Raw genomic sequence first — 106,628 nt, 5'->3', positions numbered from 1 at the left:
AGCGGGAAGGTAAACGGCGTTTCCATGTGCTGCTCTGGTTTGCCAGAAGCGGCTTTGTCATGCTGGCCACATGACCTGGAAGCTATACGCCGGCTCCCTCGGCCAATAATGCGAGATGAGCGCGCAACCCCAGAGTCGGTCACGACTGGACCTAATGGTCAGGGGTCCCTTTACCTTTACCTTTATTTTCATCTGTAAGTCAGGGGGGAAAGCGGGATATAAATATATGATGATGATGATTGGTTGGTTGGACCAATTATGGTTGGACCAATTATGTCCAAACGTAGGAGTCTTTCAAGAGGAAGCCATCAGGATGCAACCACAATCACCGAGGTTTCTTCCAAAGACAAGCCCACACATTCAGTGCAAATTGCCTGCTAAGCCATCTTTCCTAATGCCTTCAGTGTGTTCCTAATATATACGCTCCAAAGGTTGAAACAAGTTTGCATGTCCAGATTGTTCTTAATAGTTTGTATTCTCCCCCCCCCAAAAAAAAATAAGGTATAGGGAGGGAGGGGGAGACTCTGTCCAGATTGTGCAGTGTGCATGTGTGGAAATGCTTAATTTATTATTTATTTGACAGATTTATAGCCAGCTTTACAACATTTGTTTTCGGATGGGTTAACAACTGAGTAAAACTACCAATAAAATTGCAGCAATCCTAGCAGATTACTGTGGTTAACGTCCAATACCGAGATGAAGGCCGGCTAAGCTTGAGTGTTGAACATGCTGCTTTATGGAAGTGAGTCATGGGCAACTTACAACGGCCAGAAGCAAAGCCTCAATGCCTTCCCAGGAAGATTTTGGACATCCCGTTGGCAGGACAGAGTCTCGGACAAAGAAGTTCTCTTCCAGGCCCACATTCCCAGCACGTTCGCACTCCTGTCTCAGCGACGTCTATGCTGGCTTGGTCCTGTCCACAGAATGGAAGATGGCAGGAACTTCAAGGATGTGCTCTATGGAGAGTGGGCTTCTGGCACCAGGCCAGTTGGCAGACCAACCCTGCAAACATGACATAATAATAATGATAATGATAATAATAATATTTATTTATACCCCACCCTCCCCGGCCAGAGCCGGGCTCAGGGCAGCTGCTGTTGTTGTTTAGTCGTTTAGTCGTGTCTGACTCTTCGTGACCCCATGGACCATAGCATGCCAGGCACTCCTGTCTTCCACTGCCTCCCGCAGTTTGGTCAAACTCATGTTGGTAGCTTCGAGAACCCTGTCCAGCCATCTCGTCCTCTGTCGTCCCCTTCTCATAGTGCCCTCCATCTTTCCCAACATCAGGGTCTTTTCCAAGAATTCTTCTCTTCTCATGAGGTGGCCAAAGTATTGGAGCCTCAGCTTCAGGATCTGTCCTTCCAGTGAGCACTCAGGGCTGATTTCCTTCAGAATGGATAGGTTTGATCTTCTTGCAGTCCATGGGACTCTCAAGAGTCTTCTCCAGCACCATAATTCAAAAGCATCAATTCTTCGACGATCAGCCTTCTTTATGGTCCAGCTGTCACTTCCATACATCACTACTGGGAAAACCATAGCTTTAACTATACGGACCTTTGTAGGCAAGGTGATGTCTCTGCTTTTTAAGATGCTGTCTAGGTTTGTCATTGCTTTTCTCCCAAGAAGCAGGCGTCTTTTAATTTCGTGACTGCTGTCACCATCTGCAGTGATCAAGGAGCCCAAGAAAGTAAAATCTCTCACTGCCTCCATTTCTTCCCCTTCTATTTGCCAGGAGGTGTTGGGACCAGTGGCCATGATCTTGGTTTTTTTGATGTTGAGCTTCAGACCATATTTTGAGCTCTCCTCTTTCACCCTCATTAAAAGGTTCTTTAATTCCTCCTCAGGGCAGCTATATATATTACAATAAAACGTAATAGAAAAAAACAACAGTTAATTAAAATAAGACTTAAAATAAGGCTTAAAATGCAGCCTCATTTTAGTATTAGCCCATAAATCAAGACCATAAAGGGAGGAAACATCAGATACTCACCCGAGCCAGCTATCCATGGGCCAGCAAAAAAGCCAAGGGAAAATTGGTATACCAAATCCCATATAAGGGGTCAATGTGAGTCCAAGCCGAAGGCCAGGCGGAACACCTCCGTCTTGCAGACCCTGCGGAAAGATGTCAAATCCCGCAGGGCCCTGGTCTCTTGTGACAGAGCGTTCCACCAAGTCAGGGCCAGTGCTGAAAAGGTTGGCAACGTTAAGCCTGCTGTGTGGGAATCCCTTGCGGACAAGCGCAGTGCCTGGAGACAGACACTCAGGTTGTGCATCCATAGCAGTGACCAGAGGAGAAATGGCCTCTGGGAGGAGCACAGAGAGAAGAAAAGCCACAGTGTGCCTGCAGCAGCACAACTGGGCACCTTCATCTGCCCCGGCTGCAATGAAACATGTCTCTCCTGCATCCGTCTCTATAGGCACAGCAGGTGCTGTAAGTCTCCAACAGTTTGACCTCACCCGCAAAGGGGCACTCCTCCATTGTCTCCTGAGGCAGACGGATGCCAACAACCAATTCAGACAGAGGCTGAAAAACCAGGCTGCAAACTTAGGATGGAAGGAGTACATCAGTGTTGTAGCCGTCCATGCCTCCGAGGGGTGAGTGTTCCACGACTGGGTGCCATTACAGAGAAAGCCTTGCTCCAGTGTGGAGCCAGTGTGGTGTAGTGGTTAAGAGCGGTAGACTCATAATCTGGGGAACCAGGGATATCAAATCCAAACTCCCCCTCCTCCTCCTCCTCCTCCTCCTCCTCCTCCTCCTCCTCCTCCTCCTCCTCCTCCTCCTCCTCCTCCTCCTCCTCCTCCTCCTCCTCTTCTTCTTCTTCTTCTTCTTCTTCTTCTTCTTCTTCTTCTTCTTCTTCTTCTTCTTCTTCTTCTTCCAGGGTCCCAATTGACCGGCCACACCCGTTGGTGGGACTGCAAGCGGGACACACACATGCACCTGTAATAAAAAATTTAAGGTCTTATATATACAGGTGATGATCGCCGAAGAATTGATGCTTTTGAATTATGGTGCTGGAGGAGACTCTTGAGAGTCCCATGGACTGCAAGAAGATCAAACCTATCCATTCTTAAGGAAATCAGCCCTGAGTGCTCCCTGGAAGGACAGATCGTGAAGCTGAGGCTCCAATACTTTGGCCACCTCATGAGAAGAGAAGAATCCTTGGAAAAGACCCTGATGTTGGGAAAGATTGAGGGCACTAGGAGAAGGGGACGACAGAGGACAAGATGGTTGGACAGTGTTCTCGAAGCTACAAACATGAGTTTGACCAAACTGCGGGAGGCAGTGCAAGACAGGAGTGCCTGGCGTGCTCTGGTCCATGGGGTCACGAAGAGTCGGACACGACTAAACGACTAAACAACAACATATACAGGTGAAACTTAGAATGTCGTCGAAAAGTGAATTTATTTCAGTAACACAACTGAAAAGGTGAAACTTATATATGAGATAGATGCATGACATGCAAAACAAGATATGTCAAGCCTTTATTTGTTGTAATTGTAATTATTTGTCATTAGGCAAATAATTAATGAAATGTAATAGCAATGTATTTTTAGTATTATTGTTTTATTACTGTGGAATTTCCAAAAGAAGGCATTTGTAAAAATAAAAATAAAAAGTTCCATTACTGAAATAAATGCACGTTTCGACGATATCCTAATTTTCTGAGTTTCACCTGTGTATAATAAATGCTCATAAATGTTCCAAGCAAACACATGCAACAAGTCCTGAAACCATTTTGACTCTCCCAAACTGACCAAATGTTTCTCTGAAAGGAGGGAGGAAATGAAAAAACCTCCCCATTGTCTCTGTGCTCACAGATCCTGCCTTAAGGGCACATTTAAGGTGTGAATGGGGTGAGCCTGGGACCTGTCTGTGACCTGGATTCTGGAATTGAGTAGTTATAATAACAAAAGAGTGGCCAGGCCCCGGATAATGCAAGCAGGTAACCTGCCAGACAGGAGATAAACAACACACTCAGGATTCTGTTTTAGACCCAGGCCCATCTTCAGGACAAGGCTGAGTGGAGCGTTGCGCCACGGCGCTCGCCCAGCAGGGGCACAGAAGGGGCGCCGAACATTGTCAGCCATGTCCCTCCTGACCGCCTGCCGCCCGCCCGCCCGCCTGCCTGGGCTGGGCTGCAGCGGGAAGAGAAGCGGCCCGCCGGACCCAGCACATCTGTGCCCCCTGCCGTGCAAGCACACTGCTGATGAGGCCAGGCCTGAGGGAGAAGGTGGATCATGGCTCAGTCTCCCCCTGCTCTTCGTGCCCATGGAGGGACAGAGCGAGGGAGACAGGCAGGCAGAGACTGGGGCTGGGTCAGGGCGGGAAGGTCACCGGCCGCCCCACCGACAGGCCTCCGGGGCGGAGCCAGCGGGGCGAACGGGAGGGCGCTGGGTCGGGGCAGGGGACGCCCGGTGCGGGGTCCTTCCATGGCCCCCAGGGGGAGGCGCCGGTGTCGCCACAACGCGCCCTTCAATCTGCGGGGGAAGCTGGTCAGGAGAGAAAGGGAGAAAGGGGGGGGCGCCGGAGGGATCTTTGCACCACGGTGCCAGATATGCTTAAGACGGCCCTGTTTAGACCACCCCCTGTGATGTATGTATGATGTATTGGGGGAGTTGGTCCTGGGCTACACCCCTTCTGTGATGATGTATGTATGATGTTTCTGGGGGGGTGGTCTGGAGTTTGAGGGTGGGCAATTTGAAAATTCTACATAAGGGCAACCACACCTTTGTTCTGGGTCCTCCTCCTCTCTCCTGCCTGTGAGGGAACACCCTGTTGCAACAGTTCAATAAAGATCAGGCTTACTAGCTGCTTTGCTTCTCAATATTCTGTGGTTGGCCTCTGTTATTTTCTCCTACTGATGGAGAACCTACAAAGGACTCTATATGGGCTCTTGGGTACCCCATAAGGGAATAAGGGCAGGTTTTGTTTACCACACACCCACAACGCCAAGATCAGGGCTGGTGGGGACCCTCGGACTCTCACTGGTGCTCTTAAGGCGCTGCTACTTGTCACACACATGCACAGTGGCAAACAAGGCCACATAGCAGGCAGACTGACCGTCCGTGAGAGGGGAGGCAGGAACGGAGGAGGCCAGGCTGTGCAAATCAGTGAGGACAGCAGCCAGGCACAAGCCCCCTAGTAGAGAGACGGCAAATATATCCTGCCAAATTCCGTTGCAGTTGCTTTTTTTCTCAGTCCACAATGGGAATGGCACTGGGGTGGGGGAAGGGGGTGGAGGAAGGAGGAGGGGTCGTCTTTGAAGAAGCAAACTTTTCTCTAGTTGGAACAGCTGCTGCTGCTAAGAATCACAGAGGCAGGGCCCTAGAACGTGGGCGGGAGGGTCAGAGGAGAAGTGGAGAAGCCCAAAAGGAAAGAGGAGGGGAGAGAGCGTTGATCTTGTGCAGAAACAGTTTTGGAAACCAGGATATGCAAACAACACAATGTACCTCTACTCAACAGTCACCCCCATGGGGTGGCAATGCTGTTTCCTCTGCCATCCCCCAAAGACCGCTGGTGTTTATTGTAACTACTTCCATTTCAATCCTGGTCTTCTTCCAAATATAATCTGATGGATGTGCCCTCCTCTCCTTTATTCTCACAACAACCCTGCAAGGTGGACTGAGGAATGTTCTCGGGCGCAAGGATGCTAGAAGCACTCCCTCCCTCCAAGTGCCACGATTTTCCAGGGACAGTCCTGGGACTATGAAAGCCATCCCGGCTTCTGATTTGATCCTGGAATGTCCCTGTTCCCCCAGCAGTGCTGCTGCTGCCGAGCTCAGGGACGAGCCAGCGCTTGTCCCAACTAGCAGCGGCTGCAAGGGAGCATCTCGTTGCCTCTCCAAGGCCTCTCCGTGTCTGCCACTGGCGGCCTCCTCCCTTGGGCAGCTCCTAGCAGGGGAGAAGGAGGAGAGGCTTTGAGCCCAGCCCTGGCTGATGTGACAGCTCTGGGGGGGGGGCAGGCAGAGGGATGGGCCTCTCTGGGTGGGAAGAAAGAGGGAGCAGAGTGCAAGGAGCCTTGATTAAAACAAATATATGTTTTGTGCATCCACGCCTAACATTATAGAATCATAGAGTTGGAAGAGACCACAAGGGCCATCCAGTCCAACCCCCTGCCAAGCAGGAAACACCATCAAAACATTATTGACATATGCTTGTCAAGCCTCTGCTTAAAGACCTCCAAAGAAGGAGACTCCACCACACTCCTTGGTAGCAAATTCCACTGCTGAACAGCTCTTACGGTCCGGAAGTTCTTCCTAATGTTTAGGTGGAATCTTCTTTCTTGTAACATTGCCTCTCTCTGAATTTTATTTATTTGTCTGTGCTTTTCTTTTTGTAAATCCCCCAAAGAATAAAATAAAATTGGGATCAAGGTAAAAAGGTAAAGGACCCCTGGACAGTTAAGTCCAGTCAAAGGGGACTATGGGGTTGCAGCGCTCATTTCGCTTTTCAGGCCAAGGGAGCCGGCGTTTGTTCACAGGCAGCTTTCCAGGTCATGTGGCCAACAGGCCTAAACCGCTTCTGGCACAACAGGACACCGTGACGGAAACCAGAACGCTCAGAAATGTCGTTTACCTTCCCGCCAGAGCGGTACCTATTTATCTACTTGCACTTTGACGTGCTTTCGAACTGCTAGGTTGGCAGGAACTGGGACAGAGAAACGGGAGCTCACCCCGTTGCGAGGATTTGAACCGCCGACCTTCCCATCGGCAAGCCCAAGAGGCTCAGTGGTTTAGACCACAGCGCCACTCATGTCCCTAAAATTGGGATTAAGAGTTTTCTCAGGAAATTGGAGGGCACGTGTGCTGAATCCCATTGGTGTAGGGATGGTGGCATTTGCCCTTTTTCCGATAGGAAATGCTCTGCCGGGGGGGGGGGCAACAAAAATGGTGGAATCAATGGGGGTCAGTTGGGGTGGAGTGAGAAATGTCCCTATTTTCATCTGAGGAATGTTGGAGGGTATGTAGAAGCTTCTGACAGCTCCCTCCTCAAGGAACTTCAGTTATGTAACTTGAATTTGCTGCAAGGTGTGTGATTTAAGCCCACCTGAAAATTGGCAGTCTGTCTGTGTTTGTATCTTTATTTCAAGAGACTGTGCCTTCAGGTCTTTATCCCTAACCTCTTCCTCGAATTGACATATGCTCCGAATTCTTGCTCTTCCTTGTGCCAAGGATGGGATGGCTCACCATCCTAAATGGGTTTCTTTCAACCACTCCCGAAACAGCAATACCTTAGCAGGTGACCCAAATTACTGAAGACTCGAGACTTTGAAACTGGCTCATGCAAAACAGGTAACTAGGCTAAAGCTCTTAACATGCTCACAGAGCTTCTAGATTAGCATTTTTAATGCACGGGTGCCAGGCTGAGCTCAGAAGAGCTTTGATTCAGCTATGCAAGAAAAATAAAATCCATTGAGATCTGTCTCGCATCCCCCATCTCTGTTGCAGGAGCGGATAAGATGGAGGGAACATCTCTTGAAGATGCATGCATTGCTAGATAATAAAGTAACTTTTTGCTTGCCTCGGAGCAATTAGATTTAAATTCAAACATAGAACGTATGCACATGCACACAAACAGAGGAAAACACCCAACAACATGTACCATAATATTTCTTTTGAGCATTCCTAGCAGGCCCAAAGAGACTGAGTCCAGGATACCCGGCGCAGGGGTGTCAAATTCAGATGGGTGGTAAGACTAAGCTCACCATTTAAGAGATCTGTTTACAGTCACAATAGGTGTGGAACCCAATTTTGGAATGTGTGTATTTTTTAAAAAGCAGAGACTCTTCTGTTTCCTTATTTGGTAGGAAGGTAGTTAGTTGTACAGTGAATAATTCTCAAATGCATGTTAATACCCAACAGGCTGTGAACAGGCCCTTTCTGAACCATTAACTCTGCTGCAATAGAATGGATTTTGGATTTGTAGAGTGGCTTTTCTCCCTGAAATTAGCCTTCATACCTAAGGAATGGAAACTAACCAACGTAACTCCAATTATTAAAAAAAAGAGAAAGATCTGGGGTGGTCATCCTGGAAATTACAGGCCAGTTGGGTTAATGTCTGTCCCAGAAAAATTGATGGAAAGTATTGTTAGAGATAAAATAACTAAGTATGCAGAGGAAGAAGTCTTGCTGTAGCAGTCAGCATGGCTTTTGGAAGGGCAAGCCCTGCTTCAAAAACCTATTTGAGTTCTTAGGGTGTCAACAAGCATATAAACCGAAGCAATCCTGCTGACAGAGTGTACTTGAAATTTTGAAAAGCGTTTGACGAGGTAATGTTGGAAGATTCATTCCCCGTGTCTGCTGTCATGGGATTGTTGTTTATCACATGATGGTATATGTTTTCATTCCACAGAGTGGGACGTGACAGAAACAGGATGTTTGTGTTACTGTGTTTCGTGAAGTGGGACTATTGTCCTTTGTTCATTCTCTTTGCTGTCTGATGCCAGAGAGAGAGAGAGGAGCTATGTTGCAGTGCTTCGTGTGTGTTTATATGTAAATAAAATAGATTGGCCAAATGCTGAGTTGCCGAGGTCTGTTACGCAATTGCGCAAACTCTGCGGATCGGTAAGTGTGCTGATGTCAGTTGGCATCAGTCGCTGTGATGTTCGGGCTGAAGAAAGCTTTTGAAGCTCCTGAACGATAGACCAGGAGGGAGGGAACATGCCAGCCGGGCATGTGTCTCTGCCAGGATCGTGTATAAGAGATCCTAACAGGTACCTCACCAAAGACTTCTGAGTAATCTTAGCAGCCGTGGAATAAGAGGAGAGGTCCTCTAGTGGATCAGGAATGGGTTAAGTAGCTGGAAGCAGATAGGAATAAGCGGACTGCTCTCCAAATTGAGAGCTGTAGAAAACTGGAGTCTCCCAAGATTATTGAGACCTGTGCTTTTTAACTTGTTTGCGGGCAGTAATAAATGTTGTGGAAATTCAACTCAATATTGATCCAGAGTAAAACTCCAACGTATAGTTAGCAGAGTAAAAACTTAAACATGTTGCAGGATTCCCCCCAAAAATAGATGAGAGGCAATTGTATTTCATCCAGCAGAACTTTACTGCTACTGAAGGCAAATGAGCATAATGGTCACACCTTCGCTACTGAAGGTAATGGGGCCCTTTATATGTCCAGCTGTCCTTTGTCAACAACAAATTGTCAAATATATGTTATACAGTATGGTAATTTATGGACCTAATAGGTATCTAAAGCCATTTGCACATAACAAAATATGTATTTTATCAAAGTACTGTAATTGTTATATTTTGGAAATGTACATCTAGGTTTTTTCCTTTCAATTTTTTGGGGCCCCCCGAAAGAGAGTGGGGTCCTAGGGTATAGCTTGTTTAGCTTATATGTAAATCCAGCACTGACTATGTGTGTGGGGGGGGCATGTACTCCCATCTCCACTGATTCTAGAATGAAATGGCATGTGTCCACAGCGCATGACTCCTCTACTCTTTCATTATGCAGAAACTGCCTTTGCAAAGCTGCCCTGGACCCAGGGATGCTGTAGCTCTCCTTTGCATAACAGGGGGGTCCATGAGAACACACTACAATTGGATGTTCCCAAATGCCGACAAGCAGTTTTCTGCACGCCCTGGGAGCTCGCTTGGCCAGCGCTGACCACCCTGAGTGTTGGCACGCGTGCGCTGCCTATGGAGAGGGGAGGGATGACTTATGGGAGGCGGGTGGGGAGGTTAGCCTGCCCTGCCCTCTCCATGGATAATTGTTGGGAAACGAACGACCTGTCTCCCTCCTGTAAATGAATCACCCCCCAAGCTGTTAGGATAAATTGTGGTTGGGTCCCCCTTCAACAGCCGCACAGCTGCTGCCGTAAATCAACCCCTGGCCGCTCTAAAGTGGGGGGAGGAAAATGCCGGCATCTAATCAAGATTTATGGGGCAGTAAACTTGGCCTGCTGCTTTCAAATGCATAGTGGGCTTCCCCCCTGCGAGAGGCGTTTGGCAGCTCCTCTCTGTCAACTTGGACTTCCTCAAAATCTAAAGTATGCAAGATGATCTGATCTGCTTCCTTATCCAGCCCTGTCCCGCCCACAGGGTGCTATCATGGGCCCCAACAGCATCCTCGCCATTGGTTTTTTTGCGTGCCACTCTCCCCCGGCTAATCCTGCTCAACGCAGCTCATGGCAACACCAGTAAAATTGAAATTAAATGAAGCCCAGTTCCCAATTTTGGGAATTATAGGGACAGAACTAACTAAACTGTATAGAAATTTATTCATGTCTGCTACTACAGCAGCAACAATGTTACTCGTCCAAAAAAGGAAAGAAGTAGAAGTCCCAGAAAAGGAAGAATGGATGCAGAAACTTATGGAATATGTAGAAATGATGAAACTTACCGGAAGAGTAAGAAATCAAGATAACAAACTTTTAAAAAATAATAATAATAGAAGAATGGAAATGGTTTATTGAATATTTACAGATAAGAACATTGGCAGGATTATTGTAATGACCTGCAGTTTTATAAGAGTATGTATTTAAAGTAGATGAAAAAATGAGCAAATTAAGTTAATTTGGATATGCAGATGATATTAAAAATACATTTAAGGAACCACAGAAAGAGGGAGAAGGAAGTCAAGTTTTGAAATGTTAAAATGATTGTAAAATTAGTAAAATGTATGAACCTGAAAAGCATAAATTTTTTTTAAAGAGCACAGCAAATAATAATAATTAATTGAAGCACCATTTCAAGATAGATCCCTGAAAATTGCAAGGTATCGACAACATTTAAACTAAGCCGTCATACGTTTATTAATAGGCCAGTCCAATATACATGCAGACTATTTGCTAATGATTCATACTGAGAAATATAAAAAACAGAAGCCAAATACACCAGCAGAAATGGCATTATTGATGTTTAGTCATTTCAGACTCTTTGTGACCCCATGGACCATAGCACGCCAGGCACTCCTGTCTTCCACTGCCTCCCGCAGTTTGGTCAGACTCATGTTGGTGGCTTCGAGAACACTGTCCAACCATCTCGTCCTCTGTCGTCCCCTTCTCCTTGTGCCCTCAATCTTTCCCAACATCAGGGTCTTTTCCAGGGAGTCTTCTCTTCTCATGAGGTGGCCAAAGTAACTGGAGTCTCAGCTTCAGGATCTGTCCTTCCAGTGAGCACTCAGGGCTGATTTCCTTCAGAATGGATAGGTTTGATCTTCTTGCAGTCCATGGGACTCTCAAGAATCTCCTCCAGCACCATAATTCAAAAGCATCAATTCTTTGGCGATCAGCCTTCTTTATGGTCCAGCTCTCACTTCCATACATCACTACTGGGAAAACCATAGCTTTAAATATACGGACCTTTGTAGGCAAGGTGATGTCTCTGCTTTTTAAGATGCTGTCTAGGTTTGTCATTGCTTTTCTTTCAAGAAGCATGCGTCTTTTAATTTCGTGACTGCTGTCACCATCTGCAGTGATCATGGAACCCAAGAAAGTAAAATCTCTCACTGCCTCCATTTCTTCCCCTTCTATTTGCCAGGAAGTGATGGGACCAGTGGCCATGATCTTGGCTTTTTTGATGTTGAGCTTCAGACCAAATTTTGCACTCTCCTCTCCCCAACCCTACCAGGAAATGTCAGGAACTGAGGATGCAACCTTCTCGATGTAAGGTACCGCGGAGATGTGGCCTTTTTGGTACATCCCAAACTAAGGCTGTTAAAGGACCCCTGGACGTTTAAGTCCAATCAAAGGTGACTTTGCTCATCTCGCTTTCAGGTCGAGGGAACTGGCGTTTGTCCATAAACAGTTTTCCGGGATGACTAAACGGCTTCTGGCACAACGGGACACCGTGATGGAAACCAGAATGCACAGAAACGCTGTTTACCTTCCTGCCGGAGCCGTACCTATGTATTTATCTACTTGCACTTTGATGTGCTTTCGAACTGCTAGGTTGGCAGGAGCTGGGACAGAGCAATGGGAGCTCACCCTGTCCCTGGGATTCGAACCGCCAGCCTTCTGATCGGCAAGCCCAAGAGGCTCAGTGGTTTAGACCACAGTGCCACCCACGTCCCTTGCTCACTTGCCTGGGAGTAAACCCCCTTGAGCTGAACAGGACTTGATTCTGAGCACAAGTGGTCAGGATTGCACTGTTGACAACCTGCTATCTTTCAGTGGCGCCTGCCACCCACAGGCTCAAGGATCTAGAAGGTTGCGCAGTGCTTGGGAGCTGCGACCGGAGGGCTCACACTTCTTCGCTTGCTGAGCTTGCTCAGCATTTGCGAAGGTTGTCAGAGCAGGTCAAAGATCGAAGCGCTCTCTGAACAGTGTGGGCATGCGGAAGCCTTTAAAACCGGGGAGTCAAATGGGATGCAAACCTTTGTGATGAAGGAATTAGCCGTGCCTCAGTACATTTCAATTAAGGAAGCTCACTTATATTAGATGCCAATTAACTAACCCTCCACCCCTAACAGATACGGCATTAGAAAACTGTCAAGTTGAAGCTCATTCCCACACCCTTTCCTAGTCCTTGGCTTGAAATTTACCTGTTGTTCCATCCTTTTCAAAGTCACACAGACAAGTACCTGCTGTCTGGGCACTTCTGTGATGGCATAGTAGCTAAATTGCAGCCAGGAAGCCAAATCATGTGCAATGCTGAACACTTTTAATGGAATTAAAACAATGTCGAAATAGTTGTTAGAATATCCAAAAGTTTTTATTTGCAGAACATATAGCTAAAGAAGAATGTATGCAAAATATTTACATGCTTATCCAAGCATGGGCTTAGTTTTTCTTAGTTGAAGATGACAGCTTCTTCCTTAAACATTCAAACAAACAGTCCCTTTCTTTTTCCAGTACTTCCACCCAGCCTTTTGCATATTACCCAGCTGGGCCATGCAGTTCCTTCTAAGAGGTTTCAACTTTCTCATTCCAGCAGATTTCTTCCAGCACAACCGGACGGCTTCCTCTGCCCCAGCTGCAACAAAACATGTCTCTCCCCTATCAGTCTCTACAGTCACAGCAGGTGTTGTGACTCTCAAACGGTTTGACTTTACTCCTGAAGGCGCACTCCCCCATTGTCTCCCAAGGCAGATGGATGTGGCTTTCATTTTTTGCATCTTTCAGGGTGTTGTTATCGTCAAACCTTTTTATGTTGCAAAGCACACACCGAGAACAATTGAAAGGCAGTCTATAAATAGCATCTTGGACATAAACAGCCGTCTGTTCCCACGAATGAAGTCCACAAAGTGATAAGTGAGCTGGGGAGGAAATCATGATCCTTTTAATTTGCCAGGAGGTGGCATGAGCTGTATTCTGCTTGGGTCCCCCCCCCTCACCATTCACCAGCATCAGCTTAATTAACAAGGCGAAAACAAAGGGCCTTTGAGGGAATCTTAATTATATTATCAATCTAGCCTCCAAATGACAACTGGTCCATTCAAGGCACTGCTTTTAGTTCATTAGCAATGAGCTGAGATTGATCGGACCAGAAATGTTAGTGAAATATAGTTGAACTTCAGGTCTATTTACCTGCTGCTGCTGCTGCACAGAGAGGCTGTTTGACCCACAATATGGGTTGTGCTGTGAGTTTGGCAGTCATGCTCACTGGATCTAGGCGGCTGAGGAGTGGCCAGGGATTTGGACAAAAGAGCCTTAATGCGCCTTAATGATGTGGGAATGTTTTCCCCGATGGCCTAGAAATCTTTCTTTCTCCCTGCCTTTGGAATGTGACACCCAGCAGGGCTAAGGGGGATAGAGAAAGAACAGTTTGAATCAGGGGGAAAGCAGAGAGAGAGAGTTTGGTGCTTCCTGAAATTTGGATCCTTGGGTTAACAAGATTCGGTGTTCCTGAATGCATGAATTTGAAAGATTTGGCTTTGAATGCATCCTGAATTCCTCCTCCGTCCCTACTGACTGCCGCCACTCTCCTGCACCCATCCCATAATTTGCCCTTTACCGTTGTCGTAATTAACTGCTCAAATTACCTGCCCGTTTGGGCGCAATAGCCTTGCAAATTGGAAAGCCTTGCGTCGGCTGCTTTCAAACGCCCTCCTCCTCTGCTGCAAGAAGACAGGCTTTTAGATATTCCTGGCTGTGTGTGTTGCAGGTGATTACCATAATTTTTAACAGCTACCCAGGGGCGTGGCCAGGATCAAAATTAGGGGGGCAAGGGGCAGGGCCAAGGCACGGGGGAGGGGCCACAGTGGGGCAAGGAAAGCCATGGTAGTTCAGGGGCGAGGGGGCCCTAGGATCAGCCTGAAATCGGGCTGCTCTGACCCCCTCCTCCCCCTCCGCGATCGACAGGTCGAAAGGTGGCTTTCCCTCCACCTGCCCCACAGCCAGCAAGGGAGAAGGGAGACGTTCCTTCTAGCCGGCTGGCTGTGGGGCGGGTGGAGGGAAAGCCCCAGAGCCACGCAAAGCGTTTGGCTGGCTTTCCCTCCACCCGCCCCACAGCCAACCGGCTAGAAGGGACGTCTCCTTTCTCCCTGGCTGGCTGCGGGGCGGGCGGAGGGAAAGCCAGCCAAATGCTTTGCGCGGCTCTGGGGCTTTCCCTCCACCCGCCCCACAGCCAGCCAGGGAGAAGGGAGACGGCACCGGGCGGCGGGGGGCAGTGGGGCAGGCTGGCCAGCAGCCCTGCTTCTAGGGGGGGGCAACTGCCCCCTCCTTCCCTCCTGCCTACGCCCATGCAGCTACCCCCTAGCTTGAAGGATGCAAAGATGCAAAGGTCTATCTCTTGCAACCTGAACCTGCTGTGCGATCTGAAGGCTAAACTTTCTCCTCCTTGTGTTTCTCCAGCTCCCACTCCAACCCACCCATCCATCCCCTGGAACTGCCTTAGGCTACATTAGTTTTATTTCCTTTCTTGCTTTCTTCTTAAATGGGCCATTTCCATTGTTGCCTGTTTCTAATCTCCCCTACATCTGAAGCCTATTAATCCGGGTTTCATTGTCTGGTGTGTTTGTTTTGGGGAAGGGCCTGGAACGCCGCTGGCAGGGAGGCGGGGGGGGGGCAGCTGTGCTGGGGGAGGCTGCTGGAAGTGGCCAGGCGCTAACAGCAAGGAAAGGGCACGGAGAAATATTCGTTAGCAGCAGAAGCAGCAGCAGCAGAGGGGCTTAAGGAGCAAAAGGCACACACAGAGAGATGCTCCGTTTCTTCTGTTTTTGCAAGGTAATTGAAGAAACGGGTCTTGGAGGCAGCTGCAAGCACTTGCAACAGGACAGGATTGGTCTAAAAAATCGCTCCCTTCCAGGACCACCCAAATCCTTTTCCAGTTGCTCCACAGGGCCCTCTGGTGGCAGGAAAGGGATGTTCAACTGAAAAGTGCTTTTAAGAAATATTTTAAATGTTTCCAGTCCTTATCTTACTTAGGGCTATTCCAGATGACCAGTTTATTGTGTTTTGCTTACCCTGAGCTTTGAGGATGTCTTTATTGAGCATATGTTCTAGAATCATAGAGTTGGAAGAGACCACAAGGGCCATCCAGTCCAACCCCCTGCCAAGCAGGAAACACCACCGAAGCATTCTTGACATAGGCCTGTCAAGCCTCTGCTTAAAGACCTCCAAAGAAGGAGACTCCACCACATTCCTTGGTAGCAAATTCCACTGCCGAACAGCTCTTACTGTCAGGAAGTTCTTCCTAATGTTTAGGTGGAATATTCTTTCTTGTAGTTTGAATCTATTGCTCCGTGTCCGCTTCTCTGGAGCAGCAGAAAACAACCTTTCTCCCTCCTCTATATGACATCCTTTTATATATTTGAACATGGCTATCATATCACCCCTTAACCTTCTCTTCTCCAGGCTAAACATACCCAGCTCCCTAAGCCGTTCCTCATAAGGCATCGTTTCCAGGCCTTTAACCATTTTGGTTGCCCTCTTCTGGACACGTTCCAGCTTGTCAGTATCCTTCTTGAACTGTGGTGCCCAGAACTGGACACAGTACTCCAGGTGAGGTCTGACCAGAGCAGAATACAGTGGTACTATTACTTCCCTTGATCTAGATGCTATACTATTGATTTGGGTTTTTTTGGGGGGGGGAGGTGTTGTTCTAATCTACGACAATAAATGTTCATCTTGATTGGCTTGCCTGACGGTTATACGTATTCCCATTAATTGGCAATTTATCCCACACCTTTAAATGCACTTCCCCACCAGTTTCCTAACCACAATAATTCCACTTTTTGCCAATTAATTTTTATTGGTTTTCCAAATTTATTACAAATCATTGCAAGGTTAAAATTAATCCTATACGATTTTTCCAAAAAAACCTGGCTTCCCACTCTCGTTCTTAGATCAGTGCATGATGTCTTTCTGTTGCTGCATATATTACAAATGACTCTCTGATTGACATCCAGGGTTTTTAGAAAAAAACAATACAGTATTCTTGACCATCAGCTGCCTCTTTAAAAGTCCACATTTTTAAAGTGAAAATATGAATAAAAGAACATTTAAAAAGAAAAAAAAGAAAAGAAAGAGGAAAAATAACCAATACAGTACGAGTCTTCAAACAGTATATAAATATATAAGTGATACAATTAATCCAGTAAATGACATTATACTTTTCCTGAATGGATTCCAAATATGTCGTATTTATCCATACACAATCTGTGTCTAAAAGCGATCCGTTCATACGTTGCTTGTTGTTGTTGTTTAGTCGTTTAGTCGTGTCCGACTCTTCATGGTCAAACTCATGTTCGTAGCTTCAAGAACACTGTCCAACCATCTTGTCCTCTGTCGTCCCCTTCTCCTAGTGCCCTCAATCTTTCCCAACATCAGGGTCTTTTCCAAGGATTCTTCTCTTCTCATGAGGTGGCCAAAGTATTGGAGCCTCAGCTTCACGATCTGTCCTTCCAGGGAGCACTCAGGGCTGATTTCCTTCAGAATGGATAGGTTTGATCTTCTTGCAGTCCATGGGACTCTCAAGAGTCTCCTCCAGCACCATAATTCAAAAGCATCAATTCTTCGGCGATCAGCCTTCTTTATGGTCCAGCTCTCACTTCCATACATCACTACTGGGAAAACCATACGTTGCTAGAGTTGTCATATCTTCTGAATGAAGGAAGCCATGGTATTATCTTTCCAATGAATTAATATCAGTTCTTAGCAGAAGTAAGGGCGTGGAGAGTCTATTTACATTGACCCTTTGCCAAACTCCATATAGTTGGCATATAGTTTAATACAGGCTTCCTCAACCTCGTTCCTCCAGTTGATTTGAGACTACTACTCCCATCTTCCCCGACCACTGGTCCTGCTAGCTAGGGATCATGGGAGTTGTAGGCCAAAAACATCTGGAGGGCCGAGGTTGAGGAAGCCTGGTTTAATATAACATTATCATCTGACTTTTTAAATTCCCCCCAACATAGTATTTATGCATCTTAGTGCTTTTCTCCAAAAATTCACCAGTGTTGGGCAACAGGCCCCCCCCCACGGCACTGCCTCTTGCCACAATTATTCGTCTCAGATTCATAGACCCTCTTCCTGGGAAAGGTAGTTTGGGGACAGGGCGCTGCCCAACATTTTTTGAAGCTGAAGACAGACGAGACAAGGAAACAAACCATTCAGCCTTTCTGCCATCTCTTTTTCCTATGTTATGTTTGAAATGACCGTGTGAAATTTGGTTAATTCATTTCTCTTCTGTAATTGAAAAACCTTCAAATAAACCAATTAATTCCTTTCTTTTTGCTGATGGCAAATATTTGACAGCACAGGGGGTTATATATAGTTATATATATGAATATGAAAAACATAATGATGGTGTTACAGTTTATTGAGGATTCATTCCACCTCGCTTGTGGGGAGGTTATAAAATATTGCAACAAGCAATTGCTATCCCACACTTTCCAATGCATTTTCCTATCACTTTCATTATTGCAAAAAGCCTCATTTTGGGAGGGGGCAGTGCAGTGCCAGATTTATGTATAAGCTAAACAAGCTATACAGCTTAGGGCCCCACTCTCTTGGCCCCCCCTCCCAAAGTTAGAGCTTAATAATTATTTCACTATTAATATACTTCTTCTTAATTGTATTTCAGTTCAACAATTACTTTGATAAAATACACATTTTGTTATGTGCAAATGGCTTTAGATACCTATTAGGTCCATAAATTACCATATAGCATATATTCAACACAAAAAAACAGCAGCAATTTGTTGTTGACAAAGGACAGCTGGGCATATAAAGGGCCCCATTACCTTTAGTAGCTTAGGGCCTCACCAAACCTAAATCCGGCCCTGGGGTGATGATGGGCTTGTTCCACAAAGGCACACAACTCAACTTTAAGTGTGCAACCCAAATGTGGGTTTGAATTCCACCTGGCATGTGATTGAACCCTGCCTGACAGTTGTGAGCCTTGAGCTGATTGAACTCTGAATTATCCTGCAAAGAGCTTTTGTTCATTCTCTCTCTCTCTCAAAATAGATTCCTGCTACCCTCTTTTCCCACCTCGAACGCTGTCAGGTGTGTGGCATCAGCCTGTTACTGTTTTAGGCCAACCACCCATCGACAGGACACATCTGTGTGCGAGGAAATCCAGGCTGCGAGCGAAAAACAACTCGAAAGGGCTTGGGAAAATCAAAGGCCCTCTAGATGGCACCAGAGCCGTTTCCACGGGTGGTCTGTTGATGGTTTTCTTTTAAGAGGCTGTCTCAGACTTTCATGTTTCAACAGAGATTTGCTACATGAAATGCTTGCTGAGCTCATTGCTTCCCCGGATTCTGTTGGTGTGCAGTGGTTAGGGCGTTTTAATTGTTTTAATATTTATTTGCTCCTGTGCTTTAATGCCCCATAAGCTGCCCCGAAAGCCTTGCCAGACTCAATAGTGGACAGGTCCTCTGTGCCTTTAATTGCCCTGCTCTCTTTTGAGTCTGGAAACCTTAAAGAGAAACCAGCAGACCCTTTGTTTAATTTCCAAGCAAAGGGTCTGCTGGTTTCTCTTTAAGGTTTCCAGACTCAAAAGAGAGCAGGGCAATTAAAGGCACAGAGGACCTGTCCACTATTGAAGTCTGGCAACCCTAGCTGGGAGCTGCAAGGCTGGGTCTAATATTATAGAAGTAAATGCTGCAAGCATGTCTGGGTTATCACGCAAACCTCCTGTCCTGAAGGGGTGATGGGCTTCTGCAAGAAATAGTGCTCTCTGACAAGGGTGATCTGGCTCCACCCTCACAGAGTGTCCCAGGGCCATCCTGACCTGGTACCAGACATGGGAATCCTTATGAGTAAGTGATCCATTATACTCCTTCACAACCAGCAGCTGTGATTAGTTTGGGAGGTCACAGTATGTAGCCATGAGAGGCAGCATGGCACAGTGGTTAGAGCAGGCTTCCTCAACCTCTGCCCTCCAGATGTTTTGAGGCTACAATTCCCATCATCCCTGACCACTGGTCCTGTTAGCTAGGGATGATGGGATTTGTAGTCCCAAACATCTGGAGGGCTGGAGTTTGCCTATGCCTGGCGTAACCCATCTCACAGGGTTGTTGTGGGGATTAAATGAGGAGGGGTGAACCAGGCACCCTCCCTTGAGCCGCCTGGATAAAATGGTGGGATATAAATGTGGCAATAAGCAAACAAGCACACAAATAAATATTCCACCCTTGTTCCTTAGAGCTTTGGGGGCGGGGTTACATTATCCCATCACCTTTTATCCACACAACAAACCTGTGAGGTAGGCTCAGGCAGAGTGATAGTGCCTGGTCCAAGCTACCATAGCACTCTTAACAGTCATGGACCCTGGACAGTTGCCTGGCTTTGGATCTGCTGGAGAGTGATTCTTACTCTCTTGTAGTTGGATTAGCACAAAGGCGATTGCCCCGAGCACATTACGAGTTGTTTAGATTGACATCTGCCCTCATCCGCCTTTAATCAAATGTTCTCCACAAAAATACTTAGGCTAGAATAAATCACAGAGACTTGGCTTCGCAAACAAGTGGCTACTTCACTCACAGAGTTTCAAGAGTTACAGCAAACAAGGAAACCCCCCCCCCCGAAAGTGCCCCAGAGGAAAAAAAGTTTGAGAACCACAGCTTTATAGCATCAAAACAAATCCGAAGTTAAATAAAAGAGCCCAGGTTATTGTGGGTCTCATTACTCACTGCTGTTACCATTCTGTCGAGCCATTACCTCTGAATAAACTCATGAGGCTTTTTCACACAGAAAGAAACCTGGTCTGCCCTTGAAGGGGGGGGGGTAGCCAGCCTGGTGTCCTCAAGGATGATTTCAGCTACAACTTCCATCAGCCCCAGCCACAATTGCAAAGGATGCTGGGAGTTTTAGTTGAAAACATCTGGAAGATGTGGTGACTTTGGCTGCCCCTGCAATAGAGAATTGCAGCCAATAGTTCACCTCCCCAATGAACATGCGCTGCATGGTGTTTGTTGCATTCACATGTTACGTTTAAGGAAACATTTAAAAAGTAATACATGAATTGGGCCCAAATAATCCAGTGTGAAAAGTTGTGATGTGGTTGGGAAGCAAATCAAGGACAGATTCTGAACATAATTAGTGTCTTCTAATCTCTTGCCAGGGTTACCTTTCCCACTCACTAAACAGTTTTTGACTTAATTGATTTATTGGCTAATCTTCACAAATTTTAATTGGCTGACAGGCCCAATTATCCATTCCTGAGCCTGAGACACAGGAGGATCTGTAATCTAAATGAATAAATCTTTGGATAATTGGCAGCTTGTTCACGACAGCATTTGTCTTTATCTTCCTTGTGAAGAGATATCACAGGACTGCCCCCCCCCCAACGTAATCCTAAACTGAAAACAGTAAGGTTTGGATGAGACCATTCTCTGCTTTCTTTTTGTTCAGCCAAGGATTGTCGGCTGAATTTTAAAACATTGACAAAAACAATGTCTATCCTGAACATTCACTTAACGAAAGTGTAGCAGGCGATTTTCATGAGATTTGGTAACTTCTTATTCTCAGAAGTACCCACTGGATGACAACCAAGGTCCTGTTTTCAGCTCGAAGTGCCATGCTTAGCTTAGGAAGAGTTCCCCAAACTTGGGTCTCCAGCTGTTTTCGGACTACAACTCCCATCATCCCTAGAGAGCAGGACCAGTGGTCAGAGATGATGGGAGCTGTAGTCCAAAAACAGTTGGAGACCCAAGTTTGGGAAACCCTGGAGGAGAAGGCTGTGTGCGGACTGGCATATTTGGCACTCTCCAAATACTTGGAGGTCTGTCAGACAGAAGAAGGCCAAGACTTTCAGTCCTCATAACAGCGTCATTGAGGCAAGACCTCTTAGAAAGAGTTGCTGACTGCTACCCATGAGCTGCGCTTTATTTCCTGGAAATAATTTCACTGTCCTCGGGAGATTTATTATTTCTTGCTGCTGTCGTGCACCTGACTCGAGCCTTTGACAGCTGGGTGCCTTCCTCTGTCCCCCGCCCAGGGCCGGATTTAGGTTTGATGAGGCCCTAAGCTACTGAAGGTAATGGGGCCCTTTATAATGTCTAGCTGTCCTTTGTCAACAACAAATTGACGCTGTTTTTTTTGTGTTGAATATATGCTATGTGGTAATTTATGGACCTAATAGGTATCTAAAGCCATTTGCACGTGTTGCCATGCAACCAGTCCATGCAGAATATAGGCACCCTATATAGAGAAATGAGTAAACCAGGGATATTTTAGGGAGCAGGCTAGCAGGTGGGGCCCATGACTTACATCATAGGAGCCTACACAACACAAAACACTGCTGTTGTATGTCGGTTTGTTTTTTATCTTATATTTTGGAAATGTACATCCAGTTTTTTTCCCTTTAATTTTTTTTTGGGGGGGGGCAAGAGAGTGGAGCCCTAAGTTATAGCTTGTTTAGCTTATTTGTAAATCTGGCACTGGCCAGCTGCAACAAAACATGTCTCTCCTGCTTCTGTCTCTACCGCCCCGTTAGGCAATGCAACCTTCCAACCACTTGACTTCACTCCCAAAGCGCACTCCTCCATTGTCTCCCGAGACGGGCGGATGCCAACAGCCACCACTTTTATGGGGCCTGAATGCAGTTCAACCGTCAGCACACCCACTTTACACAGGACTCGGGAGGCGTGCAGAGTGGCGGCCTTAAACCCTGCTGCCTAAAACCCCAGCTCTGTCCTCATTTGGCATCAGCGTTATGGGGAATACGCCTAAGCGTTTGCGCACACAGATGCTACAAATTTGCATTGACCTTTGCAGGCACTCTCAGCCGTCAATCAAAACCACCACCTGCTCTTATCAGCTCTTTAGATTCTCCCTCTCGCTGCTGACTCACCTGAGATTCCGTTCTGTTATCGGAAACAAGCTGCTTCACTTCCACCGCTTGGTACAATTTTCTGGCTCCTGACCTGACCTGTTCTTAACTCTAATCATCCCCGAAGCTGTGAGCACCTCCTTCCCTTCTGGCAAGCGTGTTTGAAGGGGCTAATTGCTGCAAATAACTCATCCACATGCTAAAGTCCCGGTTTTACGGTTCTCCTTTATTAGCATTTGAGTCTGAGTCCTTGCGATTTGAGATGGTGGAACACAGCGGCTGTTTGCCCTTGTCCTCATTTGATCTCCAAATGTCTAAGTGTGCATCCTTGAAACCTGGCGAGTACCAGCATCGTCAGAACATGAGAAGAGCCTGCTGGATCAGGGCAATGGCCCAGCTAGTGCAGAATCCTCTCCTCACAGGAGCCAATCAGATGCCTGTGGGAAATCCGCAAGCAGGGATTCGAACACAGGAGCCTTCTCCAGTTCCCGGCAACTGGGATTCTGAAGCATTGCTGTCTCCAACTGCAGAGGCAGACCATAGCCATCATGGCTATCAAATTTGTACCTTTTTAAGGACTTCAGCGGGTGCACCAAACCAGGGCTCCTATCATGAAGAGGATCCCCAAAACTGGATTCCCATCATGTTGAATGGTTGCCAACTTGAAAGCAACACCTTGTTGCAGAAGACGTAGTCCAGGGATGAGGAGTCTGTGGTCCTCCAGGAGTTGTTTGATCACAACTCCTGTCATCTCTAACCATTGACCATACTGCTGGGGCTGACAGGAGCTGAAGTCCAATAATATCTGGAGGGCCAGAGGTTCTCCTTCCTAGGCAAACAGGGGCTATGGTTCAGAAGTGTTGTACGTGTGTTTCATGTCTCAGATCACAAACCCAAGGCCTTGTTCGGCAAGACCTCATTCCTAAAACCCTGGAAACAGTGTAGAGTTTGAAGTTTAATACATTTTTATGGCACCCTTCAAAAAGGATTTATTATTGTGATTTATATACAAGAAAAACACAAGAAAATGCAAGAAAAATAGCACAGAGTAAAACAAATGAAAAACAGCAGATAAAATATAGCATGAATTGCAATCCACTTAGGGTTTATAGGTAATTTCTTTTCTAAGCCCTAGAGAAACCAAATGGTCTTTGCCTGATGCAGCCCAAAGAGCCAGGCAAAGCTCAGCCAGAGCCGGCCCACCCATGAGGCAAGGTTAGGTGACAGCCTCGGGCGGCAAGATCCACAGGGGCAGCAGATCCTATTGTAGAGCTTTTACTCTCTGCTTGTTCCAGATTTAGATCTTTACTCACCCTTTTTCCCTGGTGGGGAGGGGGGGAATGTCATTTTGTGGTTTGCCTCAGGTGGCATAATGTCTTGGATCGGCCCTGGGCTCAGGGGAGTCTTGCAGAGACAGGACTCTCACTACTGAGAAGGGTTTTCCACCAACCACCTTGGTAAGGTATTTCTACTTTTGGGGTGGTAGATAAGGTGCCGCCCTAAACAGTACTCCTTTCCCCCAATTCAGGCTTCGGCTGCAGAGTGGACCGTTAATCTTAAATGCAAAGCTTGAAAAAAATCCCATGAGAGTCAAAATTATTCTGAGAAAGCATGGTATATGTTTATTCAGTTCATTAGAGACAGTAGAAGCACAATCCCACCAGCAACTCATGGTCTTCTCTGGTTAAAACAGGCAATCCCCAAACTTGGCCCTCCAGATGTTTTGGGACTACAACTCCCATCATCCCTAGCTAACAGGACCAGTGGTCAGGGATGATGGGCGTTGTAGTCCCAAAACATCTGGAGGGCCGAGTTTGGGGATGCCTGGGTTAAAGTAGGACTAGACAACAACAACCAACAATCGCAACTATCCAAATTCCAACAAATGAACTTTGCTCTTAATTACCTTTTTCTTTTTGGGAACTGAATTGTACACATGGGATATTTTGGGGCGAGTGGGGAGATGGGACTTTATCTTGCATGCTTTATATCAGGGGTCGGCAAGGCTTACCTTGCCTGGGCTGGTTCACTCCAGTGGAGATCCCTCCGTGGGCTGGATTGCGTGCGTGAGCGCGCCCGCCCGCCGGTGATTTCCGGCATCTGCGTCTGCGCAGACGCAATTTCTGATGTCTGCGCAGACGCGATTTTCAGCGCTGCGGAAGCAAGTCCCTGTGCCGCGTTGGGGACTCGCCAAGCAGGCGGCTCTGCTGGGGGGGCGGCTCATGGGCCAGTTAAACAACCCCCGTGGGCCGCTTGTGGCCCACGGGCCTTAGGTTGCCGACCCCTGCTTTATACGCTTGTGCTTTTGTAATGCAGAAATGAAGATTAAAGAAACAAGCAAAACCCCAAGACATCCCACAGCCACACTCTTGAAAATGAAAGAAAGAATGTGGACTAAGAGCGTTGCTGCTCCGCAGGGAGAAGCTGAATTTTATCTATGAAATCTACGAAGCCAACTAATTCAAACAATCCCAGGCTGTGCCGGTGGTGGGTGCATTTTGGAAGAAGGTCAAAAGGCAGCAGAAATGAAATTCATATTTCACAGTCCTTGGTGGGCCATTTCAGTGGCCCTTTGCCCTGTTCCCTTATTCTCCTTTTCCCCTTTCAATGAAGCCGAATCTGTTTTCTGCACAAGGAAGCACAAGATTTCCTTCCCATCTGGGCAAGGGATGGGTCTTTGAGGCTGGAACAAACTGAAATACGGCAGCAGGCGATTTGAAAAGGATTTCAAGCCTGTGGCTACGGAATCACCTGCTTGGTTCAAATCAATGTGTGAAGTTCACCCACCCTCACTGCTTTTTGGCCTTTGTAAGCCCCTCCGCTTAGGGTTGTCAGGTCAAAGCACTGCAGTGATAGAAGCCATAACAGGCAACGTTTGCCTGCTATCCAACCCATGAAGGCACAGAAGCTCCATTAGAACTTAGACTCAGCTCCCTTCCTGCCTATACAGAGTGAGGGCCATGTGACGCAGGAAGCATTGTCCTTGCTCTGAACTGGCTATGCTGGTGCTTGGTGATATCACCACGACCCCAAATTTGACGGACCATTTTGCATTGCGATGCCCCAATGAAGATTTGGCTCTGTGGTCCACAGCTGGTATTCCACAGCCCTCTCCTCCACCATCCTTTGCTGCCAATGCTGTAATGCACAGGCCGTCCTGTCTCTAGGACCGATGTCTGGTTTAGCACTTGCTCCTGCTTCTTACCTTGCCTCCTCCTTTCTTCACCTTTCTCTGTCTGCCACCCCTTTAATTCTCCGCGATCCATTCAATCAACCCATCACCTACTTTGCTCCCCATTCCTTAGCCTTAGGAAGACCCCTTAGCGCTGCCGCCATGCCCCACAGTCACAAACAGAAACAGGGAAAAGCTGAGAACTCAATTCTCCAAGGATCGCTGCCCCTCTTTTCTCTAGGCCCCCCCCCACCGCCATTAAAGATTGCTAAAGGCTGTCATTCATGCTTCAGTCCTCTATCTTCCGCCAATTTGAAGGTCAAAAATAATGCTTTGTTTTGTTTTAACAGAAGATACACTAGACGAGCAAAAAGAAATTCCTATGACATTATCACAGCGGTTCAACATATACCGCAGCAGGTGCAGGTTGTGAATTGAAAAGCTCCTCGTTGAATTATGCTGTGGTGTAGATGCACAGAGGCTACAAGATGCGCCGCTCAAAGGGCCCAAAGCACATGTGATATAATCATAAAATTATAGCGTTGGAAGGGATGACCCTAAGGGGTCATCTGCTCCAACCCCCCCCCCGGAAGGCAACCGAGACGTGAGCAATGACACGCATCTAGCAACTCGCACTGAAGATTTAAACAAGACGTCACCAAAAGGCAAACTTTGATTTATCCCAAGAACCTGTGAACTTTTAATCCCAGCCAAAATGACACTTTTTCTTTCCCTCTCAGAAATTGGACTGGGAACATTTAAAGGTTAGCTTTGAAACTGGAATGTTTGTGAAGGTTCCATGCACCACACCAGTTCTCCCAGTGGTTGTTGGAGCCTTCGCTGCCACAAGTGCAGTAAAATGAATTATATACTCAGTGCGTAGAAACCATGTCAGCTAGAAATATGGGTGCTCCTGAGTCACACTCGCATGTGGCCTGAAGCCCGTAGGCTGGGGGAGATAAAGAACAGTCTCCCAGGCTCTCTCTCTCCCCTGGTTAAAACCAAGTGTCCTAAACAGCTATCCATTCTCCATTTGCTGCATATATCCTCCATGGCCTCTCACTGTGGCCGGTTGCTGCTATCTTCTCCCAGGTAGCAGGAATGGAAGAGGAGAACGAGACGGAGCTCTGCTCCCATAAAACATCCTACTGCATTAGGAGCCCATTGTTTCTGCGATGCGCCAAAAGAACATTTTTAGGACTGCGGGTTGTGCTTTAGTTACTCCCTGGGGAGGCACAAACATTTGTCTCGTGCATCCTGTGCCATGCAGTTCTATTATCTGAAGGGAAGCAATTGCACGCTCTCCCTGCTGACTGCATCCAGGCGGCTGAGGACGAACGATGGGCAGTTCCATGAAAGGCAAGTCACTCCCACCAATGAGGCCACAGTCCGAGTGGCCAAACTGGGTGTTGCAATGGTGCCATGTCCGCCAGCTTCCTGACCTTCTTGTTTAAAAATAAATACAGTCAAACCACGGTTGTCAAACGTAATCCATTCTGGAAGCCCATTCGGCTTCTAAAATGTTCGACAACCGAGGTGCGGATTCTGATTGGCTGCAAGAGCTTCCTGCACTCAAGCGGAAGCTGCGCTGGACGTTTGGCATCTGAAAAACGTTAAAAACTGGAGCATTTGGGAGCCGAAACGTTCCAAAACGGAGCCGTTTGGGAACCGAGGTTTGACTGTAAATGAAAAGCAGTGGAGGGGAAGATTGCCACATTCCCAAAAGTGAATATCAGGACAAAGTTGTTGAGCTATTTTTTTTGGGGGGGGGGGAGTAAAAGTTGTTGAGCTTTTTTTGGGGGGGGAACCTCTCATTTCTGGCATTTCTTTGTAGAGTTCACCCTACTTGCCATAAATCAGGGTTTTACTGGATTCAAATCCGCCAGGATGCCGTTTTGCAAAACCCAGACATCTAGCAGCCCTAGAGGAGGGTTTCCTATATGAGGAGAGGGAGTGCAAGTAGGAAGAACTCGTTATGACTGTCCTTCCCCAGCTGCTTTTCCACCCATGGACCATTTGGGTAGTGGTGGAAGGGGCTCCTGTCTTGGGTGGAAAAGCAGTTGCCAGAGGGGGCTGCTTTTGAGCAGAAAGATGGCTGGAGGGAAAGGGTCAAGCAGTCCCCACTGACCCTATTTCTTTGGGTAAACAGGCTGGGCAGGTTTTTAAATTCCCCCCACAAAAAAAACATGCACATCCTACAGATGGTAGTGGGTGAAACAAAATGTATGAATATATTCTGGAGAGGGGAACCTCTCTCCTTTGAGGAATTATACCTGAGAGGCTGAGCATGTGCTGAATAGATCACTTGAATGATCTGCATGAGCTTCTGGTCTATTTCCAGGCCCAACTCCAAGTGGCAGGTTTCACTTTTAAATGCCTTTGTGACCAGGCTACCTTTTTCAGCACTCACCTGCTTACTTACCTGTCCCTAGGCATTTTCAGATCATTGATCAGGTGTGCTCATGAAGGTTTTGCAGTTGCTGGCTTTGAACTGTGGTTTGTTTTGTTCTTAAGGCTTTTGTGTGTGCATTAACTGCCCAGAAGACACTGTTAATTGGGGACTATATACTAATGATGTAAATAAAATAAGGACGCTTCTGGCACCAGCTACCTGCTTCAGGGGGCAAGGGAAAGATGACATCTCACCAGTGGGTCCTGGCATCTACCTGCGGCTGCCAGATCCCACACCTGACTTCACCAGCAAAGATTTCAACCCAGCCATCAAGAGCAGCCCTGCAGAAACCACATTGCAGTAGTCAAGACCTGAGGTTGCAATAGCGTGAGTACCAGGCAGGAAGAAATAACCAACTAACCAAGGCTTCTTTTTCTTCTTTTAATTTTAAAGAACAGTTTCTTTTAATTTTGATATTTGTTTAGAGTACAAAAAACCAACCAAATAAACCAAAAAAGCTGTTGTTCCATTCCCCTAAGTTCCCCGATTTCCCGCCCCCACCCCCAGAAACAAACAAACGAAAAGTAGACACAGATGCTTCCCCTTCCTTCCCCCAACATGACATTGGAAATATACACAAACTCACACACAGTAGAGAAAGGTCAACTCAGTGGCCTGATCTGCACTACAAACCTATGTTGGCTCATTTCATTCAGTGCCATGGAGTCTCTTAAATAAAACAAAAACAAAAAAGCCGGGAATTGTAGTTTGGCAAGGCTCAGTAGCGCACAGGAGGAGAGCAAGTGGCAGTGCTCACCCGACCCCCACTGTTGCATAGGGGGAAAGGCGAGCAGGAGAAGCAGGGCGAGACTGGCAAGGTGCAAATGCGCCGGCAGACATACCGGCTTGGCTCCGCCGGTGAGTGTGCACCATGCTGCCCTTGCTGCTGCTTTGGCCCCCCCCCCACTCTCCACTGCAGCACAAAGCAGCCAAGTCAGATCTAGGGTGCTAAGCGATTCCCAGCCCCCACTTATAACCCCCAGGGTTTCCCGATGATTGAACCAGTTTACGTTTGCAGTGCAGATGAGCCCAGGGGTACCTCACTGGAATCGAATTCTCTGAGACACAATAAATACATTCAAGAGAAACACACACACACACACACAGAGACACACACACCCCACCCACTTTATTGCATGATGTCTTGTTTTATCACCAGTCTTGGGATCAATGTGTGGGTAGACTGCAGGGGGACGCGTGCATTTTCACGAATCTTTGAGACCTGCTCGGTGATGTTTCGTTGAGTCAGCAACACCCCAAGGTTTCAGGGGTGCAAATGCCCGAAAAAAAGTCTCCTCGGTGTAAGGCAAATCCACCCAGCGGAGTAATTAATGATTGCTACCTGTCCGGGGCCCCAGGCCCCCAGAGACAGAAGGGATGCAGCCAGCTGCCAGGCATCCCCTGTGTGCACCATTGCAGCCCAGATGAGCCCTTTGAAAAGGCTGAGGCCTGCAACAAAATATTGCAGCGTAGAGTGCTCTTGTTCAGCCAGCCGTGCCCTTTATCTGGCCATACCATTCCATCCTGTCCACTCAGGGTGGTTTTGGGGTGCATTCTCCCCCCCACCTTACAGTTCACCCCCTCCTTGATGCTTGGGTTTTTCTTGTAGTTCTGCAAACTCGGGGGGTTCTATCAACCCATCTGGTAGCTCCTCCTTGCATATGGAGCCTGTTGGGCTACAGAAGGACTGGAACTAGGAAAGTGGGTTTGCTTTAAAGAGGAGGGGATGTGGCAAATGCAAAGGGAACCGGGTGATATCTGGAAACTTGGAAGGGGGGGCCTGTCGGTTGGTGAATCTACAACAAAGGCCGTTTCTGTAACACTCCAGGTGAAAGACGGAGCAAGCATGATTTCTGCTGCTCCAGAGGGTGGGATCTGAACCAAACAACTCATGCATGGCAGGGGGAGGACACCCACCTGCCAATCACAAGTGACCCCCACCCACTCACCCACAGGGGTCTTCAGAAGCCCCTTCATAAGAGCATTGAAAGGAGCTACTCCATAGGCAGCAAACAGGAGCCCCTTTCAAAGCATCATCTTGCCTAGCAGTTAGGGCTTGGGAGGCATCACCAATCAGCTGATTGGGGCCCCAGGCCAACCTCCATTTGGCTAAGCCACGTTTTGACCTGCCCCACACCTGGCATTCTATATGGTTAGACCCCCTGGGCCTGGAGGTTCCCAACCCTGGAGCTCGGCCGAGCAATGCCGACAGCAGAAGCTCAGTTTGCAACAGCGCAGGTGACCCCCGGCTGGAGCGTTTGCCTGGACCGTCTCCAATGGATGCCATTCACTCCTATAGAAAAAAGGAACTTGAGAGGACATTCGAATGTGATGCCCCGAATGTTCCTTGCCATCCTGCGGCCAAGTCTTCGCCAAGCTGCCAGCAGCTTCCAGATGCCTGGGGCTACAACTTGCACCATGGGGGTTGTAGTTTGAGGCATCTGGAGGGCGCCAGGTTGCCGAAGACTGTGTGTGTCACAGCGACAGGCATTTTGCTCTTATGAAAACACCAGAAATGCAGCCCTACTTTATCCTCTCTTCTCCATTTCCTGTGGCTCAACAGTGTTCTCATTTCTGATGGCACGGGCAACTGACAATTGTATCTCCTTCTGGTTCTTCTCTGCTCATCACTCCAGGGTCTCCGGTCAGTGATAGATCACATGCTTTGCACCTAAGAAAGTCCAGACTCAAGGCCAGGAGTCGCCAGGTAAAAAAGAACCTGGAGTAGCTGCCGGCCTGCGGGAGCCAGCATGGCATGATGGTGACATGTGTCAGAGTGGGACCTGGGAGACCAAGGCTCTTCCTGGGTGACCTTGGGCCAGTTGTTAGAATCATAGAATCATAGAGTTGGAAGAGACCACAAGGGCCATCCAGTCCAACCCCCTGCCGAGCAGGAAACACCATCAAAGCATTCTTGACATATGCCTGTCAAGCCTCTGCTTAAAGACCTCCAAAGAAGGAGACTCCACCACACTCCTTGGTAGCAAATTCCACTGCCGAACAGCTCTTACTGTCAGGAAGTTCTTCCTAATGTTTAGGTGGAATCTTCTTTCTTGAAGTTTGAATCCATTGCTCCGTGTCCGCTTCTCTGGAGCAGCAGAAAACAACCTTTCACCCTCCTCTATATGACATCCTTTTATATATTTGAACATGGCTATCATATCACCCCTTAACCTTCTCTTCTCCAGGCTAAACATACCCAGCTCCCTAAGCCGTTCCTCATAAGGCATCGTTTCCAGGCCTTTGACCATTTTCGTTGCCCTCTTCTGGACACGTTCCAGCTTGTCAATATCCTCTCATCCTGACCTACATGTTGCCTCTCATCCTGACCTACCTCGCAAGGTTCTTATGTGGCTGCAACAGGAGCTCCTTGGAGGGGGGCACAAGTATACAGATTAAGCTTCTGAGTGGGCTAGGTGCTCAATACGCCATATTTTTCTTGAGGGGCAGTGTCTGCCAGGCTGGGGATGCAAAATGAGACAGGATATCTGAGCTAATGGATTGCATTTGCCTTGGTGGATAACAGCTCCCAGGGACCAAAGCAGCCCTGAGCCAGACAGATTATGGACCTGACTCTTGAGAGTCTTAATCTCAAGGTTGCAGGTTTGAGTCCCACGCTGGGCAAAAGTTTCCTGCCTTGCAGGGGGCTGGACTAGATGAACCCTGGTGTGAACCATCCCTTCCAGTTCTATGGTTCTAAGTCAAAGCCAGGCCCTGACGCAAATGGGCTACATTGGTCATTGGGCAATATTTTAAATATATTGAGTAGTACAGGAAATAAATAATCGGCCGAGCCAGAGTTCGGACCTGCCCAGAGCAAACGGTCTTCCTCACACCATGCAATACCGAAGAGCTTTTATATGAGGTGTAACAGATTAAACAGAATTTGGAACTTCGAGGACAATGCCATTGCCCCCAATCTAATTCTTTTGCAGGAGCGGGTCTGAGCAGCCAGGCTGGAGGGCGAAGATGGCCAGGTTCCCCCAGAGGCTCTGCTGCCCATTTAGAGGGAGAGGAGAGACGGCTTAGGGAAATTACTTTGGACATTTGATAAGGGACCTTATTGCCCAGCCTGTCACGGGGATGAGCTCGCCTCGGGGAGGACTGCCAGGGAGCTAATCAAAAGCATTGTTTTACAGCTGGGTGGTCAGGAAGAGCTGCATGGGAGGTGGGTTACAAGGCTGGGAAGAACACCTTTTGCAGGCAATGGCTTGTACAACCGAACTTTGGAAACACTCCTGGGCAGAGAAAAGGTAGACCGGGACAGACTTTGGTCTTTCAAATTTCAACGGTGCCCTTTGCGAGGCCAAAAACCACTTCTCGCCTTCCATTCTGCTCATAGTTTTGGCACCCCCTGGGCTCCGCGCCCAGCATGGTGGAACTGTTCTTCCTGCCCTAAATCTGCCTCTGCGAGGTCTCCCCCCCAAAAAAAGCGCAGGAGATGGGAACCTGTGGCCCTCCAGGGGTCACTGGACTCCAACTCCCATCAGCCCCAGACCACATGGCCAATGGCACCGGCTATGACGTCATCGGAGGCTGGTCCATTAGGCCAAGCAGTCTTGCTGCCTTCTGTGCTACTAGTCCCTGTGATCGCATTGCATGGTCAGGAATTTCAAACACCGATAATAATTTGTCATCAAGGGAGCAATGGACATGCTGAGAAATATGGGCCTGCGCTGGGTTTTAATGGGCATACCCTGCAGATAACAGTACCACTATTAATTTTAATAGACTGTGCACGGGATGAGTATTGAAGGACTGGGGCCACCCTCAGAAGAAGAGGAATCTGCCAAGGGCAGCGCAATGATTGCAAAAGCATTGCCTCTTGATGTTCAGCTAAATCGATTTTCACGTGTGCTCTGGGTGCATTCTGAGCTGTGCATTTTATTGGCGGGGGAGAGTCTTTAGAAAGCACGGTCTGCTGCATCGGAGGCGAGCGAAGGACGGGAGAGTGTTCAGGTGGGTCTGTGCAAGGAGTGGGGAGAGAGAGGAGTAACTCAGCCCAGTTACTGAAATGGACCCAAAGGCCATGGACCCAAATCTATACAGCTACAGATTTCCCCCCATGGGAAAAACTCTCACCTCAACCACCAAGGTGAATCTACCTAGTTTCCCAAAAATGGGTCAGCTGCCCGCCAGGGGAGGGGGATGTTTAGTTAAGATCTCGAAGACAGTTTTGCCCACCAGGGATGCTGCAGAGCTGCCAGAGTGGGCGATTCTGACACGGCTCGTTGAGATTCCTGCATTGCAGGCGGTCAGACTAGATGACCCTCAATAGTCCCTTCCGACCCTACAGTTCTATGATGGCCAATGGCCTGGCTCCGTGTAAGGCATCTTCTCCGGTTCAGAGGTTTGGGGCTTCCTTCTGGCCCTTTCTAACTCCCCGCCATGTTGGGCGAAGGATGGGCTGGCGGAACGGGCTTGGGGTTTCTGAAAGGAGAAGCATCAGAAGGTGGCCCTGGCCTCTAGGATTTTCACAGTGAGTTTCGGCGCTCGAGTGCAGCGGTGTTGGAGGACCAAGCGATGCTCGGGCAGCACTTTCTAATCACAAGTGTTTTGGTGCAGACTTGGTTTTTTAATGTTGAGGGGGCATAGAGGCTGTGCACGCAAGTTCAGAAGGTGCAAAGGTTTGTAGTTAGGGCAAAATACCTTTGAGGCGTATGCTAGTACGAGATGGAACCAGAGCCAAAGGTATTTGGGTTCTCCTCCTTTCTTTCTTTCTCTTCTCTCCCTCGTCTCCTTTTCTCTTCTTCTCCCTTTGTGACACTCCTTCTCTCTCTCTCTCTCTCTCTCTCTCTCTCTCTCTCTCTCTCTCTCTCTCTCTCCATCTCTGTCTCTGTCATCTACATCCAGCAGTCTGCTAGAAGGACCAACGACCATAGCTGCCAAGTCTCTCGTTGAAAAATCCGGGATCAGCAGCGGCGCGGCACTGGAAGTCGCTTCTGCGCATGTCTGGACATGCGTAGAATCAACTTCTGGTGCCAGCACTGCCCGATTTCCGGTGCCCAGACATGCGCAGAAGGAGCCTCCCTTGCAGGTAGGAAATCGGGGGATTTAAATGGGATTTTTTTCTATTCAGGATAACAGCGGGAAACAGATTAAAATCCGGGGGTTTCCCATGAAAAACGGGAGACTTGGCAGCTATGCCAACGACCCTTTGACCTTTTTCAGGGGACGTGTCCTCCTTCTCCAGGCTTGGAGGAAATAAGACACAGGGCCACAGTCCCCGTCCCCCCCCCAGCTGTTGAAAGGAGGACTGTGACACTGCTTGTGAACCACCACTCAGCACATGCCAAGCATCATTATTAGATGTGGGTGCATTGGGGGGGGGGAAGAGGGAACGTCAAAAGCCTATTTAACAAAAGTCATTATTAAACAGCTCAGGACCACAATACCTCAAGGACCCCCTCTCCCCATTTGAACTGACCCGGACCCTGCGATCATCATCGGAGGCCCCTCTTCGCGTGCCTCCTCCACAAGAGGTCTGGAGTGTGGCAACATGGAAACAGGGACTTTTGTGCGGTGGCTCCCTGTTTGTGGAATGCTCTCTCCAGGGAATCTCTCTAGCCTTTGGCCGATTAACGTTCTCTAGCCTTTTAACTGTGTTTGGGGGTTATTGGTTTATTTTTGTTTTTGCTTCATTATGCATTTTGTGTTCTCGTTTTATATTTTTATGCTGCGAACCGCTCTGCGATCTTTTGGATGAAGGGCGATATACAAATTTAATAAATTAGTATTGATAATGATAATAACATTTACCTCCTTTCAGGGATTCTGTGTGTTTGCTCACTCTCGTTGATGTTGTTTTGCTTTGCTTTTTTTGTTTTTTTACAGAATACCTTGTTAAAACACTTAAAGCTTCACTGGGCGACTCTTAATTTAAATCCCCGTTCCAGAAATATGGGTTGTTGTTAGGAAGCGGCCTTATAGCAGGTCCAAGAATTTGTCCGCAAAGTTTAGTATTGGGCAGTGTTTCTGTCCGGGGTCTCAGCCAAGGAGGTCTGTCCCAACAACTGCTCCCAAATCTTGGGAACTGAAGACCCCAGGAAATGAACTTGAGACCATTTGCATGCTAAAGAGGTGCTTTATCACTGAGCTACAGCCCCTCCCCCAATTTCCAAGGTGACCAGTGACAGAGATCGGGTCTTCCGTGGCCAGAGTCTGGCAGTACGTAGAGCAGGCATCCCCAAACTTCGGCCCTCCAGATGTTTTGGACTACAGTTCCCATCATCCCTGACCACTGGTCCTCTTAGCTAGGGATCATGGGAGTTGTAGGCCAAAACATCTGGAGGGCCACAGTTTGGGGATGTCTGACGTAGAGTCATCAGCTGCCATCACTCTCAATCCAGCCTTGGCTTCTCAATACTGTGCAACCCCCCTCCCCAAATATATCACAGTCTCTGCAAGGAGGAGACAGTCTGAATGTTGGACAGACAGAATGTTGGACTGCAATTAGCAGCAGGAATTGCCCTAAAAGCATATTATTTTTTAAAAGTCAAGTCTGGGCATTTGTGCATTCAGATTAAAAATCTAACCAAAGTTTTGCAGTAACACACCCACACACAGGACCCTCCCCAATTGCTTTTACTCTCATGTAGCAGTAGTAATAATAAACAGTGCTTACGTAGCATGTTAACGAGTGTTCAAAACTATGGGCACCTGGTTGTTATCCTCCCAACAGCCCTGTAAGGTAGGCCAGGATTTTTATCCTCATATTGCAGATGGTGGTGTGTGTGGGGGGTCAGAGGGTGGTGAGCTTGTGGCAAAGGCAAGGGTTCAACCTGGGAACCCTGAATTTAGAGGATGGTCTCTGAATCACTCCAGCCAACACACCCTGGTTGCTACGGAGAGCCTCTGGGTGAGATCCAAGATGCCTGTACAATGAAACAAGTGAAGCATTTGCAAAATCCTCGGATTCAGGAGTCTTCCGTGTCCTTCTCAGGAGAAAGCGAACCAAAAGTCTGTCCTTGCTGGTTTCATCAAGGAAACAATTTCGCGTTGTGATCGGATCCCACAAGGCTGAGTTTGACAAGTCCTAGTGGCGGTGGTTTGGCGTGGCATGAGTTCTGAGCCAGAGAGCAGCTGGTCTCTGCATGGATCAATGAGGAATCAAAGAGAAGAGTGAGGGGTGTGTGTTTGGGGGGGAGGAGAGAGAGCGCACCAAATACCGCCCCCCCCCCCCGTGGAGCCAGTCTGGGATCCCTTCCTAATTTCCCAAGCATGCAATTGAGGTGTCCAGACCTGCGCTCCACGCAAGCCAACAGCATCCCAGAAGCGATGCAACTTCACAGTGTCGTGCCGGGACAAGCCGGAGGGGTTAGGAGATGTTCCCAAAAGAGGCTGGAAGAAGGAAGGTTGGGAGCGAAGGAAAGAAACAGAAAAAAGGGAGTAAGTACCAAAGCTGTCAAGGGAGATCGGAGGCGGAGGACACAGGGGGAACTCTCGGCAACGGGTGAATTGGGGAGGGCGATGGCTCAAGCAAGGCTTGGGGACAGCATTCCTGGGCCTGCCTGGAAGTTGGAAATGAGGGTGAAGACACTTTGCCAGGACATGTAGAGGGGAGGAAGCTGGCTTAGGACAAGCATAAGGAGACAACATTTGGAGGGAAGGAGTGAGGGGGGGATGCTGAACCCCGGAGGAAAGAGGAAGAGAAAAGGAATGAAGGAGATTGGCGAAAGTGCCTGGCGGTTGTTACCTCACATTTCCCCAGTGCAATTTGCAGCAGGTTCCCTTATTGCAAAAAGTCCAGGTTTTTTTGGGGGTGGGGTGGGGCAAGCAGGTTTGTTGCGCAATAGGCCCAACTAAGAGCTTTAACTGTGCAACGTGGATTTGCTGGTGCGGGAGTGGATCCCACCCCAAATCAGCAGCAGTCTTAAAGTGCCCCGAATCTCAAAGCTTCACCCCACAAGCCCCAGATTTGCAGGAGGAGGAGAAGTGGAATCCATATCTCTTTCTGCTTCCTTCCATCAGAACACCCCCCCCTTCCCTGCCCTTTACCAGTGGCAAGACCAGGCGTCGGCAAAGTTTTTGTGGCTTGGGCCGGTTCACGGTCCCGCAGATGCCGCGGGAGGCGGTCCCCGCTTTGCTCCACACCGGTTTAGCGTGGGGCATGGGAGCCAACCTACCAAGCGGGCAGCGGGGGTCCATGGGCCGGTTAAACAACCCCTTAGGTTGCCGACCCCTGGGCAAGACAAACAGACCTAGCCGGGAGGAACAAGAAGTAACCTCCAGAGGTTACTCATCTTTAGGCTGGCAGGCAACTCAAATGCAGGGAATTGGAAGTGATTCATGGACATCCCCCCCAACCCCGGCCACCGTACCTTGACTGAGAAGCTGTAGGTTGCGGACTTCCTCGCGCACCTGCAGTTGCAGCACCTGCTGGAGGACTTCCTGCCGTTGAGACTCGTGGAGTATCCCCATGCGCTGCAACTTCTCTGCATTCAGCCGCAGCAGCGCTCGACCTGCCGGGGAGAAAGCAGAACAATGAGGAAGAGGAGGGAGGGAGGGAGGGAGGGAGGGAGGGAGGGAGGGCCAGATAGGAGCTCTGGGGGGTGGGGTGGGGTGTCCTCCCTGACACCAGGATTCTATGCAGAGGGATTTTATTTTTTTGGAGTGGGGAGCGATCCAGCCCAGCTCCCCCTTGCAGCCTGAATTGCTGACAGGCCAGGCAGAGACAGACCGTTCCAGATACGGTGTGTTGAATCTTTCAGCTTCCAAAAGTGAGGGGCGCTAAAAAGTGACTTGGGAACCCAATAGGTATTTTGGTTAAATCAAGATTGTTTAGCTTTGCTCGGTAAGTAAAATGTGTGCGCCGTGGCAGAGAAATCATTAAAAACCATCGCCAAGCACCTGCAGCCACACTCTGTGTTTTATAAAGCATCACCTGCCATTTTCATAAGGTAAAATCGAAACGCTTTGGTTTTCCAAAGGCAGTTTCTGCTCTTCTTCATCTTACCAAGCTAAATTCCCAATCGCTAAAATGATGGCAGATTTGAATTCCTCACACCCCAAAATGTACTTTTAAGACCCCCTCACTGAAGAGATTTGCAAAATGTAAGCTTCAGCCCCTCAAACAGCATGTTCCCAGCCTCGTCCCAGAATTTTGTGGTGGTTTTTCTACAGCGTGAAAAAGGTCAAACTGGATGATATGCAATTCATGTATCTGGGTGTTTCAGATGGCGCATGAGGGAGACTGCTGTGACAGAGGCTTCAAGGAGTCAGTGTTCATTTTTGGGCTACAGCGGGGGGGGGAGGACTGACCTCCCCCCTCCCCATGCCCCACAGTCCTGATCCTGATTCCTCCCCCCCACCAACTCACTGATTGCTATTTAACAACAAGTAACAAAAACCCCAGACCCTCAAACTGTGATCATGGGGGTGTAGCGGTTCACACGCTGGACCAGGACCTGGGTTCAAATCCCCGCTAATCCGCAAAGTGCACCAGGTGACGTTGGGCCAGCCACTGTCTAACCTGCCTCGCAGGGCTGTTGTGGAGATAAAATGGGAAGGCGGAGGATCACCTTGAGCAACTCGGAGGAAAGGTGCAATATAAGTGCAATGAATAAAATGAAGCCTGCCGTAGAATGATGCTGTGCTGCCCTGACCCTACAAATCGTGCAACTTGGAAGGTATTTCTTTCCCGCAACAGGGTCTTTCTCTGTTTCTCCAATCTACCTCCTGCATCAAGACACATTTTATTTCAAAGGCTCCTCTGTGTGCACTGGTGGAATGTTGGAACAGATTGATGCATCCTCCCTAGAATGCAAGAGTTTCCCATCAGCCCCCTCTCCTGCCACCCAGGCTTTGTGAGCGGAGGGATTTTATAACTCGCTCAGTCCACCTCTCCCGCGGGTACAATTGCTAATGCTTCCTTTATTTCCGACGCGAGGGCTTGAGCGAGCTGTTCCATTAGCGTTTCACCAAGCCCTCCAAGGCACGCAAGGATCAGCCTTTGTGACTCCCAGGGAGAAAACACCACAACCTGGTTCCCTTTCTCTGCTCTTTCTTCCTCTCTGCCTCCCAAGTCAGGACACAGATACGTTACCCTCTTCTAAGCAAAGGTGGTGGTGATGAAACACAGGCAGTTCGATCTGCCTGCCTTTCTTGGTTCTAAACAAACGCACAAACACACACACACACACACACACACACACACACACAGTGTCTGTGCAGTAATTATTGGCTCTGGCTATTTTCTGTCTTGCTAGATGGGAGTACGTTCCTGAGGCTTGTAAAATATTAATCCAGCAACTTCGCTTGCTTGTCCACTTCATGTTCTTCTGCAAAGATCCTTTTGTTCTCCAGATCGAGCCGCCCTGGATCTACTATTTCCAGTCAGCCTGGAAAACCCAGAAAGGATGTCACACTGAAAGGCTGCCGCAAGTACCTACACAAAGAGCAATTATTGCTGCCTGGCAGAGTTGGCCCAAAACCTTTTGCCGCCTGAGGCAAAGGACAACAAGATGGCTCCCCTACTTTCACGTTCAGAAGGTGACTGGGCCGAGAGATGACTCAAATGTCCATTGCTGACAACAGGACAGTAGCATCCCTCGGCACACCTGAGGGCTGCTGGCTGGTGCAGGGCACTCCTGTTTCTGCCCACAAACAGAGAGGAACAGTCAACGAAGCAGTGCTGCTGCCACCCCTCAGCTTCTGCCGCCAAAAGCGGTTGCCTCCCTCTGCCCAATGGCTGCGCCGGCTCTGTTGCTCTCACCTGTACATATGTGACAAAAGGAACGATCCTCTAGGCAAGGGCGTGAAGATGCTAAGTTCTGACCAAAGAATCCAATAACCTTTAGATGGTGCCAAAGCTAGAGAAAATATGCCCCCCCCCGCGCCACCTGAGCTTCCCATCGGCTGCTCCCCGACTCATCCATCCACTGTTTGCCGAAGCATGCCAGATTGTAATACGACCACTCTCCTAGAAACTTAGCTCCACAGCATTAAGCATGCCTGTTCCCAGCTGCTTAAAGGAGCCTTCAATACAATACAGTTCTTATTATTTTTATGCTAGGTTTTCAACCTTTTTGGGTCCACGGCTCCCTTGACCAACTATGTTCTTTCTACTGCACCCCTGTGGGACTCAGGAGCCCAGTTATGGCACCCCTTGCCTTCAGCCTCTCACCCTTTCTTGAACCCCCTCCTTTGTGGAGCCGCCTCTCCCGTCTCCTTGGGACTCCCCCGGGCAGCCGCAGCTGCCGCCCCTGGTCTCGGAGCTGCCCTGCCTGCCCCAAAGAGGTGCCTCCTTCACAGTGCCCCACAGAGGCCTGGGAAGCACCCCCTGGCCAGCCCCAGAGGCACCATTCGCCTGGGGCGCTTGTAGCCAGGGCTGCTGCAACAAACAGCTGTGCAAGGCTTTGGGAGGCAGAGATGCGAGAGGGCATCAGAGGAGGGAGGCACCCCAGCCATCATTCAAGGCACCCCAAGGTGCCATGGCACACTGGTTGAAAACCACTGTCTGTGTGGTTCCTTGTGAGCCTTGCTTAAACCTGCCTTTTGCAACTTTGCCGTGATATTTTGTCTTGCTTTATTCCAGGCTTCCTCAACCTCGGCCCTTCAGATGTTTTGAGACTACAGTTCCCATCATCCCTGACCACTGGTCCTGCTAGCTAGGGATCATGGGAGTTGTAGGCCAAAAACATCTGGAGGGCTGAGGTTGAGGAAGCCTGCTTTATTCCAAACTTCCCCTCCTTGTCAGCAAATGGTTGTTACAATCTCGTGTCTCAGCACTTTTTCTGCGGTAGTTATCCTGACAATGAATCCCAGCCAGTGTGCATCACAGAGCACCCCTTTCCTCCAGGGAGCCTCCTCTTTTTGGGGAACCCGGAGGGGCCCGATTACCTGTGATGGCGTGATGGGAAAAGGCCTCCACGTAGATGAGATAATTGTGCGGGCAGTGCTTTTTGAGCCACCTGCACACATCCTGCTGCGTCCAAAGCACCACCGGCTTGGTCAAGCTCCCGAGCGTTGGGCTGGTGTGGTAGATGCCGTAGTGATCATAGGTCCGGACCTGGTGGGATTGAGGAAGAGGGGAAAGAGACGAGAAACATTAGCAAGTCCCCTGCAGGCTGTCACAAGTGCCTGGGACCCTCAGCATCCCAAACAAGATCTTCCAAGCAGCTGCACAAATGATGGTTCCTGGCAGCGGGCAGGAAAACTGCAGCAGGGATAATATTATGAGTCTGGATGAAACCCCCTGCCCCTCCCCAAACCTGCAATCCTGTATCTGTGAGGGTAGAATATGTAAAGTTAAAGCAAGGTGAAAAGACCCCTGGACGGTTAAGGTGACTATGGGGCACGGCGCTCATCTCGCTTTCAGGCTGAGGAAGCCGGCGTTTGCCCGCAGACAGCTTTCTGGGTCATGTGGCCAGCATGACTAAACCACTTTTGGAGCAATGGAACACCATGATGGAAGCCAGAGCGCACAGAAACACTGTTTGCCTTCCCACCACTATTTATCTACCATCACTGGTGTGCTTTCGAACTGCTAGGTTGGCAGGAGCTGGGACAGAGCAACAGGAGCTCACCCCGTCGCAGGGATTCGAACTGCCAGCCTTCCAATTGGCAAGCCCAAGAGGCGCAGGTAGAATGTGTAAGAGTTGTCAGTTGTCATTTTAGTTTCACTCCAAATTTTGACTCTAGATGGATGCAGCATCCTGTGTCCAATGGCTTTGGCAGGTAAGTTGGAGCAGAACTTTGCTCGTACCATGTTGCTGTTCCCCCAGATTACTCTGGTTCTGTTGGGTTTGTCACCAGGAGTTGGTCTTTTTCTTTTTTCTTTGTACACATAGGCTCATTTCTTGCCCCAACAGAATTCTGTCTAATTACGGGAATAAACCCCCTTCGTTTTGAGAAGAGCTGCGTGTTCTCTCTGGTTTCGAGGACCTCGCTTGTAGCTAGGGAAAATGGCCGTGGACCACAGTCCGCCAGTCAGGGTGTCATCTTGAAGTCCTGTTCCCACAGCAACAGTGGCCCAAGATGGCGGTGATAAACCCAATGGAGTCCCTTTATCAATGTTGTGGCTTTGGCTGGCCTGGCCTGGTCCTATTTATTTACTTGAATTTATTTATTTAGTGGAAGAGGAGAGCGCAAAATATGGTCTGAAGCTCAACATCAAAAAACCTAAAATCATGGCCACTGGTCCCATCACTTTCTGGCAAATTGGATGGGGCAGAAATGGAGGCAGTGAGATATTTTACTTTCTTGGGTTCCATGATCACTGCAGATGGTGACAGCAGTCACGAAATTAAAAGACTCCTGCTTCTTGGGAGAAAAGCAATGACAAACCTAGACAGCCTCTTAAAAAGCAGAGACAGCACCTTGCCTACAAAGGTCCGTATAGTTAAAGCTATGGTTTTCCCAGTAGTGATGTATGGAAGTGAGAGTTGGACCATAAAGAAGGCTGATCGCCGAAGAATTGATGCTTTTGAATTATGGTTTAGTCAGACACGACTAAATGACTAAACAACAATAACATTTTTTGTTGTATCCTGCCCTTCATCTGTAGATCTTAGGGCGGTTAGCAACTTAAAATCACAAGGGGGGGAAAAACGCAAAATACAAGATAAAAAAGAGAATGAACTGTATTATTATGACTGGTGACACAAAAAATACAGAAGTTCTTCTACCACTCTTCAACTACTACAGTGGAACCTCGGTTTTCGAGCGTCTCAGAAGCCGAACGATTTGGAACCTGAATGCTGAGAAGCAGGAAGTGAATGCTTCCGTTTTTGAACGTGCCTCGGAAGTCGAACAGCTTCCGAGGAGTGTTTCTCCATTTTCTCAATGGAATTTGCCAATCGTCCATTGAGCCTCGGTTGTCAAACGTTTCGGAAGTCAAGCGGTCTTCCAGAACGGATTACGTTCAACAACCGAGGTTCCACTGTACTTGTATTTAATTGCTTTAAGAAGATTCAGGCCATAGGCATATTTGGCCCCCACATGGCCAGTTGCCGACCACTGGGGCCGCTGACCTGCCCTCCTGCCACCAAACCCTGAGCCAGCCATTTCAGAGCCGCCGTTCCCTTTCCACAATCCCACATGGCAGCCCTCTGGCCTTTTCCGAATGCTTCCCCTCCCTGGCATTTCACTATTATGCAACTGGTACCACCTCGCTGCTCAGGCTGGGCTGTCACTTGGCATCTTCTTCCACCTCAGAGCAAAGTGTCTGTGGCATCGCTGGGTAAAACCATCCCAGGCGTCTGCGGCTCAGCTACTTAAGAATCCAATTACGGGAAATGCTCAAGGCTGCAATGCGCTAGCCGTCTCCCCACCCTTCCCGGTACCAGTTTCCACTTTTCTCCTCCGGGTTTTTTTTTTTTATTCTGGTGCCTCTGTCACAGGCTCTGTTCGTCTTGGAAATGGGGTTCTTCACCTTAGATATATATTTTCCATTGTCTCCTCCTTGGTCCTAGGATATCAAAATACCGCCTTCAGTTCCATGATAATGGAAATCCAAAAGGAAAGGCAAACTACATTTAGATCAGGGATGTCCAACAGGTCAATCAGGATCGCTGGGAGGTTTAGGTAGATCGCTGGCCCCTCCCCTCCCCCATCCTCTAGATCACTGTGAGGCTGACTGTCTGCTTAGCGATCTATTGCTGAGCGGCTTTTTTCATTTTTTTAGACCTCAACCTCCCTAATAAAAGCTCAACAACTTTGACCTGAAACCCGCCCCCAAAACAGGATGTTCCTCCCTAACTGAACCCCCCTCCCCAAAACGGGTAGATCACTGCCAGATTTTAATTGTGTGAGTAGATTGCAGTCTCTTGGAAGTTGGACGCTCCTGGACTAGATGAACCTAGGGGTCCCTTAGAATTCTATGTTTCACAAGTCAGCCATCCAGTTCCTTGGGCTTAGCCGGGGGTCTCATGAAGCACAGGAAGAGCTAAATCTGTTCTTGACTTTATACTTGTAAACTGCTTAGGAGCCACCCAGGCAAATAAGTGATATATAAATTAATGAACAGTAACCACAGCTTTCATGTCCATGGAGTTTTCTTGGCAAAATACTGGAGTGGCTTGCCAGTTCCTTCTCCAGGTGGATCACGTTTAGTCAAAAGTCTCCACTATGACCTGTCCATCTTGGGTGGCCCTGCATGGCATAGTTCATAGCTTCTCTGAGTTATTCAAGCCCCTTCGCCATGACAAGACAAGGCAGTGATCCATGAAGGAGTCCGTATAGTTAAAGCTATGGTTTTCCCAGTAGTGATGAATGGAAGTGAGAGCTGGACCATAAAGAAGGCTGATCACCGAAGAATTGATGCTTTTGAATTATGGTGCTGGAGGAGACTCTTGAGAGTCCCATGGACTGCAAGAAGATCAAACCTCTCCATTCTGAAGGAAATCAGCCCTGAGTGCTCACTGGAAGGACAGATCCTGAAGCTGAGGCTCCAATACTGAAGATGAGGCTCCATGAAGAGAAGACTCCCTGGAAAAGACCCTGATGTTGGGAAAGATGGAGGACACAAGGAGAAGGGGACCTCTGACGAGATGGCTGGACAGTGTTCTTGAAGCTACCAACATGAGTTTGACCAAACTGCAGGAGGCAGTGGAAGACAGGAATGCCTGACGTGCTCTGGTCCATGGGGTCACGAAGAGTCGGACACGACTAAACGACTAAACAACAACAACAACCACAGCTGTGAATCCAGTGAGCTTGGATCAGTTTGAGCGTCAAAGGCTGCTAGCCATCATGGCTGCCTCCACTGCCAGAGGCAGTAGATCTTTGCTGGGAATTGCAAATGGATCGAGCGCTCTTGTGCTCAGGTCCTGCTTGCAAGCTTCCCACAGACACCTGGTTGGCCACTGCGAGAACGGAGCGCTGGATCGTACAGGCCATTGTCCTGATCCAGAAGGCTCTTCTTGCAGAGAAGATTGATGGAAGTGAAATTCCTGGAGAGACTGAAATGTTGAATGGTGTTAGTGAAGGGAGGGAAAGGCAGAAAGAGGGGGGAGCAAAGGCCTGGAAGTGGAAGTGGGATAGAATTGGTGTGGGGTAAAAATTTAGTTTAAGGTATACTTTTGGCTTATGAATAACGTTGTCGGAGTCTTGGCCTGTTAAAGGATATGCTGATCCAATTGGGAGGAGGGACATTGGGGGGGGAGGAGAGATTTTTTTAAAAAAGTTTAGGGTTAAGAGTTTTCTGGAGGGAGTAGAAGAATGGCTGAGGAAATATGCTTAGAGTTTGTTTTTTTTAAGTAACTTTGGTGACCAGAAGTTGTTTGGGTGGAGAACTGCTTGTCTCCCTCTCCTTACTCTTGGTACCCAGTGGCAGGGGGTGCTTTGGGGAGAGAGGGAGGGGTGGAGGGAAACCCAGACACAAAAATGGAACCTTTTGACTGCTGGGCCCCTCGGGCCGCCCCGGTGGCAGGGGGGGGGGACTCAGGGGGGGACAGCATGAAGAAGGAGGAGGATTGTGTTAATATTGTAAGAATAAGATTTTGTATTGGAGTAGAAAACCCGCCATAACTATGTAATGAAGTTGGGAAATCCAGGAGGAGGAGAGTCGTGGAAGCCACTAATATTTTTATTTTTTTATTTTTCCCCCCCTCTTTTTTCTCCCTTTTTATATTTTTTTCTTTTTTCTTTTTATTTTTTTCCTTTTTTTCAATATAGCGAAGAAATAGCTGGGGGACAAGCCAAACCCCAGAGATCCTCCGTCTTTATCCTCTCAGTGGCAGGGGGGGGGATGAGGGGGGAGGAAGGAGGGGGGAGGTTAAACCCAGCTTGGAATGGACCCCTTTGTTTCCCAATGCCCATGGGTCTCACTGGTGGCAGAAGGGGGCCTGTGGGTGGAGGGAAAATGAAGGGACAGAGTTTATATTGTATGCTTTGTATGTGTTCTTTTTATAAAATTAATAAAAATTATTATAAAAAAAAACAGAAGGCTCTTCTTCCATTCATATGCTTGGAGAAAGAGTTAATATTGGATGGTTTCTGCTGGGGATGTTAGCCTTCAAAGCTTCACGTTTTTAAAAAAGATTGGAAATATTGTACACCGCCCCCCCCCCCCTTAGCCTTGTTTTCAGATGATAAGGAACCCATGGCGAGCCTGTAGGAATGGGCGAGATACAATTCTAACTCAACTGTCCGTCCTGAATTCATTCCAATAGCACATGTGGGGCATTCAGACTGCAGAATTTAGGGAATGCCCCCCACACAGTTTGGATAATTGCGGAACAGAATCCCAGCGATCGCGGAGGCCGCCGTGCTGGTTTTAATCTTCCTGGCAGAAAAAAGCCACAGCTTGTTAATAAGAGGCAACATTTAGGATGCGTTAAGCATCACGTTCCGGATGATTTGGAAATCTGGAAAATGTAGAGCTATTAAGAGCTGGCTTCAGCGTGGCATTGACAGCTGAACAGCAGCCAACTCTGGCCGTTGGAGTCCCATGCCTAACCCTCCCCTCTTCTTTTCTCAGCAACAAGCTGTTAAGGGACATCGGGCTCAGGGGAAGGATTCTGTGAATAACTGCACAGCACAGCAGCCTTCGGTCAGGATCTGCCTTTAATTCCAACCTGCAACATGATGCCGACTTGCTTTCCGTTCTCTCCCTTTTTTCTCCTTCCCCATTCCTTTTACCACGCTGCAGATTTATTTACTGTCTAAAATGCATTATTCTAAATTGGATTTCATATGGAGCTATTTGGATCTCCTATTTAATTTTTAGTCGTTTTCTACTAAAACCTTGGAGGCTATTTCAGTGGGAAGGTTGCAATATCAATTTAAATAGGGTTGCCATATCCCCCAAAGCAGGCCGAAGTTGTTGAGCTGTTACAACAAACGTCCACCTGGACGCCTTTTTGCAGCCCAATTCCCAGATGTGTCTGGCGAAACCTGGGCGTATGGCAGCCTTAATTTAAAGGAAATGAAACAAAATGGAAATGCCCTAGGATAGATGCATGGAGGGAAGAAGGCCTTGAAGTACAGCTCTTCTAGAGCCCCCTCCAGACCGGTGAGTTTTGGGCAGATATATTATGCATCGTCCCATTGACACAATAAGGCTGCATTTGTGGTGGATTTATACTAGATCGTCCACACATTCTGCTTTATTGGTTGGTTCTGTGATGCTTCCCCAGTGTAGTAGTAGTAGTAGTAAAATTTTATTTATTCCCCAGCCACTCTGGGCGGCTCCCAAACGAATATTAAAAACACAATACAGCATTAAACATTCCCTAAACAGGGCAGCCTTCAGATGTCTTTTAAAAGTCAGATAGTTGCCTATTGCCTTGACATCTGACGGGAAGGCGTTCCACAGGGCGGGCGCCACCACCGAGAAGGCCCTCTTGCCTGGCTCCCTGTAACTTCACTTCTCGCAGTGAGGGAACCGCCAGAAGGCCCTCGGCGCTGGTCTTCAGTGTCTGGGCTGAACGATGGGGGTGGAGACGCTCCTTCAGGTATACTGGGCTGAGGCTGTTTAGGGCTTTAAGGGTCAGCACAACACTTTGAATTGTGCTCGGAAACGTACTGGGAGCGTAACCACATTACTGCCGCCTGGAGGGGCACCCTTGCACTATAGTGCAATGCAAAGATTATTGTAAGCAATTAACACCACTAGCAGACTTGTAATGACAAATTTTCTTTCTATTTCTATTTAAATTTTGAGCTATTTTGTAATGAGTGTACAGTTGTACCACGTTTTGTGGCTGGGATCCGTTCCGGAGCCCCGGCCGCCAGCCGAATAGGATGCAGGGCAAAGCGCCGCGTCTGCGCACGCATGTGGAGTGGCTTGCACTTCTGCGCATGCATGAGCAGCAAACCCGGAAGTAACCCATTACGGCACTTCTGGGTTTGCTGCGGACGTTCGCCGGAATGGACGCTAGACAAGGTGGATGTTTGTGGAGGTATTACTGTAATTAGAATTGGAAAACGTACAAAATGCAATGATAATAAAGGTTAATTTTGAAAGCCATGAGGCGGGAGGGAGGGAAGTCGAAAGAGTATTGAAAATGGGACTTGGGTCTAACTGCCCCAATACAGTTGTGAAAACAAATCACCAGAGTAGCAATAGAAGCTTGTGTAAGGAGCAGCAGAAGCAGAGGACAAAGGCATTCAGAGAAGGGGTGATAAATGAAAAATGGGTCTCTCAGGGCAACTTTGTGGACCTGGAAACCAGAAGCCAAGCAGAGACTGGAAGTATCAGGCAGCGCTCAGAAGGTCGGCGGCGCTTGACATGCATTGCACCACCGCCAACTTCCCCATGTGTGAACATTGGCTAATTAAGCACACCCAATTAAGGAGCCAACGCAATTAGCACAACAGGCATCTCAAGACCCGCTGCCCTGCTTAATGGCTTGTCCCTCAGAGATGCCAAAAGCCTGGCAAGTGGAGACTGAGGTCAATTCCCTGCCCGATTGATCACAGGGCTGATTGGCCACGGGGGTCAACCCAATAATTCCTAAGGATCTGTGCAAGGGCTTCTGTCAGGCCTGGCGCAATCCTGCGGGGAGCCAGAGGCTTTGCCAGTTGCGTTGTCAAGATTGCAACAAGGCTGGAAAACGCATCTGCCCGTTCTTCCTCTGCAAAGGCAATCAGACGCCAATCTTGCAAACTCTGACGTGGAAACTATTTGGGGGAGCTTGGTCAAGGAGGCAGAAAGATGCCGTGACTTGCCGTCTAAGACGCTGGTGCTCCTCTGAAACTAATCTGGTCTGCGGCCACATCCACGCCTTCCATCCATTTAAAGCACACTGCTTCTCCTAGGGAACCGTAGCTCTGTCAGCAGTAAGCTACAGTTCCCAGGATCCTTGGGGGGGGGGGAGGGTTTGAGCCTCGTGCCTTAAATGTGCAGTGTGGATGTGGCCTACCAGAGGGCGGGCTTCTCCACCCGTGCATTCTTAACTCAAGCAATGCATCTGTCAGTAAGCAGATTATCACCATAACACAGGCCGTGGGCTCAGCGCAGCCTTAGGAGGGAACCCAGGAGGCTACTGGCTGCTCCTTCCGCATCCTTCCGGGGCTTAGTTAGAGAACAGCGGTCCAGCATACATTTAGGTCCGTACAGGTTGTATAGTTAAAGTCATGGTTTTCCCAATAGTGATGTATGGAAGTGAGAGATGGACCATAAAGAAGGCTAATCACCGAAGTCCCATGGACTGCTAGAAGATCAAACCTATCCATTCTTAAGGAAATCAGCCCTGAGTGCTCCCTGGAAGGACAGATTGTGAAGCTGAGGCTCCAATACTTTGGCCACCTCATGAGAAGAGAAGACTCCCTGGAAAGACCCTGATGTTGGGAAAGATGGAGGGCACAAGGAGAAGGGGACGAAAGAGGACGAGATGGTTGGACAGTGTTCTCGAAGCTACGAACATGAGTTTGACCAAACTGTGGGAGGCAGTGGAAGACAGGAGTGCCTGGCGTGCTCTGGTCCATGGGGTCAGAGTCGGACACGACTAAACGGCTAAACAACAAATCATTACCGCTTTTTAAGCTTATTAGCTGCTTGTCGTCTGAAGGTCTCCAAGTGGCTTAACAGCAAATAATAATAATAATAATAATAATAATAATAATAATAATAATAATAATAAATTTATTATTTATTTCCCAGCCACTCTGGGCGGCTTCCAACAAAATATTAAAATACAATGGTCTGTTAAACATTAAAAGCTTCCCTAAACAGGGCTGCCTTCAGATGTCTTCTAAAAGTCTGGTAGTTGTTTTTCTCTTTGATACCTGGTGGGAGGGCGTTCCACAGGGCGGGCGCCACTACCGAGAAGGCCTTCTGTCTGGTTCCCTGTAACGTGGCTACTCGCAGCGAGGGAACCGCCAGAAGGCCCTTGACGCTGGACCTCATATAGACATATATGTAATACCGTATGATATTATAGACATATATGGTACTATAGACCTATATGTAATACCGTACGGGAAGGAAGAGAAAAAAGGGCCAGGGTCATTCCATGCAGCAATATAGCATTTAACATTCTGCATCGCAGGGTATTGGGATATCATTGTTGCTAACCCTTAGGATCTTAATATTCTCAACAGGTGCAGATATTTATATTTCCCTAAAAATCAGAATACAAGTTTAACAAGGTTAGTTCAGCAACAATCATGTAAGTGCTTCTATTATTGACCCTACCCTTCAGGACAGGCATGTCCAAAGTCTGTCCCGGGGGCCTAATCCAGCCCGCCGGTCGGTTTAATGCAGCCCCTGTGGCAGTTTATTTCCTGGGGTAAAATCCTAAAAAAATCTTAACAGCTTCAACCCTAAAGGTTAACAACTTGGGTTGGCCCTTTGCTTCATCAAATCTGGCCCTCTTTGAAAAAAGTTCGGACACCACCTATACCAGGTATGGGGTGGGTGTGTTGTTGGGTTGTTGTTTTTATTTTGATTATATATATTGTGGTTTTTATGTTGATCTTTTCTGTGAACCGCCCTCAGACCTCCGGGTATAAAGCGGTATATAAATTCTATTATTATTATTATTATTATTATTATTATTATTATTATTAACAACAACCCTTTCCCCTCTAACAGCACTCTCCTTATAAAAGGCTACTCTGAACTTCCTTGCTTCCCATGATCCTTTGTGGCATCACATGGGCATTGGCACACAAGCACTCTGCACATGCTCCAAAGGCAAGCACCGGCATGGCATAGCAATTTGAGCGTTCAATGCGTACATCCCCCACGATCCTTTTGGTTACCCTTTTCTGCCCCCTTGCCAGTTCTCTGCTCATTTTTGTTTTGTTTGTTTGAGTCAGGGATATTTGGGGAGGGAAAGAAACCCCTTGGCTCGGCCTCACCTTTAGAGTCTTTAAGCGAATCCGATCTTTTTCTGTTTTTAAGCATGAAAAGCAGGCTTTCGAATGCGCAGAGCAGAGCAAATGCATGCCTTAATTCCCGGAGAGAAAAGGAAACTGGCCCAGGAAATCTGCGCCCAAGAGTGACGGCATCCTCCCTGGGAAAAAAGACGCTGAGCCCACAGCAACTGTTATCCAAATAACCCTCCTTGCTTCTGAGTAATAGGTACCTAGAGCAACTAGCAATTTCCCCCCAGACCAAAGCAAACTGTGCATTATTCTTGACGCTAAGTCTCTTTCTTGCAAATTGGCAAATGGTCTAGATTTGCCACTCTCATCCCCCTCCCTCTCTCCACAACCCAAGCTGGCGTACATTGCCTCAAACGTGACCCATAAATGGAACAGATGCAGAGACTGGCACCTGGAGGCAATTTTTCAGTTGGTTTAAAAGGAAGCTTTTTTCTTTTTTCCTCCCCCCCCCCCGTATTTTCCTTCCAGGCCGAAGGCAGCCAGTTCTGCATTTCTAGCCCCTCGTCCCACCCACCCCCCAACTCCCCTGCTTCAGTGCCCCTCCTGCAAAAGACGGAACTGAGAACTGAGATTCAAAGAAGGATGTTAGGGAGGAAAAGCTCTGTTTTTGAGAAGGAAAGGAACAAAGGAGCTGGTTTTTGGCAGGTTTCTGGGCTTAATTCTGACTGAAAGGCCACCTCCGTAATCCCCAAAGCAGGAGGCTGGTCTTGGCTTTCTTTGGGCCGCTGCAGATGTGCCACGACGGCTTCCAAGAATCCGTGCCACACCCTTAAAGCATATGGCTTTCCTCAAAGAACCCTGGGAAGTGTAGTTTCTTAAGGGCCCTGGAAATGGTAGCTGGGGGGGGGGGGAGTAAATTACAGTTCCCAAAATTCTTGGGGGGGGGATGGTGCATGTTACAGACCACCCCAATCTCTGAGCAGCGAGAGATTCCAGAGGTTCCCACACTTATTCAAGGTTCAGTTTCTTTGGAATAAAGGTCAGCGGAGAGTGCAATGTCTTTAGGAATGAGCGTGATGCTTTCTGATGAGAAAGCATTCATGAAAACTGCTCTCACTTAGCATAATGTGTGTTGGGGGGACTATTGCGTTGTTGTTTTAATTTTTATTATGTATTTTGTGGTTTTATATCCTGATTTTATTCTGTGATTCAGGGACACGGGTGGCGCTGTGGTCTAAACCATTGAGCCACTTGGGCTTGCTGATCAGAAGGTCGGCAGTTCGAATCCCCACGACGGCGTGAGCTCCCATTCCTCTGTCCCAACTCCTGCCAACCTAGCAGTTCGAAATCACGCCTAAAAGTGCAAGTAGATAAATAGGTACCGCTCCAGCGGGAAGGTAAACAGCGTTTCTGTGCAGAGGCAGAGGAAGGAGGGAGCAGCAAAGCATCTGAAAGCGCCAGCACCACTGGCGGGCATGCGGCTGTGCCAATTGGCGGTCGGGTGCGCCAATGGGCAGCCCCGGTGGGCAGGCGGATCACGCAGCCGCACCAATCGGCACCCCCGACAGGCGAACGGATGGTGCGGCTGCGCCAATGGGCAACCCCGGCAGGGCTCCTTCCCTCCCCGGGATCTGACCTTGCTCTCAGCAGCAGAGGGAGAGGAACGACCGGCGAGAAAGGGCTGCTTTCTCCCCAGTCGTTCTTCTCCCCCTGTGTCAAATGGCTGCCGGTCCCGGATTCTGCAGTCCGGAACTTGGAAGGTAAGTCGCCAGGGCAGGAAGGCCCCCTTCAAGGAAATAATAACACCCTTAAAAAAGGTCCCCCACTTAAAAAAGGTTGACATCTCTGGGAAAGGGGGCGGGGTGCCCAAGGGATCTTTGCACCACGGTGCCGGATATGCTTAAGACGGACCTGCTGCTGAGGGGTAGATCCCGGCGACATTTGCAGACTTCCTGCCTGCCATCATACCTGGGAGCCTTCCGTTCCTGGCTGCTGCAGGAGTTTGACGGTCCTCCCTCCCGCCGACCGCTGGCTTCGCCCGTCATGCCAGGTCAGGCTGCTGCCAGAGTTCCTCTGCAGGCGGTAATTGAGGTTCTCGGCCGACACGGTGTGTTCTAGAAGGTTCTGGCAGAAGCTGAAGTGAGCGGCGGCGGCTGTTGGGCAGAGAAGGGTGAGAACTTAAAACCAACTGCGGACATCAAGGGGGGGGGCAGTAATCCTCTCCCAATGCAACATTCGTCCCCTACACAAACACACCCGTCCCCTCAAGATCAAATCATATTCAGAGTGTTGGACTAGGGCACCTGCGAGGCCAGGGTTCAAATTCCTCACTCGGCCATGAACCTCACTGAGCAACCTTGGGCCAGTCACTGCCTCTCAGCCTAACCTACCTCACAGGGTTGTCGCGGGGATTGAATGGGGAGCAGTGTACCTTGAGACCCTCGGAGAAAATAGTGGGATATAAACGCAACCATAAGCAAACAAGCACACAAATAAATGCATTTTTTTTATCCCACCCTTGTTCGTTAGAGCTTTTGGGGGGGGCTATGCTGTTCCCTTGCCCTTCATCCTCACAACGAACCTGTGAGGCAGGCTCAGGGAGAGCGATAGGGCCTGGTGCAAGCTACCATAGAACTTTTAACCATCATGGCTCCCTTCCCCCTTGGAGCTATAGTTTGCTAAGGGCTCTGAGAGAAGTTAGGAGACCCCCATTCCTCACTTTGGGCTCCAACTCCCAGAGTGGTTCAGCCATCAATCCCATTTCTCAGGGAACCTTATGAGAACGGTTTCCTCAGACAAGACCCTGCATGCTTGGTCACTGACAGAGGCCCTGCTCCAGGCGCCTCCTTCTCGCGGAGGCTCGGGGAGAGGGGATGCAAACAGCACCTTTTTGGTTAAGGCATCCAGGTCTCAAAATTCTCTGCCTCGGGAGTCTCAGGTGACCTCCTCATTGGAAAATTCCAGAAAGCAGATCAGAAGGATCTTGCATCTCCTTGTATGCAGCTGTTGGTAGAGCACAAGACTCTTTATCTCGGGGTTGTGGATTGGGGAAAAGATTCCTGCATTGCACGGGTTGGACTAGATGACCCCCTGGGTTCCCTTCTATTACCTATGACCCAGCTATGTGTGTCTATTCCTCCTGGATTTTTTTGGGGGGGTGGCATTTGGGGGCTGCTCTTTGGCCTTGCTATTATTGCTGGCAGTTTCTTTCGTTTTAAAACTGTTTTGTTGTCAAACGTCCACCGAGCTGGAAGGTATATTAAATATTTCCCTAACCCAAGTCAAACAACACGGATTCAGGCTGCAGCCCAAGCCTGTGCCTATTTACTCAAGCGCGCAATCCGCTGAACTTGGACACATCTGCTCCCAGATGTACATCGCGTCGTTTCACTATATACATATAGTCTCGGCGGTCGGGCTGGAGCAGAGAGGGCTGAATCAAATGCTGCGGTTAGCCGAGCCACAGCGCTCTCTGATCTCCGCTAGGCTGGACTGCCAATTCCCCTCCAGCAATCTAAATGCAATGCAATTAAACGTTGTGTCCCAGCAATTAAAAGCTTTATTGAAGGGGAGTGCAAACAGGCAGCAGGGTGGGGATGTTTGTATTAAAAAAATCCCAACTCAAGAGGATGAGCTGTGCCTTTAGTTGGGCTGCAGGGTTGCTGGAACAGAAGCTACGTGCCCGGAACCAGAGCTGGGTCAGTGGTTTCTGCCTCCTAGGACCCTATGCATGGCATGCAGCAAATAATATTTTGCATCAGTGTTATTAGGGAGTTTGGATTTGCTATGCCGCTTTATCACTACCCGAAGGACACCCTGTGAGGTGGGTGGGGCTGAGAGACTTTAGAGAAGTGTGACTAGACCAAGGTCACCCAGCAGCTGCATGTGGAGGAGTGGGGAAGCAAACCCAGTTCCCCAGATTACAAGTCTACTGCTCTTAACCACTATACCACACTGGCTCTCGGATGGAGGAGAAACATATGCGGAATATATTTTTAAAGTCTGCAGCCTAATTGGAACTTCGATGTACATAGGAACACGGCTGCTGATCCACACCAGGGGTGCCAACCTGAATAAAATATTCAGGGAGGCCATGTAAACCCTGCCCCACATACAGTGGAACCTCGTTTTACGACTACCTCCGTTTACGAACGCCGCGGACCCGGAAGTGTTTACATCCGGGTTCCGTGGCATTGGATGTGCAGACGCTGGTACCTTGGTTCTCAAACTTAATCCGTTCTGGAGGTCCGTTCCAAAACCAAAGCATTCCAAAACCAAGGCGCGCTTTCCCTTAGAAATTAATGCAAAAGGGATTCCAGTGGTGCCTCGCTAGACGAACGCCCTGTAAGACTAATTTTTCGCTTAACGAAAGGATTTTTCGAGTGGAGGTTGCCTCACTAGACGAATTCATTTTACGAAAAATTCGTCTAGCGAATCGCGGTTTCCCATAGGAATGCATTGAAATTCAATTAATGCATTCCTATGGGCAAAAAAAAAAAATCAATGCATTCCTATGGGATTTGCTAGACGAATTTTTCGTTATAAGAAAAGACCCGTGGAACGAATTAAATTCGTCTAGTGAGGCACCACTGTAATCCATTCCAGACAATGAAAAACAACCCCTAAAAGAGCAATTTAACATGAATTTTACTCTCTAACGAGACCATTGATCCATAAAATGTAAGCAATAAACAATGTACTGCAGTCACACAATCAATCAGTGGCTGAACTGGGTTCCACACAGTCACAAAAACAAAACAAAAAGAGCCGCAAAAACAAAAATGCAAAATAAATCGCAAAAACAGACAGACCTCAGCGTAACACTCTGAGTGTGGCACTCAAAATGGAAGCAGAACACTCAAAACAGAGCATGTTCGGCTTGCGCAAAAAGTTTGCAAACCAGAACACTTACTTCCGGGTTTGCAGTGTTTGGGTTCCAAGTTGTCTGAGTAGCAAGGCGTTTGAGAACCAAGGTACCACTGTATATAAATTACAGGGAAAGCTTCCATTAAAATCATTTAATATTTATGCATTTCAGTTCTCTATCATATGTTTTGAAACTTTATTTGCTATTTTTTCATATCACTTCATATTATTGTTGTTATTTTTTAACAGTTTCTTAGTGATTTCTTCCTCAGTAGTTCAACTGTCCTTTTGTTCTTTTATTTTTTTCCTTTCATGGATGCCATGTTCTTTGGAAGCTTGTTCAGACCAAGTTAAAGGCCTTTTAGGCTTCCTCCACGTGAATAGGAGTTCAGTTTTTGAATAATAAAAGTTACATGTTACAAAGGGGGTGGGGGGGAGAGCAGGAGCAGGATTTTAGAGATGCTTAGGTGGGGCACGGCCAAAAAAAGGTTGGGAACCACTGGTGTAGACAATATTGAGCTAAATGGACCAGTGGCTTGACTTAGCCACTGAGCCAGTGTGGTGTAGTGGTTAAGAGCGGTAGACTCGTAATCTGGGGAACTGGGTTCGAGTCTCCGCTCCTCCACATGCAGCTGCTGGGAGACTTCTCTGAAGTCTCTCAGCCCCACCCACCTCACAGAGTGTTTGTTGTGGGGGAGGAAGGGAAAGGAGATTGTTAGCCACTTTGAGACTCCTTCGGGTAGTGATAAAGCGGGATATCAAATCCAAACTCTTCTTCTTCTTAGTTTTGTTTATTCATTTAATACATTTTATATACAGCTTGAAGCAGTTTACAAAATGTTTAAGGCAGCGTCCTTTTTCATTGCGTTAGATTGCTGGCATTATGGCAGCAACACTTTTAAAAAACCAAAAACCAAATTAACTCTGACTTTAATACATATTTCCCTCCATGGTTTGACTTCCCACCTTTACCTCCATGACGGTTTTATTCCCAGGCTTTTCCTGCTGCATTATGCAGTGTATTTATATCTCATATAAATATTTCCTCTATTTCAATTGCTCAAGCGGCAACACCTTTGAAGGTGCATCAAACGGGAAAAAGAAAAACTTAAAATAAAAATATTAATAACTGAGAGAGAGAAAACAACGCCTAGTTTTCCCCCTCAATCTTATTCTCAACACTGTCTTTTCCAAAGCGGTGTGAAAAGACACCAGGAGCAAAAATCACAGCATCATTTGGGTCTTTCCATTTCTGCTCTCTGTCAGCCTAGATAGTCACCCAAATGTTGGTTTAAATGTCATCTTATTTTTAAACACACACACATTTCCTTTTCTTCCGACAAAGCCCCAAACTGGCGATACTGATTCACTCTGAGGCAATTAAACCGTGAGGCCGGTGGCGGCTGTGCACTCCAGACACTTTCCACAGGGAGGAAGATGCGCTCAACAGCCAGCTTTCGCACCGGAGGCAGACAAATGATTCACCACACAATCACCCTAGATTTATGCCGGGAATTGGCTGTGGTGGGTCCCTCCACTCAGATGTCTGCTGCTCTGACCTCAATGCAAAAAGCTGTGCATCATTTGCGCCAGCCGAAAACACATTAAGGAAACAGGAGACCCCGAGGTCCTCCGCTTTCGAAAATATAATTTACTTCCAATCATAGGGAATCTATCTGTTTTACAGAGTGTGGGTCCCTGCTGCCCTGTGAAGACTACTTAGGAGGACGAGGAATTTTAAACATCACTTGGGAAGACAGGTGAACTAATACCAGTGTACTGGAAGAAGCAAAGATCGCCAGTGTCGAAGCAATGATTCTTCAACATCAACTTCGTAGGACTGGTCATGTTGTGCGGATGCCTGATGATCGCCTTCCAAAGCAACTACGGTACTCTATTCCAAACTTAAAAATGGAAAGCGTAATGCTGGTGGTCAACAAAAGAGGTTTAAAGACTGTCTCAAGGCAAATCTTAAAAAATGGTGCCTTTACAAACAGACATCAAAACACATAAGTGGTGCATTTACCATGTGGACATATTGTAGGTCTTTGATGCTCTGAAAGAGAGAGCATGGCAGTCTCTCTCAAATACCATCCCCAGAGAATCACCCTCAGATCAGACTGTTCCACCTGCATTAACAATCAGAATATCAAAACCCGCCATGATCAAGGAAAGGGGTGTGTGTCAATGAGGAAACTCCCCTGGATGAGACTCGCACGCCTGTCTCCCTGGATAAAAAAGCATCCGGCTTTGTCTAAGCTGCCGTTGATCCTGGCAAGCAAAGACGAGCAGCGAGCACTACAATAAACAGGCAGATCAGAGAGCTGAGGAACGGGGGCTCCGGTGTAAGTCTGCCTCGTGTGTTCCAGGAATGAAAGTGTTCCGAAAAGCCATTGATCTATTGTGTGCTAATTCCATCGCCTCTCTAGCTGCGAGACCCTTGACTGAAGCCGATGTGTGAAATCCACCCCTGAAAGAGGGTAGCTTCAAAGCCAGAGGGGCGGAAAATACAGTAAATATGACCTACGGTACCTGAGCAATTGCCCTTTCACAGAAATAAACCTGGCCAAGGGGCATAAGCAAGTAAAAAAGGGTCAAGGGAAAAGGAATGGAAATTGGAAACAACAAAAAAGGAGAAGATTAATCAAGCCCTTTGTAAAAGCAGGATTAGTGCATCCTCGCAAAGGTTGCAAGTGCCCTTGATTCGAAAGGTTGTAGCTGGATTTCAAATGCTCACCCCAGAGAGGAATTTGGGAGCCTCCCCTCCCCTTCACTCTGGCAGAAGGGGTGTGGCAGCCTACACTCCCCGGCATCGATTCACGATTTCTCATGGTCTAACTTTGGACAGTTAATGAAAGCGGAGAAAGGACTGCAGGGCACAGAGAGGATGTGGAACAGACATGCATGTGCACACAGACAATGCGGCAAGGAAGATCTATGTGCAGACATCAGCCTTCCATGCTTGCAGCCGAGACAAATCTGGATGGGCGTTTGCATCCAGCAAGACTCCTCTGGCCCAGAGATGGGTTGCTGTGCACATTAGGCCTGACACTCCTGCTCAGATTGTGCTTCTGGTAATCAGGTGCGTAGCAAGGGAGGGGCAAAGGGGGCGGGCAGCGCACGGGGGCAGCACCCCCAGCCCCTGGCCCACCCCTCGCCTCCTCTGCCCGAGCAGGAAGAAACAGAGTGCGCGCTACGGAGCGGGTTGCTGCCGGGCGGCGGCGGCACCAGCAAACCGCGAGCTGCGGCTTGCTTGCGGTTTGCTGGCATTGCCGCCGCCCAGCAGCAACCCGCTCCGTAGCGTGCTCTGCTTCAGAGCGCGCCGCCCGAGCAGAGCAGCATAGAATCATAGAATCATAGAATCATAGAATCATAGAGTTGGAAGAGACCACAAGGGCCATCCAGTCCAACCCCCTGCCAAGCAGGAAACACCATCAAAGCATTCCTGACAGATGGCTGTCAAGCCTCTGCTTAAAGACCTCCAAAGAAGGAGACTCCACCACACTCCTTGGCAGCAAATTCCACTGCCGAACAGCTCTTACTGTCAGGAAGTTCTTCCTAATGTTTAGGTGGAATTTTCTTTCTTGTAGTTTGAATCCGTTGCTCCGTGTCCGCTTCTCTGGAGCAGCAGAAAACAACCTTTCTCCCTCCTTTATATGACATCCTTTTATATATTTGAACATGGTTATCATATCACCCCTTAACCTTCTCTTCTCCAGGCTAAACATACCCAGCTCCCTAAGCCGTTCCTCATAAGGCATCGTTTCCAGGCCTTTGACCATTTTGGTTGCCCTCTTCTGGACACGTTCCAGCTTATCAGTATCCTTCTTGAACTGTGGTGCCCAGAACTGGACACAATACTCCAGGTGAGGTCTGACCAGAGCAGAATACAGTGGTACTATTACTTCCCTTGATCTAGATGCTATACTCCTATTGATGCAGCCCAGAATTGCATTGGCTTTTTTAGCTGCTGCATCACACTGCTGACTCATGTCAAGTTTGTGGTCAACCAAAACTCCTAGATCCTTTTCACATGTACTGCTCTCAAGCCAGGTGTCTCCCATCCTGTATTTGTGCCTTTCATTTTTTTTGCCCAAGTGTAGTACTTTACATTTCTCCTTGTTAAAATTCATCTTGTTTGCTTTGGCCCAGTTGTCTAATCTGTTAAGGTCATTCTGAAGTGTGATCCTGTCCTCTGGGGTGTTAGCCACCCCTCCCAACTTGGTGTCATCTGCAAACTTGCTCAGGATTCCCTCAAGCCCATCATCCAAGTCATTGATAAAGATGTTGAACAAGACTGGGCCCAAGACAGAACCCTGTGGCACCCCACTAGTCACTACTCTCCAGGATGAGGAGGAGCCATTGATGAGCACCCTTTGGGTTCGGTCAGTAATCCAGCTACAAATCCACTGAATGGTAGCATTGTCTAGCCCACATTTTACCAGCTTCTTTACAAGAATATCATGGGGCACCTTGTCAAAGGCCTTGCTGAAATCAAGATAGGCTACATCCACAGCGTTCCCTTCATCTACCAGACTTGTAATTCTGTCAAAAAATGAGATCAGATTAGTCTGACATGACTTATTTTTCAGGAACCCATGCTGACTTTTAGTGATCACAGAGTTTCTTTCTAGGTGCTCACAGACTGTTTGCTTAATGATCTGCTCTAGAATCTTTCCTGGTATTGATGTCAGGCTGACTGGGCGGTAATTGTTTGGGTCCTCTCTTTTCCCCTTTTTGAAAATAGGGACAACATTTGCCCTCCTCCAGTCTGCTGGAACTTCGCCTGTTCTCCAGGAATTTTCAAAGATTATTGCCAGTGGTTCTGAAATCACCTCTGCCAGTTCTTTTAATACTCTTGGATGTAGTTCATCTGGCCCTGGAGACTTGAATACATCTAAACTAGCCAAGTATTCTTGTACTACCTCCTTACTTATTCTGGGCTGTGTTTCCCCTGCTGAATCATCTGCTCCATATTCTTCAGGTCGGGCGTTGTTTTCTTTCTTGGAGAAGACTGAGGCAAAGAAGGCATTGAGGAGTTCTGCCCTTTCTCTGTCCCCTGTTTGCATTTCACCATCTTCTCCTCTGAGTGACCCCACTGTTTCCTTGTTTTTCCTTTTGCTACGGACATACCCATAAAAGCCCTTTTTGTTGCTTTTAACCTCTCTGGCGAGCCGGAGTTCATTCTGTGCTTTAGCTTTTCTGACTTTGTCTCTACACGTGCTGGCTATATGTTTGAATTCCTCTCTGGAGATTTCCCCCCTTTTCCATTTTTTGTACATATCCCTTTTAAATATTAACTCAGTCAAAAGTTCTTTAGATAGCCAGCCTGGCTTCTTTAGGCACCTTCCATGTTTCCGTCTCATTGGTATTGCCTGAAGTTGTGCTTTTAATATCTCCCTTTTAACAAACTCCCAACCATCATGAACTCCCTTCCCTTTTAGTATTACTGTCCATGGGATTTCACCCAGCGTTTCCCTAAGTTTTCTGAAGTCGGCTTTCTTAAAGTCTAGAATTTGGACCTTAGTATGCTTGGTTGCTCCTTTCCGCTGGATAATAAACTCCAGAAGAGCATGGTCACTCCCACCTAATGATCCTGCCACTTCTACCCCACTAACCAAGTCATCACTATTGGTTAGGACCAGATCTAAAATGGCTGATCCTCTTGTTGCTTCTCCCACTTTCTGGACAATGAAGTTGTCTGCAAGGCCAGTGAGGAATCTGTTCGACCTTATGCTCTTGGCTGAGTTTGACATCCAACAAATATCAGGATAGTTGAAATCCCCCATTACTACTATCTCACTTCCTTTGGAATGCTTGGCCATCTGTTCCAGGAAGGCATCATCTGTGTCCTCAGTTTGGCTTGGGGATCTATAGTAAACTCCCACAATGAGATCACTGTTGTTTTTCTCTCCCTTAATTTTGACCCAGATACTCTCAATTTGGCTTTGAAGTTTTAAATCCTGGATCTCTTCACAGGTATACATATCCCTAACATATAAAGCTACTCCTCCTCCTTTCCTGTTTGGTCTATTTCTCTTAAATAGATTGTATCCCTCTATTACTACATTCCAGTCATGAGACTCATCCCACCAGGTTTCAGTGATGCCTATTATGTCATATTTAGTTTGCTGTACCAAGAGCTCAAGTTCATATTGTTTATTTCCCATGCTCTGTGCATTAGTATACAGACATTGAAGACCGTTGATCATTCCCCCATGTCTCTTATTTAAGGATATTTTCGTCCCACCACTAGGTCTGCATGCTGCTTGCTCCATTTGGTCCTTGACATTTGGATGATCATCTTCAGCATTTGATAGACTCCTACCTTCAGGACCACTGTCTCCCTCCCCCACATAAGTCAGTTTAAAGCCCTCCTGATGAGGTTTTTGAGTTTTGTGGCAAAAACATTCCTCCCAACTTTTGTGAGGTGCAGTCCATCACTTGCCAGAAGTCCATCTTCAAGAAACTGCAGACCGTGATCTAGGAATCCAAACCGTTCCTGTTTGCACCATTTGCGAAGCCAGTTGTTCACTTCCCCTATTTTTCCCTCTCTCCCTGGGCCATGTCGTTCAACTGGGAGGACAGAAGAGATGACAATTTGTGCATCTAATTGCTTCAACTTCCTGCCCAGAGCCTCATAATCATTTTTGATCTTCTGCAGTGCCAACCTGGACGGACTTCACATGTGTGAAGATGCGCAGTCCGTCCTGGCATCACGATGCATGTGCACTGCGGAGCGACGCCCCGCCCCCAGGGGGTGCCGCCCCGGGCAGCCAAGTGGCACCGTTCACCACTGCTGCTAATAAAGAGTTAACTCCAACTCTGAACTGTGTGGTTATTGACTGGCAAGCTCCTGGGAGAGGAGTGCATCTTAGCATCCCTTGAAATCACAAGTTCTGCTGCGCGGTACCTTTCAGATCATGGACTGCATAAATAGAATCTCAAAGCCCCCCCCCCCGGAGATAGTACTTAGGGAATTGCAGCAGATCAGCAACAGGGAGCATCCCTTGCATGCAGAAGATCCAAGGTATGAGACCTTGCAGATGCGCTGCCCGTCAGTGCAGGCAACACTGAGCTAGGTGGGCCAAGGCGGCAGCTTCTTATATCTTACAAAACTGTAAGATTGCTGCCCTGCGTGGCTCGGATTATTCACTGTTTATGGCTACACTGCATGATTTGAGAATGGTCTCACCTGAGAGGTGTGATTGGGACACAGTTCTCAAAGTAGTCACGAAATTAAAAGATGCCTGTTTCTTGGGAGAAAAGCAATGACAAACCTAGGCAGCATCTTAAAAAGCAGAGACATCACCTTGCCGACAAAGGTCCGTATAGTTAAAGCTATGGTTTTCCCAGTACTGATGTATGGAAGTGAGAGCTGGACCATAAAGAAGGCTGATTGCTGAAGAATTGATGCTTTTGAATTATGGTGCTGGAGGAGACTCTTGAGAGTCCCATGGACTGCTAGAAGATCAAACCTATCCATTCTGAAGGAAATCAGCCCTGAGTGCTCACTGGAAGGAGAGATCCTGAAGCTGAGGCTCTAATTGTCACGGTCCGGTCGGCGGGCGTCAGGACCAGAGGCAAGATGGTGGCGAAGAAGCAGGAACAGGTGCAGGGCTGAGGGTCCAGCAGCAGGCAGTTGCAGGGTCAAGGAGCAAGGCAGAGACGAAGGTCCATGGGGCAAGAAGCAAGGCGAAAGCTCAAGGAACAAGAAGCAAGGCGAAGGTCCAAGGAACAGGAAGCAAGGCGAAGGTCCAAGGGTCGAGGAGCAAGGCGTCGACAAGGCGAGGGTCCAAGGAGCAGGAGGCCAGATGCAACCAGGCAGGGATAGCGTTGCTGTGGCAAAGAGCTGAAGGGAAAATGCTGGGCTTTTATCCCTCCCAGCTCCTGCCACCAGGTGCAGTGAGATCTCAAGTGGCCTCACCTGGGTGACTACTCCTTGCCTCTCCAGCACAAGCTGAGGTCTTCACCTGTGTGGCCACGCCTTGCTTCCCCAGCATAAGCTGAGGCAGGCCCCAGTCCTGCAAGGCACTACAGGCCCCAGAGCCTGACTCCTGCCCATACTCCTGACACTAATACTTTGGCCACCTCATGAGAAGAGAAGACTCCCTGGAAAAGACCCTGATGTTGGGAAAGATTGAGGGCAGAAGGAGAAGGGGACGGCAGAGGACAAGATGGTTGGACAGTGTTCTCGATGCTACGAACATGAGTTTGACCAAACTGCGGGAGGCAGTGCAAGACAGGAGTGCCTGGCGTGCTCTGGTCCATGGGGTCACGAAGAGTCGGACACGACTAAACGACTAAACAACAACAACAACTCAAAGTGCATGAAAACTGGTACACTTGTGCTGTGCACACACCATACATTTAAGGCACAATTGTCATGGATTCAGGTGCAGAGCATTATGGGAACTGCGAAGATTCATGGGACTTTGGTTCTTGAGAGGGAGAACGGCCTGGGAAAGTAAACTTCTGAACTTTAAGAGAAAGATTTCTGGTTCTTTTGATCCCGTGTAACCTTGCAGCTGTGAAATCTCCCATTCCTGTGCGATAAGAAATTAGGGAGGAAACTCTGTCCGGTGTGCTCTGAGAACTGAAGGCGTTAATTGCCCTGTAGGTTGATTAATGGGTAAACACAAGACATCTGTGTAGCCTCTATTTGATTGACAAGACTAACGGTTGTAGGTTCTTTGATTGGATTATTCAAACCTCAACTCTAACGTAGATTGGATAATGAGCCATAAGCCCACGTGGAACACCTCAAGGGTTTTGGGGATTTAAGTCTGTTAGAGATGAGGGTCTTTGTCCTCTTTTGTCTTGCAAAATGACCCAGCAAGGTACTGCTGTCCTGCTCATCTTCAAAGAGCCTGAGAAAGACTGAGGTCTGCGTGGCTCTTGACTGCAATTTGCCGGATGGAGAGATGCAGTCTTGGATCAACTTTATTCTAAGTTTGTACTTGTAAGTTAGCTATGCTTTCTTGTTTTATCTTTGTATTCCCTTTGTTTTGAGAACTGTTGCATGATACTTTGTTATGCTATTTTATAATAAATAGTTAAAAGAGATTTCTTGTGGATTTTGGTCCTTCCTGGTCGCACTGCTAAACCCAGTCCTAGGCTGCTTTGCCCCTACCAGGCAGAACGTGTATACTTTGTCCCGGTGGTCTTTAAGTGGACCCCCCGGGTGGTGGCAGCGATACCAGTTAAAGAAGTGTTTTAAAATCCCTGTTCTAGCCATAGAGGTATAGCCAGACCCTTCCCCGGGTAGAGCAAGCAGCCCCAGTAGCCTCCGGAAGGAGAGCTGGCGGTGCTATAGGGGAAGAGGTTGAGGGTACTGAAGGGCCGAAACATCACATGTTGGCAGCGGTGTGGGATGCGACTTTGTGGCCAGAAAGTGGACAAAATCCTTTGGTTATAATCCAGTTCTCAAAAAAGGGGTACAAGCGTTTTTATTTTGCTAGTGAGTTAGGACAATGGCAGCAGGCTTGCCTAGCGAGATTTTACAAGCTTCGGAGGAGTGGCAGCAGGAACGCAACACCCACCCTTCGTATCGTTTTGCGGAACCAGATGATCGGTCTATGCCAAGGCAACCGGTTCCAGGAGTGTATTCTCCTTTAAGAGGGGCTGAGGAGTTAGCCAGAGAAGCTGAGAGGGAGCACGCGGAAGCGTTCAGGAGCCCTCGGTCTGCACATCAAAGGTGGACACAGCAGCTGGAGGAGGCGGGGCTGGGAAGCCAGGATAGGCTAAGTGTGCGCGCCTCACCGACAGCGGAGAGAGGAACGCCACCTTTGCAGCGGCAGCGGGAGGTGGAACAAGTACCAGTTGCACCATACCCAAGACCAGTTGCCGGAGAGGTTGTGGTGAGATCCCGGGAGATGACTTCCCCACCCCCACGCAGAGTAGAATGGGCCCGTGAGGACGTCCAGGGGGATCCATACGCACAACAGAGACCAGAGCAGATGGGTCAGCGCACGAGCGGGATGCCGGCGGCCAGCCCTGAGAGATGTGGATATCAGGAACTGAGGACTCAGCTCCGGGAAGATTATCCATACGCCGAAAGAGAAGATCCAGAGTTTGAGGCGCAAGGCATTTCTGAGAGCCGGAGGGCATATGTGGCGGAAAGTGAGTATCAAACTTTGCCTAAGAGATTTATGGAAGGTGTGAGACTGAGGGAAAGACACTATGCGGGTGGGGAAACTAGAGCAGCCAGTCCCCAAGGGGTTAAACCTTTGGAAGATTCTTGGGAACTGCGGAGGCGGCCCCCCCCCTGCATATGAAAGAGAGAGGATGCCCCGGGCTGAAGCTTTACGATTTGCCCAAGCAGAACTTCAGCGCAGACAAGCAAGAGGCCCCAGCTCTCTTCCTGCTCTAGAGTATTACAGTGATTGGCAAAGAGCTGCAGTGCCTAGACAGAGGGAACTGAGTCTCCAGGACATTAATCTCAAATATTTCCCGACTCACGACCCAAATATGGATGTTCTATCCTATTTAACCCTGTTTGAGACCACGTGTGAGGAAATGGCAGTTCCATATCGGTACTATATGCCGATCCTCAGGTCCCTTGTGAAAGGACCTCTTCAAGAGCTGATGGGGACACTCTCACGAGAGCAGATGTTCAGTTATGAAACATATAAGCAATTGGTCGAACAAAGGTTTTCGTTGGACTCTCAGCATTATCAGCAGGCGTTTAGGAAGGCTGTTAAAGTGCCGCCGCATGAGAAATTCCAGTTATTCGCTGCGAAGTTAGAACAAAACTTTGGGCTGTGGTTAGCGGCTGAGAAAGTGCAGACTTTTGAACAACTGAGGCAACTGGTGCTCTTAGAACAATTCCAGAGAAGTTTGCCATCTGAGATTGCAAGTTTGGTTGCTGATAGGCACCCTCAAAACCTGCAGGAATCGGCTAGATTGGCGGAGGAATTCCGTTCTCATCGGGCGCACATGGCTCAGAAGCCGCCGATGGGAGGGGGCGGGACCCGGACGGGCTCACCCGGGCCAGCTAGCTCAGGCATGGCTCTTAAAGCTACAGCGCAACTAAAGCCTGCCGATTCTAAACCTGCATTTGGAAAAAGGGGAGCATCTCCAGGCAGAGGGAAGGAAAAGGTGACCCCCTCTTCGGGGCTGTGCTTCCTCTGTCACGAAAGAGGGCACATCAAAGCCCAGTGTCCGATGCAGTTAGCTAGACGTTCCCCAATTGCTACGTCAACCCCAGCGGTGCGCCAAATCGCGCAGCCGGGAGAGGATTGGGATGAGGAGATCCGGCGTGCAGGAATCCAGGGAAGAGCGGAGGAGTGTGGTCCTGAGCTGGGAAGGGGGAGAGGGATGGAACGACCCCAGGGAGCAACCCCAACACCCCCGCCAGTTGCAGCGGCCCCTCAAGCAGCGAGATCCAGCGGATCCCCAGCGCCAAGTCAACCTGAGACTTCAGCTGAATGGGCTAAGAAGCATTTCATGGCTCCCATCCGGATAAATAATATCAGAGTTAGTTCCTATCGGGACACAGGTGCGGATGTTACCAGCGTATCTAAAGGCTTAGTACGCCCAGGGCAGGTGCAGCCCCAGCCTTTGAAAATCACTCCGTTTGGGACTGAGTCTATTTACCGCCCAACGGCTATTGTTGAAGTGGAGTACCAAGGCTACTCAGGAAATCAGCTAGTCATTCTACATGAGCCTCAGGATTGCCATGTTGCAGCCCTTGTGGGCAATGATCTTGCATTCCTGGCTCACAAGCATCGACAGTCTTCCAGCGACCCTGCAGCTGATCCGCCCATTGGAGCCACCTGGAAGGAGGAGGAGGAGACACCTTCTCCAGTGGGGATTTACGTGCCAATGGAGGGCGGGGATTGTTTTGCTATGGGAAGCTTGGAAAAACCAAGCCTTGAGGGGGAAGAAGGGGGGCGGGATATTGTGCCTCTTTCTTCTGCAACAGCCGTTTCAGCACCATCCAGCGTGGAGAGGGGGAGTTCCCCCCTCCCCTGTTCCTCGGCTGAGGAGGAACTTGAGACTGCTGAATTAGGAGACACAGCACGCCTGGCGAAGGAGCAGCAAGAAGATCCTACACTGCAGTCGTGTCGGGAAGCGGCCGGCGTCACTCCCAGGGGGGAGAGGAGAGCCCGCTTCCTCTACAAAGAAGGACTTTTGTTTAGGCAGTATTGGCCTAAAAGGGTTACAGACCGGGACTCTATTTTGCAGCTTGTGGTTCCTGAAATCAGGAGGGAAAAGGTTTTGAGTATGGCACACTCAGGAGGGCTTTCTGGGCATTTAGGGGTGCAGAAGTCTTTGGAACGCCTTACCCGATATTTTTACTGGCCCCAAGTGTACCAGAGTGTCCAACAGTATGTACGCTGTTGTGATGTATGCCAGAGGGTGGGGCACAATCGGGACACCCCCCCTCACACCCTTCAAAGTATTCCCTTAACAGCGGGAGTCTTTGCCAAATGGGCTATAGATTTTGTAGGTCCTTTGCCTCGGACCCCCAGGGGAAAAAAATATATAGCCACGGTTATTGATTATGCGACTAGATATTGTTTTGCTGCCAGTCTTACTAATACCAGAGCCCCAGGTCTAGTACAATTTCTGTTCACTGCCTTTTGTTCCATGGGGATCCCCCAGGTTTTGATGAGTGATTTGGGACCCAATCTTTTGTCTGATGTGGTTCAACAGGTTTTGAAATTAATGGAAATACATCACCACACTTCTGTGGCGTATGAACATCGTATGAATGGATTAGTGGAGCGGGTGCAGTCCACCCTGACTTCTATGTTAAAGAAATGTGCATTGATCCATGCGTCTAGCTGGGATCAAGACTTGCCCCTGGTGGTAGCTACGTATAATGATTCCTACCAAGCAAGTCTGGGGTATGCTCCTAATCAATTGGTTTATGGGAGATTGCTGAACAGCCCTCTGTCCATGCTTAGAAAGCAGTGGGACCAGAGTGAGGATAGCCTCCAATTACCCTCTGTGGCTGAACATTTTCAGGCTTTGACCCAGACGTTGGCTGAGATTTGGGATCAAGCTAAAGCCAACCTGGAAGAAGCACGTAAAGAGTATACCCGCACACATGATGTGAAAGCTGTGGAGAAATGTTTTGAGGTGGGAGACAAGGTTCTGGTACTGAGACCCACACGTCCACATAAGTTGTCGCCTAAGTGGAGTGGACCAGGTGTGGTTAAAGAGAGACTTAGCTCTGTAAGGTATGTGGTAGAATGTCCAGAGCTACACCCATCTCCTCGACAATATCATGCCAACTCCATGAAATTGTATTGTGAACCTGACTCCAAGAGGGTCTTGGCTATTGCTGGAGGGCATGGGGGGGAGTCTCATTTGCCTTTGGACCTGCTGCAGGAGTTTAAGCAGGCTGGCTCCCTTGAGGATATCTTAAGATCCCATACACTGAACGCCCAACAGGCTAAGGAACTATATGAAGTTTTGTTGCCCTTTGAGTCCGTTTTTAGTACAAAACCAGGTCGGACTCATTTGGCCCAACATCATTTTGAAACTGGCACTGCTGCTCCCATTGCCTCACGACCATATCGTGTGAGTGAAGCCCATGCTCAGTGCATTGAGGCAGAGATCAAGGAAATGCTTGAATTGGGAGTTATAGTTCATAGCACCAGCGCTTGGTGTTCCCCTGTGGTGTTGGTTCCGAAAGGGAAGGAGCACGTAGAGCATGTGCAGAGTGTGGTTGCTAGATTTAAAGATATTAACCTTCCTGTGAGAATGGTGAAGTGTCAATTTACCCAAAGAGAAGTGGTTTATCTGGGTGTCCTACCTTACAGGGGTGTGCGGAAATGTGGGACGCCTTGACCCCAAATTTCCGTTAGGGAAGGGGGTGTCATGGATTCAGGTGCAGAGCATTATGGGAACTGCGAAGATTCATGGGACTTTGGTTCTTGAGAGGGAGAACGGCCTGGGAAAGTAAACTTCTGAACTTTAAGAGAAAGATTTCTGGTTCTTTTGATCCCGTGTAACCTTGCAGCTGTGAAATCTCCCATTCCTGTGCGATAAGAAATTAGGGAGGAAACTCTGTCCGGTGTGCTCTGAGAACTGAAGGCGTTAATTGCCCTGTAGGTTGATTAATGGGTAAACACAAGACATCTGTGTAGCCTCTATTTGATTGACAAGACTAACGGTTGTAGGTTCTTTGATTGGATTATTCAAACCTCAACTCTAACGTAGATTGGATAATGAGCCATAAGCCCACGTGGAACACCTCAAGGGTTTTGGGGATTTAAGTCTGTTAGAGATGAGGGTCTTTGTCCTCTTTTGTCTTGCAAAATGACCCAGCAAGGTACTGCTGTCCTGCTCATCTTCAAAGAGCCTGAGAAAGACTGAGGTCTGCGTGGCTCTTGACTGCAATTTGCCGGATGGAGAGATGCAGTCTTGGATCAACTTTATTCTAAGTTTGTACTTGTAAGTTAGCTATGCTTTCTTGTTTTATCTTTGTATTCCCTTTGTTTTGAGAACTGTTGCATGATACTTTGTTATGCTATTTTATAATAAATAGTTAAAAGAGATTTCTTGTGGATTTTGGTCCTTCCTGGTCGCACTGCTAAACCCAGTCCTAGGCTGCTTTGCCCCTACCAGGCAGAACGTGTATACTTTGTCCCGGTGGTCTTTAAGTGGACCCCCCGGGTGGTGGCAGCGATACCAGTTAAAGAAGTGTTTTAAAATCCCTGTTCTAGCCATAGAGGTATAGCCAGACCCTTCCCCGGGTAGAGCAAGCAGCCCCAGTAGCCTCCGGAAGGAGAGCTGGCGGTGCTATAGGGGAAGAGGTTGAGGGTACTGAAAGGGCCGAAACATGACAACAATGCTTCCCCCAAAGAATTCTGGGAATTGTGGTTCATTATGGCTGCTGAGAACTGTAGTTCCAGGAGGGATGAATGAGGGTTCACAGGATTCTTTGCATGTGTGCTTTAAATAGGGTGTTGAAATGGATATACCTTGTACAGGTACTTAAAAAAAATCGGCACCTTACCGAATAAATCGGTATCATCGCATGAGTAGTAACCAAGCGCTGGGGAACTCTCATTTTTAAAGCTAACTGCTGATTTTTGGACTAGTTAAAAATATGGAAAAGCAGCAGGCTGGCTGAGCAACAGCAGGAGCAGATGGAAGGAAATGGAGGCGTAAATAAAGAGGGATTTTGGGAACGGTAAACAGATTCGCACTTTGATGGAGGAGTACAGGCCTCGAGAGCCTTTGGTCAACTTGCCAGATCAGACTTTCTCATTATACGACACAACAGGGTGCGGAGCCTCAAACTCAGGAGATACAATTTGCACATCCATTCAGGGTGGAGGGAACGTTTCGTTCCAGGGCAAAAGGGTTCCAGTTTGGAACAGTGGCAGAACAAATGGGAGCGCACAGTCGATCCATCAGGGATCCTGATTTCATTACACCAAATGCTGGGCGGGGTTGTGCGGAGCGGAGGTGGCCACCTGAACCGCTTCCTTTTTGTAAACGGGAACTGCAATGTGAAAAAAGAGATTTAAATAAAGATGCATGTTATTCTAATGTATCTATAGGGTACCACTCTTAAGAAATGCTCTTCATGGCCACATTTTGCAGCAGGCATTAAGTTTCCTGGTTGTCTTTAGAAGAAGCCCTACCTACAGGGAATGACAAACCTGAGCTGGGCATGAGCGGAACATGGATTATTCTTGCCTTATTCTTGGACTAGTTGACCCTTGGGGTGCCTTCAAAGTCTACAGGCCAGATCTCTCCATGCAGGGCTGCTATGAAGCTGGTGAAGGGAATTTCTGGCTACCACCAGTTATCGCAGAGTCTAGTTGCAGTCCCAATCTGCCCACTTGGTCTCTTAACGGAGAGGGCAACCCTACCTAAGGCCAGTTGGAGACCACCTTGTGGAGTAGGCAATCTCCCGACCGCAACAACCTCCTTGGAACTAACCTCATCTCGTTTGCCCTAATCCATCCCAAAACGTGCCTTTGGTACAACTTGGCCAATGGATTTGGTTGCCCCTTAAGATATCATCGCTAAACTTGGAATGAGGGTTATAGGGAGGTGGGGAGAGTCTTTGTTGATGTTTCAATGCTGGGTGCAATTTTGATTTCAAGATGGCACACTGAAATGTGATTTTGGTGCGACTATGCCCATATTTTTTGACATAGGTTTGGCCAGCTCCTGAGATATAGTCACCAAATTTGGCACGAGGGTTTCTGAGCTGGGGGCAGAAGTCTTCATTGATGCTTGGATGCTGGGTGACATTTTGAATCAAGATGGTGGCCCAAATGTGACTTTGGATGGACTCGGCCCATTTTTTTGGCATGACGGGTCCAAGCTCACAAATTACACTACCCATTTAAAAATTATATACATATATATATATTGGGCACTCTGCTAGTAGGTTCCAGTTGGAGCTTGCAGAATCTGGAATTTGCTGGCTGTTTAGGCTATGGTTCTGTTAGTAGAACACACTTTTAATGGTTGGGCCACTCAGACGCTGATTGGTTGGGGCCGCTGAGATGCTGGCGGGTCGGAAATCTTGAGAGAAAGAGGGATAAAGGGAAGATGGCAAAGTGTGAGAGAATGCATAGTGCCTTCTTTTCTTTTCCCGTTCTTCACAACGCTTCAAGCAATTCCCTCGACTGCTGCTTCCGTCTTTTTGCACAAACCACCGTCTGTCCCCAGCTTCTTTCCCGTGCCCCTGAGTTCCTGGAAGCTACCTATCTGGGCCTTGTAATTAAAAGAGGGGGATTAAGAGCTTGGCATCCTTTGCGTGCACACACAACACTCTCCCGCTGGCTAGGGGAGCTCCCCCCCTCCTCCTGCCTCATTGTCCGCCCCATCCGATAATCCCTTTCTCCCCCAGCCCCTCGCTGGTTTCATTCACTCTCAAGGCGGGCCATGCAAAACGAAGGCAGAATGCAAAGGGCTGGAAAACAGCTTAATCCACAAACGCCACCAGACTTCTAAATCTGCTGCCCACTTCCGCAGCTCAGCCCCTCTTAATCCCATGTCAAGTGGGGATTTCCAGGGTCTTTCATACACCCAGATGAGCAAGGCTGAAGGACCCTTGCAGACACATTCATTACTGCCTGCGTGACACGCCTGTCCGATGGGAGTCCCTAAAGTTCTGCTCTCCGAGGGTGCAGTCAGACGTGGGGCTGATTGCTGTAGCTTTCCTGGTTATAATACTACCACCTCTGCCCTGGTTTCTGATGTTCCTTTTACGCTGCATTGCCTGTTGCCAGCGGCGGAGGAAACCGCTCGGGCGCCTGGGGCAGCGCACCCAGGGGGAGGGAGAGCCGCCCATGGGGTGGGGTGCACCGCGGGGCCTCCGGAGTCTGCCCGCCTCCTCCCACTCAGCCGCCCTACAGCTGGGGGGGGGAGGCAATGGGCAGACAATTTGGGCAGCGTGGAGCCTGAGCGCGCCCAAGCCACCGCGTCTCTCAAACTACAAGAAAGAAGATTCCACCTAAAGATTAGGAAGAACTTCCTGACAGTAAGAGCTGTTCGGCAGTGGAATTTGCTACCAAGGAGTGTGGTGGAGTCTCCTTCTTTGGAGGTCTTTAAGCAGAGGCTTGACAGGCATATGTCAAGAATGCTTTGATGGTGTTTCCTGCTCGGCAGGGGGTTGGACTGGATGGCCCTTGTGGTCTCTTCCAACTCTATGATTCTATGAGTGCCGCCCGGCATTTTTTCACCCCAAGTGGTGACACCTGGGGCGGCCTGCACCTACCGCACCCCCTTCCTCTGCCCCTGTCTGTTGCACTGTGGAACTGTGGCTCTCCGGCAGATATACCTCCACACTGCATAAAATTTCATTCGTACCAGTAGGCACAGTGTGACACAGCAGACAGCTTTGTCACCTTCGAGGAGCATTCGTGCCTCTGTTCCCCCATCAATACCACACCCAAATTCATCGCACGGCGTGATCCATGAAAGAGAGCCACAGTGTGGTACAGTGGTTAGAGCATCAGACTGGGACCTGGAAGACCAGGGTTCAAATCCCGGCTCAGCCATGAAGCTCACTGGGTGGCCTTGGGCCAGCCACAGCCTAACCTACCTCACGTGGCTGTTGTGAGGACAAAATGGGGAGCCTTGAGCTCTTGGGAGGAAAGGTGTGACGTAAATGTGATAACTGAATAAATGGAAACAGTGAGGAAATTGCAGCACAAAACTCCAGGTTCATGTGGTTGCGAATGGATTTTTTCGGGAAGCAATGATCACAGAGATGGGCATTAAACTGTAAGCTAGATTTCCAGAAGAGACCTTCATGTCGTGTGAAAGATCGTATAAAGTAAAGATCGTATAAAGTTTGGGAATTATGGGTGAGCAAACCTCAAAGAATAAAGTGCTGTCTGAACACAGCCAAAGACTCCTTCACACTAGCAGAAATGTGGGAATAAATCAGGGGAAGAAACATATCTGGGCAAATTTGCTTCCAGATTCATTTGATTATTTTGCAATGTACCTAATTTGAAGGGCTGCAAACGAGGCTGGCTCCAGGTTTGACAGCAAAGGGCTTCTAATGCACCTCCATTTATACTGGTGCGCCCCTCTACCCACCAAAGTAATGAGCTTACCTGGTGCCAGGCCATCATGTGACCCTTTAAATTTCCAGCAATGTCCCTGATAATTTTGGGGCACGGTGAGAAATTTAAACAGTGGTTTGTAGACACAGATGTCTGGCTCCAGAGTGACAGCCTGCCCTGCTGGGCCAGTGACTGACAGCTACTCACAGGTGCTGGGTGCTGATGCTGGGCCCGGCTGCAAAAATGCTTTGGGGTTTATTTATCACCATTTGTTTAGGTAATTAATGGATTGATCAGTTAGGTTTAGATACATGAGAATTGTTCCATGCAACTCGGAAGGCGGTGGACACTCCTTCGCTGGAGGTTCCTAAACAGAGGTTAGATGACCAGCTGTCGCTGAGACCATATAACACTGGTCCTGAAAGACCTACATAGGCTCCCAGTACGTTTCTGAGCACAATTCAAAGTGTTGGTGCTGACCTTTAAAGTTCTAAACGGCCTCGGCCCAGTATACCTGAAGGAGCGTCTCCACCCCCATCGTTCTGCCCGGGCACCAAGGTCCAGCGCTGAGGGCCTTCTGGCGGTTCCCTCGCTGCAAGAAGCCAAGCTACAGGGAACCAGGCAGAGGGCCTTCTCGGTAGTGGCACCCACGCTGTGGAATGCCCTCCCATCAGATGTCAAAGAGATAAACAACTACAGTGGTACCTCGACTTATGAATAACTCGACTAACGAATGTTTCGAGTTACGGATGGAGTTCCGTCCGCCATTTTGGATGCGGTTTAGATAGGATTTTTTCGACTCACGAATTTTTAATATTTTTCCCCCCATTGGCTTCGACTTACAAATTTTTCGACTTACGAAGGTCCGTTCAGAATGGATTAAATTCTTAAGTCGAGGTACCACTGTACCTGACATTTAGAAAACATCTGAAGGCAGCCCTGTTTAGGGAAGTTTTTAATGTGTGACATTTTAATGTATTTTAATCTTTGTTGGAAGCCGCCCAGAGTGGCTGGGGAAACCCAGCCGGATGGGTGGGGTACAAATAAATTATTATTATTATTATTATTATTATTATTATTATTATTATTATTATTATTTAGCCATCCTTGGCTAAATCCTTGGGGTCATCCTTGGGAGTACAGTATCTCCCAACTCTGCAGTTCTTTGATTCTGTGAGCTCTGTCTTCTATGGAATAATAATAACTATAATGAACAGTTTTATGCCCAGAGAGGCTGGGAAAACCCAGCCAGATGGGCAGGATATAAATATTCTTCTTCTTCTTCTTCTTCTTCTTCTTCTTCTTCTTCTTCTTCTTCTTCTTCTCCTTCTCCTTCTCCTTCTCCTTCTCCTTCTCCTTCAAGCTATACTCCAAGAGCCATTTTTGGGTCTAGATCTGAGCTGGCAACCTAACACCAAACTGCGTGACAGAGAAAAAGGGGAGGGGGCGTTAACGCCCTGACACCACAGAGAAGAGTCTTTTGAGATGCTGTAAGCGGGTGCAATTTTTGACGATTTCATGCTTTATACCTCTCCGGCTCTTAAAATGGTTTCCTCTAGATTGCCTTAATTGGTGTTATATGAGTGTTGTGCCGTGAAATGATTTTAAACTGCCGTTTTAACAGCTTAGTTTTATTGGAAGAAGAGGTTTTAGTTTTGCATTTTACGTTTTATTTATACGTGCAGGACATCTTGGGAGGTTTCTTGCCCTGAAACGCACCATAGACATTTTAAAATAACAAATACGATCAACTCAGGGGAAGGGATGAAATCAGCTCTGCGATGGCAGGATCTGCCCTATATGTGTGGTGGAGGGAGGGATTCTCCGCAGACATTCTAATGCAGGGGCAGCGAACAGTTGTTGTTTAGTCATTTAGTCGTGTCCGACTCTTCGTGACCCCATGGACCTGAGCACGCCAGGCACTCCTGTCTTCCACTGCCTCCCGCAGTTTGGTCAAACTCATGTTCGTAGCTTCGAGAACACTGTCCAACCATCTGGTCCTCTGTCGTCCCCTTCTCCTAGTGCCCTTAATCTTTCCCAACATCAGGGTCTTTTCCAAGGATTCTTCTCTTCTCATGAGGTGGCCAAAGTATTGGAGCCTCAGCTTCAGGATCTGACCTTCCAGTGAGCACTCAGGGCTGATTTCCTTAAGTGAACAGGGTACCCTCTAAATGTTGATGGACCAGAACTCCCATCAGCCCCTGCCATCAGCCGATGGGTGAAAATTGACCCAGTGAAGGTGCACAGGTTGAGACTGGACCTCGCCATCCCCGCACAGGTTCACTGTATCCACTTGAAGCAAAATGTAAATAGCATCAACTGGGTGTTTGTCTGTGGCTGGCTGATAACCATCAGAATCCTTGCAGGTGTAGAGGCACAATTTCATCCTTCCTTCCTTCCCCTTGCTGTGGTCCTGAGGTTGTGGTCCCCCTAGCCAAATTGACTCTTTGCATTGGGAGGAAATCTGCCTTAGACACCCACTGGGATTCCCCCCCCCCCAATACACAGCAAAATTTTAGCTTCAGAGGCGGTTACAAGCAGTTCATAAGTTACAAGAAAGGAGATTCCGACTAAACATCGGGGAAAACTTTCTGACAACAAGAGCTGTTCGACAATGGAACGGTCTCCCTAGGGAGGTGGTGGACTCTCCTTCCTTGGTTTTTTTTAAAGCAGAGGTTGGGTGGCCATCTGTCATGGGTGCTTGAGTTGAGATTCCTGCATTGCAGGGGGTTGGACTAAATGACTCTCGGGACCCCTTCCAACTCAACAATTCTGTGATTGGCTCCCCTCAGGACTGCAGCATCACAGGAAAAAGGTTATTTCTGCAAGCCTGTTCTGACGATGATAACTCCCATCCCAGTTTATGTTGCTTGCATCACACATGTAATGAAACTATGGAACTCACCGCCACTGGAGACAGTGAATGGTCGCCAACCTAGATTTTAAAAGAGGACTGGGCAAATTCCTACAGGAGAGGGCTCTCGGGGGCTACTAGCCGCAATGGCTTTGCTGTGCCTCCACGGTTGGAGGCCGCACTGTTTCTGAGTATCAGTTGCTGATGGAGGGAGGAGATGCTCTTGTGCTTAGATCCTGCTTGTGGGTTTTCCATCTGGTTGGCCATTGTAAGAACAGGATGCTAGACTAGAAAAAATATATATAGATGGGCTCTTCTTATGCTTTTATGCACTTTGTTAAAGAGCGACCTTACCCTGCATGCTAAATACAGAAGCCACGTTTATTTACCTGTCGACTTAGAAGACAATTTATTAAATTTTCCAATTAAACACATTTAAACAAAAACAAACCATGCAACTTCAAACACAACACAACAACACATAAACATAGTAAACACAAAAAAATTCATCTTAACATCTAATCAATTATTACAATTTTCTTTGCTCTGCCGAGCTTTGACTTCCCTCCTTCCCCCCAATCGGTTTTCTTATCCATTCCTATCCCACAGTTTCTTTATTCCTTCTACTTAAAAGTCAATTCGTAGGATTTATTTCAATCCTGCAAGTGTCTTTAAACTTCTACAGTTCTTCTCCATATAGTCCAAAAATTTACTCCAATCTTTTTGGAACCTTGCCTCTCCCTGGTTTCGGATCCTGCTAGTCTATGCTAATTCCGCATAGTCCATCATTTTCGTCTGCCACTCTTCAATCGTCGGTAACTCCCAGGTTTTCCATTTTGGGGCTAACAAAGTCCTAGCCGCAGTTGTCGCATACATAAATAATACTTGATCTCCTTTCTCTATCTCTTGTCCTATAAGTCCTAATAAAAAGCTTCCGGTTTTTGGGGAAAGGTGTATTTAAAAATCTTTTTCAGTTCATTATATATCATTTCCCAAAATCTTTTGATTTTTTCGCATGTCCACCACATATGATAAAATTCACCATCCTATTTACCTGTCGACTTAGGCCAGGGGTCAGCAAACTGTTTCATCAGGGGACCGGTCCACTGTCCCTCAGACCTGGGGGGGGGGGCTGGACTATATTGGGGGGGGGATGAATGAATTCATATGCCCCACAAATAACCCAGAGATGCATTTTAAATAAAAGGACACATTCTACTCATGTAAAAACATGCTGATTCCTGGACCGTCCACGAGCCGTATTTAGAAGGCGTTTGGGCCGGATCCGGGCCTTAGTTTGCCCACCCATGACTTAGGCCCTTAGAACAACTGAAAAGGGCAGTAAGCCACACTGAATCCTTTCTGCGATTTCCTGGCCAGGTGATGTACATTTTGGCTCCCACTTTGCCAAGCTGTCACTTTTGCCCCCCAGGCATTTTCTGCCATGCCTAATTTCCAACACAATCAACACCACTTCCGAACCATAAAATTAAAACCACAACGAGGCTCCCCTCTCACCTTCAGCAGACAACAGCGCAGCCTCTATTGCTGCTGCTCTCCAGGAGTTTCCTACAAAAAATGAATAAATTAAGCAACTAGAGGTGTTGGTGGGGAAACAACGAAAACAACGCCTTTAAACAACTCTCTTTGATTTATTAGCCCCTTTATTACCAGAACACCACTCAGCACTTCTGCAAATGCGTTCAGGTCAAAGCACCCAAGATGGCTTCATAAACACTCAATTTCACCGCTCCTATGAAGGAAAGTTCTTTAATTTGCCAAGCCCCACGGAGGAGGAGGAGGAGGAGGAGGAGGAGGAGGAGGAGGGGAGAGAAGAGAATCTTGAAAAGGAAAGTTTCCCCTGACATCAAGGATTGCATCTCCACACCACCCCATACCCCGCAAATGCCCTGGGGAAACCAGGACATCCTCTGTTTTTCATGCAAGAGCATGGCAGCTATTTGGGGTGCCAGGGTCTCAAGTGATCTCACCCCCCCAAAGCGCCCCTTTTTAGCGGCTGTGATCTCATGCGGGTGTCTAATCCAGAAGATGCATGTCCCGGTTTTTGGCCAGGACACATTGGAGGGTATTCCGCCCCTGACACAGGCACAGCACTACATAATACACACTCAATGGATGAAGCTTTTTGCAGCATGGAGTGAAGGAGCAAGCTACACCTGTTGAATATCTTGCTGTGATGCAGCTGCTGAAGAAATTCAGTGCTTCTAAATACCTGCTGCTGGGAACCACAGGAGCAGAGAGCAATGGGAAGCCTCTGAGTGACAGTGGAAGCTCCAGGATCCGCCAGCTGCTACAGTCATCTGCTGAAAGCCCTGCACTTCTTGTTTCTCACTGAGCAGCACTTGGTTCCTTGTTGCAACTTCCATTCTTCTTCTCTCCTGCCTCCTCTCAACCACCCTGTTAGGCAGGTTCGGCTGAGAGGTGGACTTCTTGACCGGGGATTCGAACCCCGGTCTCCCTGGTTCTAGTCTAGCAATCAAACCATTGCACTAGTCTTCCGCAACCTGGTGCCATCCAGATGTCTCACGGCTGGGGCTGATGGCAGTTGCTTCCCCAAACATCTGGAAGGCACCTGATTGGGGTGGAATGAAGTAAACAACATTGGTGTGAGAGAGACAGAGAATTACTTTTCCGTATTACATTATTAGTATTACATTATAGAGGAGAGCGCAAATTATGGTCTGAAGCTCAACATCAAAAAAACCAAGATCATGGCCACTGGTCCCATCACCTCCTGGCAAATAGAAGGGGAAGAAATGGAGGCAGTGAGAGATTTTACTTTCTTGGGCTTCTTGATCACTGCAGATGGTGACAGCAGTCACGAAATTAAAAGACGCCTGCTTCTTGGGAGAAAAGCAATGACAAACCTAGACAGCATCTTAAAAAGCAGAGACATCACCTTGCCAACAAAGGTCCGTATAGTTAAAGCTATGGTTTTCCCAGTAGTGATGTATGGAAGTGAGAGCTGGACCATAAAGAAGGCTGATCGCCGAAGAATTGATGCTTTTGAATTGTGGTGCTGGAGGAGACTCTTGAGAGTCCCAGGGACTGCAAGAAGATCAAACCTATCCATTCTGAAGGAAATCAGCCCTGAGTGCTCACTGGAAGGACAGATCGTGAAGCTGAGGCTCCAATACTTTGGCCACCTCATGAGGAGAGAAGAATCCTTGGAAAAGACCCTGATGTTGGGAAAGATTGAGGGCACTAGGAGAAGGGGACGACAGAGGACGAGATGGTTGGACAGTGTTCTCGAAGCTACGAACATGAGTTTGACCAAACTGCGGGAGGCAGTGCAAGACAGGAGTGCCTGGTGTGCTATGGTCCATGGGGTCACGAAGAGTCGGACACGACTAAACGACTAAACAAACAAAACAAACATTACATTATTATTTATTAAATTTGTATACCACCCTTCATCCAAAGATCAGAGGGTGCTTCACAACATAAAAATATAAAATTAGAACACAAAATTCACAATTAAACAAAAATAAATAAAAAACCCTCCCACATGCACATTTAAAAGGCCATGAAATGTTAGTCACTAATAATAATAATAATAATAATAATAATAATAATATAATTTATACTCCACCCATCTGGCTGGGTTTCCCCAGCCCCTCTGGGCGGCTCCCAATCGAATATTAAAAGCACAATACAGCATTAAGCATAAAAAACTTCCCTAAATAGGGCTGCCTTCAGATGTCTTCTAAAAGTAGGATAGTTGCTTATTTCCTTTCAAAGTCCTGGTTATAGAGAAATGTCTTCATCTCGCACCTAAAGATATGCAAGGAAGGTGCCAGGCATGCCTCCCTGGGGAGAGCATCCCACAAGTGGGGGACCACCACAGAAAAGGCCCATTCTTTTATTGGCACACTACGGCACCCTTGTGGAGGAGGCATGTGAAGAAGGGCCTCAGATGATGATCTCAGGGTCCGGGTCAGTTCATCTGGGGAGAAGCAGTCCTTGAGTAAACGAACATAGGATCGGGTCGGGTCGCAAAGCTGAGACACGTACTTCCTTGCTGAGTGCAACTCGCACAACATATCATGTTAAAGTGCTTCGGAAATAGGCCAGTTAGCCTCCAGATCCCACGAGCTATTTATCTCCAGGCGGGGAAATGGATTTGTGGTCAGGAACGACAAGCTAGGTGCATGTTCTTCAGTAACAGGCAACAAAGAAAACCAAGAGTCCCCTGGGATTCCTTTGGAAAGGAGAATCAATCACATGAATCCAGCGCCTCCCCACAGCAGCTTTTTTTTTTAATGTACTAGCTGTACTTGATCAGAGAACCAGGCGGGAAGGAACGCTTGCTGTGGTCTGACTTCTTTTCTTCGGCTGGACATATTGGTTTTAATCCCTCTTCCGTGAGAGATAACAAACTCGGAGCATCATTAGCAGAGCTGCTTTCCTTCCAAAAGAGAGATTGTTGGGTTCTTAAGAGTCAAACTGGACGTGATGTTTATTGTGCAAGTGTAATTACGGTATATATATATTTGGTTTCCTCTGGACTCTGGGAGGTAGGGGTGGGGGAAGTTCAATTCAACGTCTCGCTTGAGATGCAAGAAGGAGCTTCAGAGAGACACTGGCGTAGTGGTTAGACTGTGGGACTAAGAGCCGGGAGACCAGGATTTAAATTCCCACATGGCCATGAACCTCACAGGACCTCGCCAGCCACTGTCTCGGCATCAAATATATCACAGGGTTTCTAATTAGAAACATTTCAATACAAAAATCCAAAATAGAATGGGGATTGGTGGAAGAGTATTTTAAGAAAAAGGATATAAGAACTGAATTGATGGTCTGTTTAAATTAGGTAGTCATGGGGGGGAATTAGAAGGAGGAGGGGAAAATAAAATATAAAATGTATTAGAGTTGTATTATAATTGGAAAAAAGTGACGCAAGTTAAAGAGAATTGGAAAGATAAGTGATGTGTTGTGATTTGGAAGTCAAGTTCTTTCTAATAACATATGATTTGGTTGTATATAATTTATGATTTATTTTTTCTGTATTGAATTTTAATAAATCAAGTAATATATATATATATATATCACAGGGTTTCTGTGATGATAAAATGAAGAGAGGGAGAATCACACATGCCACATTGAGTTCCTTGGAGGAAAAGCAGGATATAGAAACATTAGGATATTCATAATTCTATGTGGTCCAGAAAATTCTCAGGCTGATCTTGCCTTTAAAAAAAACATGTTTGTTGTAGACAGCCATAGTAGTAGTAGTAATAATAATAATAATAATAATATATTATTTATATCCCACCTATCTGGCTAGGTTTCCCCAGCCACTTTGCGTGGCTCCCAATAGAATATTAAAAACACGATAAATACATGGAGCGCAGGAGAAGATGCCTGTCTTAAGAGTCTCACATGATGCGGAAGGAGATGGGAGCTGCAGCATCCGTAAGGGCCCTCCTGGATCAGACTGAAGGCCCATCTGGTCCAGCAATCTGTCTCCCACAGAGGATGATGGCCGGATGCCTCTGGGAACCCCACAAGCACAGCGCGGGTGCAAGAGAGCAAGGCAGTTCGGTGCGCCTGCTGAAGATGCTCCTCTTGCACAACAAGCCTTATCCCGCTTGGCATCTGTCCTGGATTTTAACTGATTCTATGTATGTGCTGTTGTTGTTAAAACCTTTTCTTTGCAGGGGGTTTGACTAGATGACACACGGGGTTCTTTCTAGGATTCTATGAAAAGTCGCTTTTCTATATGCAACTTTGTGTGTGTGTTGTTATATTGTAAAATCATTTCGGGGTGCCTCATAGGAATTAATTCCGAACTGAAGTAAACCAAATTAAGGGCACGATATAGCTTGGGTCTTAGGACTAGTCCTCACTGACGGATCTGCACTTCAGACTGTCCAGGCAAATGAATGCTCCATTGATGCAATATATATATATATTGCATCAATATATAGAAAACTAGCCAGCTAGGGCTAGTGCCTCCAAAATTCTCTCCCAACTCTGCACTGTACCACGTGAATATTGCTGAAAGTGATGGCAGCAGACCACAGAACGATTTCTAGTTTTAGATGCTGACTACTACCGGTATCTTTTTTGCAAGGGACCCAGGTGGTGCTGTGGGTTAAACCACAGAGCCTAGGGCTTGCCGATCAGAAGGTCGGCGGTTCGAATCCCCGCGACGGGGTGAGCTCCCGTTGTTCAGTCCCAGCTCCTGCCAACCTAGCAGTTCGAAAGCTTGTCAAAATGCAAGTAGATAAATAGGAACCGCTACAGCGGGAAGGTAAACGGCTTTTCCGTGTGCTGCTCTGGTTCGCCAGAAGCGGCATTGTCATGCTGGCCACATGACCTGGAAGCTGTACGCCGGCTCCCTCGGCCAATAACACGAGATGAGCGCCACAACCCCAGAGTCGGTCATGACTGGACCTAATGGTCAGGGGTCCCTTTCCCTTTCCCTTACTATCCTTTTTAAAAAATTAACTTTGAGTCACTGTCGTTTATTCCTCTGAGGAAAACAGAGCCTTTTTCCTCTGTCGGTGGCAATCTTTCCTGCTCCCCCTTCCAGGTGGAATCCCAGGATCTAAGAAGAACTATGCAGCAGGCACCGTACTTGCCATTCTTCAAACACACACAGAGTCACCACCACATGCAGACTGAAAAACTGGACTTCTTAATCCTTGTTAAGGCCGCTGCCTTGGTTAGCTTTGCTTATTTGAGACCATTGTATTTTTTGTTTTCACGGCAACATGAGTCGCCCAAGGTGGGCTGTGTCCCCAAAGGTGGCACATAAGTTTAGGAGGGAACAAACTCAGCCTTGGAGTGCCTTTACGAAAAATCCATTTCCTTACACAACTTGTGGTTGAAGCCGAGACCCTTTGACCTTGCTGCATCCTGTGTCACTTTCCTCCTGCAGAAAGACAGCTTTAGATGCAGCGATAAAATCCTTTCCTTTCTGCAGCTCAGGGCAGTTGTGAAGTAGGGGTGGGAAACTTTTCTGGGACTGAGGGCCATATTCCCGCATCACGGTGTTGGCCAGGGCCAGGTGCAAAGGGGGGGCACAGCAACGGATATAACTTTTTAAAAAATCTTTGTACAACACCTATTCAAAAATTCACAGGATTTTACAACCCGCCCCGCACAACCAATACATCTCTCCACCCTCCCAGGTGAGCAAGAGGCATTAATATCACAGTTCAAGGATGCATTCCAGCCAATCAGAAGTGCTCAAGGAAGGGGGTGTGGCCTGTGGAGAGTCCGGAGGGCCACAGAGAAGGATGTGAAAGGGCAGATAAAAGAAATTACTTTTTCATGCAGTGCATAGTTTAACTATGGAACTCACTTCCACTGGAAGCAGTGATGGCCACCAACTTGGATGGCTTTAAAAGAGGATTGGACGAATTCATGGAGGAGAAGGCTATCAATAGCTACTGTGTTTCTCATAAAATAAGACATACCTACAAAATAAGCCATGGCAGGATTTCCCTGAGTTGAAAAAATATAAGACATACCCCAAAAATAAGCCGTACCGGGTAGTGGTGGGAGCAGGTCTGGATGGAAGCAGGAAGAGGAAAAGGAAGATGCCGGTCGGCAACCGGAACCGGATACTGCTGCCACATGGAGCCCCGACAGAGTAGGAGCCTGCAAGAGCTGCAGCACGCGCGGTGCCGCAGCCGACCCCCGACCCAGCAGGACCCAGAGAAGTGCAATGCAAAGCCCCGACCCAGCAGGACCCAGAAAGAGGCAAAGCCCCAGGACCCGGTAGGAGCCTCGGTGTGCGGCGCGCAAAGCCCCGGGACCCAGCAGGACCCGGGAGGAGCCTCAGCGCACAGCGCACAAAGGGCAAGGACTGGGCAGGAGCCTCACCGCGCGGCGTGCGAAGCCCCGGCACCCGGCAGAAGCCTCGGCGCGCACCGCACCAAGCCCCGGGACCCTGCAGAAGCCGGCAGGAGCCTCAGCGCACCTTAGTTATAATTGAATAAATGTAAAAAAATAAGACACCCCCTGAAAATAAGCCGTGGTGTTGTTTTTTTTGAGGAAAAATAAATATAAGATGGTGTCTTATTTTATGAGAAACACGGTACTAGCCAGGATGGCTATGCCCGGGACTGACCTGCTGGGATCCAAAGCGCCCTGCACTGCTTCTCTCCACCTGGCTTGGGGCAGGGCCCGACAGGCTCAACAGAGAGGGCTCCTTTTTTAATACTGTTTTTATTTTTTATCCATTTATTTATCTATTTATCTATGTCATTTTAAATGGTTATTGATATTAATGTTGTATTTTTAGTATTAGATGTTATGATTTATATGGAAATTGTTTTGGTTGGGTACCTTTCGATGCGTTTTATTTCTTGTTTATGACTTTTGTTATGCTGGTCATTATGTAAACCTTGTCCTGTTGTAAGCCGCCTTGAGGATAGTTTTAACTATGGAAAGGCGGCATACAGATAAAATGATGATGATGATGATGATGATGAAGATGAAGATGAAGATGATGCTCTGCCCTCCACTGGGTCAGAGGCAGCCATGCTTCTGAATGCCAGGGGCTGGAAACCACAGGAAGGAAGAGTGCTGCTTCTGTGTTCAAATCCTGCTTGCTGGCCCCTGGCCTGATTCAAAGGGGCCAGAGAGAATCAAAACAAGTGGAAGGAGAGAGTTTTGGAGGGAGATGATGATGATGATGATGATGATACCGAGCAAGAGAGGGATGAGAGAGAAGTGGCTTACTCCCGTGAGTTCACTCGATAAGGAAGGCTAGTGCACCCTGCAATCCAAAGGCCCTCCCCTGCTTTTTAAACCATTCAATGAACTAACACTATGAACTTGATTGATCTGTGTGGTTTGGAATATCTCCCAAAGAATTTGCATACACAGCAGAGAAGGACCAGGCAGGAGGGTTTGGAGGAGAGGGAAACCACATGATGAATTTGTTAGGCTCCTTTTGCAGGTGACAAGTCCTTTATATCAATGTGTTGAGGATCTGGGTTGGGGAGGAGAGGAAGAAATGCTCTCCAGCGGCCATTCAAATCAACTGGAAAAGAGGCAGGAGAAGAAACGTTTCATTTCCACCCTGGGCCCACACAGTGGAAAGAATCTCCAGGTCCTCAGACTATTCTTACATGCCCATGTTGAGATCGCCTTCCTTCCCGGCTGAGGTCTCTCTCTCTTTTTGCAAAGAGAACAATTGGGCTGTGTCTGCCGACTGAGCCCAGAGGTGTGATCAGAAAGAACAACTTGACCCCTTTCTTCACCTTGCCATGTGAAAGAAACAACTTTGCAACCACGACATTTTGCTTCGCCAGCTCCCGGCGTCAGTCTCCTCCGCGTAATTGTTATGACAACCTTTCCTTCCTTCTTTCTTTCTTTTTTGAGGGGTAAGACACTCAAATCACTGTTACATTGTAAAACATGATGGGGACGTTATTGTTGTTTAGTCGTGTCTGACTCTTCGTGACCCCATGGACCATAGCACGCCAGGCACTCCTGTCTTGCACTGCCTCCCGCAGTTTGGTCAGACTCATGTTCGTAGCTTCGAAAACACTGTCCAACCATCTTGTCCTCTGTCGTCCCCTTCTCCTAGTGCCCTCCATCTTTCCCAACATCAGGGTCTTTTACAGGGAGTCTTCTCTTCTCATGAGGTGGCCAAAGTATTGGAGCCTCAGCTTCAGGATCTGTCCTTCCAGTGAGCACTCAGGGCTGATTTCCTTCAGAATGGATAGGTTTGATCTTCTTGCAGTCCATGGGACTCTCAAGAGTCTCCTCCAGCACCATAATTCAAAAGCATCCATTCTTCGGCGATCAGCCTTCTTTATGGTCCAGCTCTCACTTCCATACATCACTACTGGGAAAACCATAGCTTTAACTATACAGACCTTATATCAATAGTCTTTTTTTCCGGGGCTACACTTGAGCCAATGCTCAGCCCCAGAACTTATTGTTCTGGGGCTTGGCTATGGAATACGCGAGTAATAAAAATGAGCATGTGCAAAGTGCATTTCAGCAAGTAATCAGAACAGCTCCCGCCTATCTGGAAGTAAAAGCTGCCAAAAAAGATAATGCAGCTTCTGTCAGGCCTGAACTTGCTCAAAATATTTTTAGTTGCAATGAATTTGACATAATCCTTGCCTTTTTTTAAAGCCAGCTGGGCTAGCAGCCAGGTCCAAATCTTACAGCAGCATCTTGGAGTTCACAAATCTCTGGCGAGACGCAATCTCACTAGGAGGCATGGGTGAGTCACTTTCTCACAGTCTCGGTTCCTTATCTGTAAAATGGGAATAATACTGAGTTGAGTCACGGGCTTGGCTGTCCTGCCTCAGCCTTTAAGGCTAGGATGGGCTGCTAAGCATAAACCACAGCAAGGATGTGATGCAAGGACATCGGCACCTGCTCAACTGGGAAGCGGCATGAACCGCGGAAGAAGAAGAGTTTGGATTTGAGATCCTGCTTTATCACCACCAGAAGGAGTCTCAAAGCGGCTAACATCCTCCTTTCCCTTCCTCCCCCACAACAAACGCTCTGTGAGGTGAGTGAGGCTGAGAGACTTCAGAGAAGTGTGACTAGCCCAAGGTCACCCAGCAGCTGCATGTGGAGGAGCAGGGAAGCGAACCCGGTTCACCAGATTACGAGTCCACCGCTCTTAACCATTACACTACACTGGCTCTTGCAGAGAGAAATACCCAGAGCTTTCAGCACTTGAAGCAAAACAGCTGCAAATGTTTTGATGGCAGGGGCTGACCAAAGTTGTTACTTCCCCAACCTGCTTACCCAGCCCCCCTTCCATGCTAGAGAGGCAGCGTGTCACAATGGTTAGATCGCTAGACTATGGCTGTGTGCACACCATCCATATAAAGCAGATGGCTCCCCCAAAGAATCCTGGGAACTGTAGTTTGTTGAGGGTGCTGGGAATTATAGCTCTGTGCGCGGTGCACTACAATTTAAGAGCTACAATTCCCCGCACCTATACCAAACCGAGACCGTCGTCCCCCTCTTTAGTGTTGTAAGTAGAGCACACTGCTATTTAAACAATTGGGGCGGCTGCCAACACATCTGGCCCAGAAGCAAACCAAAGTGGCTCACAGATCCAATGGACTAGTGACTTGATTTGGGGAAAGGCGAATTTATATTGGTTTGGTTTGATGTGGATGTGTTGCTTTCGTTCGTTACAGCAGGATCCCTTCCCACAGGTGCCCCCCTTGTCTCAAGCTACCAAGGGTCATCGCCATTCCTCTGCCTTACATGAACCACCAGCAAGAAGTTTTAGAATCATAGAATCGTAGAGTTGGAATGGGTCCCCCCAGGGTCATCGAGTCCAGCCCCCTGCAATGCAGAAATCTTTTGCCCAATGTGGGGCTCAAACCCGCAACCCTGAGATTAAGAGTCTCATGCTTTGTCAACGGAACTATCCCTTCCTTGCAAGACTGTCGTGAGGGCTAATGCCTGGATAGCACAGTTGGTCAGAGTGTGGTGCTGATAACCCCAAGGTTGCAGGTTCGATCTCCGTATGGAGCAGCTGCATATTCCTGCATTGCAGCGGGTTGGACTAGATGATCCTCAGGGTCCCTTCCAGCTCTACAATTCTGCGACAGCTGAGATATTGCACGTGAACCACTCCAGGAAAGAACGAACCAAAGTGCTACATGCTTTGTACAGGAGAGCAGCCTGAAAGGTCATGTGTGCCTGGCTTGAGCCGTAACCGAAGAAAGGGTCCCTGCAGAGATCCCTTTCCTTCTGCATTCCTGATGATTTCTGCTCGTGACACTAACTGGGCAGTTATACGTGAACCTGCTTCCAATGCCCTCTGCATCTGCAAAAGTTTCAGGGTAGACATACGGCTTTCTTTCCAGCAATTATGCGGTAAGAAGTGTTGCAGAACTAATAAAGCAGAAGGGCATGCGGGTGGTGAAGGATAAATCCACAGCTAATGTGCCGTTATTGTGTCAATGATATGTTGGGCGGATACGTCCACAAAAAGACATCGGTCCAGAGGGGCCCAAGAAGTCCCAGGTTCAAATCTCAACCTAGACAAGCACTCACGGACAACAACAACCAGCCTCTGCCTGTCTATTCACGAGGGTGTTGCTCAACGGAACTTACTCAAGCGCTACATTGGTATCCTGTCCTTCCTCCAAGATTCATAGATTTGTAAGGGATCCTGTTAGGGCAAAATTCTGGGTGCGAGAATGCTCAGCCACCCAGCTCATCAGGCAAGGGCCTGTGGTCGTTGCGGAGTATAAAAGGAAGGAGTCCAGCCATGATCCGGAGCAAACAGCAAGGTTTATTACTGCGCAGCAGGTTCAATGCCAGACTGAACACCGTGAACAGGGCTGCAAGAACTTTTAAAACTTCCCACCACCATCCCATAATGCACATCGAAAGCATCATACATACATCACTTGTGACAGGGTAAAACGTCAGAAAAGGGGAAGGTGCAAGGGGCATTAGCATACAGGTAAACAGGAGGTAAGCAGGATTAGCATAAGGATGTCCCAGGACATTGTTAAGCAAGTACCAGTAAGTATCTGGGAAGGGATCCTTGAGTATCTGGTGGGGGGAAACAATGGGTCCAGTTGTGTGTATTGCCTCTGGCTTCGGAGGGTTGGGAATGGCAGGAGATGGTACCTGAATGGATTATGGATATGCAGAGGAGCACCACCCTGGCTACCTGACCTCTTGCTTAAGGGATTATGGCTGTTCCCTGCATCCCTGAGAGCCCTTGGCCAGAGTCGCAAAAAGGAGGTTTCATTTAGAAATAAAGATACACTGTATTCATTCATAAAGAAATATGGTTACATAGAGTCTCAGGCAACAGAGAAAGGGTAGGAAAGGGAGCCTTTATTACTCAGGGCTTGATCTTGAGGGGTTCGTGTTGGTGCGATACTAGAGTGGTGTTGTAGGATCAAATGGGGTCCCCTTGAGGGCATTAGTGCCAATCTTGATTCCCAAATGAAGCCTCGTTTGGGTGCCCCCCCCTATAAAATTCCCTAACAGATCCCAAGGGTCATCTAGCCCAACCCCATATAGAAGCAGCATGTATGTTCCCCATCCACCAATCCAGCCTCACAACAACCCTGCGGGGTGGGCGGGTGATTAGGACAAGTCACTCCATTCAGTTTCATGTCTGAGATGGGGGGTGGTCCAACCCCAGATTGCCCTGGTCCAAGTCTGAAACTCGGCTCTAACCACTATGATACACTGTCTCCCAGCGCAAAAGTAGTGGCGAGCAGCAATTCTGTCTTCTCCTGGTACCTCTTTTCCAGTTCCATCGGAGTGAATGGAGCAAAAAGGAGGAACTTCTGCTCCATTTGCTTATGCAGAAGGCGAGAAAGTGGAAATGGGGGTGGCTCATTGGCCCACCCCCCAATATGACATCCCAAGGGCCCAGGAAGGATATTATGGGGCCCATGCAGCCTTTCAGATTTTGTCTGGCCTCCTCCAGGAAAACCATTTACAGTACTTGCTTTCCCAAATCTTATGTGGGCTTTACTCATTCATTCTTATCTGCCTATGGGGCAATTATATGACAGTGAGCATTCATTCAGATTCGCTTGCTGCCTGCTTTATTTATTTACTTTTCTACATCTTCCTGTTAATCATTCATTCACACACACCCCTTTGCAGTGTGTTTCCCTGCCAGCTTCCTATCCACCAAAAGTCATTTTTCAAAATACAAAAAGTTAATTTACTGTGTTAGGGCAACAGAGTGCTTTAAATCCACTTTAACTGTGGAAGCCTAGATTTCTGGTATGTCCTTGGATCCTTCCCACAAGGCGTCAAAAATATTGGGGTACAGTCCCACCAGCCCTGACCTCTGCCCATACTGGCTGGGCTTAGTGGGAGTGCCTCAACATCTGGAGGGCCCCAGCTGCCCCCCCCACTCTCACCCCAAAGGATTTTCTCCAATTAGTTTAGAGGGCCTGCACTCTTGCCCCACATATAGTAGCTGCCTGTTCTGCATAGTGTGCTGGGCTAGCCCAGAATGAACACGGACTTCTTTGTACATTTTAAAGCACCGTGTAAATGTGACAGCGTTACTACTGCCGTTATTGTGAATCACTGCGGAATAACTCCCACCCCAGGCTCCTTCCTCGCAGTTGCAAAACGCTGATTGGAAACCCATTTTGCTCCTTTTGAAAGAGTTGAAAGAGGTTGGGGAGAACCGGAGACCACTCTTTCACCACTCAGAGCTTGACAAGGTCATTAAAGAATGTTGAGGGATAACACGGTGGGGATCTTGAGATTGCTCCTCTACCGCCTTCTCCTTGCCCCTGTGAGTCTCCGAATCGGGTGCCCACATTTACTCTGAATTATTCAGTCTGGAAGATTGCATGGAAATGCTGTTTACACACAGTCCTCAAGGCTTGCTCCCAGGGTGGTTTTGTTTAGGAAGGTCAATGGGTATCTGTCCCTAAACATGTATGTGTGCTCAGAATTAAATCCTGCTGAATTCAGTGGGGCTTACTGGAAGAACTGTAGCTTGGTGGTAGAATCACACCCAAATGCCCCAGGTTCAATTCCCAATGACATCTCCAGTTAGGGCTGCGAGAAACTCCCGCCTGAAGGAGACAAATTACCGAGCTGGATGGACCAACACTCAGTATAAAGGGAGCCTCCTTGTTTAGGAAATGTCTGTCAATGCTCAGTGCACGTACTTGTGAATGAGTACTGTTGCAAGCAGTGGGAGTTACTCCCTAGTAAACATGGCTGGCATATGAGCTGCAACATTATTTAGTTGCCCTGTGCTTCCAACAACTGGGAGAATTCCAGATATTTTGGACTTCAAATCCTATCAGTCTCATCAAGCACAGCTGGTCTAACTGGATGCAAAGCTGTTGTTTCTCTCTTTTATCACACTTTACAGCTCTCACATTGGACAGGTAGTATATACAGTACTCTGCTTTGGAAAACTCACAGCACTCCACAGAAGGTCTAATTAGAAGCGAAGCCTCTATTAAGGGCTGGGAATGGTTTTCAGCAATTTGGCAAAACTCAGGAATATAAAAAGCACCTGCAGAGCAAAGAGTACTCCTGACCATGTGCAGAATGGCAGTCGCTCCCACACTGAATAACCTCTACACAACATCTGAGGGTACCCAGGCCAGAGACTGTGGCTTAGCAGGCTTAACCCCCACAACCTCTTTTTTTTAAAAAAAGAAATTAAAACATCCACCCCAACACAGTGTTCCTTGTGCCTGAGATACAATCATTCCCAGCGGCAACCTCCCTCCTTAAATCTGCTGTCAGTTGGCAATCTCAAACACGTCCCATCCCATACAAGTCAATTAGGAAGCGGACTCCCATGCAAATATGCCCAGGGATGCCAGCTTTTCATTTTCTTCACTTTAAAGATGCCCAGGACAGCACCCACCACCACAAAAGCAGCAGTGCCCCCCACCCACCCAAGTCACAGAGCCTCATTTTTCACTTCTGACATTGGAATCAGAAGTCAAGAGGGACACTGAGCCTGTGCAGAGTGCTTCCCGTGCCAGCATGGGAGTAAGCTACAGCAACCTACCTAGACAGCAGGGGATGGCTACCAGGTCAGACATCTTTTCAGAAACCCACCGCTCGGGAGAGTCCGTGCAATCATTCCCTACACGGGCACATGAAGCTACTCGCAAGCATCGGGGCACCTTCCGAGCCCCATACCACCTCTTCTGCCCAGTCACCTACGCACATCTAGAGCCTCAGGCATGCTCGTCCTTCATCCTTCATCCTCACCCGCAAGACGGAAGAATAGCTGGCGATCCCCAGCCCTTCACCTCCCTTTCTCAATCTCTTATGCTCTTCTTCCTCATCCACACGCCGTGCGCGCCTAACTTAGCATGGAGGTCGAGTAAACGCCCTCCGGAGTCCCAGCTTGCACGCGATGATTAGAAAAGAGCCACGGAGGGCATCAGCCAAGCCCTCGAGCCGGACTCAGAACAAAGAGCCCCCCCCCCGCGCTCACCTGAGAGCCACAGGCGAGGGTCGCCAGGTATCCAAAGCTGCCCAGGCGCCCCGTGACGGCCACCCCCACTGCTTCCTTACCTTCCATCTCCTTGGTCTCGCCGCAGTTCATCGCCAGAGCCCGTTCATGGCCCCCTCCCGTGTCCGGCAAGGGGTTGCCTTTGGAGCGGAATTCCGCGAACATCAAGCGCATGCGGCCCGAGGCGCGGGGATGGGCAGCGGGATTCAGACGATCGGCGGTCTCGCGCAAAGAGGTCCGGGCTGGGCGGGGCAGGACAAGAGCCCGCGTTGCTGCCGCTCGTGTGGACGGACCCCGGCGCTCTCCTCCTCTCCACGTTCAAGACACTTCGGCAAAGTGGCCAGCGCTCGCCTTGCGCACCGCCTATCACTGCAAATCCGCCTCCTCCTCTTTCCCTCCTCCCTTCTCGCTTTTGTCTCTTCCTCCCTCTCTCTCTCTCTCTCTCTCCCCTACTCTCAAGTCACCCGACGACGCTGGTGCTGCTGCCGGATCGGAGGAAGACGAAGCTCAAACACGCCCCTCGCCGACATCCCTGCAAGGTCATCCTCGCCGCCGCCCATCCCCTGCCTCGTTGCGCAGCAAGGCGCACGGCAGAGTCCAACAACAAGGCGATCATTTCGCCTTCGCCGCTGGTCTCCCACCCCGAGCTGGGCGGGGAAGGGCCGCGGACGCAGCGGCTGCCTGCAAGTCCCGGACAAAGCCCGGCAAGCAGGCGAGGCGTGGTGCTGGTGGTGGCGGCGCGCCTTGGAGCGCCGCTGCGCGCGTCTCCAGCGCGCCGGGAGCCCTTCAGCGGCGCCTAGGCTGGGCCCAGCAGGCACGACCCCGGCTCCAGCAGGGAGAAGAAGCTCTCCGCGAGGTTGCGAAAGGAGGAGGAGCCGCGCTAGGCAGGAGCCGCCGGGATCGGGCCTGCAACCTGCCGGGGAAAGGAGCCGGGAGCCGCACGGCGTGCCCGACCGGGAAGTGCTTCGTAACGCGGCTGGCGAGGGCGCGTTGGCGGCGTTTGCGGATCGAGATGGCTGGAGGCGAGGTCAAGGCTCGCGGGCCACCTCTCGGTCGCCAGGCCAGCGTGGGCACCATCCGGCCGGGTCCTGGGTAGCTTCGGCGAGCAGCAGCAGCAGCTCTCCCTGCGCGATCCCACCCATCCCGCCGCTGGCTTTTCCCCGAAGGGCTCTCGGCTTGGCCGGTTGCCGCGCAAGGGCGCTCTCGGGGAGCCCTCCGCCGTCGCCCTGCGCTTGGGCGCGCACGTGCTCCCACTGCGCACACGCCCCGATCCGCCTCGCCCTGCTCTGCCTCTAGTTGGGCTGGTTTTGCCAGCCGTGCCTAGTGTTATTTATTTATTATCCAACGCCTTTTGCAGTGCAATACTAATGCATATCTACCAGGTCAATGGCTTACTCCCAAGTAATTCTATGCACGCTTACCTCGGAGAGCAACCCAATCGAATTTATTGGAGCTCCGTGTAGGCATCCAGAGGGTAGAATTGATTAATCTTTTAGTTTATTATTATTATTATTATTAAGGCCCTATAATAAAGGCCCTTGGCTTTATTGCTATTTGGGGGGTGTTTTAAACTACAGACTGTCTTTTCTTAAGCTGCTTCTCATACTCTGAGATCAGAAGGAAGCTCACCTGTCATTTAGCCTCAAGCCACCACAGGACAGGGACCAGCTATTATATATTTGTAGCCATATGCCAACGTCTTTCTAGAGTTGCCTGTTTTAAACCTTCCTCTCTTGGTCCTTTGCTTTCCTTGCCCCCCCCCCTGATTAATGGTTGCTATTAGCTAGTCGGTTAGGGATAAGACGGGTGCCATCCATGTATGCAGTGCTTGACAACAGCAGTCAGAGAGACCAGGAACTGCCAGTAGCTGCCTCCTGAGGAGCTGAGAGACTGTGCCTTGACAGCAGGGAAGACAGAGGAACATAGGAAATAGAAGAACATAGGAAACTGCCTTGCACTGAGTTAGACCATTGGCCCATCTTAATCAAGACTGTCTTCACTGGCCAGCAGTAGCTCTCCTAGTCTCTCCCAGCATCACCTGGGGATGCCTGGGATTGAATCATAGAATTGTAGGGTTGAAATGGACCACATAGGTCATCTAGTCCAACCCCATGCAATGCAGGAATCTATTGCCCAAGGCGGGGCTTGAACCCATGATCCTGAGATTAAGAGTCTCGTGCTCTAGCCTTCTGCATGCAAGGCCATTGCTCTACCCCTGAACTACAGCTCTTCCTTAATGGAGGAAGGAAGGAAGGAAGGAAACACTGTGAGGGATGCAGGCTTGCACAAGTGCAGTTAGAGCTGTGGAAGTCTGGTTATATTGGGGCAGGCATGGCCAAACTTGGCCCTCCAGCTGTTTTGGGACTACAATTCCCATCATCCCTGACCACTGGTCCTGTTAACTAGGGATGGTGGGAGTTGTAGTCCCAAAACAGCTGGAGGGCCAAGTTTGGTCAGGCCTGGTATGCCTGAAGATTTAAGATTTAATGGACTGCTTTGCTAAAGTGACCCCGAGAGCAAAAAATTGGGCTATACAAAGAAGGCCCTGGATTACTTATTCAGGCAACAAGAGTCACTGCCGAGTGTTCCAGTGACCTATTATGTCTCCACTTGTGGATTATTGAACACACCATTTGTAGCGAGCATATGGACGGGAGCACGGGTGATGAAAATACAGTGCAATGACTCCCAGTATGCAAGAATATTGCAGAAGGCCTCTATGAAAAACCGTAAAGCAGCAATAGACTTTAGTGGGTGACATATTATGGCTTCTTTGACCCATAAAAATGGTAAGAGGGTGTCTGTTTCATATCTTTGGGCCCCACATAAAAAGAAGGGGGTCCTGTTTTTACAGCAAAAGTAGTGTGTGGTCAAGGGTGCCAAACATCCTCCCACACCACGGCTTATGTCCCCTCAGGTATTTCACCCATGCCCCATGGGGTCACTTCTGGCTGAGGATAAGACTGCTGGTAGACAAGGGGTGTGGGGTTGATAAGCTGTAGGGTGGACACATAGCAGCATGTTAGAAACTCAGATATATGAGCTAGGCGCCAAGTGGCTCCTGAAACCAGGGTTATAGTTGCCAAAGCGGAATGTCGAGTTGCCATTTGGGGGCCAAGCAACTCCAAACCCGTACTTTTCCATACGACTTTGGGGTTCCTGAAATTTGTTCCGACTGTGCAGATAAAGTATCGCAGATAGAATTCTACAGGATGCGCCATTAGTGTGTGAAAACAGTCAGGATCCGATGGTCCCCAGGCATGCACCTCTAGGCGGTGGAGACATCAGGGGCAAAATGCTCCTGGCACTTAACGAATTTCGAACGCTGCACAGCAGATCTAGTCCTCTGTTATGGATGGAGAGAAGGCAGATTGGGGTCTACTGGGAGATAGGCAAGGATTTCTGACACTGGTTTAGCAATATCAGCATAAGTGTTCTCCCCAGAAAGCCCATCTAATCCAGCATCTTGTTTTCACATGGCTGTGAGAAGCCCTCAAGCTGAGCTCAGCAGCGCTGGAGTTAGACAGCTCTAAAGTGTTCCGAAATGCATCCCAACCTTCTGTATGGCTGCCACCCTCTTTGCTGACAGTGCTAGCCATTGACCTTTACGTAGTTTTCCCCCCTATTTTGGAGCGGATGGAGTAAGCTTTGCTTTTTTTAATTTATTGTTTGGGGACAAAAGTGTTAAGAGCTCCCATTACTCTATTTAAATTCACCAGGTTTCACAACCCGCTCCCCTTTCATTTGACCATATAACTGGAGAGACAGTAAAGGCCCATAAAAAATTAATCAGGCTTATTCCAGGGGAGCAGGATAAAAATAAAAATAAAAAGATGAATCCAATTCAGCATAATAAGAAATCCAATATAACGAATCCCGGCCGTGGCTAATGATCTTATCAGCATGCAATGTACACTACAGGCCACAGAAGGAGAATAACCTCATCAGCTTTGACAGGTTGTTCTAGCCAGCTCAACAGAACAGTCACCGCAGATATGCCCAGCAAGGGGAGGATGTTGACAAGGAAGGAGGTGAGGGTGTTAGCATGGGTGACCTTCAGGAGATGCAACAATTTTCCTGTCCCCATTCCCCTTGCCACCCATGTCTCATCAGGCAGGTCTCTGCTGTGGATTTGACCTGCCGTGGATTTGTCCCAAAGTCAAGGCAGGACCAGCTCGGAACGGGTGTGGTGCTAGCGGCCAGGACTAAGCTGCAAAGTCCCTGGAAAACCAATGGCTCCTCTAGACAACCTGTTTACTGACCATTCATCCAGATTTGCCTGTGCAAAGCAGATTAAATGCTATGGTCAAAGCCACATCATACAGTGGTACCTCTGGTTGCGAACGGGATCCGTTCCGGAGCCCTGTTCGCAACATGAGCAGTACACAACGCGCTTCTGCGCATGACGTCATTCGATGTCTCTGTGCATACCGCCGAACCTGGAAGTAACCCGTTCCGTTACTTCTGGGTTCGGCACGTTCGTAACCCGTGTTGTATGCAACCGGCAGCATTCGTATCCAGAGGTATGGTATGACTGTATATTTTAAGCACACAACTCCCCCCCCAAAGAATCCTGGGAACTGTAGTTTGTTACAGGCGGTGGGAATTCTTAACCACAGTCCCCAGGATTCGTTTACGGTGGAACCATGTGCTTTAAAAAGGGCGGTCGCCAGATTCTGTGCCCAAATATGCAGACACAGACTTTCTTCCCAGCCCGTCTGATTTTTTCCTCAATGGCACCCCGAGCGAGCTAGGCTCAGCTTTCTGCAGCCACTATTTTAAGGGTTAAACTTTTAGCACTGTTATATAATTAATAATTTTCTTTTAAATCTTGTTCAAAGCAACTTTTATACGTTATGCTCCCGGAAACTGTTTTTCAAAGGGATCCGTTTTATTTTTATTTTATTTTTATTTTATTTTATTTTACTTCTAAGAGCTGGTCCTCAACCGTAATAATAAATGAATCATGTGCTTTAAAGGACTTCTCTTTCTTCCGTCTTGAGACCCAAGGTAGGGCGCACAGGTTTGCAAGGGGGTTCCTATGCAGGTACCAACAGAAATTGTAGGTTGTGCTGGATTCAACCCATAGGTGCCCATCTAGTTCAACACCCTGCTTCCTGCAGTGAACAACCAGTTGCCCACAGAAAGTCCACAAGCAGGGCATGGGGAAAAGGGCCTTCTGCTGTTGTTCCCCATCAGCTGGTCTTCAGAGGCACAGTTCCTCCGATCCCAGAGCTACAGCATGTAGAGATCTGGCACGTTTGCAGAGGGGTTTGCAACCAAGATGATCAAAGGTCTGGAAACCAAGCATTATGAGGAATAGTTGAAGGAGCTGGGTATGTTTAGCCTGGAAAAGAGAAAGCTGAGAAGAGATATGCGATAGCCATTTTCAAATATCTCAAGGGCTGTCACATGGAAGAGGGAACAAGCTTGTTTTCTCCTGCTCTGGACTGAAACCAATGGCTTCAAGTTACAAGAAAGGAAATTCCAAGCAAACACCAGGAAGAACTTTCTGAAGGCGAGAGCTGTTAGACAGTGGAATGAACATTATCAGGAAGTTGCGGGCTATCCTTCCTTGGAGATTTCTAAGCACAGGTAGGATGGCCATCTGTCATGGACGCTTTAGCTGAGATTCCTGCATTGCAGGGGGCTGGACCAGATGACCCTCAGGGTTCCTTCCAACTCTACAATTTCTATGAAATCATAGAATCATAGAGTTGGAAGAGACCACAAGGGCCATCCAGTCCAACCCCCTGCCAAGCAGGAAACACCATCAAAGCATTCTTGACATATGCCTGTCAAGCCTCTGCTTAAAGACCTCCAACGAAGGAGACTCCACCACACTCCTTGGTAGCAAATTCCACTGCTGAACAGCTCTTACTGTCAGGAAGTTCTTCCCAATGTTCAGGTGGAATCTTCTTTCTTGTAGTTTGAATCCATTGCTCCATGTCCGCTTCTCTGGAGCAGCAGAAAACAACCTTTCACCCTCCTCTATATGACATCCTTTTATATATTTGAACATGGCTATCATATCACCCCTTAACCTTCTCTTCTCCAGGCTAAACATACCCAGCTCCCTAAGCCATTCCTCATAAGGCATCGTTTCCAGGCCTTTGACCATTTTGGTTACCCTCTTCTGGACACGTTCCAGCTTGTCAGTATCCTTCTTGAGCTGTGGTGCCCAGAACTGGACACAGTACTCCAGGTGAGGTCTGACCAGAGCAGAATACAGTGGTACTATTACTTCCCTTGATCTAAATCAGGACTTGTAGCCAGTGGACAGCCCTTATCCTTCATGAATTTGTTGCAGCAAGGTCATTCCATTACATGAACCAGTCCTAGGCCAGGGTTGGGAAATATTTTTCAGACTGAAGGCCACTCTGCCTTCTGGGCAACCTTCCAAGGGCCGCATGCCAAGGATGGGCAGGGCCAAGGACAAAAATGTAAATTTTATCATTTTACTAAACATTTCTATCCCTCTCCCCAGATGTGCTTCAGTTGGTTTGGTGAGCCCCTAGAACAGATTGGGGGGACAGGAGGAGAGTCCTGTTGCACAAACAGAAATCCTTGCACTGTTAGGTTGTGGGTTTTTGTGGGGGTTTTTTTAGGTGGAGTGTTTTGCTTTAAATGCATGGTTAGCACTGCTTTGGATGCAACCCTGCGTTCCAGTTGGTTGGGAGTCAACGGGCCTTTCTGGTTGGATGTCAATTACATAGCTATCTATTTCAGGAAACAGCCAGATTCTTCCTTCCTCAACCACAAGCACATTAAAACCTTGTATTTTTAAACCTGTGATTAGGGAAGTCGTCAACGAATCGCACCGATTCCTCACCAGTGTGAGAAGGCTGACGTGCAAAAACACCCAGGGAGACAATTCGATGCTGCTTGATGGTTTCTATTTCCAGGCTTTCTCTCTGCGACCACAAAATCTTGGAAACTTCGTTGCTTCCATGAAATCCCAGACTCCCTTGAAGCGCCCAGCTTGAGGAGAAAGAAAAACACCCAGCATTCCAGTTCTCAACCAAACTGCTGAAGCTGGCAAAACGGTTATTATTAGAATTACAGCTGGCAGGAAATGGAGTGCCCTCTCCTCTTCCTCTGAGTTGTCCCACAAATGGCGATTATTCCAAGTAAACTATTAGCTGACACTAGCAGATTTCCTGGCTCCTGAGGGTGGAAGCTGAAAAAAAAATCCATAAAAAATAGGCCTTGGTAATGATCCACAGTTGTTGTGGAGACTTGGTTGTTTAAAGTTATGTAAATGATATGCAGAGTTGTGTGCCTAGATTGGTCTCTGACAACTCACCAACATTTTCTCTCCATCTCTCTCTCTCTCTCTCTCTCTCTCTCTCTCTCTCTCTCTCTCTCTCTCTCTCTCTCTCTCTCTCCCCCCCCCCATCTCCCTCTCTCATGAGCTCTTAATGGGTCAGCATCTGTTTGCACTCTTTCCTCTTCAATTTGCTTGTGTAATTGTACGGTATCTTGCTGGCCTTCTTCTCTCCCTTCGGTCAGATGATCAACTCTTCCTGTTTACCAGAGACAGCCCCATTATCTGATGCCCGTCTCCTGCACATCCTTATTTTTACTCTTTCAGGATGAATATAAGTGAGCAGAGCCATTCTCCGGGTGCTAGTTCCCCTACTTATCATAAGTCCATAGAAATAAAAGGCCACATATGCACCAGACATTTGAAGTGCAAACATGCCACTTTAACAGTCATGGTTTCCCCCAAAGAATCCTGGGAACTGTAGCATGTTAAGGGTCCTGAGAGTTGTTAGGAGTCTCCTAACTCCTCCCAAAGAGCTATAATGCCCAGATTTCCCTTGAAATCTCTTCCTTGGCTCTGCTGGGTCAAATCGTTCAGCTCAGATCCCAGCAGCTCAGGGCCGGCGTGGCAGGCTCTGTGACCCTCTGTGTTCTGCTCTCCCGGTGCACTCATGACCGCCCCAGGCACCAGCAAACCACGCTACACCACTGGGAAAACCAGGGGGAGAGAAAAGGAATGAAGTATCCTGCAGGAGGGAACTGAACAGGAGAAACATGACTGCAGCATTTTGTTGCAGGCCCCCCCTTGCATCTTCCTAACACACTTTGTTTTTCGCTGCTCGGATCTGACCACCCACTTCCCATGCAGAAGCAATCAGATGTTGGTAGCTTGTGACTTGAGGGCCTTCTGTTGATGTACCTCCCTGGGACCAATGAATATTTCAGGAAGAATGTTTACCTAATACACAGTTGATTTTGCTAAATAGGCCACCCTGCCTTCAGAGAGTTGCAGCAGCCCTGCGCAATAATTGAGAAAGAATACTTCCCACAAGTGTTAATTCAGGAGCTGCTCAGACAAGTTTCCAGGTTTGCTTATTTAAATCATTTGAGGAAAAAAAGCAGCTGAAACAAAGATGAGCCTCCTAACGTCTCTTTGGCGCTGCGGCTTATTACCTGAATGCAAGAAACGGCGGTGCAGATCAGCAGGTGCAAAATATATGATCAAAATCTACAGTCGAGGATGACAACGCACTCTCTCCCAAGCACTCTGGAGTTTACTTTCCAATTTGCACGGAGAAGCATTTCCCAGGCTGTTTCTTTCCCTTCAATTACACTTCACACCTCGCACACTCAAGAAGCTGCGACGCTATGTGCGATGTGTGAGTGCATATGTGTATGTGTGAAGGAACAGCCGAGAAGACGTGGGCGCACATTTTGCAACATTTAAGCGTGCGTCTAATTAACACGCAGGCAGCCCAAACAAACTGGTGATTTCATTCCATCTGGTGCTGGCTCCAAATGTGTCTATTAAATAGGTATGATGCCCATTACCGCCCACGACCCTCCAACCCCAGAAATCAGTGAATGGATTCCAAATTTTGCACTTCTTTCTTTAATTCATTTAAATAAATGAATTTAAAAATAATAATAACCCCAGACCAGTCGTCAAATTACACTGTCAAATACATAACGTAAACAGTCCCATTGACTGTTCTACACAGCAGATTTTCCAGAGGCTAATTGGCAATGATATGATGCTTTTGAATTATGGTGCTGGAGGAGACTCTTGAGAGTCCCATGGACTGCAAGAAGATCAAACCTATCCATTCTGAAGGAAATCAGCCCTGAGTGCTCACTGGAAGGACAGATCCTGAAGCTGAGGCTCCAATACTTTGGCCACCTCATGAGAAGAGAAGACTCCCTGGAAAAGACCCTGATGTTGGGAAAGATGGAGGGCACTAGGAGAAGGGGATGACAGAGGACGAGATGGTTGGACAGTGTTCTCAAAGCTACGAACATGAGTTTGACCAAACTGCGGGAGGCAGTGCAAGACAGGAGTGCCTGGCGTGCTATGGTCCATGGGGTCACGAAGAGTCGGACACGACTAAACGACTAAATAACAACATCAAGGAAGCCTTGAATTGTGGCAAGAATTTAGCTTCTAGGTAAAGGTACCCCTGACTGTTAGGTCCACTAGCGGACGACTTTGGGGTTGTGGTGCTCATCTCACTCTATAGGACAAGGGAGCTGGCGTTTGTCCGCAGACAGCTTCCAGGTCATGTGGCCAGCATGACTAAACCGCTTCTGGCAAACCAGAGCAGCACACGGAAACAACATTTACCTTCCCACTGTAGCGGTACCTATTTATCTACTTGCACTTTGACGTGATTTCGAACTGCTAGGTTGGCAGGAGCTGGGACTGAGCAACGGGAGCTCACCCCATCGCTACACTACCCTTAAATAAAAAACATGGACCCGAGGAATTTAAGCAAGTCCAGTGTCCGGTTAGTTATTGCAATAGGACAGAGCTCAACTCAACATTGTTGTTCTAGCAGTTTAAGAAAATGTTCTGCCACGAGGAGCTTCAGAACAAGGGTTTTATAGCCACAGCACAGAAAGGGTCCCGAAACACCAAAATATAAAATTCTTAAACATCCTACATACATAAAGAAAGGTTACAGGTCATGGGATGGTGAACATTTATGGCTCCATACTGCTATCTTCTTCCCTGCAATTTTCTTGGGAGTGCCCCAACGGCCCAGGCCATTTGGGCCTCAAATGTTGCATTTTTTTATAATAGTTCCCTTGGCAAAGCGGCCTCCAGCTGGCTTGCTGACATTCCTTTCTCTATCTCACTTCCCTTGCCTCTCCTATCTCCCAGGAAGCTTCAAGGATAAGTTTGGATTTACACTCCAACCTTGACTAAAACAACATCCTTAATGACCATTTGTGCCGCCTTTGGGGTTAGATAGGGTTTCTTGTTTATTGCCTAGAGAGCACAGGGCTTATAAAATGTAGGCGCACAGGAGCCATACATAAAAACGATTCAGTGATGCGTCCCATCTTTCTAAAGGTTGAATGCCCTTAATATTTGAAACAGGATTAAATCAAAATATGCACCCTGGGTCTCTGATTCTTCTATCAGAGTGAAGAGGGACTTCTTTAGCACCAGGCAAAGATGAAGTACAAAAGGGCAGGGTATAAATGCAATAATTAAATAATAATAAATCCTACATATAGTTTGTGAGGTCAACCCTGTTGGATCTGCTGACTGAACGAGATTCACGTAGGGAGCTCAATTGCACAGCTGAACTCTCAGAAAGGGATGAAGTCGCTGCCCATCAGCTGGGATGACCCCAGGCCAGTCACTGTACAGTATCTCAACAGAGCCTACCTCACAGGGTTGTTGTGAGAATAGAAGAGCAAAGGGGAGAGGTATGTACCTTTGAGATCATTGAAGGAAAGGTGGTAAATGTAAATGCAATAAGTAAATGAAATTAAAAAACCGGGTATTTACCAATACAGAGAGAAAACTGGACAGGGTGGGTTGGTGGTGTTACAGGTAGGCCATAAAAAATATTTGGAAGGGTCATACACACCCCCATTTTGGATGGGAGTCAAGAAAATCAGAAAGCCTGAAGAGAGACCAGCCCAACTTTATTCCTCAGGCTTTTCAAATAGTGGCATGATGCAACTGTTAGGGTTTCCCCCTTCTACAATAAACCGAAGGATTTGAATTAATTGACTGTTGATGCACCAGAATGAAACTTTGGGTTCACGGTCCAAAGTTCATGGAAAATGTCAGACCGGCTGAAGAATGCAAAGGCTGCATTCAGAAGGTCTCAGAAACAAACCATCAACTTTTGTCATGCTATTAAGTCAGTCTGCGGGCATGCCTGAAGTTGGAATGTGGCACTCACTTCTGGTCAATAGTGCAGATGGCTAAAGTCTGGACTTAATGGTCTGATGCAGACCCCTCTCTTGAGATGGCAACGTGCAATAGCTTTGCTTGCTTCAAAATGTGTTACTTAGAAAATTGCAAAGGGTCCTTAAGGATTGCTTATTGATTTGCTTGCCAGCCGTAACAATTAGAGCAATTGTGTATGATTTTTAATTGTTACTTTTATTGCCTCTTTTATTATGGATATATTTTTGCCTTCCATTGTATGGCACAGAATTCAGACTGTAATACAATCAAATGCAATAAGAAGAAGGCCGGCCAAATAGGAAAAAGAAAATGTTGCGGTCCTAGTTTAAAAGGCTAAGCAATTAGATTTGAGGAAAGGAGAGTGTGGAGGATGGAGTTGATAGAGAGCTGACGAAAGCATGAACGGCATGGGGGGGAAACCGAGCAGGGATGAATTATTCACACCTAAAATCAACAACAATAAAAGAAGCCAACAACCTGAAGTCAAGATGCAGCAGATTTAGAAATGGCTGCGCTTTCCCATACAAGATCAGGACTTACTATCTGAGCCCCTGCTTTACATGCAAAACTGCCTGCGTTCGTTCAGCCCCTGATAACTCAGGACAGACAGAGAACCTGGTAGCAACAGACAGTGGGAGTATAGGAAATTATACCATTGGTCCACCTGCCTCCATATGGACTGTAGCGACTGGCAGCAAATCTCTGGGGTTTCAGACAGGGAAACTATCACAGACCTCCTGAAGATGCTGGGGACTGACTCTGGGACCTTCTGCATGCCAAGCAGATGCTCTGCCACAGCTATGATCCTTCCAGAGGGAAACGTCTCTGCCTGAGACCCTAGCGAGCCATTGCTGGAGGAGATAAGGGCTAGGTCGTCTGGCTCAGTAAAACGGGCAGCTTCATATATTTGAGGGATGATGAAGGGATGGGGAATGGGTTTCCATGTGCTTCTGGCGTATGGCTCGCATCATCCCTGACTATTGCATACCCTTCAACTGCCCCAAATAAGTAGGTACATCTTGTTCTGGGGCACTGAACTCTCATGTGAGAGCATGGAGCCCAAAAGATCTCACACAAGAGCACAGAGCCCCCAAAAGCACGATTTTGGGGTTTGTGCTCTCACACATGTCATGTGACTCACGCAGGAGCATAGTACCGGAAGACTCATGTACCGGTTTTTGGCCTCAACCTGTTGGAGGGTATAACATTAGCCATGCTGGCAGGGGGTGATGGGATTTGGAGTCCAACAACATCTGGAGAACCACAGGTTCCTTTCCTCTGGAAGAGGGGTCAGCAAACTTTTTCAGCAGGGGGCCGGTCCACTGTCCCTCAGACCTTGTGGGGAGCCAGAGTACTATATTTTGAAAAATAATAATGAATGAATTCCTATGCCCCACAAATAACCCAGAGATGCATTTTAAATAAAAGGACACATTCTACTCATGTAAAAACACGCTGATTCCCAGACCATCCATGGACCAGATTGAGAAGGCAATTGGGCGGGATCTGGCCCCCGGGCCTTAGTTTGCCTACCCATGCTCTGGAATAATGGCTCTTAGGCAGGATTTAATTACAGGAATACGAGTGGTTACTAGGCTTCCTAATCTTTACTACATAAGGCAGTGCTCCTGCCAAGTTCTCGCTCTAGGATTGCCAGCCGTGCAGCTCAGGTTTGGCAATGGTTATCTAAGCTGCTATCTTGGAGCGATGTTCTCCTCCCCATCACCCCGGTTCCCAAAGCCTCGTTTTAATAAGCTTAGAGAGGATCTGGACTTACAAAATGTCTTTCCTCTTTTTTGAGGCTAGTAAACTCAGCTCTTGTGTGCAAGTTAATTTTGCAAATGACAGTGCTCCAAGAAACCTCAAATGCAGCCAAAACAGAATAGGCAAAAAAAAAGGGGGGCAAAACATGCAGATTTGAAAAATCAGCCTTACAATTTAGGGTTCCTCTTCAAAAGGAGAGATTGGATTGCACATCAATTCCTCTGCTCTCCCTGGGCCTCACTCTGTATAACCAAAGAAGCAGGAAACAGCTTGTTCCATTATAGCCCTTCAGCGATGTGTGCATTGATTTTCCTCATCGAATTTCCCTCTGGGTGCATAAGAATTTCCCTTTCTGGAACAAAATTTCCCTCCAGACTTATATTCAAGCTCCTGGAACAGGATTTGCGTATGTGTTAGAGATGCAAATAAATAGACACGGGGGGGGGGGGGGAAATGGCTAACTCATCTCTCCCTCTAGGTAACCTTTCCCAGTCTCGTGCCCTGGTGCACTTCAGATTTTTGGACCACAAATCCCATTATCCTTGTCCATCTGCTGTGCTGGTGGGACCTGTGGTTCAAACTATCTGCAGGGCACCAGAGACTGTTCTAGGCTGACAGCTAAACTCACCTGTCTAGCCTTTGAGTACAGATGCTCCAGGTATTTTCTGAGTATCTGATTGCTTTAGAATCATAGAATCATAGAGTTGGAAGAGACCACAAGGGCCATCCAGTCCAACCCCCTGCCAAGCAGGAAACACCATCAAAGCATTCTTGACATATGCCTGTCAAGCCTCTGCTTAAAGACCTCCAAAGAAGGAGACTCCACCACACTCCTTGGTAGCAAATTCCACTGCCGAACAGCTCTTACTGTCAGGAAGTTCTTCCTAATGTTTAGGTGGAATCTTCTTTCCTGAAGTTTGAATCCATTGCTCCGTGTCCACTTCTCTGGAGCAGCAGAGAATACTACTGGGTTTTCTTTTAAC

At 48.1% G+C, this 106,628-nt stretch overlaps 3 protein-coding genes across 4 annotated transcripts; 1 reads left to right on the top strand and 2 right to left on the bottom strand.

Annotated features, from left to right (window-relative positions):
* Positions 1-33,527: 33,527 nt before the first annotated feature.
* Positions 33,528-93,944, bottom strand: SAMD10 (sterile alpha motif domain containing 10). Of its 2 annotated transcripts, none has more exons than XM_035123606.3 (5): positions 92,750-93,942; positions 52,484-52,668; positions 40,640-40,808; positions 37,120-37,260; positions 33,528-35,888 (listed from the first exon to the last, which is right to left on the bottom strand). In XM_035123606.3, exons 1-5 carry the CDS (start codon positions 92,859-92,861, stop codon positions 35,779-35,781), a joined length of 717 nt encoding a protein of 238 aa, XP_034979497.1. In that variant the 5' UTR covers positions 92,862-93,942; the 3' UTR covers positions 33,528-35,778. The 2 variants fall into 2 exon arrangements, with proteins under 2 accessions (XP_034979497.1, XP_060133335.1); XM_060277352.2 differs by having other exon boundaries at positions 35,370-36,139; positions 92,750-93,944.
* On the bottom strand, positions 41,322-47,518 carry LOC118089474 (uncharacterized). The gene is given in 2 exon segments (XM_088673567.1): positions 41,322-41,842; positions 47,434-47,518. Coding segments are annotated over 2 exon segments (606 nt in total).
* Positions 65,424-69,894, top strand: LOC148685180 (uncharacterized). Its single transcript, XM_088674751.1, has one exon. The coding sequence runs from the start codon at positions 65,564-65,566 to the stop codon at positions 69,182-69,184; it is 3,621 nt and encodes a 1,206-aa protein (XP_088530877.1). The 5' UTR covers positions 65,424-65,563; the 3' UTR covers positions 69,185-69,894.
* Positions 93,945-106,628: the final 12,684 nt, after the last annotated feature.

The sequence above is a fragment of the Zootoca vivipara genome, chromosome 7 (assembly GCF_965207765.1).
Source record: "Zootoca vivipara chromosome 7, rZooViv2.hap1.1, whole genome shotgun sequence".
Taxonomy (NCBI): Eukaryota; Metazoa; Chordata; class Lepidosauria; order Squamata; family Lacertidae; genus Zootoca; species Zootoca vivipara.
This window is presented reverse-complemented; position numbering and strand designations above follow the sequence as displayed.

What these genes read in the sequence shown, in the direction of transcription:
- LOC148685180 (XM_088674751.1), top strand. Translation starts at nt 65,564, where the DNA reads ATGCGGGTGGGGAAACTAGAGCAGCCAGTCCCCAAGGGGTTAAACCTT.
- SAMD10 (XM_035123606.3), bottom strand. Translation starts at nt 92,861, where the DNA reads ATGCGCTTGATGTTCGCGGAATTCCGCTCCAAAGGCAACCCCTTGCCG. An exon ending in CGAGACCAAGGAGATGGAAG is followed by an intron (nt 52,669 to 92,749) that starts GTAAGGAAGCAG and finishes TCTGCCCAACAG; the next exon opens with CCGCCGCCGCTCACTTCAGC. An exon ending in CCTACAGCTTCTCAGTCAAG is followed by an intron (nt 35,889 to 37,119) that starts GTACGGTGGCCG and finishes TGATCCATGCAG; the next exon opens with AGACCAGCTGCTCTCTGGCT.